Raw genomic sequence first — 138058 nt, forward strand, 5'->3', positions numbered from 1 at the left:
TTCCTATAAACGGGTACCTTGAAATATTTCCATTGAAAAACTGTGATAGCTTTCACCAAAAGCCTTATTTTAAAAAGATGAAAAGAGCATGTTGTTTCTGACACAAGGGTAGCTTGCTCAGCTGCTCCCCATTCTCCCAAATGCCAGCTCCAGTGTCTGGTCCAGCTGGAGCCTCACAGTCCTGCAGAGAGCACATGGCCATAAGCCTCAGTGAAGCTTATAGGATCACTAACAAAACACCCACAATTAAAATTCCAGTTTTCTTCATAACCTGCCTGTAATCAGCAATTTGCTGCCCGCAGGCCCCCGTGCCTACCATGCAGGGGGAGGATGGGCTGCAATGCTGGCACCAGCAGAGGATACTCATGCTGCAGGGCCACAGAGCAACACAGCCCCGGCACCTCCCGGGGCTCAGCCACCCCAGAAACACAGCAACCATCACAAGAGCAGCACCAAAAAAGCCTACCTAAGGGTGTTTTTCCCTCTCTGGCTTTTGGTTGAGCTCCCTTAGGACACAGCCCTCACTTCTCCCGTGCCCATCCTCCTATTGAACTGAGCAGTACTGGGGAAGCTGGGGCAGCTCAGGTGCTGGTGTTCAACACTGTCTCTACTCATCACCTTTTTGGGCACATCTGCCCTTCCGAGGATTTAAGGAAATCAATATCCTCTGGTCTAGGAGTATAAGCGAGGCTCAAGGCTTTAGGAAGAAGCACTGTACTTTATTGGAACACTGATGTAGTTAGAAAAAACAAAAAGCAAAATAGGAAGGAACATACTTGCCTAGAAGCCTTCCTCACCGCTTCTTTTACCTTAATACAGATATTGCAAACCTCCTTCTCTAGACATATGAACATTTAAAGAGTTGGCAGAATTTGCTGAACACTGAAACTGGCTCCACCTCAACCCAACAATTCCCACAGTATAACCATCCCACAATAACATCCACCTGAAAGAGATAGTGCTGTCAAAAACCAGCATGGCTGCTAAATTGAATGGTATTGCAGAGACTGCAAAATTCCTCCAAAATTAAGACAAAATGTAATAGTCCACAGGCAACTGATGGCCTCTGGGTTAGTGCTGAGTTCACCCAAGCCAGGATCCCCCAGGGATTTCTTCGGACATCTCAGCTCCTGGCTTCAGAGAACCAGCCTCCCACTCGCCACCTGATCTATACATCAAAATACACCCTGTCCTCCTGCCCCACATCAGGCTCAGTCCTGCTTAACCTGCATGGTGCCCACTACGTCCCCATGCATTTGGGAAACCCCTGCAGTCAGAATTGCTCTCTGTTAAGAATGGTTAACAATCCAATTAGCTTAAAATTAGCTGGTTTTAAGGTGCAAGGCAAGAAAATATTTAAGTCAGGAAGAATCCTCTCTTTTAATTAACATTGGTGGAAAATAAGGTTGTCAGATCAGGTATGGATATGTTTGTTTTGGTTCACTAGATTTCTTAATAAACACATTAGCTGTAATGTACTATGCTGAGCTTAATTGTACAGCTATAACAAAATTCAATAAAGAACATAGTTAACAATTGCTAAACTGCCATTGCTCCTGTTACTGCTCCTAGAGTTATTACAGATGGTAGCGGTCACCTGGTTCCCCTGGAGTCCAGGCAGAGCAAGGACTGCATCAACCCATAAAAGAGGCAGAAAAGGGGAGAGACTAAAATACACTTAAATAATTGTGTAGCAGGGTTTTATAAACTTCAATTTCTGTTAACACTGTTTCCCATGGAGAACAAACAGCTTCAGCTGGCACGGTCCATGCTTCTCCCACCCAGGAGCCTTTCTGTTCCCTCACCGAGAGCTGAGCTCACTGTGAACTTGGCTGCAGAGGTGCTCCAAGCACTGAGGAGTGTCCTGCCAAGCTCTTCAGCAACACACCAGGGTGGAGGATCACGGCATTGGTTGCTTCTGTAGGGTTCACTCATAGGCCAGGGAGGAGTAATGAATCGTTTTACTCTGCAAGTCAGTACATGGCTTTAAGCATTTCTGTTAACAAGCTGGAAACTCTTGGAGGGAAGAGCAGGAGGAAGAGGTACCATCAACACTGCCATCACTGCTGTAAGGATTATGAGGTTTGCCCAGTTTCCCTGTCTCAAGGGCGCAGCCAAGGAAAATGCACACTTTGCTGTTCAGTAGTAGCATTATTGGAGCCTCAGGCAGTTCTTTTGGGTATTACTTGCCCATGTGTTGCACAGGACTTGGCTGATGAGGAGCACTCATTTTGCAGCAAGAGGAATCTTTGCCTCCGCATGCATAGTCTTCCTCTGGCAAGAGAGGAAAGCCAGATTGGGGCTATTGGAGAGTCATTCCAGCATGGTGCTAGCACAGAGAGACCGATGATGCAGAAGCACGGCAAGGGCAGAATGGGTGAGACCCTGCAATCTCCTGTACCGAGAGCAGCATGGAGTAGCTCTGCACACAGTGGATTTTGGAGGAGACATGTCCCACCCCAGGGAGCCCTCCAGGTACCACCACTCCACATCCCAACCTGTGTAAGTCCCACACTCAATACAGGCTGACCCAGCCAAGGCAAGGAGCAGCAGTGACAAAGACATTAATAATTCTGGTTTTGTTTGACATAGCTTCAAATTTCTATTCCTCCTGATAAGCTCAGCAGCAGCAGTTGATCCTAATACATATATAGAACACATTCATGAGATGGACATCTTCCTTCTCTACCCATATCCCTCAGTCAGCACACAAATTAACCTCAGTCAATCATTCTGCTATCAGCACCTATCACCATATATTAACTCCACTGATAAGACGAAGTTTAGATATAGGCCTCTAACCTCTGGCTGGTGCAAATGAGTTTACACAGCCCGTACTTTTGCAATCCCATGAGAAGCAATAATACCTACTACCTCTGGTTTAATGATGAGCACAGACTGCAGATCCATACTTTTACGGATACCCTGGAGAAAGGTGAGGGGAAAATGCACTCCATAAGCATACTGATGAGTTATATAGAAGTGCTCCCAGTACCTATTAGACCCTCTAATATGATGTAGTCTATTAAGGGAACACAGCCTGGATGAATTACTGTACTCCGTTCATTTTATGAGCGGTAGGCAAGAGAGGCTGTGGACAGAAGGAAGCTCTCTGACTAAAATTTAATCAGACAGAAGACAGTGCACAGGGGTTTTTGCTGCTGTTCCACCCGTCATTGCTCAAGAGGAGAAAAATGATCCTTGCTCAGCTGTGCTGGTGCAGAAGAATTACTGCCACACTGGGGGCGAGGGTTGAGGGCACTTTCTCCACAAAATAGACTCCAAGAGCCGTTCATTCGCTTTTGCCTCTTCCCAAAAACCAATCATGTCCCAAGCCATCCATTGCACATACCATCAAAATGGTGTCATTTGTTCCACTCCTTGGTAAAGTCCATTTTGGCCTAAAACAGTGGCAATTTAGGAAAGCTAAATAAATTCAGCTTCTTTTGGTAGATGAAGCGTATTAGTCATGGAAAAGATCTGCAGTTTTCCTCCCTCTGCTTGGAATTGCAGCCTGTACTTGGCCCCAGGTGGTTCGAAGCATTTATGTGTGGAAATACTGGTTGTCTGCAAGTAAAATTGTGCCTTGCCATTCAAGGGAAAGGGCAAAATTCTCCCCAAAGATTTTGCGGGTGTCTGGTGCCTGGCTGACCATATACCTCTCCAGACCACGCAGCCATTCGAGGAGGCATCACCAGTGACTCAGTTATTTCCCTACTATTTGATGAATATTCTCTATTCAAAGGTGGGAACAGACAGCAGAAGAAAATAACCTGTTTCAGTTGAGTCACAGCAGAAAGCCTGGAGAGCATCAATTAAGGTCAAGGGAAAGATTTAGGAGGACTAAGAGCACAGGAGCAGTCAGTAGCAAAATATTGCCAATTAACATGAAAAGTGCACAAGATGTTCAATCTATTTAAGGTAGTTAAATATTAAGATTAAATGTTATGAACTGTTAAATAAAATTAAAGCCGAAATTAACTGCCATGCATGTTACGCTTTGCTTTATAATGGCTTATTAGCGGTGCTCACCGAGGAGCACCACCCCACACACACCACCAATGCTGCTCCCTCCTGGGGTCTGCCTGTGGTTAGTTCCCACGCATCGGGCTCCCAGCAAACCCGGTGGGCCAGTGCTCAGCACTTGTGGTTCGGGAGCCCGGCCTTGTCCGTCCAAGCTAGAAACAGCTGGCGATGCATAATAACCAGCAACCATCGCCTGAACATTTCAAGTGGCAGCGCTCTTTTCAGAGCAGCTTTAAAATCCCCCCCTTCCACACATTCGCTAATTAGTCACTCCTAAAAATACATCCTTTGCCCTGGAGACCAAGAGGATTAAGTCACAGATTTTTTTAAGACGACATGATATTTTTATAGGAAGAAAATTTGGTAAATATATGGAAATGAACAAGCTCTCCAAAAAGGTTCTCTAATTTTAAGTGAAGACTGTTCTGCATCACCAGCTGTTTATATGCACTGATTGAAGGCTTAATTGACAAGGGATAATTGCTTATTCTTCCTAATATATGGTGAATTACATTTTTCTGACTCAGCACATCATGCTGATGAGAAGTCTGGCAAAACATTTGTAACAGAATCCATTTGGAGAGCAGGAGCCACACATGCTTTTCAACAGGAGCAGGTCACTTGTCTACATTGACTGCATCTGCTCACCCCGAGCACAGGAGAGCCATGCTGATTCTTGAAGAAAGCCTGTGACACCACCCATGAGGGCTGAGTCTCCATGGCACTATGAAATAGCTCAGCTAAGAGTGCTACAGAGGTACCAACAAATCATCCCTGGTGCAAAATCTGCAATCAAGGGAGCACAGACATGTTCTGAGTGTAAAATAGGACCAGAGTTTAAAACTGTAAGAAGGTTTAAATATTAAGAGTATTCACCAATCAGGTGAATGTAAGATCTACTTAAGACTATGAGCATTTAATAATGCTGATAAAAATTAGCAAAGGCTGATAATTGCTTTGCAGAAAATATAGCACAAGGAATGAGTGGGAAGAGGATTTAAACCCCTGTAATATTTGAAAGTAAGAGATATTTGTCCTTAAAATGCTTCACAACTCTTTAAACTGGGAAAAGGTTTTTCACAAAGGGTTTCATGGATTTGAGAAGTGCATTTGGAAGTCTTTCCAGAAGTCTTGGATATTAAGTTGGAAGAAGTTACTATTGGGTGCCCTCAAGTCCAACGGATTCCCCAGGCTCAGCCCAAGAGCAGCAAAATGCCTCCTCAGTTTAGCATTACTTGCAGGGTGGCTCAAGGTCTTGTCTGTGTTGACAGAGAGGTCCTGTACAAGACAAGATGACAAAATTCCTCCCTGATCAAATACTGACTTTGATGCTCAAGCAAATGCTTCAGGCAAGTGAGACAGACCATGGCAGTACTTAAGGATGTTCTCACAACTCAGCCCTGCTGACTTCAAAGGCTTTGGATGAGGCTACCATACTCCAGGAGTATATCCAGCTCTACCTTATCTGATGAGAAGCTTCTTTGAAATCTAAGGCAAGGATATTCAAAGGTTCTTCATCTTCTGTATGTTTATCCTGTTTCAGTGGAAAGATATTTAACCTAATCCTTTTTAACTCTGGCTACAGTGAATAATTGGCCCAGACCAGCAGATAAGCAGTTAAAAGTCTCCAGTTCCTTTTTCAATTAAAGCTTTCTTGAAAATAACCTATATCACATTCAATGAACTTAAAATAACTAATGCTTATTCAGTAAGTTTCACTGGAATTAATTTGTTATGTATCCCAACAACACTACTGATAGGTTGAAGTACAGTATTTCTTAAAATTAAAATCCACTACTGGGAGATGTAATCTAGTATTTCCTTCAGATTAATGCCAACATTAGTGAAGATATTTCTTGAGCAACATTACTGTTCCAAAGAGCTGTTAAAGGATAGAAAATAAGTTACACATGCAGAGGTCCAGGCTTCATCTTCCCTGTGGGGTACGCAAAGGGGTGCCCTTGCTGGTTCTCCCATCCCCACACATACCAGGGATGGCTGCTGAGCAAGTGTGGGTCCAGGTTCACCTCCCTGTCTCACGATGGGACAGGGCTCACTGTATGGCCACAAACTGACCAAGTCAGGGTCTTTTTGCTAAATCCGCCTCCAGTGCGTGCATCCCACACCATCACTGGTTGGGTTGCACTTCACAGCTGGACGGTTCTCAGCCACAGTCTGTGCCCTGATTTACACAGGCACTTGAAAGCACCCTGTTGCTCAACTCTTAAGAAACAGCCTTTGCACAGACCTCTTTGGGAGGTAGTAGCAGCATACAGCAAAGGGCAATGGCAGTCTGTCAGCTAGTGCGAAGATTTGCCCTGGCATAACTTCCCCAAGTCAAAGCTGGACAAGAAGGAATCAAGGCTGGAGATCATCAACTAGACCAGATCTTAAGATGGAGCAATATTGTCCTAGCAAGTGCCACTGAAGAGTCTCAGCAAAAGGAAGAGAAGCACTAACAAGACTCAGATTAATAGTCACTTAGGTAAGGGACAGATAAGGACAGATAAGCCAAAGGGAGGGAAGAGTCTGTAACAGCAGGAGAAGTGGTCCTGAGCAGCAGCAGAAGCCCTCTAAACCAAACCCTGATGTCCCCAGGCTCCTTACCCCACACTTAAGCAGTGTGATTGCCTGGGTGGGGAGGTGGAATATACCTGCTTCCTCACCCTGAGGACAGGCCCTTATTCGGTGCCAACGACTTGACATGCACTGCTAAAGGCTTTGCAATACGACATGGGGATACAACACAAGTAAAACATCACCGTTACAAGTTTCTGCTGTAAGTCAGGGAGACAAGAAGGGAACAGTGGAAAGCTGTGAGGCTGGATTGTGTCTTTGAGGCATTTTAGGGCTCCAGCAGTGATGGCCAATTAACACAAACAGCCAGTGCCAAGAGCACTCCCAAAGCATTAGGTGCAGATTGCTCTGCAAAATACAGACATCAGCTTACCATCTCCATGGGTGTGTTTTCAAGAGGCTCTGCTTCGTATCACCAAGTAGAGTTTTCTTAACCTACTGCTCTAGGCTATGGGTTTAGAAGCAATACAACAGAAAAGAGAAAAAATGAGGATAATCCAAAGAAAATAAACCTGCACCTGCTCTCAAGGAAACTTCTGTCTCATACATCAGCCAAGAATTAAATGGCCATGGCTGTTCAGCTTGGGTTTTGCTGTACCGCCCCATGAAATGAGGCACTTTTAGCCTGGATTCACTTGCTCTGCATGCTGGGGGGGGCTTATTGATATATAGCTGATAGAGGACAAATATTTTGAGATCCATCAAGCACTCCTGCCAATGGAGGCTCTGCAAGAGGCTGTCATTCACAAGAGAAGGGTGTGATTGCAAAACATAGTGTCACTCCTGCTAGTGCAGGTAAGATGACCAGCAAGGACACAGCCCAGGTCCCTGCACATGTGTGCTGGCCGCCATCTGCACCAAGTCCATAGCACAAAGTGTGCTTCCCAAAACTCCAGCATCACGATGGGACCTCAGTGCCCACCACAGCCCATCCTTACTACAGTCAGATAAGGGAGCTCAGAGCCCAGCGCATGGAGCAGTGACAACAGCAGTGTGATTCTCTCAGCTTGAACTCGCTTATCCTTGAAGGTACAAATGAAAGCCACAAGGTGAGGCACTTTCATGCTGCAGAGAGCACACCAACGCATCGAGGTGAGGTGCCTCTGCAGTCAGCTGCTGTATGAAAACAGACCTCTGTCAGGCTTTGATCCTAGCAGTCTAAGTTCAGCCAGTCCTGCTATCTGGCAGGAAAAGCAAGAGGGGGTCAGGAGACATCAGGGAAAATAGGAAATCAAAGATGCTTCCTCTGCACTTCAGAGTATGAGAATTGTTGAGGTACGTCCATAACCTCAAGAGCTCTCCAACTGATACTCACAAAAATGAGTTATGACGCACACTTAAGCCAAAGAAATTACCCATGGCTGTTCAACAAGCTCTTGTAGCTCAGAAGATGAGACACCATTAAAGCCCAGCTGCATTGCTGAGCAGCTTTCCAACTCCCCCATTGCGATGTCTCTTCATGCTGCACTTAATGGGTCACAAGGATGGAGGGCTAGTCAAGGTGCTTGACATCAACCTGTGAGATGGGAACACATGGGATGGGTGTTTGGGGGACAGCTATACTGATTGGCCTCAAATTTTTCTCATTTTATACCTTACTGATGCAAGCTGATTTCTGCAGCGATCTGAGCAACAGTAGCTGGCAGCTGAGGGACAAGGGGCTTGGACTGACTTGTCCATGCTGGCCAGGATGAATACCTGCTGCAAGAGCATCAGGTGAGCTATTAGGCAACAAGGAGCAGAAAGGGTTAAAAGGCCACTCCAAGGCAGACAGGTTTAGCATTACAATAGGGTACCTCTAATTAGGACCACAGGCTGGGGATGAGAGAGGGACAGCCAGTCTAAGACCCAGCACAGCAGAAGGCTCAAGTCAAACTGTTCTGGTTTACAGGGGCTGCTGGTCTGACCCAGGGTCCCTGGGAACATGCGGAGCAAAAGGCTCAAAGAAAACTGAGAAAATGAGTAAGGAAAATAAGTATGCTAGAGATGCAGACCATGTAATTACAGGCAGAGACACCTAGCTGGCTTAAAGACAGAGGTAATTGAACTTAAGTTCATTAAGGGTCTAACAGAAGAAAGCCAATGACCTCAAGTGTCAGCACTAAATAGAGAGTAGGAAATTAGCTCTTCAGGTTCAATACCAGTTTGTTTTGCACATCGGGATCCCAACAGAGCAGCCTGGGTGCAACTGGGAATAGGAAGTGAGCAAGAAGGAGGCTTTCCTGCAAACTCATCTGGAAAGGACAACACAGGGAGACCAGGGAAAACCAGGAGATCAGCCAAGGCCCTCACAAACCTCTGTCTTAGCTTTGCTGCGAGATGCCTCTCTCTCCATGCAGCAGCTCTGGCTCATTATAGGAGCTCTGCACAGTGCTGCGCCCTGCCTGAAGATGAGTCTTCCTCACATATCCTACAAACATTGTCCACAAGCTCACCCGCATGCCTTAGCTGGAGCAGCAAGGTCTCTGCTCTCCTTTGCAACAGCTGAGGGGTCATTTCTTTAGATACACCACTGATTTCCACCCTGGAAAATTTAACTCATTTAAACCAGTAGTGGTTTTTCCTTTGCTCTCCTGGACTAAGTTTGTTCACTACTTCAGATTTTTAAGCAACAATGGGATTAATAAAAGAGGGAAAGAAGGGAAGGAGATATTAACATTTAAACTCAATTTATATAGCTGGAAACTTAGGAAGAGGGTTGAAATCCAAAAAACGCCACACTACTTCATTCCTCTAGGACAATGGCTTTTGGATATTTTCGTTGTACCTACTTTTTAGTCACCAAAAACATTTATTCAAGAGCAGAGGGCACCCTTAGTAGGGGCATCCCTTGCCCTATAAAAACAGGAGACGCTCTGCCTCCTGCCATGTCACACTGCCTTGTGCCACCAGCTCCACACAAACAGAAAATAGCTTTTTCAGCCCTTATAAGCTCACAGCATCCGAGGCCACTGCCTTCGAGCTGGCCAACCCCTACCTGCTGTGTTAGTGGGGACAGTGCAAGGAATTTAGAGGGGCAGGAAGAATGGGTTCAGAGAGGCACTGAGCTTCTTGTATCTTCTTCACACTACGTAATGGAAAAAAAATCAAACCCAAAACAGTCTACATAGATTGCAGCAGCATGCTTTGCACCAACATGCATTCAGTTTGTGCTGCCATCTTGCTCATATGAGTTCCTACACAGAGAAACTTTTCAATCCCAATGACCACCACCTAAACAGAAGAAACATTGCAAGAAGGTGGAGAAAAAGCCGCTTTCCTAGATTGTATCAAAGCTGTTGGCAAAGACAAAGTGAGCACCTGAGCCTCCTTCCTGCATGAGATGCTGAACAAACAGCAAGCTGTGCCCAGCAGCAAGGCCACCAAGGGCACCAGCTGCTTTGCAGAGCTGGACACAGAGCCATGTATTGCCATCCCACTCCTAGTGGCAGCTCATGCCCCAGACCCCGGTGGGAGCCACCCTCAGTGGCACAGGTGCTGCCTCACAGCAGCACAGGAATGCACATAGTGCTTCAGAAGAGAATAAGCTGCCTCAGACAAACAAGAGAGCTTGAATTCCTGCCCAGCAAATCATCCCCTTGAAAGGGAACTTTCAGATCAGCGTTTATTAATTCTGGAGTGTGATTTTGTTTCCAAGAAACTTTGTCGGCTGCAACAATAAAAAAAATTGCTGGTTTGGCAAAGTTTCTGATTGAGGAGAATTCAAGTGACAGCATGAGTGTTTTGCTGATAACGAAATCATATATATTTTTGTTTTATAGCTGCTGCTATTTGCTGCAGAATATTTATGGGATGTGCAAAAATCTATACACTCAGCACAGCTCAGACTTCCTTCCCTGGATAGGTCCTAGTCAGAAGTTTTGTCAGGACAACGTACAGATGTTACCACCCAGAGGTCCAACAGCCACCTCTGCTGCACACACACGGGCCAGCTCGCCCCTTCTGCATGGGACCAGGACTGCCAAGAGGCATCAGGCGGAGCAGGCAGGAGCTGCACAAGACATGTACTCATCCATGTCTGAAATCCCATTAGCTGGGGTGCAAGAGCCCCTGCAGGCTGAAGTCGAGGAGGCAGAGGACCCTGTGTCACCTTGCAAAGGGACCTCAGCTAAACTCAGGGCTACCATTGCTTTGGAGGCCCCAGGCTCCCCCCAGCTAGCCACAGCAGCACCGGCCAGAGCCCTCCAGCCACAGCATTACTTTATCCAGCATACAGCAAAGCCTTCACCAAACAAATCTCACCTGGAAAACTGATCTGAAATTTAGTTTAGCCAGAGGAACACACAGTTGTCCTGCTCCTATGCAGAAGGCAGATAAAAACCCACTTAACAGCTCATATTTTCATTTAAATCCAATCAATATTAATCCAAATTGATGCTCTCATATAATCTGTTTCTAGGCAGCCTAGCTTATGAGTGCTGTTTTATCTGACTTGAAAGTTGTTAGGGATTTTTTTTTTAAACACCTCTTGCAGTTAAGACTGGAAGCATAAGGCAATTTCCAGCTCTGGCTCTTGCCTCGCTGAGTTTGCCTAATAGATCTTCAGTCAATGCTGCAGATTACTTGATTGTTGCTAGATCTCACATTGTCACCTCTGAAAAACAGTGTGTTGATAGACACCAATGACTGTAGGTCAGAGCAAACGGCTACTAGCATTTCTGTGGAGGAAGCAAGACTATCAAGCCTGGAGTATTTATCAGACTGCAGAAAAGCTGACTTGCCTACTAAACAGGGTGGATTGGTTTTTTTTTTTCCTCCATTCAGATGAGGAGGGAGTAGGAATCTTGTAAAGCCGTTTGCTGGAAAGGAACAGCTTTCCAGTCTAGCGATAGAAGCCCTGCCTGAATTACCACTATCCTGACAGCCAGGATATATTGCCTTACTACTTTTTTTAAGAAAAAAATTCATGGATCTGCAGCTGCAACCGCTGCTATTAATCATCTAGGTCCAGAGATTTGACTTGCATGCATCTCTAGCAGAGCCCTTTGATATGCAAAAGATGTCAACCCTCAGGTGATGGCTCTGACATGGAGGTTCAAGAGCACAAACCAGGACCACATGTTTCCATTTAGACAAAGGCCACAATATGAGTGGGGGGCACTGTGAAGGGCCTGGACACCATCTTTGATACCTGCCTTCCTTAAGGACATGCACATGCTGGAGATGTAGAAGTCTCCAACTCAATTGAGAATTGCAGCCTACCTGCACCAGGTCAGGATACCCTGCTGAACTGTTCAGGTCCACATTTGCCAAGTAAAAGCATCCCAGGTACATGCAGACAGGGGGCTGCTCAGAAGTTGTGACATATCTGCTATCATTACTGAACACAGCTGGTTTCCTTCATTTCTCAGTTACACTCATCAATCCACAGAGAGGCTATTACTGTTATTGATGTGCCTTGGACCCCAGGAGTCCTCAGACTTCCAACCCCAAGAGCTTTAAAGTCATGAATTAAGCCCTAAGAGTCATTATTAAAAAAGCTCCAACCATCGCATCATTTTCATCTGCCATCTGTTTAAATGCTTTAGGCTATACTTAGCTCAAGGTTTCTCTCCACAAGAGCTAGAAATGTACTTGTTCTTAATGAAAAAAGTCCAATTGTCCTGGAGTTATGCAATAATTTGAATTGAACTTTTCATTACTGCAATACTTGCAGTATAGGCAAAATGTTTCAGTGGTCCCAGCTTGCCCTTGAGAACACCTTGCTCAAGGTGGGAAAGGATGAAAATCCAGGATCCAGCCAGAGCTCATATCACATTTGTTCCCACACACCTGTGGAAGACAGAGGTGAGACCATGCCACATTCACATCAAGACAGTGAATTTTTCTTAGGATTAGGTTTCATATCCTAGGTGTTCACCTGCACTCCTCATCTTTGATTTTAAATCACTAGATCAAGAGGAATAGAGTTTACCATAACTTTTTCACTTGGATTCATTTTCAAGCCACCAAAAGTTAATCAGAAAGTAGACCACAGCTTCAATTTCCTGATCTGCTCTGATGGATCCACCCCTCACAGAAAACAGCCTTCATTCACCTGCTTTCACCAAGAGCAACATTAATGGTAACAAATGCAGGGAAGAGAATATTTGCCCTCAACAATAAGGCTTTTTAAATTTTGCATTTTCCTCTTTACTGAGCTCCCATTTCCCTCAAGTCTTAAAGTGGAACAAAGCTCAACTACAACTCATTAAAAGATGTTCCCTTCAGCAGTTACAGTATCTGAAGTCCAAAGACTCCAGCCAGAAATGGCCCGTTTAGGTTTTAATTACTTCTAATTCATGTAGTAGAATGTTTGTGGTTACAAATTAGGACCCAGTGCTCCTTGAAATCAGTGAAAAAATGGCACCGAGATCAGATTTGACCTTGCAAAGGAAAAAATCTTCTCTTTAAGAATAATCTTAATTTCTATATTCAGTAGGAATTCAAGAAAAATCCAGTATGTTTTTCAAGTGCTGGGCAGCACTTCAGTTTATTTTCTGCTTTACAAAATAATTCTATTGGAAACATCTCTGCGCATACATTCAGTAAATCTATTTCAACAGAAAAGGAAACCCTACCCAATACTGTAGGTAGCTTTAACAAATATTGAAAGGATTGCTCTACAAATACCGCAGCCCTGCGCAGGACTGAAATCAAGAACAGTAGCTGGAAGTGGATGCATCATCTCCATACATAAAGCACCCCACTCTCCTTCCACAATACCCTCGCTATGCAATACTCCCCTCTGTATGGGTATCAGTTTAGTCAATAGCAATATAAAGCAGATTTATAGCACGACATCCAACAAAAGAAAATCGTGAGGAACTCACACATTCACATTGCTGGTAAGGTAATTGCTCCATTAAGGAATGAGACCATTCACTGAAGTCAGTGGAAAGTGGTTTTATTTGTAAACGAGAGCCCACAAAAATAGCTATGCCCTGTACTGTGCTCTGAGAAGCTTCATCTCGCATGGATTGACTATTTGGAAGTTGTGAACAGACTCGGATATCTGTGGATCTTCACATCACTGATGAGGACCAGGCACTTTGCACAGCCCCCATTGCATGTTTGGGTGGCTAGATGCCAACACAAAAAACAAAAATAAGTTTCTCTTAAGACCCTGAATAAACCCTGAGTTAAAGCAATTTGAAGATTCAAAACACACCTGTCCTGGCTGAATCAGTATGTCCTGCTGCTGATACCAAGGTCTCCTTTCTGGAGAGCACTGAATGCTCTAAAGCAGCTTTATCGCTCACTTACAAGGGCACTAACAATTCTTTTAATAAGTAATTTTTTAAACCACCTACCACACTCAGCCATTCATGTCTTCAGTGCTCATCTGCTGCTTTACTGAGGCCCTTTGTTAAAGCACAACATGATTGACTGGAAGCTCTCTAGGGTGAACCAATTTTCACAGAATATAGCTTTAACAAATTCTACGTAGCCAACTGGAAAATTAAGAACTGTCTCTTTTTCTCTGGGATTTATTAAGATTGAAGTGGTCTTTATAAGTGTCTTCTCAACATGCCAGCGCTATCTAATCAATTGAAGATAAATTAAGGGTTTGATCAGATTTTCTTTCACAGGAATTGACCTGATGATTAGAGACATGCTCTGTGCATTACTTCATCCAGTGCAAGAAAAAGAAACAACTGTAGCTTGCTATGAGTGGCCAATTTTGGGTGCTTGAGGCAACCTATTAAGCATCACTCAGTACTACTGTTGACCAAGAATGACTATACAACATATTTGCTTTTCATTTGACTTTGCGGGAGAACTGTCATAGTTATTATTTAAATAGCTTTAAATTGTGACAGCTTGAAGTGCAGAGGAGCTGACTGGACCATGCAAACCCAAGCAGCTCCATGCAGCTCCCTAAGCCATGACAATGCCTCCTCTAAAGCCTTCCTGAGAAGAGACAGAAATGCCTTCTGATTTTTCTTCTCAAAAAGACAACAGCACAGTCTCCAAGCAGTCAAGGGTAGTTAACAGTGGTAAAGCCCAGATCCACCTTCACACATTCATATTCCCAAGTCAGGTAACCAGCCATGTCCTAAACCAGGTAGAGAAAAGGCTGGGAAGCCCACACCAACCTTCCCTCCAGACACCTGCAGGGTCTGTAGAAATACCCCCACAGGGAGAGAAAAAACATCACCATGGAGGCATCTTCCCAGCATCTACAGAGTAATCCTTCAATCTGTTACCATGCAGGTGTCCTGGTTTCAGCTGGGATAGAGTTAACTTTCTTCTTAGGAGCTGGCATAATGCTGTGTTTTGGATTTAGGATGAGAATAATGTTGATAACACACTGATATTCTAGTTGTTGCCAAGTAGTGCTTACACCAGTCAAGGACTTTTCAGCTTCCCACGCTCTGCTCCATGCAGAAGAAGCTGGGAGGGGGCACAGCCAGGACGGCTGACCCAGACTGGCCACAGGGCTATGCCATACCATATGGCATCACACTCAGTATATAAACTGGGGAAGTTGGCCAGGGGGCAGCGATCACTGCCTGGGGACAGGCTGGGCATCAGTCAGCAGGTGGTGAGCAACTGCATTGTGCATCCCTTGTTTTGTATATTCTTTTATCATTATTATTTATTTCCTCTTCCTCTGCTGTCCTATTAAACCATCTTTATCTCAACCCACAGGTTTTACTTGTTTTTTTCCTGATTCTCTCCCCCATCCCTCCAGGGGGCAGGGGGCAGCAAGCAAGCAGCTGTGTGGTGCTTAGTTGCCAGCTGGGGTTAAACCACAACAGCAGGGCAGCCAGACACTAACATGAACATAGCTGCTTTGACTTGCTATCAAGGCATCGGAATTGCTGGACAGTATTGACAAATTTGGCCCAATAACCTTCACCCTCTCAGATGCAGAAGATGCTTCTCAGACACACAGTACCAATGGCTGCAAGTCTCCCACGTGCCTGCAGAGATCCTGAAACAACCACGTGTTCATTTCAGGGAAATTATTAAAACAGGGACAGGAAAAAAATATAACCCACAGGAAAGAATAGTTTCTATTTGAGTGTAACAGCCTCTGGGAAGATGACAACCTTTGTGTATCTGTTGATAGAACAAGCCAATGATATGACTGGGCCACAAGAGAGGCTAATGAGTTTCTGCAATTATTACAGAAGGTCTGCTCGGGAGAAGCTGGAGATTAGTGTCATTGCTCAGGCAGCAGTAGGGGATCTGAAAAACAGGACAAGCCCAGGCATCCCAATTCAGGAAAGATCTAATTCAGACTGGAACAGGTACAAAGAACCATACATGTTTAGTTAATCCCACAAAAGGAGATTAAAATAGCTCATTTTGGTTTGCAAATGGAAGACCAGGGGTACAATCACAGTCTTTGAATAGATCAGGGAGATTACTAGCATCAGACCCTGCCTATTTTTACATTGAGAGCCCTGAGGGCTGGAGTGATCCCTGCCTCCACCAACAATATACAAGACAAAAAGCGGTTTTGGCACAAGAGGAATTCTTGCATTTAATTTCCAGCACAAACTCATTGGCTAGTTAAGTGTCTAAGCATTAGATAAGGGCAAGTCTGGAAAAGCTTTCCCATAGGAGGAGAGGGAGAAAAAGGCATCCCTCCTTAAAGGGCATCTTATCTTGTAGAGGGTGACACAGTAGCACAGCCAGTAGCCTGGCCTGGACTTCATTTGCTCTTGGTCCGATAGCAATGTCTATATCAGCACTGTTTTACCTTTTCATTGATGACCGTCTTTCCCCTGGGGGGGCTGTCTGAGCACATCCCAGCAGCAGCACCTGGTTGCAAGTTCCCTGACCAGGACTGGGATTCTTCCTTGAGCTGAGATGCTCAGTTAAACCTTGATCTACTTTCCTTTATCCCTGACCCCACACAGCAATTTATGTAGATACCAGGAGCCCCAGTAGCACCTGCAAAGCTGTTCATGTTTTTCAGTCTCATCATCACTGAAAATTTCCATGAAGCAATTGCAAGTTTTTCAGAAGAGGAAGGGGGAGGGGAGCAAGTTTAACATATTGAAAAATTAAAAATTTAGGGGCAGGATAAAACTAATTGAATTTTATGTTAAATTATACAACTGCAGGAATGCCAGTGCAATTTTATCATTCATACTTAGTCTAATAAAACCCTCAGGCCTTTGTCTCCACTCCAGTACCATCCTGTGTCCCAAAAGGGTTTTGCCATGGAGCAGAGGTCAGGCTTGCTGCAGAGCACCACAAGCTGTAAATACAGCCAACTGGTTTCAGCCACTTCCCCTGTGGGACTGGTATCAGGATGCTCTTTTCTAAGGATAAATCAGAGAGAAGCACAGCACCTGAGAGCTCATTTGCTTTTATGCTCTGTACAACTGCTTCACTGTTGAAAGGGGGCACAAAACCATGTATAGCTAGGATGGGCAAGTCTCAGCTGTGTTTGGGCATTCAGCACAGTGTCCTCACACAGTGATGATTCGGGGCTTGTGCAATTGCTGCTCTTCAACAGGACAGGAGGAACAGCTTTCCTTTTTCCAGCATCCCAGTCCACCCATTCTCTCCTCTCTGCATGGCACCCATCCCAGCTGCATTGACACCTCCTTCAGCTCCCCCATTACCACCTTGATTTCCCCCCTCAGCACACCCCGAGCTCTGGGCACACAACCCACACCCGGTGCCTTCACCTTCAGGGCAGCATCACCACCCCAGCCACCTCAAACAAGCCCATCACCATAATTCAGCAGCTCCATTACCACCATTTGCCCTTAAGTGGATCCTAACAGCATTAACTGCATTGTTATTTTACAGCACCTCCACTTTCTTTTTAAATTGCTCTGAATACAGCAAAGCTCAGCTAATCACCCCCCTTCACCAGACCTACCATCCAGATTTTTTGAAGAGCAGGAGGTGGCATCACAGTACAAAGGAGAGCAGGCAGCACAAGACAGGGAATAGAAATTTTTGCCCATAAGATGCTTCAGCTACCAGTAGCCTCAAAGGCTAAAACCTTATAAGGCCCTGGAGACACAGATACCTTTAATTTCCCATGCCCCAGAGCAGATGGCAGTGGGCAGTGGGTAATGCAGAGAGGAATAGGAGCTCTCAGATCTCACTGAACCTGGTTGGAACACAATGACATTGCCATGACAGAGCTCTTAGTGCCCTGTTTAAATCCAAGTTGTTGTGAATGTCATGAATTTTCTGGGGCAGTAGCAAGCACAGCATAAAAGTAAGTCAAGCTTTGAGATAATCAGGACTAATATATTAATTTTGCCTTTTGGTAACCTGCATTTGGAGGACCTCCTGTAAACCACAGGCAACTACTCAAGCACTGCAAGGTGTTTAAGGCAGGGAAGCTGGCATCCTCAGGATTTACCCACCTTCCTCAGCCCAGTCCCAAATTGCCAGTAAAAGGGCAGGGCTGTGTACCAAGCAGTTGCCAGCAGCACATCTGACCCCAGGAGGCAGAACAGCTAGTGCTGGAGCTTGCATAACCTGCAAGACCTGCTGTACTTTAGTCCACAGACCTGTAGGGATATGTGACAGATATTTTGTGCATCTTCTGGACTAGATATTTATTGTACAGTTACCTGCCTCAGCATGCCAGCTGATCCCCATAAGCCCCACAATCCCTGTACTCCTTTGAAGCACTGTTTTGAGTTGATTGTCCCAAGATGGGAATTCAACATGTTCTGGAAGATCTGTGTGGCTCCACCTGCCAGAGATCTGGGTGGATTTTGATTTCACTCATCAAGTTGCTCGGTGAAACCTTTCTACTCCATATCTATTTCCCAGCAGGATTCACAGGACCTTGCACTTGAAGGAGCACTGATCCCTGACAGTCACTCACCCCACTCAAACCTCAAGCTCAGCCTGTGCACCATCAGGAAACCCAAAATAGGCAGGGCGTAATTTCCACAATGCATTTTTAAGAAAATTTCAACTATAAAAAGCCAACAAGAAAATGAACAGCTGACTAAACTGTGGCAAAACTGACATGTTGCATGGTTTTGAGGAATTATTTAATTTCCCTTATTGATACAAGCTATGCATTTGTAAACAGCTCAGTGCCTCACCAGGCTCCTGCCAGACTGAATTGTTTTAGCTGGAAGATGAGAAGCCACAAAAGTTCAAGGTTGCCACAACAGCAATCAGGCTTTAGGTCTGGAAATACTGTAGACAAGTAAGCAAAATATCTCTCAGCCTCAGGACATTTGTGATTCAATTTCATCTAATAAAGCCAGCTGTGTGCAATCCACCAGGGCACTCAGCAGCACCACGGGCAGAGCAAGGCACACACCAATGCCCGCTGGAGGCAGCGACCGCCCAGCAGGATGGGGTCCGTGCGAGCTCTGTGGTGGCCCCAGCCCCAAACAGCACAGGAATCATAGAATCATTAAGATTGGAAAAGAACTCTGAGATCATCAAGTCCAGCCGTTAACCTAACAGCCTGGTCCACCTCTAGACCACGTCCCTAAGCACCACATCCACATGGTTTTTGAACACTTCCAGGGACTGCAATTGCACCACTTCCCTGGGCAGTCTGTTCCAATGCCTAACCACCCTTTCAGTGAAGAAATTTTTCCTAATATCTAATCTAAATCTCCCCTGGCACAACTTGAGGCCATTTCCTCTTGTCCTATCACTTGTTATTAGGGAAAAGAGACCAACCCCCACCTGGCTACAGCCTCCTTTCAGGTAGTTGTAGAGAGCAATAGGGTCTCCCCTCAGCCTCCTCTTCTCCAGGCTAAACAACCCCAGCTCCCTCAGCCACTCCTCATAAGACGACTTGTGCTCTAGACCCTTCACCAGCTTCATTACCCTTCTCTGGACACGCTCCAGCACCTCAATGTCTTTCTTGTAGTGAGGGGCCCAAAACTGAACACAGCACTTGAGGTGCAGCCTCACCAGTGCCAAGTACAGGGGCACTATCACCTCCCTGGTCCTGCTTGCCACACTATTCCTGATACAAGCCAGGATGCTATTGGCCGCCTTGGCTACCTGGGCACACTGCTGGCTCATGTTCAGGCAGCTGTCAACCAACACCCCCAGGACCTTTTCCACCAGGCACCTCTCCAGCCACTCCTCCCCTAGCCTGTAGCATTGCATGGGGTTGTTGTGACCCAAGTGCAGGACCCGGCACTGAGCCTTGTTGAATCTCATACAGTTGGCTCCAGCCCAATGATCCAGCCTGTCCAGGTCCTTCTGCAGGGCCTTCCTACCTTCAGGCAGATCAACGCTTCCACACAACTTGATGTCGTCTGCAAAGTTACTGAGGGTGCACTCAATCCTCTCGTCCAGATCATTGATAAAGATATTAAACAGGACCAGCCCCAACACTGAGCCCTGGGGAACACCACTCGTGACTGGTCACCAACTGGATTTGACTCCATTCACCACCACTCTCTGGGCTCGGCCATTCAGGGAGCACAGGGCTTTAGCACCCACAGGATGGAGGGGCCCACCAGGTACCAAAGGGTACCCCAGAGAGATCAGTACTGTCTTTGCTGCAAAGATGCCCTTTAGGTAGTTCTTGCCTTAGAAGTTTTAGCCTGTCCCAGGATGAAAAGGACCATCAGAGCATCTCCCCCAGACTGATAAAGGCAATGCAACTACACTATCCTGCTGCCTTTACAGGGACATCTCCGACAGCAGCCTGTAGAGCTGCACTAAGTAGGTACATATGGTCAGGGACCACCTTCAAAACATAGTGGTTTTAATTATTTTTGTTCCTGTGCCAGACATATGGCATTTTACCTTTGGTTTAAATGCCATCAGCTTCTATTCCCATACCATTCCTGTCCAAAACTTGTTCTCTTTCTCCCCCTTTAATATTTTAAGCTGCAATGGAACTTGATTTTTTTCAAACAAATATGTCCATGTCATAAGATAAATGATCATACAGCTAAAGCAGTAATGTTTTCAGGATTAATCTTACCTAAATATTTCATTTCTTCATTTTGAATTATGAACCTCTTTTTACATAAATACTGATAGAGTTTATACATCATTCCTGAAAGCAAAATTTGATTAAAAAACCTAGAAAACCACTTGGGAATGAGGACTTCAGTTTTATCTAAAAGACAGGTTTTGCTATCTACCAAAGAACCCATGGCAAGATGACATATAGGTCACTTATTTTTGATAGTGTTTTTATTTTGACTAAGAGGACTGTCGTAAGTCTTGCACTACTTTTGCCATTATTGAATTAATATAATGAAACATTTACTTGAGAATAAAACCATTAGGCACTGTCAGGGACTATCTGGGACTCACCGTTCTGCAAGGATTCGGCACCACATGCACCTCCTGTATTGTGGAATTCATTGAGAGCTGTCAACATGCATTTCCTTCAGAAAATTAGAAAGCATAAGAAATCCTGTGGCAGACAAGATGCAGGACTGATGAGCTGCAATCAGCATAAATTAGCACCTGCAAAGGTTAAATCCAATACACAAGGAAAGAGAAAATATCTATGACTATCAGAAAAAATCCAGGTGCAACACAAACTTGAGGAAGTCACAAGATTGTTGTTTACAGCAAGACCTGTTCAGCAACTGGAGCTTTGCAAAAAACCAAGACTCTGCTAATATCTACTTAGACACCATGAAGATGGGCGTATACCACCACAGCTAGGCAAACCCAGCTCCGTTGTGCACCAAGCTAGCTTTAATCTACGTTTACAGATGCTCTTCCTGGCAGAATCACACATCCACAAAGGGTGAATGTATCCGAGTCCTGAGCAGCAGCACCTACACCAACTGCTGAGGGCAGCAGCACAGCTTTAGCACCATGCAGAGAGCAGAGACTGTAAGGGTGAAACAGGGGCAAGCAGCTCCAGAGCACAGCACCCAATGCCTTCCATAAAGCGAGTCACAGGTCCCCCCGCCTCAGCTGCGGCACCCACTGCAGTGGTCTCCTCTGGGGCCAGCAGCTCTGCCAGCGCCAGGCAAGGCAGCTCCCCTGTCAGTACAAGCTTTTTGAAATATGATGGGGGTAGCAAACCTTTTGCTGCATCCTTCTTGCACAGCCTGTCTCTCCAGCTACCTGCCAGTCAGGGCCCCATCCTTCTCAGGTGTTAGTTAATATGTGAGAGCTCCTGGAAAGCCCCCAGATAGCACAAGCTGTTGGGGAGCAGCCTGAGAGATCCTGAAGGTAAGCCCTTTCCTCCAGTATGGGACACTTCTGATTGAGCTTTTCCTGAGGCCCCTGGGTCAGGGTTCTCACTAGTCTTCCCCCTCTGCCACCAGTGCTGTGTGTTGTCTGTGTGCTGGCCCCTGGCACCCCGGGTATTTTCTATCTGTATTCTGATATGCACTCCTGCTCCAGCCACCAGGCAGGCCTGTCCATGCCCCAATTTCTCACAGCAAACTCCCACCTGCTCTGAAGACCACCTTGTCAGACCCCGCAATGACCTGAGATAGCTCTAGAACTTGGTGTCTTGCCTTAATAATCCAGCTAATACGGAAAAGCCTCTCGCACATGCTGGGTGTATCTGGTCACCAGGTCCTGGCCATGCTGCTTGCACCAAAGCCAGATGCTCAACCCCCAGCTGGGCACCAGCTTGGAGGTTGTTGGAGGGCTAGCTGGAAAGGACAAAGTGTTAGATCTTCCAGAGGAGCAGCTCTGCAGGAGGTTTCTGCATGTTGTGCAGGTCCAAGAAGGTCTATTTTTCTCCTATGAGTTGCTGTGCAGCCAGGACAGAGACCCAAACTGGACTGGAAATGCTCTAATAGACCACACAGACGAGAAAAGGAGATTGGTGTCAAGGACAAGCGCAGCCCAGTGTCACCAGGCATCCCAGCAGGTGACATAAACCACCCAAGTTATTAATTTAGATCTCCATGTTCTTACTACATCTGGACAATCCAGGTAGCAATCTCCTCCAACAGCTCTTCCTTAACTAGGAGATAAGTACCATTAATTACCAGCAGGCCCCAGGACATCTCCTTTCCCTACTACCCTACTTTCTCAGGTGCTTTGATAAATACTGACTTTCCTCTTGCAGAGGGAGGGATCATATCTGCAAAGTGTTAATAGTCTAAGGCACTTTCAAAATAGCTTGTACCAGCTAATAAGTTTATCCTACGTCTTAGCACTTTAAAAACAGCAGCTCCAAACATATTTTTCCCCGACCAATTTATCAAGATTTATATCAGATTTGGGTTCTCTATCCCAGCTTGACTTGCCCAATTTTTCAGCATTCTATAATCAAACCCCAAGAGGCCCATGACTCCCGCACATGACATCTTCTGCTTTCGAGATGCTCCTGTGTTATGAAATGCAGAGGTAACTGTGTCAGGCAACAAGCAGGAAGAGAATATTTCATGAATACAAAAGAAATAATTAAAACTCAGCAATTTATTTGGGAACATGTATGTGCTTTTTTTGGTAGGAGAATGTCATCCCTGGCTTTTTTAATCTCGGGATGTGCTGATGTATTGTGACACTGTTTTTCGGTGCCGTGCATTTCCATCCATTTCATTCCCTCAAGTGGGGCAGGCTTTCCAATGGATTGTCACCATTTAGTAATTACAAATATAAATGTCACCGCTGTCAAATAATATAACGCACCTCACGCATCAGGACACAAGCTGTTTAAAATCAAACTATTATAGTAAAGCTGCCGCTGTGTGAATACGCCTTGATTAAATTCATAGACATTAATCATTTTTAATAAAAACTGAATTTTGTCAAGGCAGCAATGAACTTTCCAGAAGATATAGGAGTGAAATGATGTTTCCAGAAGGCGCTGTTCCTCCAGGCATTGCTTTAGCACTGGAGAACAGTTCAAGTACCTAATGTATAGCCGCAAAAAGCATTTTATAAAAAGTGACTTCCATACAGGAATTCAACTCATATGGCAAAAGCCCTGAAAGCTGCAACCCTCACCATATGGCAACTGCTCACCTGAGCGCAAGCAGAGCCATTGCGATCAGCAGCGTTGTCTGCATAAGCATAGCCCTTGCAAGCCGAGGCCAGGGTCCGCGGTAATTGGTTTTCCAGCGCTGTCAATCCCACCCCCAGGAAGAGGTTTCCCTGCCAGCCTGCTCAATGCCAAGACAGTTTCTATTTTCCACACTGTCAGTCTCAAATCCTATCAGATTTTGGGCTGTAGAAGATAGATTATCTCGGCAGCATTATGACAGATGCACTGCTGAGGATGTCCAGTTACTCAAAGAGAAAAGGGTAAATTTTTTCCCCTATGCCTTTCCATCTGTGTCAGACCCATCTGCGATCCACCACTGCGTTCATCTTTGTCACGCCTGGGAACTGCGACTCTACCGAAGGGTCTGCAGCACGCATTAATTAAGCGGAAACATGGTTTGATGGAAGGATTTAGCTTCTTTATCTTTCTAGAGAAGGGATATCCTGGGAAAACAAGCTATAATTATTTCTCCTATATATTAAAGAAGTTATTCTGCATTGGGATCAAATTGCAGTCACGGAGTGGAGCAGCCACTGGGCACAATGATAGATTGCTGTATCAGTCATACCTGTGAACCTTATTTACAGAAGCACCACAAAATTATTTGAGCCAGCAGCTGTTCCATTTTGAGAGCAAGTATAGCTAAAAATGTTTTCTATTCGGCAGAATTTACAACTTTTTTTAAAAAAAAGCGCGTGCAAAACATGTCTCTCTCCTCACAGTCCCTCAGCTCCTGCCCGCCTTTTTCAATAAGGAGTCTTAAAAGCATGAAGTATTTGCTAAAATACAGACAATGATGTTGATGTCAGTGTTCAGTCTGCTTATGAGTCCAACTCTGAGACCAAGAGCAGATAAAAGAGGAGAGAAATCTCATTTGGAGCCAGATGCTGCTCAGCCTCAGCTTGCTGCACATCCAGCCAAGTCAGAGGCTGCATTCTGGATTTACACCATTGGAGCCGAGTTACACCATCACTGAGCCAGCCTGCACTTAAAACACCAGTTTCCCAGGTGGGACTGAGCCTTACCCAGTTTGGAATGAGCAGAGACACTGGTACCAGTCATGGGGACAGCAGAAAATCCCTGGAGACATGGCAGAGCTGCAGCAGCTCCCAGGGTCAGACCAGCCCCAGAGACCAAATTTCTTACCCTTTCCCTCCGCTTCAAACCCAAGAAGAGCTCAGAGCCCCCACATGAACTGGACACAGCCACAGGGACACCCCTGCTGATCCCTCCCCTGCCCTCAGCCCCATGCTGCTCCCTCCATCACCCCAGTACAGCTGCACGTGCAGCTGCACTGAAAAAGCAGACTGAGGAACTGATCTGGGCTAAAAATAGGGGCAAATCTTTGCAAACAGTCTCTTAAATCTAGCTTCAGAAGATGCAGCAAAACTCTGCTTGAATGAGGCTGGTCTGCTGGGAGCAAGATGCCTCCTGGCAGGGAGCGCCCACCGTGGCAAGCTCAGCTCCTCCCGGGGGATGCAGGGTTTCTCTGTGCTGCCCTCATGCACATCAGCATCGCACACCCCAGAGCCCATGGTCCCCAGCACCACCACAGTCCGCCCCTGGGCCGTCCCCGCCAGGCACAGCCAGCCTCACCAGACAGAGAGGAAGCATTGCAAGGCAGCACATCTGACCTGCCCCAAGGGTACCCAGTGGCTTTATCACATTGCTTTACCCAACAGCAAAAGCCCCTAGATTTTGGGGTTTACTATTTTTTATAAGCTTTCCTGATCAGCTGAAACATGCATCCATACATTGCACAAAAGTCATCTCTCTGCAGCCAGCAAAGAGAAGCAGACAGGCAAAACACAAAGAAGGCAGAATTTGTTATAAATGCAACAGCCAGAGCCCACAGCCCTTCCCCTTCCAGCCCCCCTACCCCAAGTCAAGCACATTAACCAGCTCTGCAGCTCAGCCTCCTCTTCCCGATATAAATGCATATCAGAAGAGAAGTCATGCCAGGACACAGACCACATTGCCACCTACCAACAAAGCCAGCACCATGCTTCATACCTGAAAATCTCTCCTAGGTGCTTATTACGAACTCAGGTCAACATTTGACTTCCCTGGCACCAACTGGAGCAGCTCTACCGAAAGCCACTTGAACTGCAAGAGCTTGCACTGGCACAGCCCCTTTTCCCCAAGCATGCTCCCTGAAAGACCAGAGAGCTTCACCATATTTAAGTAGGTTTGCCCTCTCCTGCTCCTCAGCACCCCACCACAGATTGAGCCCCAAAGTGAAGCAGCTGCTTCGAGCACAAGCCAAAACCAGAGCAGTCACCATCCCAACCTACCATCCAGGCTCCCATGCAGCTCCTCTTCCCATAGCTGTGCCCCTCCTCTGCAAAGGCTCTTCATCCTGCAAGCCCCCCAGCTGAGCTCCTCCACCATCCCTCTGAGCTGGCGAAGAGCCTTTTAAAAACTCATGGCCCTTAATGATTTTCAGGTGGTCTGGATTCAATGCACCAGAAAAAGCCCATCTTCTCCACCTGAAAGCTCTTACCCCAGTCTCCTGGGTTGCCCAGGGAGGAAATGTGTGACTTTCATGACAAACCATTTGTGTTCCTTCATGGGACAGAGAGGAGAGGCCAACCTAGAAGAAAGGGTTGACAGAGCATCCAAATGGAAATACTTTTGGTGTTTTTTTTTGTTTTCTAGACAAAGAAACAAACTTTTCTATATGGTAGAAATATAAAAACATTAGGAGTAGATTCAGCAGCAAAGCACACATCTTCCACTAAAAAAAATAACACATGCATACAGATGTAATAAAAGCATCCGCGTCTCACTCTGCACTTCAGTGCCAGTGTCACTGAGGCACACCTGCCCATGCCACCGACGACAAACCAGTGCTGCTGCTCCATCCGCAGAGCCAAGCCAGCGATGGAAGAACAACCTGGATTCTACTCGGTCGCATAAATCATCGGCAAAATTGTCATGTGCAGACAGCTCCCACTGCAGCCAGGGAGGACGAGGCAGAAAGAGCAGAGCTCAGCATTGCCGCCCGGCCGTGGTGGCCAGCGGGGCTGGTAGCAGCAGTGACCTGTCAGAATGGGATCTCGAACCACGGTGTGCTGTCTTGCTCTTCGCTTTTCAGCACCTGTTTTTTGTGTGCAGGATTAAATTTGTTTGCATTAGTTTCAGAAGAGAGAACAGGTCCTTAGCGGTCTCCAACACTACATACCTGTCAGCACTTGCTGCTGGGGTGCGATGAGGCATCACCTACTCTTATCCATGCATTATAAATGAAAGACAGAGTAACAGCCATGCTTTACAATGAAAAGGAACTTTCTTGTGGACCACTGCAGAAATGATGCTCTGCAAAACACGGTTTTGCTCTGCCCGTGCAAAACCTGAGCTCACTGAGATCTCGCAGGCATTACTTGGAGGACTGGAGCCCCGGAACCCCTGCGTGTGGCCAGCTCGGGGCAGCCACAGGGGCTGAGAGCAGTGTGCCCGCTGCAGCATCCCCAAGGGGCCCTAACTTACATCAGGGTGGATGTGCACACGGATTCTCCCTCCCACGGTGATCCAGAGAGCACGGCATCCTCCTCATCCCCGTAACTCCTGCGCAAGAGCAGGAGTGAGCACTGCAGCCTGTTTCTGTGGGGCTGGGAGCAGCACTTACCCTGCTGGGAGGGCTCCAGGAGGTAAAAAGGTAGTTTTGCCAAAGTGATGGCCGTACACAGTGCTTTAGTGATAACACAGCCATAGAACTGAGCTCCAGGCTCCACCAACATCATCCTTCTGATCTGAATCTGAAAATCTTTAAAAACACCTTTCATACACCTCAATTATTTTAACCACTTAGCCATCACGTTCCAGTATTGATTTGAACATATACCAATTATTTAAGTCAATTGCCTATTAAAATTCATTTTCGGCGAAAGGTCAAACTTGCAACTTGAAACCAGATGCAGTACGTTATGCCTATCAGTATTGTGATCCGCACACAAGTTCATTATTATGTTTCTGCAGAAGTAATTTTGCTTGTCAAATTTTGCTCTGTCTGCCAGTGTCGCTATTACCAGCTCTATTAATTAAGAGGGCTTTTTATTATTATTAACAGAAAGTCTTAAATACCGCAGTCTCAAATAAAGATATGTAAAAAGGCATTGGGGCTTACCTGCCTATAGTACACTCCTCCTGTTGTTCAGAGAGAAAGGAACAGGAATTAAGTTTGCAGCTGGATGTGCATTTTATTCGGTTACAGAAGATTTGAGGAGCTTTAAGACTCCCCATTGAGAATAACAGTGATAAGCGGTGCCCTCCTCCGAAGCTGCCAGCAACATCCTGGTTGCACACGCAGGACTGCGTCGCTTGTAAAGTGCGGTGACTTCTGGGCACCCGTTAATCCACTTGAAGCCCATCACGAGGAAAAGGCCACAGGAATGGCCTCTCCATGACACCTTGAAACTTCTGTCCACTCCTGATGAAAGGCAGCAGAAGTAGAGCAAACCTCAAAGTAGCCTCAAAGCGGTCACGCTGCTCTCTGCCTTCGCAGCCAGAGGTGGGAAATCCCACCCTGGTGTGCTTTGGGTTGCCCTGGGGCAGCATCTGATTTTAAGGTCCTAGAAAAATAAAGGCCCATTACTCGTGGGTTGCTCTGCCACTGCTTGCACGTGTCTCCCAACGCACTCGCTGCGCTTTGCATCTTTCTTTTATGTAAAAGGATACAAGCAGCTTAGGTAGTAAAGCGGGCATTGGCACACAGGGGGAAACATGGCATTTTCTCCCAGGGTCTCAGAAGTGTTTTGTTTCCTTTGCGATTGACCCTGTAACTGTCCCGAGAGAAAAATTAATTTTCTTCTTTCTTCTAAAAATCATTTGAAAGGAAGCCAGCAGTTCCACTGGGACAATGCTGGCATTCCCCTTGGGAAAGCTGGAAACAAGCCAAAATGGACATTTTCATTTTAAAATGCCAACTTAAAATAAGACATTTGCATTTCTGCCCTCCAATAGCAGGCATAGTTTTCCTATTGAGATGTTTTTAAAAAGGTTGTGTTTTGGTGGAAGGAGGGGGTGTTTGATACTTCTGATAGGAAAATCTCATCTCTGACCATCTCTGAACATCTGAAAGTGTTTTGAGCTCTTTGCAACACAGCCTACATTCTCATTTCAGGGTGCTACAAGTTGCACAGATCAAATCAACAAATTTTAAGCGTCTTATGGGTAGTTCAGTTCATTATGTGTCTCCCAGCCCAGGGAAACCACTTCACTTGCATGTTGCACCAGCACAGAGCAAGGCTGTAGTTTAATTACAGCTACTTCCATAGTTCTTCCAGGATTTCCTAATAGCTCCTTAAGACAATCTCTGGGGAAAAGTGGAAGAGAAAAGCCAAGAGGAGCTGCTGTCAGTGCCACGCATAGTCAGCAGTTCAGCAAGCACCCACCAACGAATGACCTTTCTTCCTAAAAGTTAAACCTTTTCTTTCTAAAGTTCTCATTATTTTCTTATAAAAATATTTCTTTGCAGTGGAGCTCTAGAAAATCTTTCCAAGTTCCTTATGTTGTATTTGCTGAAGAAAGGAGCCTGCCAGTCCCCAGCAGGTCACACCAGAAGCAAGTGGGAGCACATGGGTGTTGCAGGGAGAGCGGGTGGGTGTCGTGGGGAGGGTGTGGGTGTCACAGGGAGGGTGGTGGGTGGTGTGACCCTTAGAGCTCCATCCCCAAGTGAGTCGTGCGTCCTCTTATCTGTCACAATCAATTGCATTTTTGTCTGCTGTTGAGCACAGTTCGGTTTTCTTGTGGCATTTGCAGTAACAGTGGAATGGCTAAGTTTACTGGCTCTCAGCAAAGATGAAAGGGGGGGGAGGTGGTTGTCACCTCCAAAGTGACCCCCCAGAAACATCTGCCGCTGGATTTGACACGTGCATCCCAAATCCCATGTTCCCAGTCCCACAGAGAGGCTGGACTTTGCTGCCTGGCTGACAGCTGACGAGGGGCCCTACGTGACCGCTCCGAGCAGCTCTGCTTCCAGGTCCTCTGTGTTTGCACGGACTGGGGAATGATCCCAAGGGGGCAGGAAGGGAGAAAGGGAATGGCAGGACCAGGAGGACAATTTTAACAGCTGGCTGAAGCCATGCTCTGATTGCAGAAGACGTGTGGGGATGGGGAATGACATCCCTGGAGCTCCCATCCACAGCTTGCTGTTAGGCGGCAAAAATACACCTCGATGGGGAAGATGGATGAGAAACTCCATCCAGCTCTGTGACTGGCTCTTGGTGCATAACCAGGAAAAAAAACTCATGGTAAAACATTTGTTTGTTCCCTTGCACCCACCCCTCTGGTTAAAACTGAGATAAATGTCACTGAAGTTAGAGGAAAAGTTTTCATTTTCAACTAATGTTCGGAGCAAGCAGAGTAGCCAACCTTCAGTTGACTTCTCTTCCCAGCTACTCATTTCCAGGAAAGTCTGGGATAGTGGGACTTGCATAATGCAAAGAACATGCTATTTCTTATTCCCCCAACACCTCCTTTGAAATTAAGCCCAGGGAAGAATATACTTTATTTTACAGAAGAGTTGGTATCCTAAGTGGGAATTCTTGGAAAGGCGGAGGTGATGTCTCTGCTGCACATCTCCAGGGAAATGAGAAGGCGTCTCCTGAAACCGGGAGCGTTGTGCAAACAGCCACAGAAAAGGCAGCTGAGGATGGGGAAAGCCATCAATAAGAGAGAGTCCTGTTTGAAGGGATACAGTGTTGGTCCTGCTTCTGGGTAACTCATCTCTCTTAAAAGTTATTTGAAAATAGCTCTGTGGACACAGCCTCTAGAAAGGATCACTGGAGGGGATCAAGTTGCTCTCTCAATGCCCATCGTATGTCCAGTTCAGACGTGGAGGCAGCTGGTCTAAAGGCAGGTCGGGGCCTCTTTTGCAGCAGGTTTTGCGATAGAAGCACATACCTGCCAGGAAGAGAGTGGCCAGGCCATGCCAGCAATGCTAGCAGATGGTGAGGATCTTCCATCTCAGCACAAGCCGCAGGGCTGTCTCAGGAGGAGGGGAGGCTCGACACCTGCTCCTCAAGTCTCCCATGGCTCTGTGCAAGCAAAGGGATGATCCAGGAGCGGGAGACACGCTGCCCAGGGCACCACCTCCCCAGCTGTGGTCTGGGGGCCACGGCAAGAGGTCTGCAGGACCACGGCTTTTGGAGGTCCCCACTGGAGATTGAAACTGCTCCATTTGCCCAAAAGAAACTGTGGCAAGGGCTAGTGCCTTGGAGCTATGTAACCATGGGGTTACATCCCAATTTCCAATATCCTCTCTCCACCCCTCTTCCTTTCTTAAAACAAGGATGAGTTTGAACCCAGCCCTGGGCAGGACTTCAGTCTGTGGCAGGCAAGTCCTGCCTCTCTGCATGCAATTCACAAAAGAGAGGCATCTCAGAGCAACCTCAAAATGACCAACATCGAGGGGTTACAACAATTTGGCTGAGCTCATCCCAGTGCCAGTGTGAGATGGTCCCCGGGTAGGGTACGCAGGTGATGCGAAACCGATGCTACGCTTGATCTTAGCTGAAAGGCCATTAAAAAGAAATCAGAAGAGACGGGCTAAAAGCAATTTATGGGGTTACAAAATGATGTATTACATGCACCATGGCTCCAGGTTTGCAGTAATTTAGGCTGGTATTGATCGAGGAGAGACTGGGGCATATTCCACCACCTTTTTAATTTCAGTCTGATTTGGCCACTGCTTGCAGGTCAGCAGGCAATTTGATGAGACAAAAACAAACCAAGCATTAGAGCAGCCTAAATCACCCACTTTTAGAAGTACCTTGTAAATAACTTTTAAGGCTGAACAAGGAGAAGAAAATGAAAGAACTGGCTATTAAGGAAATGGAGACTGAAGTTTCAGGCTGAGAAAAAATGGTTTCATGGCACAGTTAAGAAGGACTATCACTCACACATACCATCATTGCCTGCCTTTATTTTCCCAAACAAATATGCTGTCTTTTTCCTCATATTACGGTGCTAATTCTGATTCAATGTGAACTGATTTGATTCCAAAATAAAGCCAAAGTACATATGGTTGCTTACAAAGGCCTCTAATCATATCATTGCAGCAACAGGATGGATGACTTGGTGGGATTCCAGATTATTCAAACCATGTAACGGTAATGATTGTCTCTATGCCCCGAGGAAAGGGATGGGCTGTAAATCTGAGTGTGAATCTCCTATAAGGGTAAATCTGGGATGATTTTTCTCCTGGAGGTAGTGATTACAGTACTAAGTGTACTGGCACATGGGAGGTGCTAGTAAATAGTGGAAACCCATCATTTCTGGAGGTGGGGAAATTGCCCATCGACCGATATCAAGGAAGAAAACTTGCCATGTGCAGGTGATATTCAGGAGACAAAGCACAGGCAGAGGAACTGGGAGGAAAAGGTCATTTTTTATTTCGTTATGCCCCTTTGATTCTGGCGGTGAAGTGGTCCTCTCCTCACAAAGCTGCATTAACGTGTATGAAACCCCAGTCCCTTTCCCCTCTCCCTGCTAGAAATCTGCCCCATGCGTTACCTGTAACTTCTCAAACACGTCCACAGTCTCACAGGGTGAGAGGGTGGAGAAGGGACATGGTAAAAGGGGGAATCACTTCAAACCAACGAGTGTATCCGACTGCAAACTGCCTTCAGCGTCAGCTATGGCCCCGAGCTCACCTCTGCTGCCCTCATGTATTGATTGCGTGTAGGTCGTAGGCAAAGGCCTAAGTAAAGAAGATCGATTACCAGCCATCAGGTGTTGGATATAAATGGATTTTCCAAGTTTACTGTGACTATCAAAAGCTTGAACTCTGATGTGCACAGGGAAAGAGAGACACAGGAATCTCTGATTGGACTAATTAGCACTTTCCTGCAAGAAGGCTTCTCTGATCTCTAATTGCATGTTCATTTCAGTCTTTTAATATCGCACTTGTGAGGCTCTTTCCTGCTTTCTGCAGGTAAAGAGAGGCACAAACTTATATTCTGTCAAACATGTTGGTAGAGCAGCAGATGTGATGTCCAGGTTTGCTGAAGCTCAGGAGGGAGCAGAAAAACTCTCTGCATTTACTCCAGACTGAGCAATTGCTGAGGACCCAGTTCTTCATTTCTGGTTGCTGGGGTGTTTGATCAAATAGCATCCCAGGCAAGAGGAATTCCCACAGTTTTGGCTCATAATAAAATCAAGTTGAGCGAAGTGGAGTGATGGAGGACAACATCTGCTTCCACAGATGGGCCTGTGGAAATGATAACTTGCTCCCAAATACACACACGTGTCGGGAAGGCCAGCCTAGCCAGGCTCTGATGGACTCTCACAGCTAGCATGGAAACTGCAGGGCTCAGCTGCCAGTGAACCTGATTCCACCCCTCTAATAATTAGTTGTACAATCAAACGAAACCACCTGAGTATCTTGTTCCTTTGCTTCAACTCCAGAAGTCGAAGACCTCAAAAGTTATTGGCAGTTTTAATTAAAACTAGCTTTGAGATACAGAGCAACCTATAATGGCTATGGCTCATTCTAGATAATACTGTAATAACCCTCTCTCATATTAAATATAGCAGCAATATTGTTCACTAGAGATGAGGACATTAGCACAAATAATCAGCCTCACTGTCATGGGGAGGGCACTGAAGCCAAGAGGGGGTCTAAAATGATTGCATAAAAGGCATTTGCTCCTGAAAAAGAGAATATCCTGCAGCTCCCTGCTCTCTTCAGCATCTTTCCCAGAAGGCTCCCGAGTCTCCAGCAGATTTAGTTCAAAATCCTCTTCCTCTCTCAGCAACGTGCTGCCAGTGGGAGGCAATTTCCAGGTTCCTGCCCCTGCCTGGGCACTGCCTGCATCGTCTCTGCTGGACGATCTCATTCACACGAGCCATTTGTCACCAGCACAGAGCTTTAGCAGGGAGGGCTGCAGGCACAACAATTGCAGATGTGTCCACAATTTCAGCCCTGTTCAGCTTTTCTGATTCCAGGCCCTTGGCTCTGCCCAAGGGGTTGCAGCAAACGCAGGGCTCAGCTCACAGTTTACCCAGAACTTAATGTTCGGGTAGGCTGATAAATATAGTCGTTGCTTTGCTGCATTTCAGAGCTGGGGTGGCCATGCTGCTCCAGCAGAAAGCCTTTGGTTGGAAGCCCGTGAGGCTCTGCCTTAGCCTGGAGATGCCAAGAGCCACTGCAGATTAGCAGACCCTTGCTCTGAAGCAGTGAAGCCCAATGGCTAAGGACATGCTCTGCAAACGTGTCCTTGATGCAATGCCTGGAGGACAGATAGCGGGTCCTCCAGTAAAATTCACCTTCTGCTCGCTTATAAATCTGCTGTGTGGCTGCAGGTAACTAAAGTACCCTCCTCTTGATTTAAATAGGAAATGTTTTTTTCCCTGGTGTAAATCCACTGAAGTCAACACATTCAAGAAAGCGACACAAGGAGTGAATTGGACCCAGGGAAGTTCATTGCACAGTCTCAGGTGGACATTGAAACTGTCCAAGTCAAATGGCCCTTGCAGCATTAGCCCGGTGCAATTTTATGGGGCAATGGAAAATGTAGTTGTTTCCTCACATGAATGACAGCCAAATCTTCAGTGCATTTTCTCAGCAAATATCTTATGTTCATCTGAAAAACCTTAAAAGACTGATTTGATTTGAAGGAGGCCTTTTGAGGAGAAGGAAAACAGTCCATTTGAAGGAACTCTAGTTGAGTATCACAAGGTAAAGGCATCCAAGATCACTCATTTTTTTTAAACCACGCCTCTATTCTTTCCGAAAATACTGAGCGTGTGCATGGAGATCGCTGAAACAAGTTTTTGCTCAAAAGACCATTTCAGTGAAAAGGATTGTGTTTTTTTAAACTGATGAAACAAAATATGGCAATATTTCTTCTTTGAGAAAAATAAAAAAATAAAACCCACTTCCTTAGATTTCTTATTCCTTCATCACCCTGTGCCCCTAATTAGATAATAAAGACAAGTGAAAAAACACTGGGTTTATACTCAAAATTTGAAAATGTCTTCACAGGATTTTTTTCAGATTTCTTGGGGAAATGCTTAACTTTCCAACAGATGATACATACCTTGCTTATAGAACTATAATCTCCTATTAACTTGAAATCCCTCACACATGAAATGCACTTCAGTGACCATTCTGTTCAGGAACAGTTCATCCTTGGGAAAATATTACTGCTGGAATGCTATGTGAGTCCACAGCTTAGAGCTGGAAGATGCATTTAAATTCTCTAAAGAGGCTTTAGGAATTCATAACAGCGCTTGATCCACCTTTGGGGGAGGAAATATGTCTTTTTTGCGATGCAACAGCTGAAAGCATTAATTGGTTGATCTTTTCACCAACAATTTGTTATATTTCCTTATGTGCCTTTTATGTGTCTGTTCTGTTGCCCCAGTGCCTTGCTAAATATTTCCTAGCTGCAGGACGGCATCTTTGAAAGAGAGAGAGGGGCTCTAGCAGTTGCTCTGTTCCCAAAGAATAAAAACAAAGTCAAAATTAAATGGGAAAAGGACTGTCACCACAACGATAATCAAACTGCAACCTATATTAGCGTTTTTCCTTGGGAAGCTCTGGAATGAGGCGACAAGATGCATGCCTTTCAACAAAATAATTATGTTATAATGAGACTGCCCTAATGTGTTCAGTAAGAGAAACTGCTGTTAAGACTGACTTAAATGGAGGCACACAAGCAGAACAGGTAGCCTAAATGACAGTTAGGCTCTATTTTCTTCCCCAGTCTGGAAGATTAGGATCAGTGTGGTCATAGAGAGATGCAAGCCTGAAATCTGGATCTGGATTTCAGGTTTCCCCTCAAGAGGCGGAGAATATACAGAGGAAGGCTTTTGATTCAGATTCATTTTGTAAAGGAAATGTGTAAGTCTATCTGTTCACTATGGTTCCAACAAGTAAATAACATCAGTCTCTCTGATCCCTGAGGAATGATGATTTACAACACTGGTAATGTGCACTGAAGAAAAATACAACTTGTTCCTGAAAACTACTGATTAAAGTGATCATAGCAAAGCCAAATAACTCAGGGGTTCCTCCTTTTATCACTCATACCTGCTTTACCCCTTGTTACTCCACTCAGCAGCACCGGCTCCGATTTAATCTGCAGGAGGGGTGCTTGTCCGCAATGCTGATCAACACAATTCAGCCTTTGCAAACATTTACCAGTGCCAAGGGTAATGCTTTTAGCAGAAATATTTTTAAGAAAATGAATTGGTAAAATATGAATTTCCACAGAGACAGCACCAGGAGAAAAAAAGAGAGGACAAAACAGCAGTAGTACTGGGAAGGGCAAGAGCTATTGAAGCAGGAGGGAAGTACAGCTTGGCAGATCTCTTTAGTCCTGTCTAATCCACCGTCACTGCCACAGCCTCTGCCAGGAGTCTGTCATGTGGGAGATCCATAAAGGGCAAGAGCTACTGGTAATGGAATTGAGCATTCAATTCCCATTTGGGCAACTGCAAGTCTTTTTCCTGGTCTGTCTCCCCTGTCCTGTTGCCTCTCTGCACTGCCCCAGGAATTGAGTGAAACGCTTTTCTCCTCCACACTATGTTATAGACTTCATGGAGAGTGAGGACCCAAGCACAGAAAGTATGGGGAAGGCTTCAAGAATCTAGACTGTTTCACTTCTAGAAATTGAGAATCACAGGAAATTTGAGCTAGAAAGAACTCCAGAGTTCTCCCTGTATTAGCGAATCTCCCTGGCCCAGGCAAGGTCTATATGATGTCAGGTGATTGAGCAGGCGTTTATGAAGGCTTCCACTGATGGATGCTGCATGGCTCCCCAGAAAAACTACACTACTGCTGCCCCCACAGCCACTACAAACTTCCCCTCATACCTAACCTGAACCCACTACTTTGCTCCACCATGGACACTGAGAATTGTTTAGCCTTCCTACGTCTGCTTTGCACACATACGTGGCTCGTAAGTCCCTCCACACAAACCACACTACTGCTGGTGGGGTCTTCCATCTCCCAGAGATCCAGCAAGGTCCAGTGACTGGAAGCTGGAACGTGACCTATTCAGTTTAGAAACAGGGTGTGAATTCAAACACAGGTAGTTTAACAACTGGGACAATTTACCACAGGTTGTGCTGGTGTCTGTGATGGGCAGTTTAAAATTAGGATACCGGATGTTTTTAAATGATTACTGTGTTTCAAAAAGGAATTAATCCAGAAACATCCTCTACTTAGTGTTTACCCGGAATTACTGCGCTATATTATCCTATAATTGGTCGTTAGGTCAGGATTGCAACCTGGCAGGTTCCTCTTCCTTGCCTAATTAGTGTTTCTTCCTCATAGCTCAGTGTGGGACTTGTTTTTTCCCCCCTACAGAACTCCATCTCCTGTGCACAACCCCTCACAACGCACACCTATTCCCTCTCCCCCCGACAACGATCCAGCCCTTCGCATGAAGAAGAGCTGCCATTTGCTCAAGTGGGCTGACACGAAGTTTCTAACAAAACAAGCTGTTCAGCCCAACGTGCTCGAGGCGGTCGAAGAGTTTCACACTTGGCAGCCCAGGCCAATTTGCCATTCAGATACTGTACATTTCCCTCCTGCCTCATCAGCAGCCCTGCAGTGACATGAGTCATTCGCCTTCCCCTCCTCTTAAAGTGTGGACTTTCCTGGGGCCGAGCCAACACATGGCACCGCACAGAGGTGTACCATGTGAAGACCTGGCTCTTGTGATGACAAATCCTCCCCTACTGCATGACCAGTCTGCTGTTCTACACCCCAGCCCCAGCACTTGGCTTGCGTAGGGTGCGAGTTCTTCATAGCATGAGCCCTGTCTGTCTTCAGCTGCATAAAGTGCCCGTAAATTCACGGGGCGACAGCCAAAACACAACATCACCCAGTCATCATGCAAATCTCATCTCTCTCTAGCACCCTCAGCAAGGCTCAGCCAACTTCCTCCTGTATTTTGGCCTCAAAAACACAGCTCATTTCTCATCCCAGCCAATGGTCCTGCTCCTGCGAAACCAGGTATGAAGGCCAGCTGAACCAGGCTCCCCCTGCCCCGTGAGTGACCACACATGAATATTGTACCAGGCCCTAGACAGAGCAGTACCAGAAACACTGGACAACGACAAACTGGAACAGAAACAGGAACAAACTGGAAGGGGTGTGCAGAAACCCAAAATTAAACCAGACTCGGACGTCTGGCACAATGCATTAGGGAAGACTGAAAGAGTTAATCTGCGTAGCTTGGCCGAACAGCACAACTTGACAGCTATAGCCTGGACTCAAAGACAAGAAACTGCACCCTGGTACAGGGAACTGGCATTAGAGGTAATGAGGCAATACTAGTTTGGACAAGAGCTATTTGAGCAGTTAGGAATGGGATGCAGTACCTGGTTCACCTATATCTAGACACTAATTTGTAGAGCAGGGGAGGAAGCTTGGCCTTGTGATGCCCCTACACCTGAGTATGCCCCTACTCACAGAGCAAACAGGGCAAGCACTTGCTGGGACTGCCCTGCCCTAGGCACCACCGCACGTCCCACAGTGTCTTGCAGGGACACTACTTGCCCAGATCGCCCGCAGAGGTCTTTGCGGATTCCTCCTTAGGATGCCTTCAGGTTGTACATGGTGAGGCACTACAGGATGTGTGGGTTGTTGCATTAAGGCTGGCAACGTGAATGCAAGGAGTGCAGCTCCCAGAGCACGCACCACTTTGGCGCTTCTGAGGACCATGCTCCTTCAAACAGCACAGACAGAGCTTACCCAAACAGCCCGAACCTTTGCTGGCCCTAGGGAGTGGGGGAATCTTATCAGATCAGCCTCTGATTTCCTCTGCTTCCACGGCACAAGCAAGTATGCAAAGAAGATGACATTTGGCTTCTTGCAGAGAACAGCAGATAATTTAGTGAGATTAAAGAACAGCCTCCTCTCCCACAGAAACCATCTCTGCATGGCTGGGCAGTAACCTGGCTCTGCTGGAACGATGCTGCTCGAGCGCCTCTCTGTGGATCTGAGCTCCTCTTCCTCCTTCTCACAATCCCTCTCCATCCACAAACCGATTTTTTTTTTTTTTAATACAGAGCCAAATTGCTTCTATTATACCCAGGTAGCACCTCTGAGTTCACTGAACTTGGCACTGAGGTAGGAGTTGGCCCAGCCAGAACTCTTAGAGTTTCGTCTTTTGATGGTGATATTTATGATACCTCTCAAGGCCTTTCCATAGTTTCCAGCAGCAGAATAGCTCAAATTGGCTCAGACCTACAGCTGCCTAGGGCTCACGGAGTGACCGGAAATGAGAGAATAGCTGGCAAGGGCATCATCTTTGGAATAAGCAATCAGGTGCCTCTGGTCCTCTCCAGAACGTGCTGAGGAGCTCAGCATACAGCTCCATCACCAATGCACATGTCAACACACTGATCACACCAATTTTTCTGTATCCCTTCAAAGAAGCGGGAAACAAATGGTCCCCTGCTGAAGTCATGAGTAAAAACAAAGGCTCTTCATCAGCCTCCTGCAGCTGCTCGTTGTTTTCCTTTCTCTGTGGAGCCTGCCAGCTCCTGGTTATCTTGGCCAAGCACATGATTAGGGTTTTAGAGCAAATTCAAACTGCAAACAAACAAGCACATCTTGAGATGAATACACACAAACTGGTGGATGCACAGTACATCTAACTCTTTAGCAGATCCTGTTCTGCCTCTTCTTTTCATGCTAGGCAAGCCCTGCTCCTCTTCTGGATGGAAAGCAGATGGGGTAGGATTAAGGGTACAGATCCCCAAAGCCCTTTACATTTGCACAAATAGCAAGAATTAGACCCAGTGCTGTTCAAGGGGCCATGTATTAGTTGTGCTGGCTCTCTGCAGTGCGGGAAGCAATGCAGGAATAGGAATTCCTGCCCTGAGTAATCCCCTGCGCCCAGTTATGGCAGAAGGCCCATTGTTTCTTAAAGTACCACAGAAACAGAACAATTAAGTTGTTACTGCCACCACAGCAAGAACAGAAGAAAGGATCAAGGATTGTTCCTTCTTCACTTCAGTGCTGAACCAGGTGGCTCGGTTTAAACAGGCACTGAAGGTGGTTTGAGCAAACCCGCTTGACTTTGCACTGAAGCAGATGGCAAGTGCTCACACAGCCCAGTATCAATATCCGTAACAATCAGCTGAGCTGTGAAGCTGTAATCTGTGGCAGATGGAAAATGACAGCACAAAAGGCTTTACTATGGCCCCCAAAGTCCTTCAGAAAGGTAGCAAACAGGAAGGTTTAATTCAAATAGCTTGTCCTTCTCCAGAGCAAAACCAGGCATCTGAGAGTGTGAAGCAAGTGGAATGCTTCTCCCCTTTCCTACCTCCACAAAAGACTGGCTGACTTTATTTCCAGAGGACGAGCTAAGATCTCTCATCAAAACTCAATCCAAAACAAGACAACTTGCTATGAAAAACTGAAATGGGACCTTGGCATGGGAATGTCTACATAGCTCAGTCTGTGCTGAATCCCTGGCACCCTGCATTGATGCTTTGCTGAACCTTTGGGGGAGTCACAAGAGGGAGATCTGGAAGAAAATACCACTCCCCGTGCACACAGATTGGAGTGGATTAGGCAGTCATCCTGGAAGCACAATCAGCTGTAAAAAGATGGAAGCTTTCTCATGGATTTTATGCTTGAGAAAGCATGGCTGCTATGCTCGAAAATGGATGTTTTGGGTCACCTCCCCTAAAGCCCTTCAAGTTCCAAAGGACCCCTGACTGCCTGAAGAGCAACAAAGATGCCCAGTGTAAAATGCTGTTACGCTGTCAGCCCCCGACTGAGCAATCAAACTCTGCAGCTAACATGTAGATGCTGCCACTCTCCCACGGGACTAGTAACCTGAAAATATTGACCAGTGAAAGACTGACTGGAGAGCCTGCATAGTTTTTTGCCCCATCTGTCAAGTATACAGGACAAGCTACTAGCTTAATACACTTCTGGAACAAGAAACAAATACATGGATGCTTGGCCTTGCATTGCCCCTGTTAGTTCTTTGTCCTGTGTTGCCTGTAGGAGGGATGCTTCAGCTTTTTATGGCCTTTGACCAACGTGCTGGTCATGCTCCTGGCCTGTCTTTGGCTCAGCACAGCCCTGACTTCTCCGAACTCCCCGCTTCTGTCGTGCTCCTCGGTGACATCAGTTCTTGGCTCTAACACCAGTTCTAGCCTGACCTTAACCCAGTGAGCTTGTCTGCACATTTGCAGGCTTCAATTCCTAAGTAGTCTTATCCCAAAGCTGCCTGCTCTGAAGTCAAAAGAAACAACTAGACTGAGGAACAGCCCAGGTCAGGGCTGACACACTCTGCAGTGTCACTGCTGCTTGGCACTGCTATGCTCTGGGGGATGCCACCTTCATGGCTGATTTGCTGCCTGGTTTGAAAAGACCAGGTCTCCTGCTAAGCACAAGGATGCTGCTGTCTGCCCATCTGGGTCAGAGCAGAAGATAAGACACATTGGTGAGCCCCAGCAACAGAAGGACAGAACATCAGAGTCTGATAAAATGCCAGTTCTGTGAAGAGTAAGAGACATTTACTGGAGAAAAGGCTTTATTAAGGAGGGACATTGCAATATACCATATTGCTCTGATGCTCCAGGTCTCTGAGAGGACTCTGAGATCCAGCACAAATCCTTAGCTGAACCACAGAGGTGTTGGGCCTGCCACCTCGATCAGCGGCCTTTCCTACCTCAAGACTCTTCCATTAGCAGTGTTTGTCTCTGATGAGGAGGGGCTGAACCCTGCTGGAACAGGCTGAGGGTTAGGTGAGGAGAGAGGCAGGGCACAGTTCCTTGTGGCTGAGCAGTGGCAGACAAGCAGCGATTTCAGATGACAAATTGCCCCAGGCTGGAAAGCAGCAGGATAGATTTGAATAGAGTCATTGTCAAAATATCAGTGCTGGATCATGGGTCTGCAGGATTGTGATAGTGCAGAGCCTGGCCCTCAGGATGCAAGGCTGACTACAGCTTGTTCTGTCCCTTCACATTCTGCCTCTCCTTGTCCATGGCAGCTGCTTGTGCCTGCAGCCGATTCCAGTACTCAGGCAACTGCTCCCTGAGTCCCAGCAGGCTCTGCTGCCTAAGGAGGGAAGAAAAGGGTGGTTAAAGCAGTCCCTGCCATTCCCCCGGCGCTCAGACAACCCTAGCCTGGTTCCCCCAAGGGTCCCTGGGGCTCACTACAAATTGAGCTCAGTGACTCCCTCATCCACTCAGCACTCAAGTTTACTGCTCTTGACAGCAACGACCTCCGTATTTCTCTTTGTCTGTTAGCCTCTGTAGACACAGGTCTCACTGCAGTTGTATCTGCTCTGCTCTGGCTTGAGCTCTCAGCACCCAGGGAGCAAGATATCCCTGGAGGTGATGTCTCCCCAGTTTTTCTGGTATAAGGCAGACAAGAGTCTCCTCTCCAGCTTTATGAGAAGGAGGGACAGAACCGGTGGCTGGCGGCATAGAATGAAACTTTTCTGCACTTAACTAGCCAGACACCACCACAGGATTTCCCTTGGAGACAAGGAATTAGGGAAGGCTGCCAGCGAATATGTGCTGTAAGGTCATACCTGCACCCACCTGTTCCACTTCAAATTGAAGAATTAAGGCATAATGAAAAGAACAAACAGAACCTATCACCGACATGGATCTGGCTCCAGGTTCCCAAAACACTTCAAGGAAAAGGTCGCCCAATAAGAGATGTCACATTGCCATCTAGTGACGGCATGGACGCAATGCATCAGCTAAGCTCTGCAACCTCGGCCTGAGGGTGCTGGGGACCTTCTCAAACAGAGAAACCCCCAACACAAATCTACGTAAACATCAAATGAACCTAGGAATGGAGGGGAGGAGCAAGGTACAAAGAGATCCCAGCTCTGCCTGGCTATGGGGTCAAAAAGAAGACGCAGACACTTAAGCGAGGGTCATATTCCCTCACAAGCTTGCACAATCCGTGTTGCACAAAAGCATATTAGAACTAGCAAGCTCTCTCTACCTGGAATGACAAGCCTGCCCCAGGCATCCTAACTTACAGCTGTTAAGTTGTTCTAGGAAGGACAGGAGGGAGGGGAGGAAGGGTTCTGGGTGGCTGTCAGACATCCAGCTACCTGAACATCAACCTTACTCAGACATAAATCTGTCACAGCGCACAGAAGAACCCAGAAGCTCCACGGTGAGACCTTGCATGGACCTGAGCAACACCACAGCTTACAATAATGCAGGTGCACTTACCTATCAGGCAGAAGGAGAACCTTACCTATCACGTAAGAAAATGTTACATCTCTCAATCCATGGCAAGTCCTGCAAGGATTTGAGAGGCAAATCTGGTTCCTTTGGGAAAGCCTCCTTCAGTGAGTAGGAGTTGAAGTCAAAAAGGAAGATGGTGCTGTGACTGGCTCTGCTCTGTGCCAGTGCATCTGCCTGCTGCTGCTTATCTCCTAGACGGAAACAAGAACAGCGGGCTATTGCATCAGGAGTCATCCCATAAGAAGAACTAACAAGGATCAGTGCACAGCTGAATGCACCCAGTGACCATGTATCTAAGATCACTCCAAGGTGCTACCCACCTCGAAGCAGCAAGCACCAGTTCACACTATCCACTATGAACACTGGCTGCCAGGGGGATGCTACAGCATGAGAAGGTGGAGTCCTGAAGCAGTAAACAATCTGCGATGTGGCAGCGTTCATCAAGGACACTGTGCCATCCCAGGAGAAGACCAGGGCCTGAAACAGCAAGCTGACACTTAGAAACAGATGTAAAAGAAGTGAAAAGCATTTCTTGGGAAGGACATAGAATGATATTCAGGACTTCACATCCCCAACTATGATGCTGTTTTCTTTGCCTGCCCAGTAGTCACAAGGCCACAGCAGATCAAGTACAGGCTGTGCAGGGAACTTGGACTGGAATTGCTGCAGGTTGGGATTGGAAAAGGGCAGCAGGGCAGGTTAGAAATTAACTAGATCCAGCCTTCTGCATAGCTGGCTCTGGCCAGCGGCTTTTAGTCCTTTTCTCCCCATGCCTGAAAACTTTCTGAGGCCGCTTGCAAGGTCTGGCTGGACTTGTGCTTGTAACTTCTCCTCACCATGATGCCCTCTCATATTTGACCCTGATTCCTGAAGCTTCATGGCTGAACCCTCTCATCTTTGCCGTTGGACCTGTCCATGTGCAGAAGGCCGCCAGTGCCTCCCACCTCAGTGGTCAATTTGAGGACATGGGTGCAAGGGGATACTGAATAAGATCACGGAAGAGAAATCCTTTGCGAGTGACCAGCTACATAAAGACCTGGAACTGGTGCAGGAAGTCCCCATGCTAAAAATAGTTGGAGGCTGGGAAACGATATAAGGGCAGTACCATATCTGATTGCCCTGTTCTTTATCTTCTAGGCACCCAGCTCCAGCCATTACTGGAAACAGGATCCTAGGCCAGATGGACCTGTGTTCTCACCCAGTTCTTAAGAGAGCTGGCAGTAATACTCACTGCACTGGGGAATGCCAGGACAGGCACCACCATGCTGACAGCAAGATTTGGATCTTCAGGCCTGTAAAACAGACTCAGGCTTATGCAACTCTTTCATGTACCTGGCACGTACTAAGAGGCTGTGATAATGACAATGGCAGTTTGTAGCACACGGGCTGGCATAAAGTTCCAGCCAAGCCCCTTCCCTATGGAGACAAAGCCTGCCTCCTCCTGGGCAGGAACCCCTGAGGCCCATCCCTGTGCAAACCTGCCTAGGAACTATGTTGGAGATACAAATGCCCTGCATGCCATGGAGGCATGAAACCTTCAGAGCAGCAGCTTCCCCAAAGCTGACCCTTCTCCTCGAACAAAGGGGAGAGTGAACACAAAATTGACAGAAAGATGGTAAGAAATGCCCATTCTGACTTCTGGGGGGAAGTTATTCTGTCAGGGGCAGAAGAGAGAAGAAAAAATTCCTGTGGGTACCTGGCAGAGACCCAGCTAGTTGAACGTCAGCCCTAGAGCAGTGCTACAAGCACTTGTGTTCTGGTGCACAGAAGAACCCAGAAACACCCCTAATTCTGGCATAACCATTGGATTTTAGCACTGGAACTGACTCCTAGCAAAACCACACTTGCTGCTGACAACAGCATGGCAGAGCTATGTGGGTAAAAGCAGTAGAAAGTTCTCTACTCCACAGAAATCTGGGCCTCCCTGCTGGACCTGACCACTACACCACATGGTTTCTTTGGCTGGAGTGAGGTCTATAGGAGCCTACCTCACCTGTCTGCCAGGAGCGTGATGCTGGACTTCCCGGCCCTGGGTGCTTTCACCAAATAGAAAGAGCTGTCTGTACATAGCACTAGAAGCTGCATGATGGGACAGGCAGGATCTGTACCAGGACAAGGTGTCTCATCGCTGGCAGCTGCAGAACTCCGCAGAAAGTGGATACTACGGATGAGACGTTGCTCTAGAATGGCAGTCACAGAGAGTGGGTATCCTGGGGAAGCAGAGAAAAAAAAATAAAGACAGCAGTTTAGGAAGAAAAAGGAACTGGCAGTTTATCCAAGGAAAGCTTAGCTTGGACTGTGGCCTGCTCAGGGGCAGCAGCCACCAGAACAATCCTGATGGCAGAAGAAGATTCTTCTGCCGGGAGAATCCCTTCATAATGGCGGGATGACACTAGCACTGGTGGCAGCCTGGACTGTGATGCCACAACAGCCTCAAAGATGACCTGAGGGTGCAGTGGCAAAGCAGCGACTGTCACTGTCTCACAGCCTCAGGACCAGACGGTCGTCAGTCCTCACTGCAGCAGTTCACAGCCCCTGCATTGCTGGGGGTGGGAATGGTTCTCCAAGGGCTAGGGCAGTCACGCTGCATTGGCAACTTCTGGCCAAGCATCCAATGAACAAGTGAGTCCAAACTATTTGCAGATTTGCTTGTAAACTCACTGCCAGTCCCTTGTTCACAACAAGCTAGAGCCTCAAACTCTTAGGGAAGGGAGCGATTTATCTGCAGTGATCCCAATACACAGTCCCAAAGGCCAAGCTTACCGAGGTGTTTATCCCAAATAGTTATTGTTGCATCTTCACATGCCAGTGCCAGGTACCTGGAGCAGGAACTGACAGCCGAGCATACAATTGGAGCTGCACATGGCCACACAACATGAGGTTTCGGATCAGAGTCTAAACAGAAGGACATAAAAAGAGACAACTGTAAGAAGGTACAGAGAGTTCTCTCCCATGGTACTAGCATCCAGTTTCCCAATAAAACATGCACCATTCTGCAGTCTCCTGTCAGAGTGGCTTCACTAAAAATACTGCCAGCCTGTGCAACATGGAATCCCACAATCCAAATGACAGCCTAACCCACAAGATACAAGGCAGCTTTCCTCCCCATTCCTCATTTCTCTGAATCATGAAGACCTGGCTGAATGACAGCCACTGGCCACTGAATGCTCCCACTCCCCACAGAGTGCTCTGCTAGAAAAAACTACTTTCTTACCCACTTTCTCCTTGAGGGAATGGTTAAGTAAGTACAAGCAGAGATTGTGGCTTCCATCCCAGTGCACACTGATGCCAGCTGGAACATCTGGTACAGAGAAGGGGACGACAAAAGAGAGAAGGAGACTGGGGAGAAAGAAAGGAACAATCCAGGACACCAAAACACCATTAGAAAGCTCTCATTAGAGCTCTCACAGTTTCCCTGACAGGACTTACAGAAACTAAACCAGAACAAACTCTCCCCTTGTTTGTTATTTTCATCTTGCCTATGTGCCTCCTCATCTTTTTTGGTGGTTTTTTGGGGGGTTGTGGGTTTTTTTTAACTATGGAGCTAAGTTTGTTTGACTCCATGACGGTAACTGCCTTATAAGTCTTACGGCTGACATTTTTATCCAGGCTTATGTCCTTGGAGATGGAATTTATATAGGGAACCCAACCCAGAGCCATTGAGCTCTAACTGGAGCTCAATGTCATGCAACAACATGCTTCATAGGTTAACAGCTTTTTGCCTGTTTGGATTACCTGGCTGCACTTTCATTTCAGGTCCCACCTGTAGGATCCAGCTAGGCAGGAGAAAATGAAAAGTAGCATGTCTGAAAAAAAGGAAGAAATATATGTAAAAGAAAGGCTTTGATAAGTAGGCAGCACTGCGACAAGACCTGGAACGGCTCTAGCCCCCTGCCCTGAAGCCTTGGGATGAAAGAGGCAAAGCTAAGACAGAGGCTTCCATCTACGCTTGAAAACTGCCCTGTGTTGATGTCTCATGGACTGAAATCCTGGTTGGTGCTCCCACTCACCTGGGGATCTGCTCCTTGCTCTCTCTCTCACCCTCGGCCTCCAGATACTCCTGATACGTGCTGCGGAAGATTGCTTCCTGCTGCTCCCACTGGCAGTCCTTGATTAGGTGATTGTACCCCAAGCCAAGCATGCTGCCATCAGCCACTTTCTTCAAGGCATCCAAAGGGCTTTTAAAACTACTGCCTGGATTGGGAACACAAAGAGAAAAGGCACAGCCCTGGAGAAGCAGACACCATGGAGCAGACACCATGGAGTGCTCAGAGGCACTTTGGCCATCCCTCCTTCAGGGTGACATTGTCTTGAAGAGGGACACACTGCATCTTCTGTGGGACTTTCCATACCACTAGCCCATTTTCCAGTATTTGAAGGCAGGGACTAGGGCAAGTCATCTGAGGACCCAGCTCACCTTGCCCTTCTGCGGCATTCTCCCTGACAGTGTTCCCAGCCTAAGGTCTGCTCCCTCCCCATCCTCAGCATTTTCCTGTGAATCCAGGACTCCAAGTGACAAACTAGGGGTTCAAACAGTCAGGTTGCTAGGGTCTAGGAAACAACCTCCTCCCTCTCCGGTGACAATGAAGCCAAGGGTGTATGACACCCACTTCAAGACACACTGAAGTATTTTGTGCTAACAAAGGTGACACATGAGATGGTCAGCTAAGAAGCAACTCCCACTACAGGATTACATGTAACTAGAAAACAGGTCAGGAAGGGACCAAGGAGCACATCACTGAAACTTTCTGACCTGTTCTGTAGTCATAAGGGCCACGATTCCTTTGCCACCTGAAGGAGGTTGCAGGTTGCAAGTACAGAATCAGTCCTGACCTGCAATGGGTTTGGGTGGCTTCACTTGCAGCAGCAGCACCGGGAGACTCAGCTTTGCATCAGCTTGGTTTGCAGACACAGGTGACCCCTGCAACAGAAAAATGTGAACCTGAGAACTGTGTTGTGCCCTACACTGCTAAGTTTTCACCTGTTCATGGGAATCAAATGCTTCCTAAAGGAAGTGTATGCAAAGGTTGGCTGACACTGCCTAGGAGGTACTGGGTTTAGGCTCATTCTTCAGGCCAAAACACAGAAGCTTGAGGGAGGTCACTATTCTTTCAACATTACAAAGGATGTCCTTCCCGGACACCTCTTGTCTATGTGCCCTAAATAATCTCCACTTCTGATTTACCAATCTCTCTGAATTACTCTTGTTGCAGCACAGGCCTGGGTGGGGCACAGCAAGGCTCAGGAAAAAGAAAAAAAAAAAAACAAAAAAAAAACAAAAGAAGCAGGACTAAAGGTTGCAGAGTGCTGCTGAATACAAGAACCAGATTTTACTTCAGAGAGCCCAGGACTGGAGGAGGTCACATATGTGCTTGGTTGGGAAAAGAAAATCCTAACAGGGGACCAGCACCGGTATGTCCCCACCACCACCCCACACACATTGACACTGGGCTAAACAGAAAAGGTCTGGCTAAATAATCAACCACATCTGAGAAGGAAGAGGCAGGAACTTGGGTACTTTACATGGAATCGGCAAAGAGGGAATGCCTGGGCTTTTGCTTTTGGCTTAGCTAAGTTAAGGGGGATGTTTGCCCTGAAGACAGGGCTGAGAAGCAGCTCCCTCTTAAATGGCCAGGAAAGTCTTTGCTGAAGGAAGAGGGAAGAGTGATGAGGCAGGTATCACAGAGGGTTAGCTGGAGGTGCTGGGCAGAAGGTGCCTGCGTATTGAGAGATGAAATCTAGCAAGGTGAAAGCGATGCAGGAGAGGGTTAAGCATGGACTCAGCATTTAAAGTTCCCTGTAACAGTTCAGGACATTCATTGAGGCCAGTTACCGTCTCTGCAGAACCGTCTCCATGCAGCTCCAGACTTTTCTGCCAAGGAACCAGAGGTGACAGTGGTTAGTGCAAACAGGCAGAGACCCTGCCCTGCTCCAGCAAGTTCAGCCATGACCCCACCAGGCTCCTCTTGTAGGTAGTCTAAACCATGAACCCTGGTTCAGGACCAAGTGGAGGTATCAGGCCCAATTCCTACTCCTCTTCACCTTCCCCCAGTAACATCAGGGAGAAGCCCTGTGGGAATACCCTCACACAGGGCCTCCTCAGATGGGGCAATACTGCTGGGAAAGGAGCTGCCAGCTTTAGGGAAGGGCAGCAGGAACACTAGCCCTGGGACTAAGCAAACCTCATTGGAAAGCCTGTCTTGGGGAGAGTAAACATGTTCCAGTAACACAAAGGCCTTATGAAATGTGGGATGGGTGGCTGTAGCAGCTGTAGAGACACATACTCCATCCCCCTGGGCCAACAGACTGGTTCAGCCTGTATCTTGCTGTCACTGGCTGCAGGAGCAAGGCTTGGGGAAAGACCTGTAGGCAAAAGGGTATAAGAAAAAATAGCACAGTGGGAGATGGAACTGTTTTGTACCACAGATGTCCAGCTTGACCTCCTCTCCTTGCAAGCCAGCCCGGCTGCAGCTCCTGGGCTCTTTTCCATCTCCTTCAGCCAGGAATCCTTAGGCAATCGGTAGATCTCCAGCCAAGCTTTTGTGCTGTCTGCATTGGGAAACTTTGTTGAGCAATTGGAAATAAGGAGAAAAGGTCTTTCAAGCAAGCAGCCTCTGTTATCTTATATCCTTAAAAAAAAGATTTGGGTATTTTTTTAAATATAAAATCCCTGTAAACTCCATGCAGTCCAGCTCTCCTCCCACTTAAGGCTTGACATGCTTGACTGAGACTGACATCTCAGCCTCCAGCTCAAGTCCTTGAGGTCCCACAGCCACCACAGAAATTGCATGAAGCGACTCAGTTAAAGAATTTGACCGGTAGCCTCTGAGGTAAAGTAGAAAGTGAGATGTGGTCTCACAGTGGTTCTCTGTGGATGCTACATATCTCATTCTCAGCATGTGTCCAGGCAGATTCCACCAAACATGGGTCCAGAAAACCTGCTAGCAGCAAATGGGTTGACAAAGGCAGCTGTCATGAAACAGAAGAATGCTGTAGCAAGGAGTTTGTTGTAGTGTTTTTAGAGACTGTCTCTATGCTGTCTGGCTTACGTCTGCAGAGAAAATTCTTCAGATCTACGTATTTCCAGTGTAAAAGTGAGCCATAGCAAACTAGAGGAAGAACTGAGTTTGGTAATTCTGGAGAGGAAAGGGAAACCTGCTTTCACTGAGCCTTCTGGGAGCTGGGAACTGCACTGACCAGTTCCAGAGAGCTCACTGTTGGGATCAGTCCTGATCCACACCAGGCCTTTTGGAGAGGACCGGGAGTGGCAGGAGCAGCTCTCAGAGCTGGAGGAGGGACTGGGAGGATTAAAAACAGGATCTCTGGGAACCCAGAACACTTGGAGCATTTTAAAAGCATTGCTGCTGGCCCCTCTGCTAGAACACAACAGCCGTCACCCAACACACCATGTTCTTGCACTTGCCTTGCAGCAGGACTCCTGCATAATCACCTCCCGGGGAGAGCACCACCTCCTCACAAGTACTTCGCTTGCTGATATCCTCCTGCCAAAGAAAAACGGGCTGGCATCAAAGCAAGATCACCGATTCAGAGCGCTCCATGCCTTACACAGTTCTCAACAGGGTGAAGGCCAGACAGATTGTTGGAAGAACAGGAATAAATATTGGGCAGCACTCTTGGAGTGCTGCTGCCCATGACAGAAATTCCTGAGGGCAATTAGTACTCCTCATGATTGATTACTTACCAGCCTGTGCCCAGTGTCTATGGAATTAACTCAGTACTTACCACTTCATTTAGGATTTTAATGAGTAGGAAGCTTTCCTTGTGAAAGCAGAAGAGCCAGAGAAGCCCTGAAATAGAAATACAGAAGAAGCAGTAGGAGGAGGAGAAAAGCGAACAGATGGTAGCCATGCTCTTGGGAGATGCCTGTTACAACATGTGCAGGAGAGAGAACAGGACTACATTTTTTCTTGGGCTCAAGGAAGAATATCCCACTGCTTCCAGCACTAAATTTTTGATGGCTTCCTTATGCCAGCACCAGCAAACATTCAATTGTACATAGAGATGGATAAGCCAGTTTGAAAAGCATCTCCACCAGAACTGACAGCTTTGAGATGAATGAACAAACTAACCTATGTCCCACAGGGCTGTGCAATTACAGGTGTGGAAACAAAGCACGGGCAGGAGGTCATACCAAGCAATTGTTCCTTCTGTCCAGTCCAAGGTGTTCCTAAAATTTACTGCGCTTCACCCTCAGCTCTGCACCTGCCTCTGCTGCTCCAGAGAGGACACCAAACCCATAGCCTCTACTAATCACAAGGCCCCAGGGCCACTCTGTCACCCTACAACCTGTTATCTAATGCCCTCTTTGCAGGGCTTTCTAGGAATTCCATCAGCCATTCTAACGTTCCTCCTGATTTAGTACTCTTCCATAATGCAGCTGCCAACTCTTCAACGCCAGAGCACACCTATCCCCAGCTAGGTCAAGAAAATCCACGTCACACTAACCCATTTCATCCACAGCAAGCAGGACGTGGCGCTCATTCCCCAAATCCAAGGCATGGATGACACAAATCTCCATCTTGGCTGCATCCCAAGCACAGACCTCCTTACAGTCAGACACCTTGAAGGCAGCCAGACCCACGGAGAGACCAACAAAGATGTATTTTCCAGACACTGCAAGGCAATTGGCTCTTCCAGTTACCTACCAAGAAAAGGAAAAGATGAGCGTACCCAACTGTTTCCCCAGTGGAGGATACATCAGCCATACTAGCAATATACTCCTAGCCTTTCACCAACAGAAAATGCTGATTTATTCTACAAGGGAAAAATTTTTGCATGAGCTTCCATCAGAGGAGCAGGGGAGGGGCTGTCATCTCTGTCACAGAGATTGTTCTGTGCTGGCAATGAGAAAGTTTGCTCCTACCTTTCCCCTTCCAATAAAGAGAAGAGGCTTTAAAGGCCAATAACTCAGGAGCACTCAGCCCTCCCACCAGTAACGCAGAGCTGCAATGGGATGCTGAACTCCTCTGGGCAATTGCAGAACACCAGCAGACGCCAGCGTATCCTCCTGGATACCTCCACGTAGCGATGGGGAAGGCAGCGCTGCCCTTCTGCTTACAGGGCTCCTATTAGGGTATTCACCACACAGAGCTGAGTTTGCCCATTTATATGCTACGGACTAATGACCTTCTCCTCGACAAACAAGGGTGGAGACAGCCTGAGAAGCAGAAGATTAATTTAGTGCTGTTTAATATCTGCTTCTCTCTTTTCAGAGAGGTGTGATAGGTGGGTGGGAAGCAGAACCTGTCAGACAAGCTTAGAAGTTGCAGCCTGTTAAAGTGGATCAGTGAGATGGTGGTGGATTCTGAAGAAGGTGATGAACAGAAGAATGTAAAATCAACTGAATGGATATTCTCTAGAAAAACTGCTATGGTGATTAATGCTATCTCTGCTGCAAGGGGCTCTGTACCTGGAATTCAGCTGTAGGAAAGCATTTGGGGGGCTGAACCTTTAGTTTTTGTGCTTCTCGGAGCATCTCCCTTCTTTCAATGATTTCCATAGCATTCTCAAAAACAAGCATCACCAGTTTGTTGATCATCCTGAAGGGCTGAGGCAAGGCATCACGCTTTCGATCGGGATCCTGCAGGAAGAAATCCTCCTCATCGTCCTTTAGCCAGTCCTTTTCAGATGGTGGAGGAATCTCCAGGGGTTTCTTCCGGATATACACAGCCATGGTTCTGCCCTTCCAGGTGCAAACCACACCACAGATGCAGGAATCACAGCAGATGCAGAAGAACGAAGAACCGTGCAGTATCTACTTTCATGAGGTAATGGGGGAAAAGAAAAAGATGATTAATGATCTCTAAGAGGGAAGGGGAGTTCCTTTCAGCATAGATAGCCAGAGCAACCCTGTTCTGTATAGCTCGGTTCTACTTGCTGCATTGCATGTTACTCCGGGGTTTTGTCCTGCTCTGGGAACATCAGCCACACCAGCATCTGTAGCTTCCCTACAGCGCAAGGGAGTGTAAAAGCTTTGGCAAGAGTTTGTATAAGAATTATGACAAAGCATTCAAAAATATTAGCTTGTTCTTCATTAAAAGACTTATTCGGCCTGGGTAAAATCCCAGCAATTAATTAGGAAAGCAGGTGATTTCACTGGAAGTTAGAAACTTCATTTCCAAGCCACCGGGTGCTTTCTGAGCGTCCCCCTCGGGGCCGGGGCCGGGGCCGGGGCGGCCCACGTCAAAGCCGGGCTCACGGCGGGCCCACCTCCGCCGCCGTCACTCCACACAGCGGCCTAACCTCGGAGGCCGGGCCCCGGGCCCCTCCGGCCTCCCCGAGCCGAGCCGCCGCAACCGCTGACGGCGGCTACTGGGGAGCCGCGGCCGGGGGAAGCCTTTAGCGGGGACACCCGCCCCGCTGTTGATGGTCGCCGTGGTAACGGCGAACGGCGCAGCGCGGCCCGGCCGGGAACGCGCACTGGAGCGGAGGGTTCCCCCGGCGGGGCGGGGCCCGGGCGGAGCGGGGCGGAGCGGCCGCGGCCCCGCACACCTCCCGCGGCTCCCGCCGCTCCGCCGCCGCCATGGAGGGCTTCGTGGAGTTCACCAACCGCAGCCAGGGCCGCGACCGGCTCTTCCGGTGAGTGCGGAGCCGGCGGCGGGGCCAGGCGGCCTCAGCCCGCCCGGCAGCGGCCGCTCTTCGGGGGACCCCCGTGGGCCCGGCGGCGCCGTGGGGCGGAGCAGCCCCGCTGCCCCGCCGGGTGATGGGGCCCTCAGCAGGCCCCAGCCGCCTCAGGGCCCCCCGCCTCCGGCGGGAGAGCCGCCCCGGCCCCCCCGGGCGGGCCCGGGCCCCGGCCCCGGCCCCGCCGCTGTCCGCCCTGCCTGCCTGCCCGCCCTGCCTGCCCGCCCTGCCTGCCCGCCCTGCCTGCCCGCCGCCCCGCCTGCGCCTCTGCCCCTTCCCCGGGCGGTGACCGGCCCTGGCGCTGCCGGAGGGGTGACCTTAAGCCGGGAGATAAACGCTGCCCTCGTTCCTGCCGAGTGTCCGTGTTTCACCTGTGTCCCGTTTTCCTCGTTTTTTCCATTCCAGAGCCATTCAGTACACGTGCATGTTGCTTAGCTATTTAATAGAGCATAAGGCTGATAAAGAGAAGCTGGTAATGAAACTCAAGCAGTTGGAATCTAGCATGAGCTCTGGCCGGAAAAGTAAGTACCTGGTGTCTGGAGGGATACGTCCTTCTTCGCTTGCTCCTTACAGCAAAGCAGCTCCTGGCCTCGCGTCCTCTGTGGTTAACTGACCTTGAGCCACAAAACCTCTTTTAGTATATTCACAAAATTGTCACTAGGCCTTATCCCTGCCTTGGCTTGCCAGGCTAGATAGGGCCAAACAGACATTTATTACTTCCTCGGCCTCCTCTCCAATTCAGCAGTCTGAATTATCGCTGGGAGAACTAGAGAAATAAGTTAACAGTCAGCTGTTGCTGTGGAGATCGAGTTGTCATCTCTGGTCAAGGAGAGACCATTGAGTTACGATGCAAGGCTGGCTTACTGCGCTCTCGTTAGTCCATCCAGCTAATGGGTTGAGACGGCCTAACATTAAAGATCAACATCCCAATAAAATCACCTCGGAAGGACCATCCTTCAATATGGCTTTTTATATCCTCCTCCGCATATTAATTTTCTTTAGCATTTATACTCTACTAAATCATATACCCTTCCATACTTTTCTCATAGTCTAACCATATGCATGGCTTCATTCTGTGTCACAGTTGCATCCATTGTGGTTACGCTGTTGCTGTGGTTGTATTGCTTGCTTCCAGGTTGATCTTATACCTACTTAGCAATTGCTCAATCCTGGAAAAACTCCAATATGTGAGGCAAATATTCTAATTTAATGTGTTACCATGGATTTGTTTTATTATTCCAGTTAGCTCCAGAGTATGGTAATTTCTAGCAGAGAGGCCAGCTGGTTTGTCAGCATAGCCGTAATTCTCTTGCTTCTGCTAAACAAATCTCTAATAGACGTCAAGCCTAAATTCAGGACTCGTGCAGTTCCACTAAGCTTGGGTGCTGCCAACATCTGTCACTGTGACAGTCCAGCAGGTTGTGAAAAGTATTTTGCATAATATAGCGTTAATATTCACGGCGTGAAACCTAAACTGTGCAGCGGATGAAACCAGGTTTGCCATATATTCTAGCTGCAAATGGAATACGCTGTTCCTGTTTGCAGGGAACTATGTGTACCTCTGACAAATTCATGGCTGAGGAGGGACTTGGGTCTCAGTGTGCTCGGCACGTGAATCACCAGCTTTCACAGCTCAGGGAAGATGCAGCTCGTGCTTGCCACGGGGTTAGTGCAGTAACATCTCCTGTCCACAGAGTTAGGTGAAATCCAGTGCAGTGTACAGCTGAAATTGGAGGCTCTGTGCCACTTTTTTGCTGACGCTGGCTCGTTCAGAGCCGTGGGTGATATTGGTCCAGAGGGCACCCAGGCGCTGAGAACAGAGCAGCAGGAGAAGGCTGCGAGTCCTGGCTATTGACAAAATTTGTGCGTAGGTCCTGGGCTGGTGCAGGACAGAACTGAGACGTTTACACCCCTTTCCTCGCTAATACTACCATCTCACGCTGTGAGAAGAAAATGCTTAAGCATACAAATGCCCAAAGCCCACTTAAGTTTTTTAAAAGTATATATGGACAGTGACATGCCAAGTTGTCCTGTGTAGGGCTGTGTCTCTGCGGTAAAGGCCGTGCCACGCTAACCTTTGTGGGGTTTCTTGCAGTGTTCAGACTGGGCAACATGGTACACGCCTTGGTAGCCGCCAGGAGAACTACACAGCTGCCAGATGTGGTTCCTCGCTTCTGCCTTACAGCCTCCAACCTGACCCGTGCCCTCTACTTCATCTGTGATGCGGTCCTGTGGTTGAAGAGCGTGGGGCTTCAACCTGATGTCGATAAGCCAAAGTGGCGGAATTGGGCTACCAAGTGTTACTACTTTTCACTCCTGATGAATCTAGCCAGGGACTGGTACGAGATCTCCTGGAGGCTGGAACAAGCTGTACAGGAAAAAAAGACAAAGCGGAATTCCTTCTGGGAAACACACAATCAGGAACTAAACTGTGAGAAATGTGATGATTTGCATGGTTTTTTCCTCCGGCTCTTTCAAATACTGAAAAGACATCCTCCTTTGCTGCTGGACTTGGTGAAAAATCTCTGTGATCTCTCAGGTCCTTTGGATGCGCTAGGGATCTACAAGACCAACGCAGGAGTGATTGGTTTCTGTGGCATTCTCTCCTCCCTGGTGGGGATCCTCACATTAGCAAGCCCACATCTGAAACTGCAACAGTGATGTAAAAGGAGTTGCGTAGTATGCAGTGAGCCAACAGCTTTGGTCCTCTGGTTTTTATCCTCCAGATGGCACTTTCAAAACGAACATGTCTCACAGTAACCTCAAGATTAATTTTGTTCTCTGAATAAGTGAATTCTACCCTTTTTCCTTCCCCGTGTCTTTGCAGATGAGTTTGGTGCCATGACGCGCTCCCTGATGGAGTGGAGATGGGAGAAAGCAGAGTAATATTTCACAAACAGAAACAGGACTTGGAACATGGCTGCTAGAAAAGGAAATACTGATGTTACTATGTTTTAATACAGGGTGGTGAAATAGCTGCATAGACAACTGTAATGGGTATATGACTCACAACTGATCGTGTTTACACTGGAAAGCTGGAATTCACTAATCAAAGGTTCCTGCAGTCAGATTTTCTATAGTGGGCTCAGGCAAGTTCGGAGCTGCGGTTCAAGTGGCCTGAAGCCAAGTACGAGTGTTCTGACGGATCCTGTTATCTGTAGGCAGGTTTGAATGCAGTGTGGTGGTAACTGAAGCGTGGTACAATCTGACCTTCCCATGATCTCTGTGTAACATGCCCTGGTGACACTGGATCTGTAGTCTAGTGAGTGCCAACTTGTGTCCCAGGAAATCGGCACTTTCTTCTTTTCCTTCAATAACGTGAGCCAAGGACCGTTGGCCACCAAGTCTGACTTTTGCAGCAGGCCATGGCTGAGTGTTTTGGTGAAGGACAGCATGTGGGAGAAGCTTGTCTGAGTGCTGATGATGCTGTGATTTGTAGGGAACTGGGTTTCCGAAGCTGTGAATCTGGCTGGAACCACTCACAAGCACTGGATTTCCCATTACACATGCACCTTAACTCCCAAACCCCTGTGATTCCAAGTGCAACAATTTTCCATTAATCATACTGTGATAAGGAGCTTGTTTTGCTGTTTTAATTTTATGTGAAAAATTCCAGTATAATAAGGAGCTTTGGAACCTGCAGTTAAGGAGAGAAGCCTGTCTCAGAGCTCGTTGAGTCAGAAAAACTGCAAGGGTGTGTTTCTAGTTGTGTAAGCTCCCAGAGGGAAGGGAATGGAGTTGGTTGTGATAATATGAGAATCCCCTGTGAGAAGAAAAGCTTATTACTGGATGTGGGCATTCATGGTTTAGATTTTCCTATCTGGTCCTCCCTCTCCTTCCCTCTGATGACCACAAGATTTCTTGTGTGTTCCCTCGCTGGTTGAATGGGTTCTACCATTTGAAAATGCCTTATGTTTGCCCTGCAACTGCATTATTGCTCATCACTTCATCTTGCTGGGAATGACTGCCTGGCAGTGTAATCTAGGTTAAAGGAGAAATGCTGTGTCCATCTGTCTAACAGTTACATGGCATGCAGTCTTTCTTGCTCCTGACTTTGCAGAGTACTAGTTCTGACACCATCTGAGGAAAATTTGCACATTCTATAGGAGAGAAAATTATCATTTTTCTTCATCAGAGTTAGGCCTGTGTGTTCTGCTACTTTCTGGTGAAAGGCCTCCTTGTTTAATCTGTCAGGAGACGTGAGCAGAGACGACTATAACCTGGACCAAGGTACTCTCTTATTACTTACGATGCTGTCTGAAAACAAAAATGAAAAGGTGCTGGTTTCCTTTATTAAAAGGAGAAGGCTGTGGGATTGCGTAGGCATGGTTAAGGCAGTGCCCCAGTTTACCTCAGTCATTGTGGTCAGGCTTGGAATTACTTCCAGTTTGATTCTGAAGTGTTAGCCTGCCAATGAAGTGTTTGAAAAAAGAGGTTGCTGGGCAGGATAATTAAGTGTGCTTGAAGACCAAATGTGGCCTGCAGCAGGTCTTCTTTTTATGAATACCATTAAAAGTAGAGCGCACTGGGCAGTTCAGACCATAATGGAGCATTATGTATGGGATATGTTGTCTTCAAGGGCTTCCTCTCCTTTTTAACAATGGAATTTTTTTGTTTCTTTACTCCATTTGCCTTTGAGCTCCTGGCAATGCGGGGCCCATCCCTCCCTTGGTCAGATTTCATCCTTATCCCTGTGTGTAGCAATCCCTGTAAGGAAGGAAGAGGAGTCTTGATGATCTGGCAGCGGAGGTTTGGCCACCCTTTGTCTACAGAATTTATTCTTCTTGCAAAAACAATGTGTTTTAAATTCCTCTCAGGGGAGTTCGTGGATACAAAATACTTCTTTTACTGGTTTGCAAACTGATTTCTCTTTTTCCCTTGTAGTTCGCAGGTAAAGGGACATGGACAGAGCGGTGTGGCCCCTAGCCTGCTGCTCCTCCCTGTGCCCTGCCGAGGGAGAAGGGTGCTTTTTTCCCTTGTGCCAGACAAACACTGTGCGAAGCCATGAGCCAGGCTTTGATGTTTCTCCTGTAGGGACTGGCGTGGATTAGCAAGTACAGACTTAACCTGGGAGATGGGGCAGTGAATTGTCAGTCTGTCTCAGCCTTACCTGTCCCATTCTACATGACACGGGTTGGAGCATACAGGAGTAACTCTCTTTACTGGGTGTTAAGCACTAATACTTGCTTGCTGCTCCCCAGCCGGAGGCTAGCTATTTAATGTACTTTAAGGTAATGTGACTGAAGCCATAGAATCACGATCAAATGACAAAAATCCTTAGTGCCTTTTTTTTTGTATCTGTTTCTAATACAGCAGCTGGAATTAGGACAGCTGTTTGAACACAAGCAATAAACTGAGATGAGTGTGACACCGTGTCTGTGTGTGACTTAGAGCGTGGGGAAAAGAGATGCTGAAGGAGGAATCCTGCCTCCCATCTCTGAATTTTATGAAGGATGATACTGTTAAAGAGACATGGCCTGTATTTGCTCTTGGGTTACAGAGCTGTCCTTTTGCAGTAGCAAGGTGGCAGCCAGATGCGTCAGACTCATTGACAATCCCCATTTCAGTTGCAAAAACATGAAGAAGTAAACATGGGAGTACCTGGTAAAACTGCATATGACGTGCCCTGAAGCAAAATGACATTTTGAGTTGCCCTTGAGTACCAGCGGAGAGAGCTGGAGCCTTCTGCCCAGCATAGGCACAGCTACGGTGAAAGGAAGGGGTGCACCTGCATTTTAGTATCTTATCAACAACCTTTCATTTGGATGGGTCTTAGTGTCCTAGGACAAATTGCCGCAGCTGTTTAACAACAAATGCCTGTGCAGGGCAGGGAGGGAAGGGTAACATCTCCATCTGAGACGGGGAGGGACGGAGCTGGGATAACCATTCAAACCGAGCTTACTGTTAGCTCCTATCCCCTGCAGGAAGAGTTTTGTGAACTTGGAAGCTCCAAAATGTCACTTACTGAACAATGTATAAAGCATTGCATTCAGCAATGTTTTAGCAAGATTCTCCTTCTGAATTACTGGTCTCATACGCATTTCATAATGGAAAGAGTTAACAGGAGAGCGATCTGTGTGAGATGTGCAAAGTGTGTCTTCTACTCTGCTTACAGACAAGCCTTCCTAATGTTAAGACCATGCTTGGCATGATATTTCAAGAAATGCGTGAGCCATTTGGGATTCCCAGGTGAGCAGCAAGAATGATCGAAAGTCTGAAAACCAACATCTCCGGGGAGGGACCAAATGAACCGGTTCTACAGAAGGAAAGGTGACTGCGGGAGGGTGTGGGAAGTCTTCAAGTGCCCTTGAACCTTTTAAGTCAACCTTTTAAGGTTGACTGCCAAGAGGAAGGCAATAAATTGGTCTCTAAATCCATCCAGGAGGTAATATCTTTATATTGCAGTAAAGGAGAATTAAGTCACACAGGTGACTTTTTTTGAACTGTAAATAAAATAAAAGACTAAATGGATTGCCCAGGAAGGCAGTCCTTAAAAAGAAACTGGGAAGACATCTGCCAGCAGTGGTTTAGGGGGTGCTGATCCTGCCATAGGGCATGGAAATAAATTAGTTACCTCTCCAGCCCCCTCCCAGACCTAAGTGTAAAGATGCCTTGCAAGTCTTTGGGGATCTGGCTCATCCCCTCATCGTGGTATATTAATGACTGTGGAGCAGACTGCGGAGGCAAGGGTGTAAAACTCCGCTTGCCTGCACCCAGCTGATCCGGTGAGCTCTCAATGTTGCCTGCAGAAACTCAGAATGTATTTCTGGTGTGGGGTGGAGCGGCAGGGGGTGGAGGTGGCCGTACCTTGGCACTGCAGAGCCGGGGGCTGGCACAGCCTCTGCCCCCGCGGAAGGGGAGGGGATGAGCGCAGGCGTTGGTAGGGCAAAGGCTGTGCTCTCTGTTGATCCCAACTCCAGCCAAGGCAGAGAGAAGGTTGGCATGCCCCCTGCACTTTTAGCAAGGCCAGCAGGGCTGGAAAATGTGTCAGTGCCAAGAGAGCAAACTTTTGAGCAGGCTGCTGCCCTTTGTCCAGCTGTCTGGAGAGCAGTGGATCGCGCCGCCACCGAGCTGGAGGCAGCCCAGGACGTTCATATGCCTGCGTACCCAGCTAGCAAGGCAGGCCTGCGAGCTTCGCAGAGCCCTGGGCTGGAAGAAAACTCCAGGCTCTTTGGGAGGAAAGGGGGTGTTTTCCTCCCATGCGTGGCTTTCCCCCATCCCTGCGGAGTCTCCCATCCCCACGTAGGAGCAGCACAGCCAGGAGCAGGGAGCCGTGCAGGTGCACTGGGCGCACACCTTCGTGTCCTGCACGGGGATCCCAGCCGCACGCCAAGGGTCTCCCTGCCTTGTGCCGGGTGGGTTGGGACACGCAGCAGCCTTGTGTCAGCAGGCTGCCTGGATCTCCCATCTGCACTGATCCCCGTGGGTTATTGCTTTGTCCTCTGCATTTGTCCTCTTTCCACCATGCTCTCCTCGTCTCTTCAGTGTGGCTCATCCTTGATCTCCGTAACCAATAACCAAAACCATCGCAGCTTCATACAGGTGGTGTCTTCTTTCTTTTCAATCAATACCGCAAAGGGATTTGTTAATTATGATGTGAGTTGGCAGGGTGCCTCCCACGCGGCGAGGCAGGCTGGCTGCCAAAGAGCAGCAGTAGCGGGAGCATCACTGGTGGGTCAAGGGGAGCAGTTGTTCCTCTCCATGCAGTACTTGTGAGGCTACATGTGGGGAGCTGTGTCTTGTGCTGGCCCCACCAGCACAGGAGAGGTCTTGACGATCTGGAGAGAGTCTAGCAGAGGATCGTTAGGAGGGTAAGACGTTTAGGGGCGTGGAGCACATGCTGTACCAGCACAGGCTGGAGCACAAACTCTGCTCAGAGGTGCACAGAGCAAAGGTAAGAGGTGGCAGGCAGAAATTGCAACAGAGGAAATTCCAGTTGGACAAGGGGAAAAAATGGTTTATCATGAGTGTGGTTAGCACTGGAGCTGAGCCCCAGAGAGATGGGAATCTTATCCTTGGAGATTTTTGAGACTTGACTGGATGAGACCTTGAGCAGCCTGATCTAGCTTTGAGGGTAGCCCTGCTTTGAGCGAGTGTTGGATGAGGTGACTTCCAGAGATCACTTCCAACCTGATTTTTTCCTCCATTTCTGTCTACTCCAAATGCCTAGAGCTTTCCTAATGCAATGTCTTCCCTGACCCTCAGCTAAAAGCCTCCTCGCCACAATCCTCAGTAGATTCTTTTAGAAATTGAAGACCTGGCCAAGCTAGATTGTTTTGTGCAGGATGTGTCCCCCATGCTCTGCTCCTTGTGCTTAGTGAACTCTCCTGGGCAGAAACTATGTTCTTGGTCTGTGTTGTATTTCCCAACAGGATAGGATCCTGGTCCACCATGGGGGACAACAGGGGCTACAGAAATACAGGAAGGTTTTAATCTCTTCCACACTCATCAACCCCCCATTGGCCATAACAAACCCTGCCTAGCTCTTCACCTTCTCCCTGGCTGCTCATGATCTGTTGCTTTTGAGGTGGTGAGGTCCAAGGGTGACTTCTTTTCACCTCTCTTGGTGGAGCGGCATTAAGCCCTGGTGCATACCAACTGTGCCGCAGCTTCTGGGCTCTGCAGGGAAGAGGACGAAGGGGATTTTCTGCTGTCATCTGTTCCCAATTACGGTGACTTCAGGGAGCTCTTTGGCCAGTTTCCACCACAACCCGCCAGCTCCTAAGCCCACGCAACTGGGAGGTGGGGCCTTGTGGTGGTAGTGGCTGGGGCACCGTGGTGCATCACTCTCAGAGGACCCGGGCGAAGGGACGGTGCAGCCACCACCTTCTGCTCCTGCTCTGCTGGGGACAGGCTGCCCCTCGGTGAGTAGCCTGTCCCCACCGGGCGCTCAGGGACAGCTTCAGCGGGACAGGGGAGGGTGAAAGCAGGGATCCCCCACACTCCCTAAATTTCATCTGCTGCCGAGAAAAGGGGGTCTGTGCGGGGGGTGGGAGCTGGAGGTGTGCTTTCGGGTGTCACCCAGCCAGGAGCCAGGAGACGGGTGTTTTGCAGTGCTTTTGCCCCCCGCATCGAGCTGGGGCTGTGCAGGGACAGGCGCTGGCATCGTCAGCGGCAGAGCTGCGGGGCAGATGTGTGGGAGGGGGATGCTGACCACTGCTGGGCAGCTCGCCGCATCCCGACCCGCAGCTCCTCTCTCTGCTCCTGTTCTGCCTTCTTACCCCTTCTCAGCCTGCATCTCTAAGCCTGCATCTCTCACCCTGGCCCCCATGCACATCTATTAGTGTCCTGGTTGCTCTGAGTTTGCTCTACAGCTCTGCCAATGCCCTTTATCCTGCCTTGTACTGTGGCTCCTCCAAACTAGGTGTCTCTCAGCTAATTATTTGCATCTTTGGGTGTTAAGACACACTAGCAGGGGAGGGCTGTGTGGAGTCATTGCTTTTACAGCTTAACTGGTAAGAAGTCAAGCGTTAGGAAATGCTGCATCCATTGCCCCCATGGGAGGTGCATGTCTCAGCCCAGCTCCCGGCCCCGCCGTGCTCGGGGGGTGCAGGAGTGAGTGAGGGGAGCCCGAGCCCAGCCCTGCCTTTGCAGCAGGGTCTGCGGCTCCCAACTTTGCTTTGCAGGTGGATGCATCGCGATGACGGCGAAGAAGAATGAGGCTGTGCAGAATGGAAGTGCCAAGGTGGGTGCAGGACGAGGGAGAGAGGGGAAGGCAGGGGTGTGCCAAGGGCACCAGGTAGCTCATACCGGCTCTGCCGGATGAATACGAGTCACATCTGATGCTGTCCCACGTGTCTCCCTGTTATCTTTATATGGATCTTTACCTGCAATAATATAGACCGTCATCAAAGGGAAAGGATAAAACCTTTTGCGTGCTTGAAATGAAATAGTTCAGAATCAAGAAAGTTAACCCTGGGCGATGCGAGCCCTCAGTGATACCTGCCAGCCGTGCCTGTCCTTCGTCTGTGTCCCCACTGTGGACCCCAAACCTCCAGCAGACACGCTGCTGTGGATGCAGCACTGCTCTGAGCAGCTAGAGCCCCCGGGATTGCTGAACTGCAGGATTTGTGAGAGGGCTGGCTCCATGTCAAGCCAAAATTAGCACAATACAGCACAAAACAATAGTGTTTTTATCAAACATGCAGATTCACAGTCCAGTCATGGTCACAAGTGGGACATGAAGCCAAACTCAGCCTCTCACCCACTGGTGATCAGGGGAAAGCTCAGCTTTTTCTTCTGCTCTGACCCGTGCAACCCAAAGGGCGCTTGCCTCATGGCTGCCGTCATGAGCCAACGTTTGCCCCATTCCTCCCTTGAGGCGCAGCATCTCGCTCAGTTGTCTCACCTCGCCAGGTGGGCGGCAGGCAAGAGCAGGAGCGGAGGGTTGGAGCTGCAGGTTTATCCTGCTCACCCAGCTTTGAGGGACCTGCCTCCAGCCGTGCTCTGGCACTGGCAGCACACACAGGTGTCGGCTCTGCTGGTTTATACTGGCATCCCACGTCACCCGTGCTAGCAGGGTGCCTTGCTGCCTCGGAGAGCTCTGGTGCCGCCTTCTTCAATGGCTCCTACCAAAGCCCTTTGTGAAATCAAGGACAGATCTGCTCCTCTCCCCTTCTCCTTTTTGAGGTCCATATCGTTTACCTGTCACAGTGGTGACAGGACAGAGGTGCCACATAGGCAAAATGGACTTTGCTGGTCCAAGGACAGGAGCAAAGGCTGGGTCAGATGGAAGAAGCAGCAGAGCAGAGTGGAAAGCCAGAGGGAGCACCTGGACAGTCGGGCTTGGGAGGTGGGGACCATCACCCCTCTGACACTGCCTGTGGTGTCCCTGCTCCTTCAGTGGCAGCAGCCAGCCTGCTCGTCCATGGCTGTGCTGTACGCAACATAGCTGGGAAACCCTCAACAGGGTTCGAGAAATGCCCTCCTTCTCCTCCAGCGAGAGCTGAGGTCCTCTGTGGTCACTGCAACACACCAAATGCCACTGGCGTGCGGGCGATGGGGCGTTCCTCGGGGAATGGCTGTTGGCTAACCAGTGCCCATCTGCCAGGTGCAGGAGAACGTGCTGCAGAGGGTCCTGCAGCTGCCGGTGGTGAGCTCGACCTGCGAAAGCCTTCAGCGGACCTACACCAGCACCAAGGAGGCCCACCCGCTCATGGCCTCGGTGTGCGAGGTCTACGAGCGGGGCGTGCAGGGTGCCAGCGCCTTGGCCGTGCGGAGCATGGAGCCCGTGGTGCGCAGGCTGGAGCCTCAGTGTGAGTCCATGCACCGGGGGAGACAGAGTAGGGGGGAGGCACCAGAGCCTCCCTTGGTGGGACAGCGGTGGCACTAGCACGTGAGACCCCCTAGCACAGCCCAGGAGCTTTTCTTACTAACCCACCCCCATGCTTTTGCCTAAGGCAGTCGCTGTGGCTAACAACCTGGCTTGCCGGGGCTTGGACCACTTGGAGGAGAAGATCCCGGCCCTCCAGTACCCCGTTGACAAGGTAAGTCACAAGCAGGACAGTCTGGGACCCCCCAGCCCCTCTGCAGAGCCCACAGCACATCTCCTCTGGTCTTGTTTCTGGATGGTGATGGGCTGCTCAGGGGGAAACAGGGGAGCATCACCAAGCAAGGACTCCTCTAGGGGCTCCTGTAGCCCAGGGGATGGTTGGGGTGCTCCAAATATAGGTCAACAGCGTCCTATGTCCCATCCCTGCCAGCTAACTGCAGCCCAGGCGGGAGAGAGCTGTTGTGCCCCTCTCGAGGCTGTCTACTGGCATGGCCATGGCTGGGGTCCCTGTGGTCCCTCTGGCTGTTCCATGCCACCCCAAGCACACTAGCAGGGCTGTTCTCCATCTCTCTGCCTGCAGCTCGCGTCCGAACTGAAGGACAGCATCTCCACCCCGCTCCAAAGTGCCAAAAGCACCATTGGTAACTCCATGGATAAGATCATGGAGCTGGCAGCGGAGGGCTACGAGGCCACCAAGAGCACGGTGGAAACGACAGCAAGGTACACGAGGAGGAACTCAGTGAGCCAGATGGCAGCCGCAGGGGTCGACACAGCCCTGGGAGGGCTGGAGAAGCTGATGGAGTACCTGCTGCCAGAGGAGGATGAAGAAGCAGGTAGTCCTGATGCCTAGATCCCCTCTGAGGGTGTCTGGGGAGGGCTGGCTGCATGTGGGGTGGCACCTTGCTCATGGGGTGCACATGGCAGGAGGAAGCCCCTGGATTTTGGTGCAGGGCTGCCTAGGAGGGTTGTCCCACCAGGACGTAAACCCCCCACCGCTCTTCTGCCTGTGCTTTTCTGCCTTTAGATCAGAAGCCCAAAGAGAGGCGTGAGTCAGCAGTAAAGGTCTCCCAACAGCAGCCCAGCACTCCCAGTGCTCCCAGCACCCTGGCCCGGATTGGCGCCTTGGTTAGCACCGTCTCCCACCGTGCTTACCAGCAAACCACCCACAGCCTCCAGCGTGCCAAAGCCAAAGGGCAGGAGCTGGCCACCTGGATCCCCATCCTGGTGAGTGCCAAAACCCACACACCAGGTTCCTGCTCCCCCACACCCTCTTTTGGGCTGATTCTGCTTTTGGATGAGACATTTCAGGCTCCTTGGAGCACATCCGAGAGCAGAGTGGTGGGCGCTGCTGGTTCCCCCGCTCAGTGGGGTTCCCATGGCACATTCACACACAACCTTGTACCGTGTTAGCAGGATGAGTTATTTTTAGCTGGCTCCCAATGTATATTGTTGATTTATGGCCTTGCCATAACATCCTCCCTCAAGCAAAACGCCCCCCCAGAGGCTGGGGAAGAGGAGGTCCCTCTCCTCTCCTACCCAGCGCCGCGGTGGGAGCCCCTTCCCTGGCCTGTGCCAAAATCCCAGAGCTTTCATGAAATCCCAGAGTTCATCCCACATGCATAAATGAACCCCTCTGCTCCCTGCACACCCCAGGGCCCCCTGAAATCCTCAGGCTAAGCAGGATGGGGTGGAAGGTGCCTTTCTGCTCCCCTTCCAGGGCAACCTGGCCAAGCCAAGTGCACCTGAGGTGCCGCAGGTCCACGGTGATGGGCAGAGCACCACAGCCGGCTGGCTGAGCCGGCGGCAGAGCAAGGTGCCGGAGCAGAAGCAGGAGAAGGCAGGGAAGAAAGACAGCAACGACAGCAAGGAGGTATGGAGAAAAGCTGGGCAGTGAGCTGGGAGCGCCCCAAAGCATTGTCCTGCCCATGGACCATGCCAGCATGGGGGATGTTCCCCCCATGCCCTTGGGGACCAGGCCCCCATCCCTGCTGAACCCTGAACTGCAGCTTGGAGGAGGCGATGGGGGGGTTGGCAGCAGGGCAGTCCCCTTCCCTGACTCCCCAAAGCTGGGGGCAGCCCCTGCACCAGGCAGGATCATCCTGGCTTGTCTATTCAAGACTCCTTTGCTGCTGTGGGGTGTCAGCAGCGAGCACCCACTGAACCCCTGAACACCCCCAAAAAATCCCCCCGCCATGGTCACAGCAGCAAGGGTCGCTGTGAGCCAGCGGGGCTGGGAACGGTCCCCAGCAGCGGCTCCGCTGGGACACGGGGACGGGAAGCAGCAGGTCGGGGTTGCTGCCCTTCGCCTCTGCCTGCAGCGGAAGCGCAGCCCGGGGCAGGGGGTCCCCGGGGGCCTGGGAGCGGGGGGAGCGGCAGGGGGACAGAGAGCGACCCTGGTGCAAAGGGCTGCGGTGGTTTTTGCAAAGCAGCAAGCAGAAAGCATTCAGGCTTTGAGCTGCAGAGTGGATGGGGAGCCCAGGGCCACCCCTGTCCTGCCCGGAGGGGCTGGAGGGGCCAGGGCCAGCGGCTGAGCGGCTGAGCTGATTTCTCTCGGCAGGCAGGGGACAGCCCCGGGCTGGTGGGCAGCATGGCTCACAACCTGCAAACCGCCTGCGCCTCCGGCATCTCCAGTGTGAAGAAGGTCCCGGCCGTGGCCTGGGACGCAGCAGAGGGGTTGATCCTCTTCACCCCCCGCAGGCTGTCCAAGGCCATGGAGACAGTGGATGCTCTTGGGGGGACCCTCGTCAGTGCCCCCAAGCATCTGCTGGGCACCCTGTACAGCTACGTGCCGGTGAGTTTGTCCCCAGCCAGGTCCCGTCCATCTCCAGCAAACCCCATTTTGCCCAGCCTCCTCCCATGAGCACCCCATAGCGCCAGGCAGTGCCAGGAGGTACCAGAGCAGGGAAATGGGGTGCTGTTGGGGCACCTCAGTCCCACCCTTCTCCTGAGCATCCCCCAAGCTGTGACAGCAAGTCCCGCCTGTAGAGCTGGCAAGTCAGCCGGTGGTGGCGCCTTCACACGGTTCATGGTCAAGCCAGGGTGTGACCATAAATTCCTGGGAAGGTGAAAGTCCAGACTGAGACCGTGTCCCCTCTCCTTCCCCCCATCCCACTGCTCCCCTGGGACCATTTCTCCACCACAGCTGCTCAGGGGCTGCAGCCGCCCACTCCCCTCCGCTGGGGACCCTCTGGGGGCAAAGCGGCCTGTCCTGAGGATCCCCCCGGTTTTGGGGTGGGTATGTCGCAGAGGGAGAGTGGAGCTGACAAGTGGGTGCAGCCCAGCCGGGAGCTCACCCCATCTCTCAGCTCCGCAGGCAGTCAGCGAAGGAAGAGGATGCGTCCGGCGGCAGCAAGCCCAGCCCGGAGACGGAGCAGAAGGAGGAGGACGCCAAGCCTGCCACCCCCTCTGCAGAGGACAAATCCCAGCTGAGGGGCGACTGGCGGCTGTACCGCGGCCATCACCCCCTCTCCTTCCTGGGGCTCGAGGACCCCCTCTTCCTGCGGCACAACCTCTACCGCAGCCCTGCCTTCGAGCCCGAGTGCCCCCTCCCGCGGAAATCCGCCTTCGCCCCCTACAACAGGCGGGTGAGCGAGGGCTCCTACCGCTTCAGCCCCGAGGCCATGTACAGCCGGGCTTACTACACCAACCTCTACAGCCCTACCTTCAAGAAGGACTGAGTCGGCGGGGAGGATGAGTGCATCCCAGCTCCCCTCTAATCGCCCCTAGCACGCTTTGCCCAGGACCCTGCCAGCCGCCTGCACGCACCCCTGTACCGGGACAAGAGCTCAAAGTGGTAGACATGCCATGGGATGTCTTCTCCTGGAGTGCCTCGGGGCCAGGATGGGGGAATAAAGGCAGCCAAAAATTCTGTTTGTGGAAGGAGAAGGTAGGGGGAGGTGGGACCAGAGGGGACCAGAGAAGGAGATGCAGGAAGAGCAGTGAGACCAGAAAATAGAAAAAGGGACCAGCCAGGCCTGGCACTGGGCCACTCTGGTCCCTGTTGAGCAGGTAGCATGGACTTAGATGGGCTACACATTGAGAACAGTGCTGAGGCAGAGCAGGAAGGACAGCATAGCCATCAAACATTACCATAGCAAGCCTGGTTCCCCATCCTTCTCCCTCTGTCCCACCTCGCAGGGCCCATCCCTGGCCACAGGTTGCTCCTCCATGGAGAAGCCGAAGGTCCCCACCGACCAGCAGGACTCATGAGTTGGAAAGCCCTGGGCACCCACCCCCAGCTGATGGTGGGATGGATGGTGGGGTCAGGAAGAAGACCGGTGAGAACAGGTGAAGCTCCTGGAGCCCCTCTCTGCCGCAGGACCGCCTGGCTTCCCGCAACACCTTGTTGTATCCACTGCAATAATAAACCTTCGCAACCTGCCGCTCGCCCCATCTGCTTGGCTGCTTTATGGGAGCGAGCCACCAAAATGAGGGAGCAGAGTGGGGCAAGACACTCAACCCAGGGCCGAGGGAGCCAGTATGGGAAACTCATCCCTGGATTGCTGCCGCAGGGACAGCGGGGGCTCATGCCCAGCACAGTATGTGTCTCTTCCCAGGCTCCGAGTACAAATTCACAGCCGCAAGGAGCTGGGGGCTTCCTGCCAAAGATGATTTATTGCATTTCCAGAACAGAGCAGAGAAATCACTGTCTGTACTGCACACACAAACGCAACACACTGCTTTCCCAGCTCCCAGGGAAAATCCTCCCGGCAGTGGAAGGGTTCAGCGATGAGCCCGGCGACCCCTTTCCCCACCTCCCTCCCTCCCCGGGGACAGGCAGCCTTACAGAAGGAGCGGCTTGGGAAGGCGTAGGGTACGATTCCCCATCCTGGGAACGAGCTGCATGCCTGGTTTTTCCCAGGCACAGCCCGTACAGCGCTTGCACAAGGGAAACTGCAACAGTCACTGAAAGGCTGTAGGAGAGAGGACCACGAGCAGGACAGTTCAAAAGCAAGGCGGGTGGGATGGGGACTGAACCGAGGTCCTCGGGCGTCAGCTGGTGCCGCAGGCTCTGGGACACTCGGACATGGTGATGCACACATGGGAACTGCCAGTGGCTCCCGGGTGCAGAAACCCCCACATTGCCAGCTCACGGGTGCTCCAGGGTTACCAGAGAGGACCCTGATGAGCATTAAACAGGAATAAGGATCCCATGTAGGAGGGGGTGACACTGAGCTGGGTGGCCATGCAGAAGCAGCGTGTCCTCCCTGCTCACTGACAGCCCGGGCAGCTCCCGCTGAAGGAGCTGGGGATGATGCTGCCTGGAGCAGCGGCAAGATCATCTGGTGGCTTCCAGCATTGGAGGATGGAAGGAGAAAGCAGGATGCATCTAAACATCTGGTACAGCAATGAGTAGGGACTTTGCCCCACCACCTGTCCCACCACAGAGCCAAGAGCTCTACAGGAGGGCGCAGAGGAAGGCACTACAGTCCTCAGCTGCACTGGCCATGTATGGCAGGAGACCCAGACCCTGAGGTTAGGAAGGCAGCAAGGAACCCACCATACTTACAGAAGCGCACACCATCTCCATGGGCACCCAGGGAGGAGGCTCAGTCCAGCTGGGCAGCGTAGAGAGAAGCAACACCCAGGCTATATCTCAGAGGGAATCCGTTCGCTTACGGGCGAACACAGCCGACATGGTCTTGACGATGCCACGGATCCCTGTACCCTTTTTCAGTGCTAGTTTGGTGTCAGGGATGCGCTCGGCCAGTCCATGGAAGACCATGAGGGCCCCATGATAAGCCTCAGCTGCAGAGACCTCATAGAAACCACAGTCTAAAGAGAGGGCCAGGAGCCGACCCTCCTCGCTGGACACCACCCGTTGGTGGTGTAGGTCGCGTTTATTGCCCACAATGACGATGGGCACCTTCTCCTGGCTCTGCCCCTCCTTGGCCGCCTTGATGAACTGGATTTTGAGGGGCAGGATGTTGAAGCTGGCACGGTCGCAGATGCTGTAGACCAGGACAAAGCTGTCTGCCCACTGGATTCGCTTCTCCTCCGAGGAGCCCTCCTCTGCCTGCTCCTGGGGAAAGAGAAAAGGAAGGTTTCTTTACCCAGCTCCCTCCCTCCATGCCTGCCTGCTAGCACAGGGCACAGCAATCCTGAGCCCATCAGGACTAGAGCGGCTAGCGAGCAGCAGCAGAAGGACAGAGAGAAAGAGGAGTACTGAGGAAGGCAGAGCAGGACTTGGCGGACCTCACCAAAGGGACACCATTTGGGCTTCAGCATCACTGTCCTCACCTCATCACCCAGCTGGCAAGCACTGCAGCCTGTAGGTGATAACAGCGTGGGGACCTCAGAGCGGCACTTCCACTTTGTCAGCACAGTCCTGTGCTCAATCCGGGCTGATAACGTTAGCACTTCAGCCCCAACGTCCTCAGTCAGAGGACCACGGGCTACGGTGACTATTGCTACCCTGCCAGCAACGCTGCTGCCCTGTGCTCTGCAGGCAAGGGTTTAGTTGCTTACAAACCATCTGACACGAGAGTTTTGCCTATGGCACGGTTCTCCGCTGTGTAACTTTTAGTAGAGGTTTTTTTCCTCCATGGGGTGAAAACAGGCGATGGGAGAGGAGCCCTCTCACCTGGGAACTGGGGACATCCCAGATGTGGAAGAGAATCTCCCGGCCATCCACGGTCAGGTTGTGGCTGTAGATGAATTCTGCCAAAAAATGAGAACAAAAATGGTCATCTTCACAGACCCAAGAGACGGCTCCTTCAACCCAGGTCTTCTCCTTCTGGGAACAAGCCTGTCATGTCCACCGTGGAAGACCATGCTCCACAAGGCAAGGTCCAGGGGCAATTTTCTGATAGCAACAACCCCGTGGAGCACGGTGGTCTCCAGGGCTGTGACCACCCCAGCCTGCCTCCACCCCAGCGTTCAGTCTGGTCACACTGGTGCTACCAGCTACCACCCAGGACCTTTTGCACCCCAGAGAAGCAGTTCTGGAGCAAAGAGATGGGTCACTGAACAAATACAACCATCGAGCCCCCCGGGAGCAGGCGAAGGCTCCGGAGAAAGGCAGGAGAGGATGGGAAGCAATGAAATCCCGCGGGCAGAAGCAGGCTCGCCTGCTGACCCCAGTCCCTGCCTGGCCCTGGCCTGGCACTCACCCATGTCTCCGTACTCCCCGATGAAGCGCCGGGTGAGGAAACGCACAGTCAGAGCTGCAGAGGGGAGAATAAGAATCATCAGAATAACCCTAAACCTGAAGGATTTTCCCTTTTAAATGCAGAGCAGAGTCAGGCACCATCCCCCTATAAACTCCCACTAGCAGGAAAAACCTCTGGTTTTCCAGCCCTCGGCAGGTCTGCGAGCAGAGCAGAGGCACAGCACGAACCAGACCATCAGCAAACCACAGCTCAGAGGAAAATACCTTCCCCCGTCGCTCACCCGCTGCCTGCAAGGCTGTGCTCAGCCTCCCCACCTCCAATCACCACCGCACCTGAAAGCTCAGCCCCAGCTCACCAGCTTGCTCCCCAGAGTTGGTCTCTGCAGTTTGTTCTCCAAACACTGCTGCGGTTTTCAGCCTTTTTCTGGGGGGAGAAATGGGTCTCCCTGCCTGGGGACGCCCTGCTCCCAGCTCACGGTCGGTTCTTACCTGATTTCCCCACGTTGTCCGCTCCCATAACGAGGACATTTGCTTCCATCTTCAGGGCGGTGGGGCCAGGCATCTCCGCGAGGGCAGGGTGGTCGGGGGTGAAGCTGGCGCTCCGACGCAGTGGGAGCCGGAGCCCCATGCCGAGCACGGCTGTGCCTCGTCGGCGGTCCCAGCGGCGTCTGCGACTCCTCTCCACGCAGCCGAGGAGCCAGCGCTTCCCACGGCACCCAGGGGACCCGCGAGGGCCATACCCCTCCCCGCAGCTGCAGGGGCGGTGCAGCGGGAGCTGCAGGCGGGCAGATGAAAAACTTTGTTATCGCTCAGATAGTCCCGAGGGTACGGCAGCGCCCAGAGCCAGCCCTGCCATCCCCCGGTGCGGCAGGCGGCCGGCAGGCACCGGCTGTCTGCACCAGCTGCTCCGCAAACTGCATCCCAGGAGGCTGCCCACGCCTGCACCTCAAGCACGTTGTCCCTTGGCAGGGCTACGTAGTTCCTTGTCCCTTCCCCACGGTGATCGTGGGAATGCCTGCGAGGAGCAGTGGAGCATCTCACACGTGATGGAGCATCTTACGAGTGATGGAGCGTTGTCTCATGAGGGATGGAGCAAGTCACGAGTGATGAAACATTGTCTCACAAGAGGTGGGGTGTCTCATGAGTGGTGGAGCGTTGTTTCCCGGGTGGTGGAGCATCTCACGAGTGGCGGAGCATTGTCTCACGAGTGATGGAGCGAGTCACAAGTGATGAAGCGTTGTCTCACAAGTGGTGCAGCATCTCACAAGTGGTGGAGTGTTGTCTCATGAGTGGTGGAGTGTGTTACAAGTGATAAAGCGTTGTCTCACAAGTGGTGGAATGTTGTTTCATGATCGGTGCGGCATCTCACAAGCGGTGCAGCGTCTCATGAGTGATGGAGCATTGTCTCGTGAGTGACGGAGTGTGTTACGAGTGATGGAGCGTGTTACGAGTGATGGAGCGTTGTCTCACAAGTGGTGGAGCATCTCACGAGTGACGGAACATTGTCTACCGAGTGACAGAGCGTTGTCTCACGAGTACGGAGCATCTCACGAGAGACGGAGTGTCTTGTGAATGACGGAGCGTCTCACGAGTGACGGAGCGCCCCGGGACCCCCCACCCGCCGCACGGCCCCCGCAGCCCACCCGCGTCCCCCGCCGCCCGCCCCGCCCGGGCCGTCGAGCACCGCCCGCCGCAGCCCGCCGCTGCCCCCCGCACCCCGAGCCCGGGGCCGGGGCCGGGGCCGCTCCCCCTCCGCGGCGCCGGGCGGAGCCGCCTGACGCCATCGCGGCGCGCCGGGGCGGGCCGGGCCCATCCCGCTGCCCGCCGCGGCCCCGCCATGGCGGCGGAGGGGGCGGCGGTGCGGGTGGCGGTGCGGGTGCGGCCGCTGCTGCCCCGGGAGGCGCTGCGGGGGCACCGGCCCTGCCTGCGGGGCGACGCCGCCACCGGCGAGGTGGCCCTGGGCCGCCGCCGCTTCCGCTTCTCCGCCGTGCTGCCCGAGGCGGCGGGGCAGGCGGCCGTCTACCGGGCCTGCGTCCAGCCGCTGCTGCGGGCCTTCTTCCGCGGCTTCAACGCCACCGTCTTCGCCTACGGGCAGACCGGCTCCGGCAAGACCTACACCATCGGGGAGGCCAGCGTGGGTGAGTGGCGGCGGGGCCGGCGGCGCCCTGCCCGACGGCACGGCTGCCCCGACGGCACGGCTGCCCCGGCGGCACCGCCGCCCTCCCCGCCGACCCGCCAGCGCCGCATCGCCACCTCCCTCCGTCCCAGCCCTCCCTCCCAACCTCTGCCATCCCCGCCCCTCCCGTCGCCTTCGCTCTCTCCACCCAAACCCACCACCATCACCGTCTCCATCCCTTCCAGTGCCGCCTTCCCGACCAGTCCTTCCACCCTGCCCTCCCTCTTGACCCTGCCACCCCCCCCCAATCCCACCACCACCCATCCCCGTCCTGCCCACCCCGACAGCCTTGCCTCCCCACCACCCACGCTGCTGTAACCACCCTGCCGTGGACAACACCACCTTTGAGACCACCGCACGCAGTTTTTCTCCTCTAGCACCGCAGGACAAGCGAGAGGACCGTGTCTGGGCTGGAGGTGGTGGTGGTCTTCCTAGGGCACCGCTGCCTTCAGCTGGCCTGAACCTATCATCAACTTTGTCCTGAAATAAGCCCTAAGGAAAGGAGGGCTTGCGGGGGGTAGCCCTGTTATTTCCTTTATGTGAAGTAGAGGAGGAAAAAAGGAGGGAAAGGTTTCCTCTATAAGTGCTGGTTTAATGGTATTATTGATGTCTTACAGAGGATATATTGTAAATGTTTAGGTCATCCTTAGTTAATTGCATAATTTGTAAACACTAAGTTGTTTCCATACTTTCCGTCTACCTCTGTTTTCAGTTTTCCAGTTCAGGCTATCATTGCACCAAATTTAGGGATTGCCCTTTTACACAGCTGTTGGAGACAAAAGCAAAACCATTTAACATCCAGACAGCAGAGGGCTGTGGCCAGACACAAGCAGGCTGCAAGCTCATAAAAACCTTCTTAGGAGCTGGGAAAGTTTGTGGGCTTGTGCTGGCTTCAAAGGACAGCACACGGTAGCTGCAGGCATGGTGTTTGCTACCTGCTGAAACGTTAATGGCCCTTTTTCTTCTCGAGAAGGGACTGGAAACAAGCAGCATTGCTAGAAGCTGCCACGCTGTGGGAGGGAGCAGTCGGATGGGGTTTGCCCCAAGGTCCTGTGCCTTAAAAACTCTGAGGGATGTTTAATCCGGGCTGCAAGGGCTGCGCTGCAGGAGGGCTGTGAGGCTGCTCCTTCCCAGCTGACGTGTGTGCTGCAGGCAGGCTCCTGCCCGCGGCTCTGTCCCTGGCCACGGGCTCCCCGGGCGTTCACTGCTCCCGTGACCGTGTCCACCTCTCCACCAGCTTCCATCAATGAAGATGAGCAGGGCATCATCCCGCGAGCCATGGCTGAGACCTTCAGGCTCATCGATGAGAATGACCTGATCGACTACACGGTCCGAGTGTCCTACCTGGAGGTGTACAAGGAGGAGTTTCGGGACTTGCTGCAGGTGGATACAGCCAGCAAAGACATCCAGATCCGGGAGGATGACAAGGGGAACGTCGGTATGTGTGGCTGCTCACAGGCTCCCTTTTCTCCCCATGCCTGAGGCTGGTGTTGCGTTATCTGTCCCTGAGGGCAGAGCCAGGTCTTCTCCCTCCATCCCTCTCCTGCAGCAGATTGCTGTGTTTAGCTTGGTGTTGAAAAGCCAGTCTGTATGGGCAAGGTGATGGCACCAGGCTGTGCAGAGGATCTGTGTCCTCGGGCAGCCCATCCCTCCCAGCCACAGCCCCATTTGCCGTTGCAGTGCTCTGCGGCGTGAAGGAGTCGGAAGTGGAGGGCCTGGACGAGGTGCTGAGCCTGCTGGAGATGGGGAACACAGCCAAGCACACAGGAGCTACCCACGTCAACAGGCAGTCGAGCCGCTCGCACACCATCTTCACAGTGACCATGGAACAGCGGCGCGGGGCCGGCCGCCTCCCCCTGCACCACCACCACCCCTCCGTCCCCGCCTCGGGCCAGGTCCTGGTTTCCAAGTTTCACTTTGTGGACCTGGCGGGCTCGGAGCGAATTGTGAAGACGGGAAACACGGGGGAGAGGCTGAAGGAGAGTATCCAGATCAACAGCGGCCTCCTGGCCTTGGGCAATGTCATCAGTGCCTTGGGAGACCCTCGGAGGAAGAGCAGCCATATCCCCTACAGGGACTCCAAAATCACCAGGTACAGCTGGGACCAGGACCCCCGCGCTCCGCCCGTCTCACGGGCTCTTGTCCCAGCAGGAGGGAGGCGATGCTTCTCCCTGCCTTTCCCATGCCCAGCCTGCCAGGTTGGGTGGCAGAGTCCCCAGGCTAGCCAAGAGGAGCTTGCAGGGCCAGCTGTCCCTTCTGCCCTCACACTGGGGCTCAGACTCTGCTTGATGGGACAGGGCCAGCTGACCCACTGTGCCTCAGGGCAGTTTAACAGGTCTACCCTCTGTGGGGGTTTTCACATAGGAAACCTTGAGGAGCAGTGAGGCCAGGATAGAAATGATGGACTAGCTTGTCGCAGTGCTGCTGAAGACAGGCCTTGCTTAAGTCATGCTGCCAAAGCCAAGATGGGGCGTCAGCATGGATTATCCTGCCCCTTTCCTGCCTGGCAGTGAATAAAAACCCACTCCCAGTAGGCTTGTTTGATGGTCTGCAGTTAGTTTCTAGCTCGGGCAGGTGGCCTTTGCAGTCTCCAACAGGTTCCTGTGCAGCATGCACCTAGCAGTGATCACAGAGTTGGGGAGCTCCCAGCACTGGGAATTACTCAGGTGGAAACTTGCCATGGTGCAAACAGTTATTTCTGTGCGTAATGATTCTGCTCACTTCACTAGTGCTGAACTGGCCACAGAGCGAGAATATAGTTTTCCTTGGGCTTAACCTCTGAAAAGGGTTGGAAACCTCCTGGATCCTCCGTGATTTTGAATTTCAGCTATTTTAATCACTGTGCTCTTCCCTAGGATCCTGAAAGACTCTCTGGGGGGGAATGCCCAGACTGTGATGATAGCCTGTGTCAGCCCATCCTCCTCTGACTTCGATGAGAGCCTCAATACGCTGAACTACGCCAGCCGCGCTCAAAACATCCAGAACAAGGCCGTGGTGAACTGCCGCAAGGAGACAGAGCACGTCGAAGAGCTTCACCTGCAGATAAAGAACCTGCAGAAGGCGCTGGAACAGCGGCACCGCTCCGAGACCCGTATCATCAACCGCTCGGCCACCGCCAAACGATGCGCACCAGACCCCACGGCTCGGCTGCTGGCGGAGTGCGCGCATTACCGGACCTGCACCGACGCGGCATACCGGCTGCTGATGGAGCTGCAGGAGGACAGTAACCTGACAGTGGAGCAGATCCTGCGGGTTAAGGAGTGGCTGTGCGCAGTGGAGAGCGAGAGGAGCGAGCTGACCTCAGCCGGGCTGGATAGCGGCATCGAGAGCACCTCCGCGGAAGACCAGAGCCCCGAGGCACAAGGCTCAAAGCTGGCAAAAGCCCAGGTAACGGTTGGGGCGTTTTAGCTCTGAGGTGGGGTTCATCTGATGGCCACTGAATGCAGCAGCCTCAGCATGGCACAGTGGAAGGGTCAGGAGAGGGAGAGGAGAAGCAACCTGGCCAAGAGGCTGTAGGGAGGCAGATGTTGTCGTCGGAGCAGACAGGGAGACGGATTCAGCTGTGGCCAAGAGATTTCTTTTGCAGGAAAAATCTGGGTCTGCAGAGCTGCTGTACCCTTGCAGAGTCCGGCATGGGAAGGAAAAACAAAGGTGGGTGCTGATGCTGCCTCTCCTGTATTTCGGGGGGCAGGTTAACACCGAGAAGGGGTGTGAGTCCATCAAAGACGAGCAGGTGGCCAAACTGCAGAGGCAAGTGGAGCGCCTGGAGGAGGAGAACCGTGATTTCCTGGCTGCCCTGGAGGATGCCATGGAGCAATATAAGCTGCAGGTATTTCTGGGCTCTGCTCTCTTTGTAGGGACCTGCCCCACTCCTCCCCCTCCTTCCCAGGAGAGTGCAGCCCAGCTTTGAGGTTCCTCTGCAGCAGGTCTGGGATCCACGTGTACAAAACCACATTTTTCTCATTGCCTCCTAGAGCGACAAGCTGCAGGAGCAGCAGGATAAGATCTCAGAGCTGCACGTGCGCTTGGAGATGGCAATGCCAAACCTGTGTGTGCCAGAACTGCTGGAAAACCTTCACCTGGTGACTGCCAGCCAGAGACCTCACACGGCCCCGCTGGATGCAGCCCCGTCCCATGGCCTCAGCGGGGCTCCCTCGAGGCTCCTTCCCGCTGAGCAGAGTGGAAGAGCCCTTTGCAGGAAGGTGAGGGTGCAAGGCTGTGCCGTTGAGGAGCTGCTGCCTTTTCACCTGGATGCTCACCAGAGTGAACTGTTTTTTCCCCACCACTGAACGTGAACCTTGTCAGAGGTGTGGTCCAGAGGACTGTGCTCAGTGTTCACATCCAAAGAGATTCACAATTCGGGCAAAACCAGCCCAGCTTCAAAATGGAGGCTTTTACTTCAATGTTAGGGGCAGGTTCCCAGATTCGCTCAGCTTCTGAGCAGCAGAAGGCAGGAGGGCAGGCAGCTGGATCTAGCAACACACCAGTTCTCCTGAAAATATGCTCAACTCCATTTTGTTGCTCTGCTTTGTGTCTAGCAGTGATGCCCAGCTGAGAGCTGCTTTTTCTAGCACCGGCTCTCACGCAGCATGTTTCTTCTCTTTCTGATCCCCAGCAGCTTGACAGCAACCCTTCCTTCCAGGAGGAGGACCTGGCAGGCTGGCACCTGAACCACGCGCAGTGCCCGACCAGCAATCCGGAGATCAAAGCCACGGTGCCGAGGAGGGAGCTCAGCCAGGACTCGGAGAAGCTAGCAGAGCTGTCCTCGGGAGAGGAGGAGGAGGAGTGGGAACAGAAACGGTCCCTGTCCCAGCGCCGGTGAGTTGAGGCTGTCCCAGCACTGCGCAGGGCCCTGGCAGTTGCGTGACCCGGCTGTCCCACCTCTGCATCTCAGCTCTCATGTAGGATGTAGAAGCAAACGCTACCTCTGGGGTCAGTGATTCTGCTGAGACAGCTGCCTGCTCGCTGAGGAGCTTATTACCATCTTTCCTGACCACAGCTACTGTTTCTGTCTCCTTCTGATGCCTGTGGATCATGAGGGTCCTTACTGGGAACAGTTCTGGCAGTGCCCAGACCCAACTGATTAGTTTGCTGCTCCTTCTAGAAACGGGATCCAAAGCTGGAGTAAGAAAGAGATCTGCAAGTTGAGCGAGGAGCTGAGCGGAGGTAATGCCCCCTCGATTCAGGAGGAGCAGCTGGAGCTGTTAAAAGGCAAGTGGCAACCATAGGTTGTTGGACAGTCTTCCTAGGGCTGGTGGTGCTTCACGGGTGCTGTTGATAGGAAGGCAACGTGTCGTACCTGGATGAGCCCAGAGGACAAAAATGGAGCAGATGACAGTCTAGCTGCTTTTGTTAAGGAGAAACTTGAACTGCTGGGGTCTGGCAAGAGCTGCATGTTTTGGTGGAAGCTTGTGGGTGACTCTAGGCAGTGCTGTGCCAGTTCTTGGCTACAGATCTGAGGTTGGGTTGTCTTTCTGTCACCCAGTTGCTAAGACTGGACCTTCCTTACCTGGGAATCTGTGTTGCAGGGGTCTGCAGGAGGCGGGAGTGCCTGCCAGGGAAGGACTCCGAGTGGAGGCTGGTGCAAGCACAGCAGAAGATCCGAGAGCTGGCGATCAACATCCGCATGAAGGAGGAGCTGATCACAGAGCTCATTAAGACAGGTGCAAAGCTGTTGGTAGGAACATTGCATCCATTCCCTATGAAATCTCCTCCTAGTTGGGATGCTTGGTCTCTACTCCCATCCTCACCTTCCCTCCCTGTGTTATCTGTGCCTAGTCCCTTTCCCTGTAGGCAGCAGAGCACTGTTTTTCCATCTCTCTGGCGGAGTGAGACCCTTCCCATTGGTTTCTCCCCAAATCCCTTCCCCAGAGTAGCTGAGGGCAAGGGATCGTTCAGTCTCTGTAGTAAAAATACTTGAGGAAGAGAGAGGAAAGGTCTGTCCCTTGGTGGGATCCTGGCTGTGAGGGAAGGGGGCCTGGAGGTCACGGCAGAAGGGGGTGTGTTTCAGGCAAGGACGCCCAGGCTCTGAACAGGCAGTACTGCCAGAAGATCAGCGAGCTGGAGCAGGAGGCAGAGCAGGTACGGGCAGAGCTGAGCGACAGCCAGAAGCAGCTCCAAGAGCTGGAGAGCAAAGAGCCGTGGGACCCCGGGGAGAAGCGCAAGCTGCAGGAGTACCGCACACGTGTGGCGGCCGCGCAGAGCAAGGCACGGGTGAGTGGGAAGGGCTCTGCCCGCCCGGGGAGGGGGGCAGGGGCAGAGTTGGGGCATCTCTGCAAAGGGCACGGGGAGTACACCGAGCCCATGGGCAGCTTTCAACCTCCGGCAGGTTCTGTGCAAGAAGAAGCAGGCGACAGAGAGGTTGGTGTCACTCTCAGCTCAGAGCGAGAAGCGAGTACAGGAGCTGGAGAGGAACATTCAGCTGATGCGGCGGCAGCAGGGCCAGCTGCAGCGCCGGCTGCGGGAGGAGAGCGAGCAGAAACGGCGGCTGGAGACAGAGGTGAATAAGCGGCAGCACCAAGTCAAGGTAGGAACGGGCAGGAGAGGCTGTGCTACTGCGGTATTTGTGGAGGATGATGGGTGGGCTCTGCAAGCTGCTGGGCAGGCGAGGGTAGCTTTCACGGGGTCTGTGATTGTCTTGGAGAGCATGGGGATGGAGAGAGGATTTTTTTTTAAGAGTATCCAAAGAGCTAGCAAAAGACATAAGCTGTCCCTCAACCCCTGGCTCTAGAGCAAACAGCCTCTTGAGGCTCACAGCTGCTCCTTCCCACACAGGAACTGGAACTGAAGCACGAGCAGCACCAGAAAATCCTGCGCATCAAAACAGAGGAAATAGCAGCTTTCCAGAGGAAGCGGCGGAGCGGCAGCAACGGCTCCGTGATCAGCCTGGAGCAGCAGCAGGTAGAGGCAGGGCGAGCCTGCCGCCTCCTTCCTACTCAAAGGGGACTGCTGTGGCAGGCTGCTGGTTGACGGGGCAGGACTGGAAGCAGGGGCTGCAGCTTGAAATGGGACATAGCCCATCCTGCCCTTGAGGAGGACAGTCCATAATGTCACTTGTATCTAGTGGACTTAAATCTTGTCTTATCCCCAGGACCAGGATTCTCTTCTAAATCCTAGCATTGGTAAAGAAGCTGTGAAATCTTGTCTGTTAGCAGAAGGGTGGTGGGAGACGGGGCCCCTAAGGACTCCTTGGCAGCTGGGAATTTAGCTCAGCTCTGCCTCTCAGAGCAGCTGGGGGGATAAAACCAGTGAAGTCTGGGTTACAGGGATTAGCAGAGACGGACTCAAGACTCTCTCTGATCTCAACCCCATCGCTCTTTAGTCTAGCAGTCCTGGGCATTGCTGCTGCTGTCTGCACACATGCACATGCCCTTTGCCTCTCCTTCCACCAGAAAATTGAGGAACAGAAGAAGTGGCTGGATATGGAGATGGATAAAGTTCTCGAGCAGCGCCGGGCCCTGGATGAGCTGGAAGACGAGCTGAGGAAGCGTGAAGCTATCGTGGCCAAAAAGGAAGCCCTGCTGCAGGAAAAGAACGGCCTGGAGAGCAAACGACTGCGCTCCAGCCAGGTAGGACAAGAGTGTGACACCTCAGCCCCTTGTTTGATTTCCAGCAGAGGTGGGAGGCTGGAAGACATGGGTGCCATCCCAGGTCTGGCAGAGGGCTGCAGATCAGGATGAGGTGGTGTTGGGAAGTTGGCAGCAAATCTGCCTCTACAGGAGGGCCTGCTTCTGCTGTGCCTCTGAGCTCGTTGGTTTGATAGCCCGTGGCTTAGGTGTGCGCGTGGGGTCTCTTGACCTATGGAGGGGGTAGAAAGGGGCTGGGGATCTGACTTGCCTCTAGAGAAGATCCCCTTGAGCATCTTCTGCTGCAGGCCCTGACGGATGACATCGTGCGTGTGTCCAGCCGCCTGGAGCACCTGGAGAAGGAGCTGACTGAGAAGAACGGGCAGCTGCGTCACGGCAGTGCCCACGACCAGCAGCAGATCCGCCAGGAGATCAACAACCTGCGCCAGGAGAAGGACCAGCTGCTCAAACAGAGGTTGGAGCTCGACAACAAGCTGCGTCAGGGCACCCTGCTGTCCCCAGAGGTACCTCTTCTTGGGCTGGGCTGCTCTGCTTGCAAGAGCATGAGGTAGTAAGGGAGAAGTAAAGACCTGAGCGTGGGGTCATTAGCAGATGCTCCCCCATGTCCCCAAACTGTGCGCATCCCAACTTCTTGCCAGCACTACTGAGATGACAAGGGAAGTTAGGGCAGGGGGAGACAGAGTGAATCCTTTGCTTCATAGTAACTGCAGCTCTGCCCTGGCAGGAAGAACGGATCTTGTTCCAGCTGGATGAGGCAATTGAGGCTCTGGATGCAGCCATCGAGTACAAGAACGAGTCCATCACATGCAGGCAACGAGTCCTGCGGGCCTCAGCCAGCCTGCTGTCCCAGTGCGAGATGAACCTTATGGCCAAGCTCAGCTACCTCTCCTCCTCCGAGACCCGAGCTCTGCTCTGCAAGTACTTTGACAAGGTGGGAGACAACTACCCTCTGTGCTGGTGGGAACCGTAGTATCTGACCAAACTCTTGTTTTCCTCAGCCTCAAACCTTCCGCTTGCCTCCTACTGTATTTTTGCCCTGTAAAGTCAGGCCACAAAGCCACAGCACCATGATTCCCACCTGTCCCAAGGGGTGGGGACGTAACTAGTCATAGATGCATGGATCCCTGTCGTGGCTCTGCCACATCAGTGCAGCCCCATGTTGCTCTTCCGTCTGCGAGGAAGCTGTGACATCCCAGAACTACTAACCTTCATACGCGGTAACAAAAAACTAACTCGATCAGGCTTGGTGGTGCAGGAAATCTTCCAGGCTCTGAAGGAGCTGAGGTGTTTCTTGCTCTTGGGCCCTGGCCAGGTAGTGACACTACGAGAGGATCAGCACAGGCAGCACATTGCCTTCTCGGAGCTGGAGATGCAGCTGGAGGAGCAGCAGCAGCTGGTGTACTGGCTGGAGGCGGCCGTGGAGCGCCAGCGCCTGGAGATGGACCGCCAGCTCACCCTGCAGCAGAAGGAGCACGAGCAGAACATGCAGTTACTGCTCCAGCAGAGCCGAGGTAGCCACCCAGCTCCTGAAACGGGCAGCAGTGGCACAACTTTCATCTTTCACAGGGCTTGCAGCTTGAAATGGGCTTGTTTTTCCTTGTAGAGCACATGGATGAGGGGCTGGCCAGCAGCAAGCTGCAGTACGAGGCAAGGATTCAGGTGCTGGAAAAGGAGCTGGGCCGTTATATGTGGGCAAACCAGGAGCTGAACCAGAGGCTGAGTAACATCAGCCTCCATCCTGGACAGACCAAAGGTAAGAGGAAACCCAAGCTAGGGCTTTGCTGTTCCTACACAGTTAAAAGGGAGTTTAAATTCCTTTTCCTGGCAGTGAGAGGTTGGAGCAGAGTCGGGAGCAGTGCGGGTTATTGCCGGCCTTGAGCAAGTGCTCTACAGGCACTGATTTTGATGAGAAAAGTAGAGATCCTGATACTCATCTCACTGTTTCCCCAATCTTTCCCAGCAGGGATGGAGAGAAGCATTCATGGGGCTGGGGACAGAGCTCCCCCTGCGCTCGGGACCTGCGAGGAATCCAGCCTTGGGGAACAGCCCGTACCCCTGCCCGTCGCTGAAGAAAGCCATCAGGTCAGGGATGAGAGCAGGGACCTGGTGCATGCCCCTTTGCCATCAACGTGGAGGCGTTCCTCCCTGCCCAACGACAGCCCTGGGGACCTTCGGCAGCGGGATGCTGAGCACTTGCCGAGAGCGGGGCAGCCCCACGAGCTGCACCCACCGCGGAGCCTCGCTCCTGCCTCCAAGCCCCGCCGGGAGCTGCGCCGAGCCAGCCTGAACGTGACCCCGGTGCCTTACCACCCAGCAATGATAGATGTGAGGAAAAACCCACTCTAGACACAGGCTTAACGCTTACCTGGCACAGGGTGGGGAGGAGCAAGTATTGCTGACCTGAGCTTAAGAGCCTTTCTGCCCACCAGCCAGCCTGGCTACAAACCTGTTACATTTCAGAGGCCTGAGGAAGAAAAAGACATGACTTTTCATCATAAGGGAAATAAGCATCAGCCTACATTCCCCGTGTTGCTGCCGGTCTAGACAGTGCTGACCGGACACCTTTCCTCATGCACCCTCGGCAGCTTAAACACTGGGAAGTGGGAGATACCTCCTCCCCGGGCTCTAACACTAAAAACCTGTTTACAGTTTGGAAACCTCTGCTGCAGGGCTTGCTCAGCCCTAGCAGCCTTGGAGGGAGATGCTCTGCAGTCCTGCAGAACTTGTACATAGATTTTTTTGTAGTAACTTTGGTTTTTTACATTTCTACTGTAACTTTTCTAATAAAGCAGAGTGAGTTTTATGAAGCAGTCACTTGTCAGAGGCTCCAGTCATCACTTACTCTGGGTATGTAGAAAAGGGGTTTATTTAAACATCACTGCATGGGAACTCAGCTGCCGTCACAGCTGAGTTTACGTACCTGCTTTGTAAGTGCTCACAGTCAGAGCTGGTAGGCTTCCCACATTGAGTTGCTGCAGGAAAAGCATCTCCAGACAGCAGCAGCATTGTCTGAAACATCCAGGATAAAAGCAACCCTGGTTCACTGCCATTTTCTGCTCCAGCCTATAAGCTGCTTTAAGCAGCATTTTCTTACTCTTGGGAAAACTTCCAGTCTGGATGTAAGGGTGATTAAATGCAATTCCGCAACTTAACACTGACACCATCCACCTCAGGAAGGGGGACATCGTAAGTTTAACTCTGGCAGAGCAAGAAATGAAAGCCCAGGTATCTGCTTTAAGAAGGGCAAGGGGGGAAAACAGCAGCTTGGCTACCTGACCCCAAAAAACAAGCCACTGCTTCAGCCTGAAATCACTAGGAGCACAGCTACCACAACTACCATTTAAGGAGTAACATACACCAAGTTGAAAGCCAGCATCTGAAGTAGGAACCACCCCATCTTCCTCCTACGTACTTGATCTTGGCTGCAGGGGTGTGGCTTTGAGGGGGGACATTTCTGAGGGCTCTGGGCATGGCTGAGCTGCACAAGATTTAAGTTCAGAGCCTTTATTTTCTGCTGTTGAAAACAAAGATCTTCAGCAGAGAAAAGAAGAATCCATCCCACTTGGAAGTAAGTAGTAGCCTTGGAGCTCCATGCTTGTGTATCAGTCCCCATCCTTGAAGCAGGTGCACCTCTGCCACAAGCAAAACAATCACTGGTAAGCACACTATTCCTCCTCTCTCGGCAGAGGGAAGGAATCAGCTTTCCTGCAACAAATAGTGTTCCCAGGAAACAGATTCCGTTCAATACCATCTAGCCCCTTAAAGCCATATAACAAGTTTCTGCATTGCCATGCCTGGTGTCAGGATGACCTCACACTATCTTCATAGCTCTCTGCTTCTGTGCATTCGCTAGACACAGCGGGGTGACTTCCCCGATACCCTGCCGTGCACGAAGAGACTGCTGTCCTAAAGGAAAAGCTCAACCCTTCCAAGATAATGCACAATTTTAGCTCCTTGTAGGCGACGTCTCGGGCACTGAATCACAGCTCCTGCTGTCTTCATCAGGTTAGAATGCAGCACATGTTTCACAGGCAACTTAGTCACTATTTAATCAGTGCCAGTTTGGTAAAGAGTAGTCTTTGAACTGTCATCTCTAGTTATTCCATCAAGTTTTACCTCTCAAGGAAGTTTCCGCAGCCAGTCCTCTCTGTCCTTTTCTGCAAACTTGCAGTGAGCCAACAAAGTTACTCCACCAGCACCTGCTTACCCAGCAGTGGCCAGGAGCAGATACACCAAACCATTCATGATCTACAAAGAATAATCAAACTCCTCTCCTTCCCTGTTCCCAGCTAAGTTATCTTTCCCTCCTCTGTACTCTTTTGGCATTTGTCAAGTATTTCTGAGTAATTTACTCATTAATTCGTCAGAGTTAATCTGCTTGTTGTTTTCCCACTAAGCTGTGGCAAACTGGATGCAACTAACAGAGGGAGCCAGTTCGTATCGGGACAAGATACGCAGCAGGAGCATGCAGCTTGTGTTGTACCCATTCACCTCCAATCCCTCGCCCATCACTTGGGCTAAAGGCAGATTTCCAATGAAGTGACACAATGAAAATTCCCATCAGTTTATTTTACAAGAAAGCTGTAGAAAAGTGGCAATTCTCCCTCTTTACCTAGCAGAATTGAACCTTCATTGCGGAACTCAGCTACCACATGCAGGAGTGCCAGAAAGACCGAGCTAGGCTTTGAATTGATGGAGAGATGCTGCAATTGAGGTTAAAAAAAAAAAAAAACAAACAAACCACTTTTAGAGTGGTCCTTATTTCCACTGTCATATGCTTGCATCCAGTCTCCTACCAACACAAGACAGCTTCAGTCCAGCACCAAATATAAGGTCCTTATTAAAAAGCATGTTGTATAGCTGGGATAATGCAAAGTTTCCCATACTGTTCTGGCTCCAAACTTCAGCTGAGCAGCTTTTTCCGTGAGTAAGTCCTGCTAAGGGGACGCTTCCTGGAAGCCATGATGTGGAATGGAGACAGCTCCTGGTTGGCAGTAATTTGGAAGGCGTCGGATTCCTCTTCTACAAAGCAGAAAGAATAAATTAAAGCCACAGTTTACCAAAGTTTACTGGTGGCTCCAAGAAGCCAAATACCAACTGGAAACAACAAGAACAGCAACCTGCACTTCCTACTAAGCTATTCTTTCTTCATTGCTACCTCCCCTCCCTTCCCAACTTCCCAGTTCACGCTAAGTTTCTTGGAAGCGTGCGAGATGGAGACACTGAATACAGAAGCGGCAGACAGCCACAGGCCAATCCCTAGCACAGTATGCTTTTGTTCTCATTTAGCTGCAGGCAGGGGGAGCACACGCCTAGTCTGCTTGCGCCCAGCCTTTCCTGACAGCACAGGTGGTTACCTTGAACACACTTTCTCCGCGATGGCGGTGTCTGTCCCTGGCACAGAAGCGGAGACTGGGTCAGCGCTAGAAGGCTGCTAGCGGAAAGCGTGCTCTTCACTGGTGGAGTTGAGCCTGGAGGAGCACAGTGAGATGCTGCAGCAAACTGACAACCCGAGTGCTTTCAGGCAAGTCTCATACACAGCCTTTATTCTACCTCGAAACTTCCATCAGTACAAGTGATACTTTATCTGAAACAAAACCTAGGCTGGCACAGTGCGTTTCTGGCATCAAGAAAGGTAAACGGCAGTCTGGATTTAGCTCTTAGCACACATAATTTTCTTAGGTGGTTTAGTCGAAAAGCGCTTCACTCACATTAAATATAGTTACTCTTCAGCTAACTTGTGTCCTGGAAGAAAACTGCTATAACCATAATGGTCCATAAATACAAAAATAAGGTCTGTAGGTACAGAAAGTCTCTTACAGGACCAGCTTACGGCTAAATACTGCTATTGTTTCAGGTCCTGAATATGGACTAATGTTGCTTTAAAGTTTGCCCATTTTTCTCAGTGACACCTGTTGAAGGAGTAAGACACTGCCTCTGTATACAAACCTTTCCTTGCAAGAGGAAACAGACACTTCAGGGCATGCAATGACTATGCACTAACACCTGCCATAGTCCCCTGTAACATGTAATTTCTAGAACAATACTGAATTAAGTATCTGAAATTCACAAGGCCTTGCTTACGGAGCTGAGGCAGCCCATTTCATCGAGGTCAGCCGAATCATCTGTACCCACAGTAAAAGTAAAAAGGTAGTTTAAACTTAAATACCTACCGATACAACATTACTGCTAACAAGGCAATCATTTCTGATATCCGCTTTCAATGGGCGCACCACCATGGGCAGACAGAAGAATTGGAGCACCAATAAATACCAACATCCACAGGACTAACCCCCACAAGGCTCCAGTCTATACTGAAGCAGCCAAGCTTTAGACTTAAGACAGTGCTGGATGCCAGGCAGAAACAGGTAGCAGCAACAACACAAACCCAAATAAATCACCAGTTGGATGCAATTGGGATCCTCCCTCCCTACATTCTCAAACTTTCCTTTTAATTCCTCCAGCCTCCTGCTGTTTCATATTTCTCTGATCTCTCTTGCATCATTAATGCTCCATTGATGAACTCCTCACATCCAGTCTGCTTCTCCACGTAATTAACTCCCATGTCATTTATAACCCACTCTCCCCCTCCACCTCATTCTCCCTCAGATAGTCAGAGAGAAAACAATTGTGTTCTTGTTTTTGTCTACCCCACGTTTTTAACCATCTCTGAATTTCAATGGAGTGTCACTTGTGCCACTTAATTACCTGACAAAAGGAAGATATCATCATCCCCTACACAACTGTGCTGCTCAAGACTTCTGAGCACACACGCTCCTGGTTTCTCAGGAAGTACAGAGTCCGTCCTTGATTTGCTTCTGCTGCCCTCATCTGGGGAAAAGCCAGTGAGATCCAAGTTGCACCTATCAGTGCAAGATCTCTTGGCATCATGATTCTCCTCCTTTTCTGGCGACAGATATGTAAAGACCCGCTTCCGTGATTTCAAGCCAAAAGTTCCTGCGGCAGAGTCCTCATCAGCCCTGGGTTCAGAGTCACTCGGAGATGCCTGATCCTGGAGCCTGTAAATCCCTTCCAGTTCAAATTCCCCAAGAGTATTTGTTACTTTGCTGCTGCAATGCTCCAAGATCTTCATCTCTCCTTCTCTACCCGTTGACGTTCTCTTCTGTTCATCAGCACTCTTCTCACTTTGACCACAGCTAGCGCTAGCAGTGCTGCCTGCTGCTCTCTTCCTCCGAGGCCAATCGTTGATAGCATCAGGGGTAGTCTTCCCCCTCTGCTTTGGAGAAGGCGTCTGGGGAACTCCTGCTTCTAAGGGGGACGGGGAGGTGGCGTTAGAAGCACAGCTTGTTGGGGTGTATGACTGGCATATGTAGGTCTGTCCTCCCCCTTTCCCAGGTGTACTGTGGAAAGAGCGGAAGCAGGACGGTGAAACACAGGCAGCTGCTAGTTTTCCCGGGTGCTTGCTACACCAGGTCATAGCAAGATCACCAAAGGGGCTTTCTCCTCCCTTGGGTTTGCTGGCACTTGCTTCAGGTTGAACTTCCAACGATGAGCAAGAGCCAATTTTCTTAATGCGAAGTTTGGGCAGGCCTGAAGCTTGCATTTCAAGTTCAACTTCATAAGTTGGTGGGCTAGCAGAAGGCGGTTTGCAATGACTTTTAGGAGTAGAGAACTTGGCTAGAAGTTGAGGATTTCCCATCCGTGCTGCAGCCTCCCGCTGTCTCCTGTCTGCAGTGCAGCGTAAAGAATAGGCAGGAGCAGACTTTGGACAGGGAGGCGAAGTATTCAGGGCAAATCTGGAGTGTCTCTTAAGACTTGGAGCTTTCAGCCCCGTATATTCTTCTCTCAGCAGGGTTCTTGGTTCCAAGTCATCACTAACTGTTTGAGAACCACTTCGGAAGGACTCACAGGCATTTGCACTGGAGTTCCCCTCCTTAACCAATTGCTCACACTCTGTCTCAGCATTCTGTGCACATACCAGCCCTCCAGCAGACGGCTTTGGAGACAAATGCTTTCCCAAGTTTTCTGAGTCCTCTCTTAGAGGAGACTTTTGTGACGCTACATCCATCTGTTTATTTTTCTCTGATGCAGGGGTATTTTCAGTAACTTGGGACTGACAAAGCTGGAAGCTTTCTACAGAAGAGTTACCACCACTATCACGATGACTGTCCTTATTTTTAGAAGGTGTTGCACGTGCAAGTATGAGGTTCTCTCCTCCAGAATTTGGTTCACATTTGGCCTGCTTGGATGTGTGAAGCAGGGACCTCAGTGAAGTGCCAGCAATACCTGGAGATTTTTGAAAAGATGGTTTAGATGCGCTAAGTTCCCAGTCAGACTCCCTAGCCTGCGTGTGGGAAGGAGAGCAGATTGACACAGTGTTTGTGGAAATTTCACGGAGAGGAGAACTGAAGGGAGGCTCTAGCCTCACAGCGAGCTGCGATATTTCTGCATTCAGTGGGCTGGTACATAATTTTGAACCTGGATCTTCAGGTTTCCTGGGAGTACTTTTAGTTGCTTGAGATAATGGATCTGACTGCACCTGAATTTCCTTTGTGAGGATTTGCCTCCAAGTACTAACTGGAGATGCTAATTTTGAGAGGTATCTCAAGGAACGTCTTGGAGTTTGCAGTTCTGTAAAACATCTTTCCTGGATGGCAGGAGGGGAAGAAGCAGCTGTATTTGAATCTGTCAGAGGTAATAATGAAGCACCTTCATGTTCTGGTATTTGTAAGCCAGCCTCTTTGCAAGGAGGGGAAAGTCTTTCTGCTGGAGAACAATCCTTAGAAATTACTTGCAGTAAGTGAACCCTCTTACTTTCAGTTAACGCAGATGGTGACTTGACCCTTTGTACAGGATGAGAAAAGTACTTTCCCAAACACTTAGCTACAGTCTGCTTGGCAGCTGGACTTTTGCCAGGCGTCTTCTCCAGCTTCTGTGGTGTCCTGTGTAGAATGCGAGGTGATCTCCTTGGTAGCTTACTGGCAGAATTAGGTGGCTTCTGGGCAAATTTATGAGGTGTTTTTCTAGGAGTCTGCAGGGGAAAAAATAAAAGAAATCATGCTTGTTCTATTCCAGCAGTATTACCTACCCCTCTTGATATTTACTTCTCAAGATTTAAAACAGAAAAAAACCCATTTGATTAGACTTAACAGAAACACTAAATTTAAGATGTGTAGATCTCACTAAACATGAATAGAAAAAGGGGATGGGAAGAAAGAGAGAGGTAAGTGTTTCTACCTGACAGGCAGTCTGCTCCTCTAAGTGTAAGGAATCTTTTCTTGTTCTCCTCCTTCCAGGTGAAGGCTTCACTGCAGAGCTACACGTGTCAATGACTGCACCAAAGAAAAACCTCTTGGGAGTCTGGACAGTGGGGCTCTCTGAATGCCGCTTAATGCCTATAAAGTGGAATAGTACAATTGAGCTAACACCAAGTAACTGCCATGAACAATTGTCTCAATCACTTCAGATGCATGGACAAGTAGTGTACAAAGCCTATAGCCCTGGCATGCTCTTTTCTAGCCAACTGTTAAAGCTTCACCAGAATTATTGTTATTTCCCAATATGAAACTAATATCCATCTGTAGAAAGAGCGCTCTAGTAGAAAAAAGTACAAAATAGCCAAGCTTCTTATTCTATTTATAGCTTGTAGCTTAAGAAAGTTCTGGTTCATGACTAAGGATTCTAGTAAGTATAATGTAAAGAGCTGTCACCATTTATAGCTGATCATCTTACTGAGAAAACCAGCAAAGAAGATCCCATCAGTCACTGCTTTATGCTGCCACAGAGTAGACTGAAAGTAGCTTTAGGATTTCTGTCCCATATTTTACAGAGATTTCACTGCATTTAAGGAATGCAGACTGACAATCAGGGGTATTCTGTTAGATGGGCCTGACTGGTTCCTTAAGTTGGCAGTGTATTCATCATAGAAAGAGCTGCCTTACTGTCCTCCAAATTCAGATTCCCAATTCAAAAATAATTACTGGGCTTGAATTTCTGTCTACAGAAGATATTACATGATAGCTCTTAGCTTCTTGCAGTCTCTTGTAGAGCCAAATCAAATCAAACTTAGAGCCATCCCTGCCAGCTTTTCAGATCAGCAGTATCAGCCTGCTCAAATCCCATTCAGTACCTTCTACATCCTGCAGCATACAGCTCTCCTCTTCTTGTCCCTGATGGACCCGCTGTGAACTTTGTGAGCTGGGCTGTGTAGTGGAATAGAAAACGCCAGAGCCAGTCCTGTTCAAAGACAGCTGTTTGATGCGTGGGCTTCTTCTCAAACCTGCTTCTGAAAAGGTAAGGATATTGGAGATTGAGCCTTCTTTCTCTCTCAACAATGGGGACATCTTCAGGAATAGTTCATAACTGAAAAGAACACGCTCTAAGAAGAAACTTCTATACAGCTAACTATCTCGCATAGGCAGGCAAGTGTGCGAAGAAGAAAGCTTCAGCTTTCTTGGGGATTTGGAAAGTTAACGCATACAAATCTCCTTCCAAATCATGATGGCCCCTCCTCTAAGTCATGATTACTCTCATCCCTCTCTAGCAACTCTACAGAAAGGAATGCTAGAAAAGCCATGTTCTATTCAAGTTACATCCAGGTTACATGATCAGTTAATTCTCCTGTCTCTTTTCACTAGCGATTTCATCTTCCTGCTTGCCCAGCCACGCTGTTTTCATCTTCCTTCCTGGGGATAAGAAACAGCAGTAGCCAACATAACAGAGACACTCCAGCCAGGTGGCTATCTGTTACAGTAGAAATCAGAGCAACATTAGGGTCACAGCACAACATGTTGAAGTTACATTAAAAGAAACCCCTGCATGTGCTGGTTTGACAGTAGTTATAGCAGCCCAGAATCTTGTTCACTCTCAAAGTTCTTCATGTATTTTCATTTAAGAGACTTACTATCTACCTTTCTTTCTTCTACTATACAGGGTTGTCAAAGCAGTGAGCAGCAAGATCGGAGGAGGCCATGCTCCACAAACGGAATAGTACAATACTTTCATACTGACTATTCATGAATTACCTAAATTGAGGCACGCTCATCTTACGAGCTACAACACAGTAAAACCACCTTTAATAAAAAAAAAAAAAAAAAAAAAAATCCAATGCTTACCATTCATGTCCTTCTCTGGAGACTCTTCTACAACACCAGTGTCACAACCTGGATCAGAAGACCTTGAGAAACAGCAAACATTTTGGACTTAGCATACTGTTCACACTTACAAAAATAGAACTTAGCATAAAGACTGAAAAGCAATACTCTGTCCTACAACAATATACCGCTTTATGGGCTACTCTAAGTGAGCAATTAGTAAGTACTTTGCCTCCTAGTAACATTTGATTGAGTATGGGTAACTGTCTAGCTGTGGTATAGGTAATAGTTCTACATGGAAATAAATGCTAAATTTCAGCCTGGACTCCACAAATTACAGCACAGGCCTTTTCTTCAGAAGCCCTTGAAGCAGAAACTAAACCTTAACAGCAGTTTGCTGCAAGAATTAAAGTACCCTGACTTACACAATGAAACAAACACCGTTTCTCCCCATTCAGACAACAGAATTTAGCCACCACTGGTTCTCCTGCTGCCGTAGGTGAAGACAACACTTTGACCAAAAAGACGACACCTGGTTCTTGTGCTCACAGCCATTAATTAAATATCCAGTACTTACTGAAGAAATTCAGGAATAGCTTACTCACCGGCCTTTGATCTGTTTATGTAGTAGTCTCCTGGAGACCTGTTTATGTAGTGGTGTTTCTGCAACTCTCTTGGTCAGTAATTTGCGATGATCTAAAAATCAAGCAAGAGCTATAACACTGCACAATTATAAAGCAGTTAGGACAAATAAATAGTTTTGTACAGGCTTCAGTTTAAGAATGACAGCCAATATGGAATCATTGTGCACTCATAAGCTATCATCATGTATTTCAGAGTCCAGCGTCTACACTCCCTTGCCACTCCCTCAATATTAATAATAGTACTGACTGTCAGACAATTAACCTACTGAGATAACTTTTATTCTTCATCTTCCATTCACAGATCCTTTCTTAACCAAGCATTTTTAACATTTGTTTTCTTTATGAGGTGTAGAGAGTTCAGTAAAAAATAGGTTTGTTTCAATACCATCCTATTCACTATACACACACTACAGCACTGATCTAAAATATTTTCTCCTTCATTAAAAACATAGTGTTAGTAGTTGTTTCATAGAACTGAGGACACAAGAACAAGAATTTTAGCAAAAGCTCTTCTGCAGCAATCCTACATGTGCAAGTCATGTCCTACCTTTAGTGCCTTCATCAGTGCATTTGTATCTTAGGCCTTCCACAGCAGATACTGACTGGCTTCTAGGCATCTTCTTCATAGACCTTTTCGATGGTGAAAGTATCTCTTCATTGAAGAGGTTCCTCCTTACCTTTGTAACCTCTGTGAGGCAAGACAAAGCAAGAAATGATCAGATTAAAAGGAAGAAAAGGAGGAAAAAAAAATTAAAGAAAGATAAATTTGTCAGGCCACTAGAGATCGGAACATCACATACCAGTGCGTAAAAACAACTTTTTAGAGGCCACAAAGCATTGAAAAATTGTTTTTCTGCTACTGGAATATGTTCTCCTCTAAATCCATCCTGGACTTCTCTTACAAATTTGCATTATTTGCATTATTCCAGCAATAAGCTACAAGCAGATACCATAGCAGAAAAAGGAGCCAGTCACTGTCCCAGATGGAGTAACATTAAGTGAGCTACAAAATCTCAACTGAAGCACACGTAAGCTCAGAGAATGCAGGTGGCACTGAATTTTATTAAGCATTTTGCAGAGAGATATCCTGTTTCCAGACATAAGAGGTCACTCCTGTCCTCACTTTTTTTTTTTTCAGGACCAAAAAGATGGAAGTAATTGCAAGATTCAAGGAAGAATTGAAAGATTTTTTTTGCAGAATAAATGATTTAAGTTTTTTGCATGTGAACACATACAGAATACAGAGATTATTTTTTCCTCAGAATTTTTGCAGAATTCAGCAAAACCTCCTTCAGGTTTCCAGCATGCTTCAGCATAATTTCATCACAGCTCACTAAAATTTACAGGGAGAACATGTGCTGAAGACACACCTTTCCACAGAAAAGCTAGAAGTCAATATACCTTGCACTGCTTCTTTCTGCAACAAAGGCATCTGTTGGGACTTCTCAGAGGCAAGGTAAGAACGCGAGTTCTCCTGAAACAAAAAGGAAATTAGCCTCACCAGCAGTTTAATGTTATGTTTAATTATTATGAATATTAACTGTAAGCTCTGAACCACACATTATTTCAATTTCTCCTTCAAAATGATTTTGATCTCTGTACAGCTAATATAGGGCATACTTAATAAGTGAATACAGAGCAAGAGTTTCTGCACTCAAGTGTCACTTCACAACGTTGCTGCACCCCTGCAGAAGCAAGCCACACACAATTGTTTCGGAAGAGTTTTACCTTTCTGATGGGATTCTTGGCTGTCTTGGGAATCTCAATTTGACGCAAGTTCTGTGGTGCTTCCGTCATGCTCCTGTGTCTGGCTAATACATTATTCCTTTAGAAAGTATACAAAGATTAAGTTAAAATAAGATTAGAAGTGTAGATATCAACCTAATGGCAATTAAACTTGGGTTTGACTCTAGGGATAGGAAGTCTTCAGGTAAATTCAGATTGCAAATTCTGTGTGTTGGTACCTCACTTAAGTTGCAACATTGAAAGATGATTTGCAATATAAATAGCTATAGCTAATTTTAAGGTTGGTATTAAAGCTCATTTCACAATTTGCTAAAATGTACACAGGATCCCCAACATAGAGATCTACAGCAAATCGCAGTTTTAACGTTAACAATATAGGGTCACCAACCGCACAGTAGAACACTCTCTTCCTCTCATGGAAGATGCTCGTGAACTCTACTTGTGCATAAGATACACATACAGAATCAAGATTACACTTTCATAGAGTCAACAATGGTAAGTTAAAATGAAAAACGGGAGCCCTTAATATTTCTCTCAGGCTTGCAGAGCTATCAGCAGGTGTCAGCTTGCCCCAACTAGCTATCCAGCAACAGAAACAAAGATGACTGAGCTGTAGTTTAGATAAGTCCTCAGCCACAGCCCAGGCTGCAACAAGCTGCCTCCTATTCGGAATTATTACCTTCTCTTTTTGGCAGATCTGGTGCGCAGCTCCTCCAGCTGATCACTCTCAGTGCGTAGGCAAACAGCGCTGGGAGTTAAGGCAGATGATAAAGACGGTGGAAGGCCTGGAGATTTGCTATCCAGAGCCACGGAGTCATCACTGAAGAAGTCTGAAGGCAGAACAGACGCCAGTTTCGGGGGTATTTGTGTACCGAGACCGTAGTAAATATCTCCAAGGGTCTTTGGTATAGAATTCATATACCTATAGAGCATCAGAGAGAACTCATATCAAATACAATCCCCTACAAAACCGTCACTGTTTCAATCCCAAGGTTTGAACTAAGTCTTTGCTCTTAAATGTCAATTAAAAAAAAACAACTGAAAATCAACTGGGTTTTTTATTAGTTTACTTGCTTATCAGCTACTTTTTCTTTAATAAAGATATAAGCCTAACAAACAGAACATGTCTAAACTTCTGAAAATTACAAAAATGCAGTACATCAAAGCTGTAGATTGCTGTTTACTCAAAGATATCCAACCAAAACCACAGTCCCCCAGTAACACTTCAGTCATGCTAAAGAACTTACAATTCTAATATTTCCTCTAGAAACTTTGTAAGATACCCTGGGTCTTCAGTCAGACATAAAATTCGCAGCACATCTGTCATCTGGAAGAGAAAGTCAGGTGGGAAAACGGATTAAGTTGTGACAGTTGCAACACTAGATTTTTTTTAGCATTTTTAGCAAGGAATATAGTGTTACAGTAAAATCAAGGGAAAACTACAGGTTCCAGGTCTGCTTTTCTAGTGCCATCCAGAAACACAACCTGGTCGACAATTTACTTGCCTCTTCTAACAGCTGCTCCATTTCGTCAGTGTTGCTTTGCAGTGAAGGGCACTGAAGGCATAACTCAAGGCGCAAAAATACCTGAAGTCGGCACCTAAGAAAACAAGTAGTCATTCACTGCCTTTTTTCTGGTGGAAACAGCATATTTACTGCAAAAGGTATGCTCAAAAAAGCAACACGAGGGGAAGTGGCTCCTTTTGACAGCATAATTTGGTTAGCGTTTCATTTTGGTGGCAGCGGAGATGCCTCATTTCAGATACAGGCTGCAATGCTTATCACACAATGTATGTATATTTGCATTTAATGAAATGTTTTTACTGTGACTAAATATTCGCCTTGGAATATTTACCCCATGTAAATACTTTTCCACTTGTACAAAAAAAGCCACCATTAAAAACTGCTAACCAACTCCACAGTATCTCAGAAGTTGAAGTAAATAGAGTGTCTCATACTCTCTGACTTTGCTCTCCTTCTCTGAGCCATGCTGTTGTCTGAGCATTTTGCTGGCCTTCAGGAGATGGTTTCTGACTCTTTCCACACAGGCCACCTGCAGAGACACAGAATTACAGCAAAAACTTCAAGACCATTCTCTGTCTGCAGGACAGGTTCCGCCCCCCCGCCCCGCATCTTGACCCATTATTTTGGGAATACCTCAGGTTTTTTTCCTTCTCCTTCAAGGAAAGGAATTCTCTTTTTCTTTCAGTAGCAAATTCACAATGACATGAAACATAGAAGAACTTATAGCTTGAAATCACAGAGATCACTTGCTTGCAGCTTCAGGCCTTCTTCAGTAACTATTGATTTGTCTTTCACAGTATTTTTTTAATTATTCACAAATTTACCAATTTTGGTTTCAGTGAGTTACAATCTTTAACACTATTTATAGACTTAAAGTAAGAAATACCTTGAACTATTTCTCTTTCCTGGAGAAGTAGTAGGCCTAGATTTGCCATGTAAAGCAAAACCAGAAGACACAGCTTCCTTAAACTATGGCTTACAAGAATGTATTTTTTTAAAATACTGTCTTTGAATAAGTGAAATTAGAATTCAGAATGAGGTCAATGTAAAGAAAAAAAGATATGTTGCAATCTTTAGCAAAGGTGTAAAGTGATAACTGAACTGGATTTTCCTACATTCTTTACAACTACCTATGGTTTTTCACTATTGAGTCAGCACAGACAGAAGTAGTTAGTGGTTGTGGTTTTGACTGCATGCAACTGTGCATAAAAACTTTAGGTAAGAAGAAGGAAAGGCAGCCTGAAATAGCAAAAACTTTGATTTCCAGGTCAGTAACCCTGCCCACATGCTCTTACCTACCTCTTTCTCTTTGGCATCTTGTACTTTCAAGAACCTTTTAATGGCCATGATCATATTCTGGGCACACGCAGATGACAGAACTCCCTCAGCGACAGCCTTCTGGTAGCTTGCAATTAAATGGGACTGCAGTTCCTCCTCAGTTTTGAAGTCTGCAAGGAAAATAGTCTAAGTTAACTAAATGCCTGTTCACCACACCTTACTGATAAAACACTCACTCCGGCTGAAGAGGGGAACAAAGGAGGTCATCAAAAAGATTTTCTCCAGCAAAGATGCATCCAGACCACAGAACACTACCAGAAGCAGTCCCAGGTCCAGACCCATGAGAAATGATAAGCTTAGTTCCAAGTGGATCAGCAAGCTTTCAGGTTACTGCAGCAGTCAAGAAATTCCTTTTACTTCTGCATAACTAGTAAATAGGACTACGTTTCCAGTTACATCTTGATGGGTGCTTCCCTCTATTTCTTTTGGTTAAAAGAGGGGGGAAAAAAAAAAAAATAGTTCCTTATTGCTTTTTTCAGACAGAGACAAGGCAGGAAACTAACCCCAGGAGTAGTTGTAACACTATGTTGTAAACATTTACAGAAACTAGCTAGAAGAAGGGTGGAAAAAAAAATAACCACTCTGTGCCAAGCTGAAGATACAGAAACCCAAACATTGATCTGCTCCCTAGCACCCAATACTCCATTATTATCCTTCCCTCCCCATTCCATAAAAATCCCATATGACCTCCTACAAATATCAGGACTGATAACTTAACACACACCTATTGATATTTTAAGTGCCTTTTCCTTTTCTTCCACCTTTTCATCCAATCTTTTTGCTGAAAGCTTCTGTGGAACCTTCTCATTCACCGTTGGTGGCGCACCATCAGGTTGAAATTTCTGAGCTTTTACATTCAATCTTGCTACGTTGAGCATCTGCAGGGATCTGGACATGGTCTTCATCTTCTGCCTGACTGGAGTTCTGGGAACCCCACCTGCAATGCCACAAAAAGGGAGTTCTACCGTCAGACACACTGGGGCAGGAACTCCACCTAAGGCAGAGCATAATACTGAATTCTGTGTTACTGTCAAGTGAGATCAGTAACCTTCTAGAGGAAAACATGGCCCAAAAGGTTTGTATTTCTCCATGAGATAAATCTACAGGCAGCACAGCAGGCAGCTACTTCCTTAAGTAAAAAGCAGACGAAAACTGTTGCTCTGCATAAGAACTTATATAGGTATAATCAGAAGTTACGTATATAGGAAGCAATCTTACATCACCAAAATAGAAACAGCTGACAGAGCAAGACTTGGGAATACATCAGGTCAGGGTACAATCAACTGTGGTTAGTGTACTGAAAGGCAATGATTAAACTCTTCTAGAAGAAAGTGTTTTATTTCTCCAAATTAGAGCAAAGTTGTTGCAAAAATTAGTTGTTGCAAAAATTAATTCTCCAAATTAGAGCAAAGAGATTGCAGTATTCACCAGTAGTTGGAGCGGTCCCTGCTTCAACAACTAGTGAAACTGCAGAGCTCTGCATGCTGCTTTTTAACAGTTCTGTCAGTCACTGTGCAGCCTTGAATTAGTCATTTGGGTTGTACTAAAGGACAATCCTAATATTAATATGTAAATGATGCTGTCTCTAAATAAATAAAAAAAAAAATCTAAAACATGCCACTACTCAGGAGAGTGCAGATTTCTAGGGTTCATGCATTAAAAAGGCCTGCTGTCCAGTCTTTATCATCTTTAATTGACAACATGCACATATAATCCTAAAGTATACATACGTCTTTTTTTGTTATTTCCTGGACCAGCTGCTGCAGATGCTTCACTAAATTTTCTCTGGTACAGGTCAGATAGACTTTCTGAGAGTTCCACCTCAGACTGGTCTGCATCATCCTTCCCATTAGCACAAGGAACCTGCAGGAGCCTATATGAGAGAGCCATTCAATACAGTTATCAAAAACGATGGGAGTGGGAGACATATCCCCTGTTCCCAGTGGACAGGAACCAGGTTTTCCTGGGTGAGAGTCCACAGCAATATAGTGCCAGCCACACATGCTAGTACTCTTCCAACGCCTGCTCCCCAAAACTCATACTTAAAAGATACAAAAAACCCAAAACACCCTCTTCAAAGGGTCACACCAAGTTGGAAACAAGCCTAACAAGAGCTGCCTGATGTACAATGGATATGCCACTGACCCATGCCATAAAACTATACGAGCAGCTTTGTGCTGTCTAAGCTATCCTGCATTAGGCTTTTTTTTTTTTTTTATGTTTCACTCAGCAAGCTCTTTGAACAAAGCAGGCTTATTCACTCCTACTAAATACCAACTGTGATAGCACAGCCACTATCTTCAGTATCTCCCAGTGGATCTTACCGAACCATAAGAGGAGGTGAAGTCTGACATTTACCCAAGTAGCTTAGGCCATTTCAAGTCACCTATATCACTCCTGAAACTGTCGGGATCTTAATCCGCACAAACTGCTACGCAAACAGCCTGTTCCCAGTTCCTTTTGTCACATACACCAAGACATAATGCAGGAAAGGCACACAGTAAACTGAGTACAGAAATAAAAGCACTAAGAGTAGCATTTCATTCTAGAACTCTGAGCAATGTTACAGCCATACTCCCTTAACAGGATGCAGAAATCCTTGATTATTACTCAGAGACGTTTCTGAAAAATACCTGAATAACTCCATCAGATCTAAGCTTGCTCCACAAGCATTGGATGCAGGATACCATGCTTCAAGCACTGAAGGATGCCAGCCCCCTGTATGGGACAGCTCCCGTTGGACCCACTCGGGCATAGGAGTTTCTTCTCCTGTGAGCAGACACACAAAAAAAACATTAGAAGGAAACTAAATGAAGTGGTAGAAGGTCCCAGCCTTCACAGAGGCTCTACAGCAGAGGTTTCCAAACCTCTGCTCCTGGAGGGGCAATTTAATAGCCAATACATCAGGCAGGGAGACTCCTAAGAAGATTCACTATAACACAAAACAGGAAAGCTAAAAGCCTTCTTGCAGCCACACCCGAAGGCTTTACCGGCCAGAGATGGCCCATGTGACACATTTTAGGAAAGCTCATTCTAAAAACTTGTCCCCAGGCACAAGGAGCTGCGCTTTATCTACAAGCTAATGGAAACTAATGCTCTGTCAATATAACAGAAAGGTAGACCAGCGCAGATTTCTGCATCACATCACAAGGCCTGAGACACAGAAGACAAGACAAAATTAACAAGTCCCAGAAATGAGAGACTCCTGAGGGAATCATTAGCTTTAGATTTTTTCACTCCAAATCAGATCTAGAGATGATCAAAAGATGGTAAGTTTTGCATTTCCTGACACCTACCCATACTGGCCAGAGAATCTTCCACCGATGTGTTAATTTTACTCAACACACTATCCACAACATCTGGGAGGTGAAGAGCATGGTCTTGGGAAGAGTTCTGCACTACAGCTCCTTCAAGGTTGCATCGCTGAACTTCAGCAGTCTTCTCAGTACCAAATATAGTCAGAACCGCAGTGGTCTCAGAAAGTGGTGATAGAACAGCAGTGCAGGGGCACCAAGTTTTAGACAGAGACACCTCAGCAACCTACATTAAAAAAAAGTTTACATTATCTAGAAATACAGAGACCTAAGCAGTACAGATACTTTAAAAACGTTATAGACTTACATGATCTTCTAAAGAACGTTCTGAATTTAGCTCCAAATGAGCAATTTGCAGTGCAACAAATACCACTATTATTGTCTTCACAACATGACACACTGTCACCCCTTTCCATAGAATCATAGAATTGTTAAGGTTGGAAAAGACCCTTAAGATCATCGAGTCCAACCGTTAACCTATCGCTGCCAAGTCCACCACTAAACCATGTCCTCAAGCACCACGTCTACCCGTCTTTTAAACACCTCCAGGGATGGAGACTCAACCACTTCCCTGGGCAGCCTGGTCCAATGCCTGACTACCCTTTCGGTGAAGAAGTTTTTCCTAATATCCAACCTAAACCTCCCCTGGCGCAGCTCGAGGCCATTTCCTCTCATCCTGTCAGTTGTTACTAGGGAGATGAGACCAACCCCCACCTCGCTACAACCTCCTTTCAGGTAGTTGTAGAGAGCAATAAGGTCTCCCCTCAGCCTCCTCCTCTCCAGACTAGATACCCCCAGCTCCCTCAGCCGCTCCTCATAAGACTTGTGCTCTAGACCCCGACCAACCTCGTTGCCCCTCTTTGGACACGCTCCAGCACCCCGATGTCCTTCCTGTAGTGAGGGGCCCAAAACCGAACACAGTACTCGAGCTGCAGCCTCACCAGTGCCAGTTTTGTCACAGCTCATTTCAGAACAGACATTAGTTTAAGGCAAAGAGAAAGATTTACCATGTGCAGTTCTTCAGTCACCAGACTCCTTAACAGCTGATGAAACAGCAACCTGTTACGTTCTGCCTGCTCTGCCCGCGAGCTCTGCAATATCCAGCTCTCTGTGAGAAAGTGGCCAGCCTGCGTCAAGCTCCAACTCGTCAAGCTGCCTTTCAGGAAGATATTGACTGGACAATGCAGCTGTCTTTGGCTCATGGCTAGGGGTTCCAGGGTCACAGCACAGCTTTCCTGCTTCTTTCCTCCTGTGCAAGGATAAGATAAAGCAAAAGTTCCAAAGTGCGTAAAATGGGTCATTCATCTAGATGAAGAGACAACTTCAATGCCAGAAAAAAAAAATTCAGAGATTAAACCGGGAATAGCTCTACATTAAGTGTATTGCAGAACTGATCTCCCCAAGCTCTCATGAAGGAGCTAAGTGCACAAAGGAACCACTAAAGAAAGAGCCAATGCGCACTGCACGTTGCTTTAAAGCTAATCTGCTTTCTTTTGAAGGCAGATTTGTGTTCTTAGTTTAGCCAAATTGAAGCTGAGGCAAAACGCGTAGAAGAAAAAGGTGCACACCTACGTACAGTGGAGCCAGCAAAAAGCTCCTCATGCATCCAAATTTCTGGAAGCATGGAAAACTGAAGAGACTAAATCAGAAATATGGGCTATTAGCGCTCACATCAGAGGAGCTAAAGCACATGCAGGACTTTTAAAAAAACAAAACAAAACTTAGGCTCTTAAGTATCTGACGTTACTTCTACACACACTGTTCAGAAGGGAAACTCATCAAGGACCCTGCATGAGAGATCACAGTTATTACTATGCACACCTATTTCTTTTTCTTTTTTTTTTTTTTTTTTAATTACCAGGCATACTGAGAAACAATGTTCCTTCTTGCTGAGGAAATACTGCTTGAAATACAGAGGGCTTCGAGAACAAGCAGTTCAAAGTTGCGTCCAACGGCAGAAGCGTGGTCCAAGGCACAGTCTGTGGCACTGGGGAACTTGAGTCTCCAAGAAGACCACGAGTGAGATCTGCCCTGTGGGGACTCAAACATTGCACTAAGGTTTCGGAGGGCAAAATGGTGCCTCCCATCTGACGGATCAGTTCAAACATCGTCCAGTATCCAACATGATCCGGGGATTCGATCAGCTGAAATAAAGTAACAGAAAGGTCTCAAGTTAATGTTGGCAGTGAGATAACTTCCATCTGAACAGATGGAGATTGCATGCTTTCAGAAAAACCGGCTTAAGAAATGCATACAGAACATCTTAACACAGTGCTTTCCAAGTGTTTTCATGGAGTTACTAACCTTACCAGGAACCCAATAAAGAAAATACTATTCCCACTGAGTTAAGAGGTAGCCAGTATTTTCAAGCATGTATCTAGACACCTGAACTGTCAGACTACTTATCTGCAATTCTGAATAGCTGCAACTGCCACCTAACTCAAAGCACAAGACGACCCATCAATAAACACTGTACAGTTACTCAATTGCTGATGTATCTCTGTCTCCACAGGAAGAACTACCATTCCAGTTTTCAGTCTCTTGCTGAACAAGATTATGCGGCAGTAACTGAAGACCTTTCCCTACCACTCAAAGACTACAGCATAAAACTGCTCTCCCTTCTTATACGGGAGGGTAGCATAGAAGATGGCCCACCAGCAGAATCAGAGAATTGTTCAGGTTGGTAAAGACCTTTAAGGTCATCAAGTCCAACCGTTAACCTATCACTGCCAAGTCCACCACTAAACCGTGTCCTCAAGCACCACGTCTACCCGTCTTTTAAATACCTCCAGGGACGGGGACTCAACCACTTCCCTGGGCAGCCTGTTCCAGTGCCTGACAGCCCTTTCAGTGAAGAAGTTTTTCCTAATATCCAACCTAAACCGCACAGTAATCACAGCTGAAAGCTGTGCGGTATAACCTCCTTACCTGAGACCACTCGGCAGTGTCCACCCAGAACAGCGTGATCTTCTGGTCCACGATCAGCTCCTGGACACTCTTGGGCAGGAGTTTCTCCGCCAGCTCCTGGGCCGTGGGCGGCTCACGAGGGGAGGACGAGGCGCCGCTCCCCGACACGAACTGCCGCAGCTCCCTCCGCGAGTGGGGGCAAGGCGAGAAGAGAAAGACGGCGTTCACAAAGCCCTCGGGGGGCGCCTGGCTCTCCGGGGGGTCGCCAGCGGCCAGCCCTGTCCTCCGGCTCCTGCGGAGCGGCTTGGCGGGGGAGGCGATCTCCGGGCGGTCCCACTGGAAGTCGAGGAGCGTCTCCTTCAGGCCGTTGTGGGTGAGGGCGGCGCGGGGCGCCGGCCCGGGCAGGACGGCGGCGGGTCCCCGCGCCCCGAACCGCTCCGCCAGCTCCTCCTCGAAGCGGGCCCAGGCGCGGGGCCCCGGCGGGCGGAAGCCGCCGCCCCGCGAGGCCCCTCCGCGTCCCCCGAGCGAGTCGAAGAACCTGAAGGCCCAGCGGAGGCGGGACAGGCCGAAGCGGCAGCCCAGGTGGTTGAGGAGCCGCAGGGCGCCGCGCTGGAGCCGCGCCCGCCGCCCCGGGCTGGCGGTGTCCAGCAGGAACACCACGCTGTGGGAGCAGGCCATGGCGCCCGCCCTCCCGCCGCCTCACGACGGCCCGACGGCCGCCCCCGCCGCCCGCGGGCCCCTCAGCGCGCGCCCGCCGCCATCGCCCGGTACAACCGCTGGCGCCCTCATTGGCTGCCGCCGAGTGCCTGCCCCCCACCCCTCGCTCCCCATTGGGTCGCGGCGGCGGCGGCGGCGTGGCGCGCCTGCGCAATGCGGCGCCCGCGCTGGCGGCGAGCGGGGGACGGAAGGGAGGAGCGGCGCCGGCCGTGCGAGCGGCGCTCTCCGCTGATTGGCCGGCCGCGGCGTGCGTGCGGGGAGCGCGGCATCCCATTGGCGAGAGACCGTGACGACACTAGAGGGCGGGGCCAGCGCCCGGAGCGAGCCGATTGGCGGCCGCCGCCGATTTAAAATTTAAAGCTGGCAGGGCGCGCGTGGCGGTGACGTCGTTGCCGTCCTCTCCCCTCATTGGGCCTAAAGGCGGTGACGCTACAATGATGTCACCAGCATGAGCTCACTGAGGCGGACCCGCTCTCTGAGGCGGGAGGCGCGGCCGGGCGAGCCCGGAGAGCGGGCGGGGCGGTGGCAGAGCCGGGGCAGGAGGGACAGGGACAGGGACAGGGACAGGCAGAGGCAGGAGCCGTGCCGGCTGCCCGGCAGGTCCTGCAGACCCGGGAGATGTCACCCCGGGGCTTATCCTCCGCCCTGAGCCGCCTCGGAGGACGGCGAGGACGACCCGGGGCCCGTGGGGGTGAAAAGGGGTAGGGTCGGGGTGCCTGGGGAGGTGGAGGACGAAGACCCTGGGTTGCCATCAGCCACCTTGCCCCGGAGCATCGTCTCCCTGCAGGTCTCGGAGCACACCTTACATCGGGTGTTGGCAGTCAGGGTGTGATGCAAGCGCGGATGGATCACAGCGGGTAACGGGGAGGAGGAGGAGGCCCCGCGGACCAGAGCCACCCAGATGTCCACACCGCCCGTCTCTCCAGAGCTTGAATGCCCCAGCCTAAGCCAGTGTCACCAGCAGCCAGTCGTATTTATAAAGCAACAGAGACAAGCAGGCGATAAACCACCCATTCCGCTTTGCTGGTGACTATGAACGCAAGCGGGTTTAATGAGCTGGAACGAGGGGCTGATCCACTCTGGTGCGCAGGAGAAACCTGCCACCAAGAGCAAGGGAAGGACACCAGGTCTCCCCGGCTGAAAGGGCGGTGGGCAGCCTGCAGTCTTGGGGACATGGGCTCCCCGGGGAGCTGTGGGTCCCTTCTCCTGGATGGGGGTTGCTCTTGGCTCTGTGAGACATCTCATGCTGCTTGTAAATAAATCACTCGCCCGTAGAAGCCCTGAAGAAGAGCCAACCCCACCGCATTCCCACTGCCATTGCCCAGCAGCTGGCATCTGTCCCGGCAGCCCGCTGAGGACACTTAGCAGAGTGTGACCAAAACCTGCCTTATCACAGTCCACCTGGGACCAGAAACAAACTCGGGGCACGGGGGAGTTTCCCAGCAAAGCCTGGCAGCTCCCGACACAGGAATTGCTGCTGGCTGCTCAAGCCCCTGCTCCTTTCCTGCCCACTCCAGCATATTTGCTCTTGAAGCCCATCCCGCTCTTGGGAAAGCCATCAGAGATGTTGGCTGAGCCTCGGTGACCTGCGTGTTCCCTAGCGTGACAGCCGCCGTCGCTCACATCTCTGCCTCTGCTGCTCGCGCTGTCCCACGCTTGCGCTGCTCGCGGAGACGCTCGCCCTCTCCGCCTGCTCCCCAAGGACGCTGACTTCTCTCTCAAGCAGAGCCCTTGGGTTCTCTCTGGACAATCATTTACTTGCCAATAAATGCGGTTTCTTGGGAGGAAGGAGAGGGCACAAGAAAAATCATTTGTAAATTGGGCTCACATTTGGTTGGTGCTTTGATCCAGATAAGGGTTTTTTTAAGTTAAAAAAGTCTTGCTTTATTTTGACCTTTTTCCAACATTTCTCTCCGAGTGATATTTAACGGTGAGGGCTGAAAAAAGGGCTGAGAAAAGCCAGACCTAAATGAACTGTTTGATCTCCCACCACACCACCACTCTGTCCCACCCTGGCAGAAAGCTGGTTTGCCATTCTGCTGAGCCAGCCAAAAAAGGTTTTGCTTTGGATTGACTCAGATGCTTTCCTTTCAGGACACTCCTCACGGACCTGCACAAGCAATGCGTCACCTTTGATGCTGGGCAATGCCCAGAGACTCACTTGGGCTACGGGAAGGCTTCTGAGCCTCCCCATATCGTCATCCTCCAGTGGCCTTTCCACCCCATGGGCGTTAAAGTCCTTGGAGGTGGCTTTGGCCTAGGCGTAGTGTGACATGGGAGGTCACCAGTGCCCCCTGGGGAGGCAAATTCCTCGGTTCTCTGTCTTAATGGAAGAGAATTTGATCTGCCTCCCTTCTGCTCGCCAGAGAGCTAGGCAAGCCAGCCTGAGTTCCAGGGTAAATCCAGCCAGGAGCAAGGATCGCTGCCTGCTGCATGTGGGCTAGCCCAGCCTCACATCCCTCCCCTGGAGAAGTTCTGGTATTGCCTGGTTTTACCCGGTTCTCCTCACTCCAGTGAATCCTTGGAGCTGCCAGGAGACAAAGGAGGGAAAGGCGAGGGTAAGCAGGCAGGGACTGTCAGGCCAGCGCCTGCAACACTGCAGAGGGTGGAGATGGTGCTTCCAGCTCTGCCCTCCCCTGGGCACCTCCAGACCCCCGGGGCGCTGGGCTTTGCGGTCGCCTCTCAGAGCCGGCCCAGCGCCTTGTCCCAGCGCTGGCTGTGATAAGATCTGCTGAGACAGTTCACAGTGACCCAAGGAGCCCCCATTCCCTCCTCTCCAGGGTGAAGCTGCCCCAAGGCCTCCAGGCAAGAGGGAGGGATTTCTGTGCGCTTTAGATTTTGTTTTTACATCTCTCAAGTATTTTTAGTGCTCGTAAAAGTGAGAAACTGGGAGAGACCCAGCTGGGACCAGTACAGTACAACCCTCACCCAGAGGCTTCCCAAGGCAACTGAGATCTGACTGCTGCCAGCTCTAGTCCCATGTCTCCAGAGCAGAAGGACAAACGCACCTGCCCCTCTTCCCCCAGTGTCATCCCGCTGATTTTTTCAGCAAACCGTGCCACTTTTATGGGCACTGGATGGGATGGGCCAAATTCAGTGGTGGAGCAGGCAAGCGTTGCCTCCAGCAGGCACTGTGCTGGCTCACACCGGTGTGGAGTTTCCAACAGGGCTTTTAAGCAGCTTGATATTTGTGACTGGGGCACAGTGAAATCTGCCCCACGCGTCCTGCCACGCAGTTGGGTACCTTGCAGGATGGACGCAAAGGATTTGGTCTAACCCACCGTAGGAAGCGGTCTGCCTGCATCGCTGCAGGCACCTGTGCTGGCACGGCCCTGTCAGCCTTTCCAGTGTTACCCTGGCCCTGCAAAGGAGCCCGGAGAGAAGCTGGTCCTTTAACGGGCTCTCCCGGTGTGGGCAGCCAGCGGAGCATGCCGGCTCTGATGGGACTGCAGTGGCAAAGTGCTGATCTGCAGGTTGATAAGGAGGGGCAGTGTAAGGCAGTGCAGCAAGGTGAGACTATCGGGGCAGCAGAAAAGCTATCAGCCTTTGTCCTCGGCCTCCGGACACAGGGGAGAGGGGCCAGGGACAGCGGGTGGGACAGAGCTGCTGCCTCCCGGGATGTGCAAGAACTTCGCAAGCTGCTTTTCTGGGGATGCTGCCATTTCAGTGAGACCACAGATTAGAAAAGCTCTGCAGTTTGGTTTCTTCTGCTAAAGGGTAACCACAGAGCATAATTGCTGGTGGCTATGCTACCAGGCCATAGCAAGTTCTCTTGTGTTATAAAATGCCCCTCTGTGCCTCTGTGTTGCCTTTCTCAAGGTGTCCAAGAGCTGCTCTAGGGTAGGGCTGAAGACCGGTCCTACCACGTAGCTGGCAGGAGAACATGCAACTATCAACAGTGCTTATGGCGATTAGGGCTCAGGTATTGTTTAGGGATTTCAGCTTCTTTCTAGCTGGAGATCTCTTCTTTCCTGGTGCGTACAGCTGAGACTGCCCTGCAGACACCATGTGTAATGGGAGACCCAAAAACATAGTGGGTGGGCCCCGAGCAGCATGGCTCGAGGGAGCGCCCATCCTCAGGACAACCACAACATCCACTTGCTGTAGGTCTCCCCACCAAGTGACCCCAGTCCAGCCAAAGCCGGATGAAGCTCTGCTCACACAGGGTAAAGGGCTAGGCAGATGGGGTTCCCTTTTCCTCAGCCCCAGCGTGGGCAGGAGGGGAGGGGTGCTGGTCTGGACCCTTGCCAAGCACAGCACTGGTTTGCGGCCCTGACCTCCCAGTGCTTCCCCGGGGCTGCGGGAAGGAGCCTGCACCCTGATGCTCCCCCCGTGGGCCAGCGTTCCCTTGCTGTCTGGGTTCACTTGCTGTCTTACTCCCAGCTGACCCTCCCTGGTGTCTCTGGATCGCTGGCTGGTTCCTCTGCCATACAGAAGTGCTCCTGAGCTGCATCTCCCCTGCTCTTTCCAAAGCTGCCTCTGCCCTGCCGCCTGCATGGGGCCCAAATGAGGCTGGAGAATGATTTTGTGTGGCCATCAGTCCCTTCAAAACCATCCACAGCATTTTCCTGCCATCTGTCATTTTGAGAAGAAAGCAAACAAGAAAAAATAATAAACTCAAATTATTGCCTAATCAACACAGAAATCAGTGCTGCTTGCTCAGCCTGCAGGCCACAATTAGATGCCATCAGCAAATTTGGGCAGCTTGCCTGGGCTGCAGTCTTTCATCTCTTGAAGACTGACAGGCATCTCGGGGATCTGCAGGCAGAGGAAGGAGCTGGGATCTGCTTGGAGGGCTCGCCTGGGTCTTTGGGGAAAGAGCACATGGTTCAAAACCATGGGAAGAAAGGAGCATTGTGTTTACATTTATTAATTAAAGGAAGCCCTGTACCAGAGGAGGGGACGTTTAGGCTGCAGCTCTGAGGTCTCCAGCTCCAACTCAGAGTACTGCTCTAGTTCATGCAGCCCCAACCCGGCTTGTCTTGATGGGAGGATGCACTGAGTAAATCACTCCGGGAAATGATGGGATATGTGTCACTTCTACATCCTTATAGATGTATGGCAGCCTTGGCAGGGCCATCGCATGTCTGTGCATGTGTGCAGGATCTTGGTCTGAAACATATATCTTCCTCCTGGGACCGCCCCACAGCGGGACCCACACCCAGTGACTCAGGCGGCCTTGGCAGGGATGTGGGGAGGCCCCACAGCTCATCTCCTGGTCGTCAGAAGGGAGCATGGCCCCTGGGCTCAGCCCCATTTGCTCTTGGTCAAAGAGAGCCGGCTGCTGTGAGGAGGGGGTGGGCAGCCCCAGGCAGACCCCCACTGCAGCAGGACTGTGCTCTCCATCTCTGCAGCCAAGACAGAGGCTCCCTGGAGGAAACGGGCCCCAGTGACAGTTTGGTGTTGCCCAAGAGGCTCTGGGAGTTGCCCTGCACAGGGTGGCAAGCCTGTCTCCGCTCACCTCCACCCTGGCTTGCACAGTGCAGTCAACTGTCTGGATGCACGCTGCAAAGCAAGGAGCAGGACAGTCTCACCCTGAGGCGACGAGTCTCCTGGGGCTGCTGCTGTGCCCCGAAAGACAGGGGGGGACAGCTGAAAGTGGGAGCGAGGGGCACCCTGCCTTCACCCTCAGTGCCAGCTGGGGAAGGGTGCTTGCAGAACCAGGGGGGCGGTGAGGGGAGCACCCAGTGCAGGGAGGGAGGGCGCTGGGGGCAGTGGTGGCCAGGGTGCTGCTGCAAGGGGAAGGGAAGGGGTGTGGGGCCGGGCAGAGCAGGGGGCAGGACACCAGGGCTCCACTCTCCACTTGCACTGGACTCCAAGTCTACTCGTCTCCGGGGAGGCAGGGCTCAGAGGTACTCGAGCTGCTCGGAGAAAAGGTGCTGAGACCTGTCCCTCCTCCCGGGGAGGAAGGAGGGCGAAAGGAGCAAGCCTGCCGAAACTCCCATGCTCTGAAAGGTGATCCTGCCCCAGGCACCTCCCTGGGCCCCACCTCGCCCTCTCCGACCTATATATGTCCCCCACCTTGGCTGGACGCGGGCTCACACGGTCTGCCAGGCCCCCGGGGATCCCTGCGGATGGAGCGGCCGAGGCACCAGGGGATGGCGAAGAACACGTACATGCGCTGGCGGCTCCCACTCGTATGCCTCCTCTGGGAGGTGGCCATGATCGTCCTCTTCGGGGTCTTCGTGCGCTTCAGCCCCGAAGCTGACGCGCACTGGGAGGAAGAGAAGCAAGAGATGAACCTGACCAGCGACATAGAGAACGATTTCTACTTCCGATACCCGTGTGAGTATTTGGGAAGCCTAGTCCTGGTGCTGGCTGGTCCCCGTCCCATCCATCCCATCCCAACCCATCGCATCCCATCCCATCCCAAGGCAGAGCCTGTCAGAGGCGATGTCTCCACCGATTGCTGGAAAGCCAGGCTCTTGCCTCGAGGCTGGTTTGGGGCACACCAAAGAGCAAGAGAAAAGCCTCACGGCCCTCCAGTGCTCTTGGGGCTTTGTCAGCAGGGTACCGTGACACCAGTACGTGACGTCTTTTTTCCAGGAATAGGGCTGACGTGTTTCCAGCACCCTGCAAGTTTCGTCTTGCTGCCCCCTCCCTCGGCTCTGGATCAGAGCAAGCTTTTCTGTGCATACGGAGGAACGGCTGTCGAGATCCTGTGACATCTTCCTCCCCTTCCTACGTCCTCCCCCTCACTACTAAATTACCCTTTAGCTACTGGCATTTCGATGCCAGAGTCCTCCTAACCTGCCAGGTTCCCAGGGCTCTGGGGTCGCTGCATCGTATTGCCACGGGGATTATTCAGGTGTTTAAAGCCCTTCTGGCCAGGCGGTGCCTTTGGCCGGCTTTGATCTCCAGGGCTGGTCATCTCTGTGAGCCGTGCAGAACAGGCTGCTTCTGTAGGCAATTGTTTCCAAGGAAGCAACAGGCCTGAGTCATGCATCTATTTAGAACATTTCCATTAAAAACACCTGCTAAATCAAAGGAGCTATAGAAACCTGTAGCTGCTGAGGATTAGCTAGTTCAGAAAAGGATTTGCTTACAGAAACCCGCTGCTCAGCTAGCCTCTGAGTTAGTCTACGGCCGTGGCTGCCCTGGGCTCTCCCTCGAGATCTGCCCTTGGGACTAACCCCACGCAGGTTGGCATGAAGCAGCAGCAGTGCCCGAGGGCTGCTCTTGTCGCTGAGGTGCTGAGAGGACATCAAGGGTCCAAGAAAGAGCTTCTAGGAGCTAAGGACGTGACATCTCTTCTGTCCTCATATCCCACCCCTGCTCTGCGGCACCAAATATTCCCCCTCAAATGGCTGCATGGATTCACAAAACTAAATCAACCTAAGATCAGCTGCTTAGCTCAGTTTAGCTTTGAACTACGTTTCTGTTTCAGACCTGAGGAAGGGCTCACGTGCCCAGAAGCACAGATGGGCTTTCTCCATTATATAATAAGAAATATTCTCTCCCTGCAAAGATGGACAAATGCAGCAAGGCGACCGAGCCCTGGTATTTTGATCCCTGTGTCCATCCATTACTGCTCAGAAGACAGTGCGATGGTTGAACACCCGAGGGTCATTTGTATTAACATGTCTGCAACCACTGCTGTCCATAGGACCTGTCCGCAATGGCAGGGGGATAGGAGTGACAAACTGACAAGTCCTCCAAGCCCAGAGATGATTGGGAAGGCAGGCAGAGGGAAGCCCATGCGCGGTTGTGTTGGTGGTGCCCGTTGCCAGGTCCAGTCAGTGTGACAATTCCTTCTCATTTTGAATCGCACATTGATGTTCCCTAATGGGTGACTCCTCTGCTCTCTAGGGAAAAGAAATTAGATTCTTTGGCACAGGTAGCATTCCCAAAGCCCAAACACTTCCTCTTGATAGTGACGGCAATTGTCCTCCCACAAAAGCAGAGTCACAAAACCTTTAGGGCATGGCAGTGCCTGGGCTGCCTCTGAGTGGTACCAACGTTATTCTTCTCAAGGGAGAAGAAATGCAAGGCTTAGAAAAAGGCTTTAGACTGGGTGCAGTTTGAAGAAAGACCTGCTCTTCCTCCTGGGTTTGTACAGGGTCTAACGCAGTGGGGCTCCTCTGTGTTCTCAGAGGGTGCACAGTCCCCAGCTTTAACTCTGACCTGTGTATTTCTGCTTTTAGGATGAAAGTGGGAATATATAATGCAAATGGCAGCAGATAATTCTAGCTGTGTATTGTGCTCTTTACACTGGAGAAGGGAGGTGGGGAGAATAAATGCAGCTGCAGAGGGAAAGCCTGTGGGATTGTATGGTAAAACCAGAGTTAGGAAGACTGGCTCTTGGGACATGCAGAGAAGTGCATTTGAAGTGACCTCTCCTGAACAGTGCCAGCTGCAGATCTTGTCTCCTTCCTTTTTTTACGAGTGACTTCATAGGCATGGGGGGCATTTTTAAAAACAAGCAGATTAACCTGTCTCTTCAACATGACACTACATTGCTGGAGCCTGTCCAAATGCTCATCCTTATACAAGTTGCAAAATCTTGTAAAGCACCAAAGGACAAAAGCCAAGGCTTCTACAGAGCTACACCTCACCCAGATCCTCACCCAGATCCTCACCCAGCCCTTAGTGGAAGCAGCAGATACAACCCCACTGTCCCTGCGGGAGCGGATCTGGGCCTGCTGGATTTAGCACAGGTTCAGGGCAAGGCAGATTCTCAGTCACTGAATTTCCTTTGCCCTGAGCTTATGCCTTCTCTGAGGTGCACAGACATTGCTGGTTGTAGTGGCTATAATGGTTTGTGCGCTGCATAATGCAGAACTTGCTGGCGTAGCTCTGTCCATGCTGTGTTTACCTGTTCTACGGTGTGGGTTTGCTGGTGGGAGTCTCCCAGCAGGGGAACCCAGCCTTGGGTCTCCTGCTCTTTTCATGGGCAGAGTGTCCTCCAGTGTGAGAGTTTGCATGGTTCAGTTTCTAAGTATGCAGCGTTTCAGCTCACTTAATTGCAAAGCGATGCTTATCTGATAGAAACGTGCAGCATTAAAAAGTACAGCAGGTTCACTGCACCGAGAAGTTCTTTCAAGAGGCTCACGCAGGTTTGGTTTCCCCCAGGGAAGGGCATCTGAGGGGCTCGAGTTAGCAGGTCTGAGCATTTGTGGGAAGAACTGGGTCTCTCTGGTTTAAGCACTCAAAATCTCACGAGGTGGGATCCTGGTCTCAAGGGTATTTTGCCACTGATTTCAGCGGCATTTAAAAATGTATTTGTAACCTTCCCTTGTTCCTGTACTCTTCTTGCCCTGAGCCATCACCAGGACCCTGCATTGGATGGACCTACCCAAAATGACCGTTCATGTGTTTCTAACAAAACTTCACTGTTCATTTTACATGACGTTTTCTGAGTTTTTTTTACAGAAGGGGAAAAAACAATCTGAATAGAAAAATATTTTCCTTTGTACACTCCATTAGTCTCCAGTCTTCTCTTGCGCGCAGCTTTTAATAAACATTTTTTACTTTTAACCAAAAGCCAGTTTCCGAGCCATTTTCAGACTTAGAAATGTGGGGACATGGGACAAACACACATTTTCTCTTGAATTTCCCCCTGCTATCACTGATGTGGTTAGTTTCCTTTCACCACTGACTTCAAACGGCACTCACAGCCCTGCCTTCCCTGCAGAGCTGACAGTCCCTTCCCTCTGCACAGCTTTCCAGGATGTCCACGTGATGATCTTTGTGGGCTTTGGCTTCCTCATGATGTTCCTCAAGCGTTACGGATTTGGAGCCGTGGGTTTCAATTTCCTCCTTGCTGCCTTTGGGATCCAGTGGGCTCTCCTGATGCAAGGCTGGTTCCACTCTTTCAAGAACGGGAAGATCCTCATTGGAGTGGAGAAGTAAGGAGGAGATGGGCTCTGGGATGCCACCTCTTGACTGGCCAGTGGAGGAGCTGGGATGGGAGCCAAGCAGCTGGCAGCACCTGTCCCTCTGTTACGTGCAAACGAGTCTCTAAAATGTTGTCTTCCCTCCACATACCTCCACTTGCTTTCCACCTTTTAGCCCAAAGGTACCTGCCATTATGCTTGTACTGCTCAAAGGGAAATGTGAAATGAGCATCACCCCTTAGTCCCAAGCCAAGCCCCATGGGCGCTAGTGCTCAGAACATATATAATCCACATTATTTAAATAATTTGGGGGAAAGCACCCTTCCTGGACCGTATGTCAGGATGGGAGCAAGGTCAGAAGGAAATCCAGGGCTGGCGCCTAATCACCTGTTTGTCTTCGTGCGGGATCTCTAAAGCTGGGGGTGGGTGAGGGTCAGCTACGGAAAAGTATTTCCTCGTTAAACCACAATTATCCTTCCCCTTTTCCAGCCTGATCAATGCTGATTTCTGCGTGGGCTCTGTGTGCATTGCCTTTGGGGCCATCCTGGGCAAAACCAGCCCCATACAGCTCCTCGTCATGACTTTGTTTCAAGTCACGCTCTTCGCGGTGAACGAATACATCCTCCTCAACCTGCTTCATGTAAGGCTTTAGGCAGCACCCGCTTGGTTCTGCTCCTTCCTCTCTGCATCTCTCCAAATTGTCTCCCTTCACTATGGCTCCACCAAGCCACTGCCTTCATAAGCATTTGAAATGCAAAAATTCAGGCAGCAAAAGTAGACAGATTAGAAAAGAGGGCATCAGTGGGGGGTACTTGCCTGAGAAGGGAGATCTCACGGAGTTTTACACACAAGCCTGGCAATTCAAGAGCACTGGGTCCCTTCGCTGTGGCTCTTGAGGCAGACACGGAGTCAGCACAACGGGCCAGTCATTCTCTTCACGCCTGAGATTTCCCTCTCATCTGTTTTTCCTGCTGGAATATGGGCATTGTAGAAGGAAATCAAGTGACAAAGAGGACAAGATGTCTGCTGACGGAGGCAGGGTTCCTGCCCTCCGAGAAAGGGCTTGGAGGTCTTGGGAAGCAAATGAGCTCCCAGAAGATCTGAGTGTACATGGGAGCCAACCTGGCTATCGCTGCAACCCACTTGCTATTCAGACAGGTCAGAAACTCCCCTCTGCTTCGATGCTTTCCAAGGGGAAGCCAAGAGGAATGCCATAACAATGACCAGGACCAAGCCAGCGGGATAGATAGCAGGACCAGAGCATTTTTGTCCACCTCTCAGTGTGACTGAGTGCAGGCTGGACGGACGAGTGGGCAGACAAGCTGGGCATGATGCAAACCAGACCTCAGCTCTAGAATGAGTGGCAATTGCAGAAGCAAACCTCTGTTTTCCCATGGCTGCAGGTTAAGGACGCGGGTGGCTCCATGACCATTCACACCTTCGGAGCCTACTTTGGCCTCACGGTCACACGCATCCTGTACAGACCCAACCTGGAGCAGAGTAAGGACAAGCAGGGCTCCGTGTACCACTCCGACCTCTTCGCTATGATCGGTGAGTCAGCCCCCGCCTCAGGGGCACTGGTACATGCGGACCGCTCAGCTGCAGAGGGCTGGTCCCTCCTGAGTCTCTGGGAGAACCAAACTGAAACCAGGATCTGGAGCTGAGAAGCTCTGTAGCCCGGTCTTCCACCTCTCAGAGCTATTCAGCTCCCTTAATCAGCAGCTGGGCTGAGATGGTGCCTGGGGAGACAAGGACACGTTTTGGTTCCCCCTCTCTGCCAGCCCTTCCTGATGCTGGTCCCATCATGGGGGGTGCAGCTCCAGGGCAGCAGGACTATGGGATTTAACTTCCCCCTGTGCAGAAAGATCTTCTTTAGAGGTTTTTTTTTCAATCCCTGTATTCTCTCTTTTCCCTTTCTCTTCTTTGTCCCCTCCTCCCCATCCCACCAGGTACCCTGTATCTATGGATGTACTGGCCCAGTTTTAACTCGGCAATTTCTGAGCACGGGGATGCCCAGCACCGGGCTGCCATTAACACGTACTGCTCGCTGGCTGCTTGTGTCCTCACCACAATGGCCTTCTCCAGCATGCTGCAGAAGAAGGGCAAGCTTGACATGGTAAGCTGGGAGCAGAGAGGCCTGCACTGCCCAGGGGATTTATATTGAGGTTGATCAAGGGTCCAGAAAATGGTTGGCACATGTCCTTTGCTGAGCAGATATTGCTTTTCGGGGCGTGATGGTGCAGCCAGCATCCAGGCAGAAACCCAGAGGCTTTATTGAATAAGCAGATGGAAAGCGAGTCCTGCAGTGCTCAAGGTGCAGGGTAATGCCCTGCATGCGGTGGACCTAAGTCACAGCAGGGACTGGACTTGCTCTGCCCAGAGAGCTACTGATGGGCATGTTGCAGAGCCGTGTTTGGCAGCGCTCTCTAGCAAGCCGAGCAGGGCCTGCGCGGCAGCTCGTGAGCAATCGGGGGGCTGACTTGTACGTGTTATGTGTGTGGGTGACATGTCTCTGTGACAGCAGAGCTTGCGTGATACATGGGTGAGACAATTTCCATCTCATCACAACTCCCCACCCAGATTTGTGGATGCGAAGAATGTGTGTGGTACAAGGAGTGGGAGTCTATGTGCGCCTGTGCTACAGACAGAGGCTGCCTGTTCTTCTCTTCTTTTTCACCAACAAGCAGGAAAATGGGCCCTGATATTTCCTCTGGAAGCATTTTCAGAGCTAATTCTCCTGCTTTACCATTTGCATCATCCCTGAGCAATTGTGATCTCCCTGAGATGCCAAGACAGGGCGGTTACTTCTGCAGGTCCACATCCAGAACGCAACGCTGGCGGGTGGCGTGGCCGTGGGCACCAGCGCGGAGATGATGCTGACTCCATATGGCTCCCTCATTGTCGGGTTCATCTGTGGCATCGTGTCCACGGTGGGGTATGTCTACCTCACGGTGAGTGCTGCTCTAGGGATCTGCAGCCCTGGTCCTGCTAAGGAGACTAGGAATGGATTCACTTCCCTTTGAGGGTTCCTGCTTTCCACCATCCCCTACGTAGATGTACTTCTGACTCCATTTACCACCCCAAAACGTTCAGGAAGGTTCAGTCTCCCAACAGGAGAGTGTTTGGAGGATATGTTGTTATTTTATCTTGAGCTCGGCTCACATCTTTGTCTACAAGCCCTTAGCTCTTAAATGGGACACAGTTTCGCTCTTCCTTCTCTGCTTATCCCGGTCCTCTGTGGAAGGAACTAATCCTTTCCAGGGCTGTGCTCATGTCCCTGATCTCTCTCTACCTCCCTTCCCCTCAGCCTTTTTTGGAGTCCAGGTTGCACATCCAGGACACATGTGGCATCCACAACCTCCATGCCATGCCGGGCCTTATTGGGGGCATTGTGGGGGCCATCACTGCAGCTGCAGCCACTGAGGATGTATACGGAAAGGAAGGGTAAGACAGCTTGAAAATCTTCCCTGAGAATAGATTTTACCTGGGGCTCCTTGGGCTGGGAGCAAGGAGCAATTAACAGCCCTTGTTAATTGTCCAGAATTGCCCCTGTCCCCCTCAGAAACATGGGGGGCACTGACTGTGTCAGGCTTAATGAGGTGTAAAAGACTCATCTCTTGCAGCTGACTTCTGGTGGCCTCAACAAGTGAGCCATAACCCCGCTCCTTGGCATTATTCTGGGGCATGGTGGGTGGAGAAGTGCTCCTTCCTCCATCCCTGCATTGTTTTGGGGGGTCATGGAAGGCCGAAGGTCTGAAATACAAAAGAAATATTTATATTTTGGGCTCCTCCTAAGTCAAGCTTTGCCAGGGGCCAGAGGAGAAGGAAGTGAGCAGTGTTTTGTGTCATTGTGACACTCTCCGGGTCCATTGCAGCAGAGGGATGGGGCTAGGGAGGAGTCCCCAAGAGAGCAGGGCAGCACTGCTCCTCCAGAGCCAGGGAAGATCCCCTGCCAGGAGCAATCCTCGCCATTTCTGCCCTCGGCAGGTTTATCAAGGCGTTTGACTTCACTGGCGTGTACCAGACACGGACACCAAGTGCCCAAGGAGGGTTCCAGGCGGCCGGCATCGTGGTGTCTCTGCTGATGGCTATTGCCGGGGGGGCCCTTGTGGGTAAGCAGGAGGGGAGCATGGAGAGGGGAAGGTTGAGTCCAGCCTGTGGCTGAAATGGAGGTGTCCACCGACTCCTGCCCGTGGCTGGACGTGTCCTTCCCGCTTGCGCTGGGAGAGCTGCAGCCCCTGGCTTGCTCACATTTGGACACCCTGCAGCGGGACCACCCCAAAGCCCACAGGAGAAGGGAAACAGGCAGCCAAAGGGGGAGCAAGCTCAAATGGGTTTGGAGAAAAGGGGGGACCGGCACCGAGCACCGTGCCAGGGCTGCGTTTGCCCCCTTTGCTGCCGGGACGGGTGGGCTCCAGCCACCTGCACCCTGCCTGCGTCCCACACACATCACGGCCCCCTGCCCACCGCCCTGCCCGGCTGCTTCCAGGGGCCGTCCTGAAGCTGCCGATCTGGGGCGACCCCGCCGCCGAGAACTGCTTTGAGGACGACGTTTACTGGGAGGTGAGGCGAGGGGCGGGCGGGCCGCGGGCCGCGGCGCTGAGGCGGGGAGCGGGGCCGAGGCCGGCGGCGGGAGCGGGGCGGAAGGGGGCGGGAGGCACAAGATGGCGCTGTCGCCCCGCGGGCTGAGGGGGCTCTGCCGCGCCGCAGGTGCCGGAGGACGAGGAGAGCGACGCGTACCACATGCACAACCCCGACAAGCCCGCCTCGCCCTGAGCCGCCCGCAGCGCTGCGCCGGCCCCCGCCAAGGGCGCTGCCTCCTCCGGGGGGCGGCGGGGCTGCCCGCCATCTTCCCGCCCGCCGGGCTGCCCCCTCCGCCTGCTCCCCCACCGCAGGACCCCGGGCCCCGCTCCTGAGGGGGGGCGAAGGCTCTTTTTCTCGCCATGATGACGAGGCCCTTCTCTCCCGCTTTTGTAACGAGCTGTTGTGAATAAAATAAAAACGTCTTCTTCTTTCCAGGCCTGTGCTCCCGTGTGTGAGTAGTGGAGCAGGATGGGATGTCACCCAGACCCCATCTCTCCCGCCAGCAACCCAGGGCAGCTCCTGGGAGAGCTCTTGGCTGCGGGGGTACAGCGGCGGCACTGGGATGCTGCCGGTCCCCGGGGGCCAAAGGGGATGCGACAGCAATGCGGGGGTAGCTCAGGCTGTGGAGACGTTGGCGTAGGACCTGGCACCCGAAAGTACGGCAGCCGGAGGCAGCCCCCAGACTTTCCACAGCGGGGGATGAGGCTGTGTGGGGAGCACAGGCCAGGCGGGTGCTTTTCGGGCGGGTGTCCTGGGGTGCAGTGGCTGTCCCCATGCTCATGCTGCCGTCCAAGGCCTGGGTAAGGACCAGCTGTGAGTCTGGCTACACTTTTACATGCCTCCACCATCACCTTCTCCACTGCTCTGCTGAGGCCTCCATCAGCTCCTCGGGAGCCTTGTTTGCGCGTGCGGTGCAGGCTGTCAAGACCCTTTCCTCTTCTTCGGTTTCAGCCATTTCTTCCAGTGTCATCAGACCACTCCTTCCACTTACCGGTGCTATCCTGATGGGAAGAGCCCAAAGCCAGAGCACAGCCCCCGGCTCTTAACCGGACCATCAGGCTTCAGCCAGAGTTGGAGGAGACAGGAATGAAAATCAGGCCTAAAACCTGCATGTTTTCCAGGATGATATGATACAAGGAGCAGGAGAGGAAAAGGGAGGGAAAAAAAGGAGGTAGGAGGGCTGATAGGTGTCTTCACCGCGTCTAGCTGTAATTCTCACACCTGAGGGGGGGAGTCAAAAGTAGCTATTCACATCCCCTTGGGATATGACACCCTCATTTTCCATGCTGGGTAAAGACAAAAACCCTTTACAACATGTTTCTGGAATTTGTCAGCAGCTGCCAGCAGCAGCATGTTAATTAAATGTCGGCAAAGATGGAAGCAAGAGGCTCTGCTCTAATTGGACACTTTGCTTGGTGGAGCTGAAAAACATTGTGACAGAGGAGGAGGCGCCGAAACGCTGTGTTCCCCCGCCATGGCACGGGGACGGGGACAGCCAGGCACAGGAGATGCTCTCTTCTGAACCGGGATTGCCTCTGTTTGGCCTGAGACAACCTTGCCATTGAGAAAAAAAGAGTAACAAAATATGAAAAGGCCTAAAATCCTCCATAGGCAAGGTCTCGAGCATGGCAGTGGCGTGGGATGCAGGGAAAGGGTTTGTTGGCTAAGGGGAAATTCAGAAATATTGTAGCTGGGCTGTCAGGAGCTCTAGCCCTCTTGCCAGCTGGTGGTATATTGTATATTCTTTTATGATGGCAAAGGAGATGTCTGACAGGAGTTAGAAATGGTCTCCAGAGAATGATCTCTGCAGAGGCTGAGTGTACATTGAGCTGCACCCTTTCCCCAGGGCAGGGATGGGAAAATGGGTGGGGAAAGTCCTGATTTCCCTGTGCTGGGATCTGCTGAAGGAAGGATATCTCCCTCTGGCCTCTTTGCACTGGGGAAAAGATGTAACAGCCATTTTCTGTTCACATCTTCATCCACAGAGCCCATCAGAAACTATCACAGGGACATTTACTGACAGGCGCTGTAGACAATCTCATTTCAAAAGTGGAGTCCTAAACTTTTTGCCCCAAGTCTTCAAACCCACCTGAAGCAGAAGCAGACCTCTTGGGCACTGTATTTCCTACTGCTTCACCCCATTTGAGCCTCCGGGCACATCCCAGCCAAGCCAGCATCCAGCCGTGCCAGCCCCCGGGGCAGCAGTGTCCAGCCGTGGGGATACTGTGTCCAGCCCCCGTGGCCTCTGGTCTTTCCTCCCAGCAGCTTGCAAGGGGCCGTGGGGATCAGTAACTGCAAAGACTGAGCAACACTCATTGCCGGGGCAGGTCTGTGATTGCCGGGAGATGGTCCTACCCCGTGTGCACGTGCTGGCAGAAGGAGCCCCGACCCTGCTCCCTGTCCCTCCAGGCTCTGCCTCCTCCTCGTGGGAAGACACCTAAATTGCCCAGGCTGCTGGGCAGTGAAGCGTTTTATTGCCCATGCTCTTGTGGGGCTCAGTCTGGTCTCAGTACCTAAATCACTCACTGGGGCTGGCCTTGCAGTTTTAATTCCCTGGCAAACAATGCCAGGGTCGGGCTGGTGCGTTTGAAGTGCGGTCGCGGCCCCAGCGGTGGACAGAGGGCTTCTCAACGGGGGAGCATGGAGAGCAGAGGATTGGGCTGCTCCGGCAGGCGGGAGGACGTGTGAGAAAGGGGCTGCCGATACCCGCAGGGATTAGGTGGTACAAATTGGCTGGGAAGCACCGGAGGCATTGACCGAAGTTGTCCTGAGGCAGGTTCCCATGGGGGGGCTGGCTGAAACAACCCGCCTTCAAGGAGGCTGGAAGGCCCAGCCTGGCTGCTAATCCCCTGGGATCTATGGGGCACGGAGCAGAAAAGAGCTTAAAAAAAAATAAAAGAGAATCTTGTGTAAAGGTGGTGGTTTCCCCAAGGGATGATGTTAGAGAGAGTGGGAAGGGGGTGAGGGGGGAGAACAGCATCATTTAATCCCAGTTTTAATAGGCAGGTGGTGGGCTTTGCTTGCACTCCTGCTCCTGCAAGCTGCTGCAGAGATTTTGGGGGAAGGCCTTTGCTTACCTCCACCGTCCCCCACTCCTGGCGGGGACCCCCATGCCTCTGCAGAGGGTCCCCGTCTGCGGGCCTGCCCAGGAGAGGGGGGGTCGTGTGCTTACATCTGTGCCCGTGTGTGTTGGTGCGCGTGGGTGCAGGTACATGGTGCAAGCCCCAGATTTGGGCTGAAATGGACTCGTTGCACGCCCGAGGCGCTGGCCACGGCAGATCTCCCGCTGGCAGTGTGCCCACGCATACAAAGCCCTACGTCCCCACGCACGTGCCTCCAGCCTTCTTGACCGCACGCAACCGGCATGCCGAAAACCACGCTGTCCGCGTCGCCGGCGGTGTCGGCATGCCCTCACACGCGCCTGCCAGCCTGCTGGCCGCTGCATCGCTCTGCACATCCATCTACCTTTGCCGTGCGCGTCCGCCTACCTTTGCGCTGGCGCGAATGCCTGCATGTCGGACCCATGTCGGACCCGGCGTGTCCATGCCTGGGTGAGTCCCGCTCCGGCCCCTTCTGAAGGAGCGCTGTAAATTGTAATCAGATTAGGGCAGCCGGTCGCTTAGGGCCCTTGAAAAGGGCATACGTCCCCTCATCAGTACCTAGCATTGAGTCGCACAAAGGGTCTAAGTAACTCGGCAGGGGTCGGGCCCTCTGGAGCGCAGGGGAGGGGGCTTGCCTTTCTTTTCTCTCTGTCCCTTGTAATTATGTCAATTTGCTAGCCAAATTGTTTGCTTGAGTGGACAGTGGGGGCTTGCCCCCCTTCCCGCCTCCCCCCCACCCCTCACCCCATTCATGTGCTAATGTGGGAAGGAGCATGGCCTCCTGACTTCGGGAGGTGGCCCTCGACGAGCAAAGCACAGGGGGGCACGGGCCGGGAGCCCCCCGTTTATGTGCCTATGGGTGCCTTGGCCTCGCAGCCCAGATGCACGGGGCACTCCTGTTTGCTTTAGCCCATGGCGGGGTGTGCAATGCCCAGCCAGCCCCGGCCAGCCCTGGTTTTCTCCATCCATCCCTCACCTGCCCCGTCTCCCCGCTTGGGCCAACGCATCCCCAGGGCTGTGAGCCGTGCCCTGCCGCGCAGCGGCTTTTTCAGCACACCTCCCCACCCGCGCACCTCCCGGCATTTGCATATATTCTGCCCTCAAATCCTTGTCAAGGGGAGCTCTTTATTGCCTGTATAGATCACAGGGTGTTAGTTAAGGGGCTTCTTTGTATTGCCTCAGACAGCTGGGGTCATCAAAAGTCCTGCGGTGGGAAGGAGAGACAGGAGGAGGGGGGAAGCTCTGACAATACGGACTGAAGGATTAAAGGAGCATATAAAGTTCCTATTGAGTGAGACAAGAGGCTGTTCACTCCCAAGATTGACAGCGACCAGGAGGCGATTCCCAACACAATGTCCAATTAATTCTCTACCCTCTTCGCTGCCGTCTCCTCCCTCCCTCCTCTTCTGGGCTGGAGCATGAGCAGGGAAGGGCTGAAGCTAAGATCCTCGAGAAGGTAATTAATTATTCCTGACTAAGAGGAGCCTGCCGGGGTGCAGGCCAGTCCCCAGGCTCACTGGGCACCCGTCCCCCTCCCACAGGCTCCCATCAGCTCAGGCCACTTCGGGGTAGTTTTCCTTTCCATCACAGGCAGAGCTGTCCCACCAAGGGTCCATCTCCACAGCAGGACCTGCACAATAACCATGGTTAGTACTGAGCCCAGAAGAGGCAGATTTAGGGCTAAAGCCAGGCTGGCAGCAGTATGCAGCAGGGCAAGGCAGCGGCAGCAAGAGAGCTACGGAGCAGGGCGAGGTGTGTGGGCAAGATGCATGGGCACGCAGAGCATTTGGGGAGAGGCAGAGCAGCGTGTGCCAGGCCTGGGGATCAGGGCTTACCTGCATGTGCGGTGGCAATGGTTAAAGCAGCTCCATCTACCTTGATTTTGTAGGGAGAAGTGGGCTCCTGGCCGTAAGGGTGCGTTGCCACTGTCCCCTGGGCTGTCCGCCCACACTGGCCCCAGTGCTGGGCACAGCAGGGCTTGTAGGAGGTATTGGTGAGCGTGCTCCTACCTCTCCTGCTAACTGCGTCTCTTTGATGTACTCCCATGTACAGGAGCAGAATCTGGGCCACCACGTGAAGTTCCTGCAAACCACTGAGTATGAATTGTTTGATTTGTCTGGTCTATTTTTCCCCTTGCAAACATCTCAGCCCGGAGGGAGGGAGTAACCAGGAAAGCACCTTTCTCCGAACTGGCCACCTTTTCATTGGTACTCTCTGCAGTGTCGAGGCTCCCAGACACAGGTGGCAAACGTCCTTCCGCAGTGACAAACATCTCCAAACCACCTGGTTTGGGAGAAAAAGCCATGCAACCAGGAGGGCCTGGCTTTCACTGCCGGGGACACTTTGGCCAGCCCATCTCCTCCGTTCCCACCGCTCAGCACCGACCCCTTCCCCTCCACCACCCCTGCCCATGGCACAGAGGATGCCGCCAGCCCATGCCGGCGCGGGGAGGGGGACCAGTGCTGCCCGCCCCACGCACCCCACGAGCAGGAGATGCCCTGAGGATGGCGGCACGGGGCTGCCGGTTGCTCGGTGTCTCCTGCCCGCTCCCTCCCGCCGCACACGCTCCCAGTGAAGTTGTTTGAAAGTCTTCCGGCAGTTTTCGCGGCCAGGAATAACAGATTAGCCATGATCTGATCAGCCCAGTATCTAAGCTGTATTCTCCCTGCTGACAAGTATTTGAAAGAGGGGAGGGGCCACTTTCAGCCCAACGATGAATCTTTCACCGACAAGAAAAGACCCTTTTTTCTCCCGCCAGCCGCAGGCTGCTCCGTGCCCTGTTGCTAAGCGAGACCCGGGGCCGCCGCTTGCACGCGGCCAGCTCCGGCGGGGCCCTCGGGTTAGCAGGATCAGGAGATTCACACCAGACATCTTGGGTTTTTTTGGGGGGTGTTTCTTTTCTCACCCGCCTTTGACTGGCAGATAACAGTGAGCCAGTGAGGCCTGGGGATGCCCCTGCCGAGGCGGCTTGCCCTGGGAGGAAAGGGAAGATGCAGAAGCCTTTGGAGGGTGGGTTGGGGTGTTGGGATCGGGGGCTCAGCCCTAAATGTCTGGGGTTTGCGCCACGCTGAGGGTGTCCCTAGCCGGGCTGCAGAAGAGCAGCCCCCCCATACCCACAGGCCCCGTGTCCCGGTGGGTTGGGGTGCAGCGGGACCTTGGGGACATGGCCTTGGAGGATGCTGGGTGCTGGCAGCTAAAGAAGAGCCTGGCTGGGCTTCATGCAGGGCTGGCTCTGGGCTTGGGCTTGCAGGGGACATGTGGCAGAGGAAACAGGAGGATGAGCTCCAGGCTTGGGTCAGCTTTTTGGTCCCCGCAGCTTCACATGCTCCGGAGCACCCTCTCCCCACCGCCAGCCCCAGCCAGGGCCAACCGCCTTGCGAGAAAGAAGGGAAATCACTAAAACAAAGGCTTCCCAGGCTATTTCTGGAGCTGCCAGCATGAGGTGCCCTCGCCTAAGACATGGTGCTCACATCTCCCTCCTCTCCTGCAAGGCAGCGGTGCAGGCAGAGCTGCAGGCTGCCAGGCCCTGGGCTGGCACCTTCCCAGAGCCCTGCCTGCCCTGCCTGCCCTCCCTCTCAGGCAGGGTGCTGCGGGGGGGCAGAAGGAGGCTCTCCTTCGTGCGTGTACCCCTCCAGTGACTCCAGTGCTACTGCCGAACCTCCCTCACTGGCCCCCAGCAAAGGCACCCCTGGTATTACCAATGCACGGCAGCTCAGGCTCTTTGTGCTCAGCCCTAGGTGGGAAATCCTCCTCCCCACTGCTGTAGGAAGCCTGGAGAAACCCCCTCGTCCCTACCTCGGCCTGGGAAGACTTTCTTGACCTCAGACTCCTGCAAGCCCTTGATCTCAAGACAGGCGGAGCTGACCGGGGCTCGTTGCGCTGACACACGGGAGAACCGTGGAAGAGAACCGCGGAGAGGCTGTTTTCCTTTCCACGGGAAAGGGGAATAACTCCGGCACGGCACCATGAGCTGCTCCCTCCCCGCGGCTATGCCCTGTGCCCAGCTGGTGCAAAAAGCCCCAGGGAAGGATGCCAGAGGGGCTGCAAAATTTACCGCTGCTTTGAGCAGCACAAAAAGGAAAGAAACCCTGAGCCTTCGGGTTAGAAACACAAAAGGATGGATCCGTGGCTGTGATACAGCCACTTTCTGTAGCTTCAGCAGCACAAAGCAGCTGAAAATCTGGCTTCTCTGGCGAGCTGAGCTCTTCTCCAGTTTGGGGGGGTCTGTCAGTGGCTGAAGGGGCAGTGCCGGTGCCCGATGCCACGGCCACTTCCAGTGCCATGGGCAGCAGGATAGGATTCCCAGTGCCCCGAGGTTGTCCTAAGTCACATCGGAGGCATGATGACTTTCTCCAGTCTTCCCGGGAACAGGAGTACCTAAGTTTGGTGTTCTGGGGGAAGGTGGTGTTACGGTGCAGGCGCTCTATCAGTTTGTGCTTGCCGTGGATAGCAGCGGCTGCGTGGGCTGCTTGGCAGTGGGCACCCACCCTAGATAAATCCCTTCCAGCCAGCAGCTTCTCAAGGTCATGTTCAAGTCTCTCTAGGCTCGAGCCAGCAAAGCACAGGTGAGGTCTGCTGACCTCCAAGACATCTCTCGCAGTCCCACCCTTCCAACTAACTCTCTGTCACCCTTTTTTTCTGGATGTTGGCCGCCCCAGCAGGGGCAAGCTCCCAGCTTTGGGACCTTACCACTCGTATGGTATGTGAGGACAGATTTCTCACTCTTTTGGGTGGCTCTGCTAGCCATGAGGCCCATCCTCCGCTGCATGGACAGGTCTCCTGCCTTGCTCTGCAGCCAGGAATTGCCTGTGCGGAGGAGCAGTGGGAGAGCTGGGGGGCTGGAGCACACCCTTCATCCTCTCCTGGGGAGGCCGAGGGACTTTTGACATATGTCTTAGAGCTTTCTGGCCCACTGCCTGCTTAAACCTGCAAATGGCCTCCGTTCCTCTTGGACAAACTGCCCAACTCATTCACTTTATCATCAATACAATGACCTGATGCTCATGCTATGGACATGAAGACCCATGTTTGACCGTTCCCAACCTTCACATCATCATGGCACTGACCAGGTTTCTAGGGTCTCCATGTGCTACAAACAGCAAGTCCCCAGCATCAAAACGAATTGCTCTTCAGTATATTCCTTTTGCCTTGGTTGTTTCTCCTGGCTTTGCCTTGGCTTGTGCTTGGCAGGTGCTGGAAGGTGCTTTGTGGGTGAGAGCAGCAGCTCCCCATTCAACTTCACTTTTCTCTGGGGAATCCTGAACCACTAAAACCAATTTACTCTTTAACTCTGGGTATTCTCTAGCTTGAAAATGCTCTATAAAACCCTCCTCTGGGAAGGATGTGGTCTGCAGAGAGAGACCTGACTGTCCTCCTGATGGTCTGATCATCTGCGGGAGAGCACAGGGGCTCTTCCCTGGCCAGGGGCTGGGCGGCACCACGTCTTCTTGAGGAAGAAAGGAAAATTTGCCTTCAAGGACTAGTCGGTAAAACCTGATCTGAGAATTCATGTCCCAGTGCTGAAATAAACCATTGTGCAGCAAAGAATAGTACACAATGTAAGCACTCAGGAAAGAAGAAAATAATTTTATCCTGATTTCTAGTGTCTTCCTGACTTGTGAGCACCCTCCCATACTCACACATGTCAGCAGAACACAGCGGAGATAGATTTATATGAAAATCTGGCTGTCTCCACGGCTATCTATAGCGTTTCTTTCTGTGCTCCATCCTATGGCTATGGGTTTGGTTTGCTTCGGTTTGGTTCCAGCACCTGGAACATCCCTGTGCAAAGGGACAGTATCAGCACCCCGTGTCCAAAGGGGACCGAAATAAAGAGCCATCGTGCCATCAAACCGGCAGCTTGGATGGGTTGGGGGGCACATGGAGAGCCTCGAGCACTGCAGCATCCTTTTCTGGGGCGCCGCCGGCGGGGAAGGGGGTGCCCCCACAGGCCTCCCTGCAGACGAGGGCCCCCGCTCAGAAAGAAGTGGCGGCACATCAGTATGCAGAAGTGGTCGCTGCTTGCCAATAAATTAGCATAAACCACTCTAGGAGGTAAATAGACATACAAGGCGCCAGTGTGTGCAGCGTGGGCTGCGGCTTTGTCTCAGCCCCACTATTGTCACGGCCCCTGCTGCACACTGACCGAGTGGGGCCGGTGTGGTGGGCTCTTACACTTTTGACTGCTGGATAAAAGGGGGGAACATAAAGAGAGGGGAGAACTTTTTTTCGGGTTTTTTTATAAGTCCAGACGAAGTTACAGACGTCTGTTAAACGTCAATTACAGCTGAATAAAGACGTCTGCTTGAGGCTTAGTTATGGCTCCTTTCAGCCACCGAGATTTTTCCAGGGCTGGCCCGGGATGCCTTCGGCAACCTAATTTGGAGATTGTAACTCTATAAACAGGCTCTGGCATTAATCAAGGCTGGTGAAAATGCAAATGGCGGTGTGGAGGGGGCTCAGGGCCGGGACGGGGTCCTGCGCCTTGCAACTTGGGGCAGGGAGCAGAAAGAGGGAAGCAAAGAGGAGGAAGAAAGGGGCCATGCAGAGGAGCAGGGATCCATAAATAGAGAGCTTGGTGGGGTTTGCTGACTTTCCTCCTGGTGCTCTGGGAATCTGGTCCCATCAGGACTCCTCTGTACCTGCCTCCGCTTCCCACCGGTTAACCCTTGCGATGCTCCTGGCCATATGAGCCAGGAGCATGGCCTTTCCATGCCTGATTGCTTAGGTTTTCCCAACAAGACCAAGGCCTAAACACCAACAAACTGGGCATTTAATGCCTTAAAATCCTGGAGGATCACTGGGTGTTTTGGAAAATCTAAACTATATGAGAGAGGGTGTCAGAGCAGCATGGGGACTGCAAGAAGTCACCCCTTTGGGAGGGCAGCTCGTGCTCTGTGTGGTCCCCCGTCACTTGTTATGTGGCTTGTTGATATCGTCTCTGTTTCGTCATGGGAAAAAGGCCTCTGAAGTCCCAGGTTAGTGTTGTCCACACCATTAAAAGCCATCCTGGTGACCATGAAGACCAAAGCACTCTTCAGCAGGGACAAGGTACCTAGAGACCTTCTTCCCTCTCGGATACATCCATGTGGAGAGGACGAGGGTGGAGGGCTGGAAGGCTGGAACTCCCCTTGCCCTCATCAGCAATATTGCCTTGTGTCCTGGGATGCTCTGGCAGGCTGAGGTCAGTACCTGGTGAGGAGAACCATGTCCTATCCTACAGCCACGTCATAGCTAGACGTTGCAACCCAGAATATAGGAATAAGACTGAAAATCAGAGTGGAAACAGTGCTGATGCTGAGGGCTAACAGTGTCTTGTAACATGGAGGAGGCTCACTCCGTGCTGCCCTGACCCGCGGAGCACCCTTCCTGTGCTCTGCCCCAGTGCTCAGCACCGCGCCGGCCCAATGCACCATGCGGTGACTGTGGGATGGATGGTCCACAGGAGCTCCAATCTCTCTCTCCCTTCCTCAGATCTTCTGGGAATCTTTGTTTTTTGGAACCATTTGAGAAGACAGGTGCAACCCAGGAGCATTTTAGAAATCAAAGTAACACAGGAGCCTGCTTTCCATTCCCACCTCCTTAAGAAAGCGTTTTCTTCTCTCATTTCCACTCTATGGGGAGCATCCTCTCCCCACCCCAGTCTCTCTTTTTTTCTTCTTTGTCTTTCCCTTTCCCCCCCTCTCACATGGTTACACATTTTCCTGTCTCCTCTCTATTTCCATATCAGAAAAATCAGACTGGCAGAGAGATACAAGACACTCGGACACAGAAACTCGAGTGACCCCCTTTGGTTCCTTGGAGAAACTCTGTGTCTGTTGTACTGAATTCAATAAACCTGGGGTACCATGTTTCTCCTTGGCCTGTGGAGATGGCTGTTGGAGTGCCAGCCGCCTCGCAGACCTGCCGTGGGACTGGCTTGAGGGGGTGACAAAAAGCGGGATTTATTGCAGAGAATTGAAACAGAAATGCACGTCCCAGGTCTTTCCCCTTCGGGTGGTGATTGGGAGGGAGCCTGCCCTTCCCAAGCCATCAGCCTGACACTGCTGGGGACCGAAACCACGCGTATTTTCCCCTGGCTGACTTCCATCCACTCATAGCTTCACTGCGATGGGCTGGAAAACCAACTGCATCCTTCTAGAAAACACCTGAAGGATCCCCTCCAACCTGGAGAGGGTCTGTAGGAGGGATTTAGGCCAGAGGAGCTTCTTTTGGTTATGGTTTCTACACAGCTGAGCAGTTTTCCTGCTGAAGCATCCTGAGAAACCCGTAGTTGGTCCCGGGGAAGTGTGAATGAGGGAGGTGACGTGCCGAGGCTGTGGGGAACCCCTTGCAGGGAGGTGGCACATGCTCACGGGTGTCTTTTGCAGGATTTGATTTTTCACAACGGGATGCAGTTCAGGGGAAAGCCAAGAGAAGGACAGGAGGGTGAGACCTCAGAGGGCTGCGAACACTGGTGTAGGCAGAGACGCAAAGCGGCAGTCCCCAAACAGGCAGCTGGTTGTTATGGGCTGGGCAGGGATCGCTGGTTCTCTGCGGCCCCCGGCCGATGTTACCGTAACCCTGCGTTCACATCCTTTTCCCCTTTCATCTGGGAAGAGGGTACAGGCGGCTTTGTGGGGAGCTGACAGCACTTCCAAGGAAAGGAAGGTCAGACCTTGCAGTGAGAAAGTATCGCTGAGCCTAGAAACCAAGAGACAACAGAAAAAGAAGGGATGGAGGTGGGGAGGAGGAGGGAGATGAGAGGATCAAAAGGGGGGATGTGGATCAGGGCAAGGAGCCAGCCCGGCGGACAACTCCCAGGGCTTCCCGAAAAAAACGGAGGATGGGGTGGACCAGCGACAGCTGGAAGATTTAATTGCTCCTCTCCGCAGACCTGCTCGGCTCCCTCCCTCTCAGATCTGCATTTCAATATGAGAGCAGCAGTAAGTGGGATGCCGCTGGAAGGGGTTAGAATGATTAATCATTTAAAAAGCAAGATCTTAATTACAGGGTGCAATTTTTGCTATTTAAGGAGTCCATTAGTTTCCAGAAAGGAAAAAAAAAATATATATATATTGCAGGTTATTCTCCTTTTGAAGAAAATGGGGGGGGGGGCACGGCACCCAGGCTGGCGTGGCCTCCCCTGCCGGGGCGAGGGCGTTGGTGTGCAAGGATGGCGAGGGGGAGGTGGTGTCATTTGTTCCCCGAGTGATATTTTTGAAGGGTGCTGGCTGCGAGCGTTCGCCGAGCTCAACCACGCGTTGGCACAATCTGTGCCGGAGCAGGCAGACGGCTTCTGCTCAGCCTCCCCCAGCACAGCTCCTCCTCCCCGGGGGTAAGGGGAGAATTTGGCCACTGTCAGCACCGCTGACCCCTTGGCCGAAATAGCTCCCAAAGGGCGTATCAGGGGGTAATTGCCGTGATAACAGCTTGTCTGCTGGGAACCGGGCTGAGACCTCTCACAGCTCATCTCGCCCATGGCTGGGGCAGCTCCGGCCGTGCTGGGGGGCTGCAGAGTGCCGTGGGCCACAATGCCACCCGTGATCAGGGACACGGGGCATCGGGGCGCAAGGGGATGCCGGCTCAAATGATGTCCGCGATGCCCCAGCCCCGGCGGCTGCGGGCTCGGCCCCGTCTCGCCCCGCGCCGCAGCCTGGAGGGAGGTGACGGGGGTTAATCACCCACCGCCTCCCCTCTGACCCCTCTGTGGGTTTTTCTCTTGTATGGTCATTTAGCCGTCCCCTGACACAAAAGGGAGCGATTAAACACAGCTCAGGCCCTTCATGCTTTAGTGGATTAATTTGCTGATCCCCCACGGATTAAAGGTCTCGACAGGATCAGCGGGAGCAGCAGGGCAGACCCCGGCGGGAGGAGGCCAGTGATAGTCCCGGGCAAGCCCCAGCCCGCAGCAATCCCCCTCTCCAGAGACCTCGCGGTGTCACCGAGCCGTGTCAGGGTTCAAGGCATCGGAAGCTTGCCTAAATACCACATCCCCAAACCCTCCCGCTGAACAGCCGAGGGTACAAGGGGGTCCCTATCGCCCCGCTCGCTCCAGCAACGGGAGCAGAGCCCGTCCCTGATGCACCCAGCAAAGGCGGACAGGGCGAGCGTGACCGGCTGCTCTGGAGGAAAGGGGGGACGGTGGTGACTTTGGAGGGCTGCACCCCAGTGTGGGGGGGCACGGTTGCCCTCCCCAGGCCTGCGGGAAGCAGAGATTGCATCTGCCTTTAATTACTCCCTCTCTGCATATCAGATGCTCGTGCACCTTCTGCACATGAATGCTGATTAATTGCAGGGTTAGGCTCCAAGGCAGGCCGGACCACATTATTTCTGATGTTTGCTCTTTTCACGAGGAGAATAAATGCCATGAATCCAGAGTAATCAGTGGCTTTTAGCTTGTCACTCTTATGACACTCTTTACTTAGACCAGGAAATGGCAAATGTGGTGGAAATAAGAACTTTATTATCTCTTTTTTTTTTGTTTTTGCTCCCAAAAGGGAGGTGTGTGACGAGGAGGGGGAGAAGGTGGTGGGGGCATCTTGCGGTGCAGGAGAGGGAGAAAGCGGCTCCATTTTCCCTGCACCCAAGGAGCCGTGCCTCACCCTGTTCGGTGAGGGAGAGAAGAAAAGCAGCAGCATCCTCTTTGTGGAAGGAGGCCAGGGCAGTACATCAGGCTGGGGCTGTCCTGGAGCAGCGCTGGCACCCTGGGGATGGCAGAGCTGGAGGGCAGCGGGGTCTCTGCCACCCTCCGTAGTGCCCATGGCCTTGCCTGAAATACCAAGGGCGCGCACCGTACAGCTGCCTCCGGGGAGGGATGTCCCCACGTGCCGCATCCAGCCTGGGCGACATCCCATAGCCTAACCAAAGGAGAGGAACAAGGCTGGGGGGGGACACCCAGAAGGGTGCTGAGCATCTTGGCAGGGCTGGGCACTGGGGGACGAACAGCAGCACCTGCAGCATCTCCCATCCCTCATCCCTTGCCTTCCCTCACCGGCAAGCCTCCCGGTCGAGCCCCATCAGCTCAGGTGGGAAACCCTTTCACCGCCTCCCTCAATGCCCTGCTACCGATCTCATTGCCGCCGCTTAGCTCAGTGCGAGGGCAGCCCTCTGCTTTTCAGCAGCGAACATCTGGCGTGCCGCGGGCGGCTGGCCACCGGCCGCCTCCGGCCCCCTCCCCACACCACCGGGGATGCCCGCAATTAGGCAGCCTTCAAGCCCTAGCCACGGCCCCGCTCAGGTGAACGCCCGGTTCCCGGGGATGGAGGTGTAATTAAGGTTAATCAGAGGGCTGGGGGGTCAGGGCGGTGGTGGGGAGACCCAACGAGCCTAATGGCGGCCGTAATTAGGCAGCTGTGGAGAAGCGGTTAATGAAGACGGCAACCGTTAATAAAGCTCTTCCTGAGCAGCCTTCTGGCCCGGGTAATTGAGGGATTTGCAAGTGCCATCTCCCCCTTAACCCTGTAATGAGCAGACCCGTGGCGGCCTGCGTTAACCCTTCCAGGGACGGTGGCGGCGGGGCTGTTGGCCGCCCCTCACTCTGCGGGGACGTGGCGGCGGGGCTGGGGTCGTGGGAGGTGGGTTTGAGCCTCTCCCCTTGCCACCGGGTCCCCGGGGCTCCCTCTGCCCCGTGGCTTCCCTGGGAGCCCTTTGAGCCATGCTCAAAGCGGCTGGCAGAGACTTTTCTCGCAGATGCTGTGGTTTCCCACGCCTGCCTCAGCATTATGCAATCCCCCCCCCCCAGCCCTCGCTGCCCCCCCGGCCCCACCACCCACCAGCGCCAGGATGTCATCATCAGCCCAGGCCCTGGGAACCCACATTGTTAGCTTAGTAAATAGAGAAATCCCCACTCAAGCATTGCAAATGAGGGCAGAGGGGGAGCCAGGGAACCGCACCGGCCATGGCGGGCCGCGGGGTCTCTCCCCTCTCTCTCTCTCTTTGAGTTGTCAGATGAATTCAGTGGTTAACAAAGAGCAAGGGAGGGAGCTGAGCTGCCGTCGCAGCTGGGCAGGGCAGCAAGAGGAGGCAGGACTGCAATGCCACCGCTCCGGCGAGCAGCTTCGGCCCTGTGATACCTGCCGCAGGTGGGCAGGAGCCCCACGTACCCCCATGACTGTGCCTGCGGTGTACCCGAGCATCCGCAACTCCGCACCCCGGGGCTCATACTGCAACACGGAGTGATGTTTTGGAGGGCGAGGCAGCCAGGGAAAAGGCTGAAAGGGGCTGGGGATGCATCCCATCCTCACCTCGTTTCTCTGCTGCTGGTTGTACCTGCGTGGCTGCAGTTGCCCGGGAATCCTGGGGACCCTGCTGAGCTGTGGAGACCCACCATACTCAAATGCTTGTGAGCATCCTGAAAGTGTCAGTAAGGAAGTGAGGCAGATCAAAAGATGCAGAAATGCTTTTATTTTCATCTGAAATAGAAAACAAGCACAAAAAGACTGCTTTTACAGAGCAGTGGTTCTGCTTCTCTGAATAGGGCATGAAAATCACCCCGTGAGTGGAGCACCCCGTGCCCAGCGCCAGTTCTGGCAGCAGTGATGCTACTTAGGCTGTATCACAGCAAAGTCTCTCTTGGCCCTACCAGGAGGTTTTCCTTCACCTCTCACCGGGGATCCTCCTGTTTCCCGCTAGCTCTGGGTTTCTGCACACACAGGCAGGTGTTGAGAACGGCACAGGCTCCCCTTTGCAAGGTGTGCAAGGGCCGAGAGGTGCTGCACAAGTATATCCCGCTTGGCGCTGGTGTCTGGAGCCAAGCTCCACACTGAAACCGCTGTATATCTGCCTCTGCAACAGCCTGCATCAGGCAGGGCAACTGCGGGGGTCTTTAAAATCTTTATTAAGATTTGGAGGTGTGGATGCCCTTCTCTACCGGTTGCCTTAGCCTAGAGCCTGAGAAGGTCATGGTAACGTGTCCGGAGCTTCACAGACTTTCTTCCCTGCCTGGCACCGTGAGCAGCGATGCCATTCCTGATGCTGAGTGGTGCTCGGCGTCCCACTGCCGTGGTGCCCACAGAGCTGCCGTCCACAGGAGTCTCATGGGTGGGCACAGCCGGAGGGCCAGGAGGCGCCGCAAGCCCCTGGCTGGGGTGGGCACCTGGTGGGTGAGGGGGTGAAATGGGAGCACAGATTCAGGGCAGTTCTCTCTCCTAATAAAAAGCTTTTGCCATTGTCACTGGGCAGTCAGGGAAATCGACCTGGAGATGTCAGCTGGGAAAACCAAGGACATGTTTTCCCAGGCCGTGGTGATTTGTAAGTGGTTGAAAGATCTGTCTTTGGTTTCTAATGCTAACCTGGCTTCATTGAACTGTTTTGTTAAACTCTTTAAATTGTGTGTTTCTATTATAATAACATGCTGGCTTTAAAATAAAAAAGACCTTTCTGAAGGTGATAGCAGAAACGTTTTGCTCCAGGTCTCTGCCCCTGATTTCTGCCGCTGCAGTGAGACTAGCGGTGGGTGGATAAAGCTCGGGGAGCCCCCGAAGTCCTGCCGGGGGGCTCAGCAGGTCACTGGCAGCTCAGCCACCCTGGTAACTCGTGCCATCAGGTGCTTGTTGCGTACCAGATCCTTACCCCAGCATAACCAGGGACAGTTGCTATTGCAATCAGGCAGCCAGAGGCAGAGCTCCTCGGATCCTGTACTGGGAGTGAACCCCACAGCCTACCCCATTTTGGGGGTACAACCGGCACCTGGCACTGCTGTGCCGTAGGTGCTGAGCCCTGTGCCCGTCCCCAGGCAGCAACAGCCTGGTGGGGACCACCAGCCCTTATCTCCAGGGCTTTCCAGGGCAGCACATGGTGATGCAGCCTGAGGCTCTGAGCTCTCCCCAAATCTCTTGGACCATCCTCAGGTCAACCCTCTCCCACCAGATTTACTGCTGGTTATACTGGGGGGATTGGAAGGAGCCAGAACACACTCCTCTGAGACAAACCCAAAGAGGGGATGGATGTTTGTCCTGCCCTGTATGTCGGTGTGTGTGGAGGGGTGGGAAAGAAGATGCTGGGAGGAAAGAGCAGCTTGGAGCAGCGCTTGTCTTTGGGAAGGACAATGAAGAAGAAACCTCTCCCTGCAGCCCTGCGAGCTGGGGCCCAGATGCTCCGGGTGCTTCTCAGCCACCCCGTGCTTTGGGGTCAGGAGAGCTCCCAGGATCTTCCAGCCACATACCCATGCACCTCAGGAAATCAGCAGTGGCTCAGCCCGCATCCCTCTATCCCTCCATCCCTCCATCCCTCCATCCCTCCATCCCTCCCTGGTCCCACGGGCTGACCCTGCAGGGACACCCCCCGCCCAGTGCTGCGATACATCGGCTCCTACGGCGCCTGCTCCCGGCCTGGCACATCGCAGCACATCGCGGGGTCACTGAGCCAGGAGCCACAACCGAACCGACACTTCTAGGTCTTTTAGGGTGGCTTTTTCTTTTCCTTGAGGAGAGCAAATTCCTATTAAATCACAAATAAATAAAGGAGAGAAAAAGGCTCAGAGATGACCAGAGGGCTGCTGGTGTTGAGCATCACCAAAACAACGTGGTAACAAATATATCTTCTCACCAATTATTTACCAGCAAACCTGCTTTGGCAGATCCCACATAGAATAAAAGAGGTAGATTTTTCATGAGAAGGTTTGTTGGTTTTTTTTGGCTCCATGCTCCATAAAACACATTTAACCAGTCACATACAAAATACATGTATCCAATTTCTTTAAAACAAACAAAATAACCTCTCCTCTCCATCTGGCCCCTCTCTCTGCTCCTTTCTAGCCTGGTCTGCTTCTCTATTCCTCGCAATATGGAACATGACAGGGTATTTTCAATGCTATTTTTGTCCGTTGTGTCATAACTTATATTTAAAATAGCATTTAAATCTGCCAAGTAGTGCGGTGTTTTAAACTGCTGTCAGACTGAGTTTCTCCTCCTACATACCGCAGATTTCAGCTACGACTTAAAGACAGATGAGGGAAGCTTTTGAGGAGGGGGGAGGTGGAGGTGGTTGGGGACCAGATTGTCTGCAGGTACGAGGAGAGTCGAAGGATATTAATAGGGCAAAGGGATGCTAAAGGGGCTGGAGGGGGGGACAACCCCAAAGAAAACCAGGGAAGGTGCATACAGGAGTGAAATCGCCTTCCCAAAGGAAGCTCTCACTCAGCATAAAAGGCTGCGATGGTGGGACCAAGGGTCTGCACCCAGCAGCTGTGGAAACCAGGGGGTCCCTGGTCTGAAGGCGAAATGAGAGACCTCCATGAAGTGGCACTTGCTCTGCATTTGGGAGTCACCTCATGGCTCTCCAAAGTGGGGTCAATCGAGCCTTTAGTGAGAGCAGCCCTAAGGCAGAGGTGGGGCTTGTGCTGCCTTGCTTGCATCAGGGTTTATCATCCCTTTCTTCATCATTTATTTTTTGGGACATGGCTGACATCTGGGAAACCCCAGGGCAAAGTAGCATGGTCATGGTCCATGGTCAATGCCTGGGAAAGGTCCCGTTCTCCCTCCTTATGCTTGCAGGGATCTAGAAATCTGCTGGTCCCTTCCTTCACCACCATTAATAAACATCGCAACAATCCCCAGCAGAGCTGGCTTGGTTGCGATCAAGTTAGAAACATGAGCCTAACCTCTGCCAGCCAAACCCTCAGCCAGCTCAAACCTCCATGACCCCTCTGAAGTCATCTCCCACTGGAGGAGGTGCTCCAGAAATGGGTTTTCTCTCCCATCTAAGCCCAAACCACCTTTGCTTCATGTGTTCAACCTTCAGGCCTTTACTCTAGGTGCTGGAGCAATTGTGTTCCCTGCGTGCCTGGTTGTTCCCTTCACGTGTCCTCCTCTACTCATGGGCACATCCCAGCAGTGTGATGGGGCCTGAGCAG

The 138058-nt window shown here is 50.8% G+C and overlaps 6 protein-coding genes across 13 annotated transcripts; 3 read left to right on the top strand and 3 right to left on the bottom strand.

Moving 5' to 3' along the window:
- Window positions 1-41404: 41404 nt before the first annotated feature.
- Window positions 41405-52388, bottom strand: WDR93 (WD repeat domain 93). The gene is made up of 16 exons (XM_087744439.1): window positions 52107-52388; window positions 51143-51338; window positions 50420-50484; window positions 50100-50178; window positions 49098-49225; window positions 48510-48548; window positions 47510-47597; window positions 46687-46870; window positions 46412-46482; window positions 45891-45977; window positions 45440-45571; window positions 44670-44886; window positions 43908-43968; window positions 42997-43153; window positions 42687-42867; window positions 41405-41522 (listed from the first exon to the last, which is right to left on the bottom strand). Exons 1-16 carry the CDS (start codon window positions 52368-52370, stop codon window positions 41405-41407), a joined length of 2067 nt encoding a protein of 688 aa, XP_087600565.1. The 5' UTR covers window positions 52371-52388.
- Window positions 52389-53135: 747 nt separating this feature from the next.
- Window positions 53136-68970, top strand: PEX11A (peroxisomal biogenesis factor 11 alpha). Of its 5 annotated transcripts, XM_087744862.1 has the most exons (10): window positions 53144-53275; window positions 53723-53838; window positions 62944-63002; window positions 64374-64572; window positions 64721-64803; window positions 65170-65422; window positions 65614-65813; window positions 66307-66459; window positions 67147-67380; window positions 67895-68970. In XM_087744862.1, exons 1-10 carry the CDS (start codon window positions 53220-53222, stop codon window positions 68264-68266), a joined length of 1725 nt encoding a protein of 574 aa, XP_087600988.1. In that variant the 5' UTR covers window positions 53144-53219; the 3' UTR covers window positions 68267-68970. The 5 variants fall into 5 exon arrangements, with proteins under 5 accessions (XP_087600987.1, XP_087600988.1, XP_009468353.1 ...); XM_009470078.2 differs by lacking the exons at window positions 53144-53275; window positions 53723-53838 and adding an exon at window positions 62056-62181; XM_087744859.1 differs by lacking the exons at window positions 53144-53275; window positions 53723-53838 and adding an exon at window positions 62057-62181 and having other exon boundaries at window positions 64368-64572.
- A 296-nt stretch (window positions 68971-69266) lies between these two features.
- On the bottom strand, window positions 69267-73316 carry LOC104017088 (ras-related and estrogen-regulated growth inhibitor-like protein A). The gene is made up of 4 exons (XM_009470077.2): window positions 72190-73316; window positions 71702-71755; window positions 71173-71249; window positions 69267-70611 (listed from the first exon to the last, which is right to left on the bottom strand). The coding sequence occupies exons 1-4, from the start codon at window positions 72326-72328 to the stop codon at window positions 70186-70188; spliced, it is 696 nt and encodes a 231-aa protein (XP_009468352.1). The 5' UTR covers window positions 72329-73316; the 3' UTR covers window positions 69267-70185.
- Window positions 73317-73402: 86 nt separating this feature from the next.
- Window positions 73403-84272, top strand: KIF7 (kinesin family member 7). 3 transcript variants are annotated; one of them, XM_087743569.1, is made up of 18 exons: window positions 73403-73838; window positions 75114-75314; window positions 75557-75968; window positions 76732-77263; window positions 77568-77705; window positions 77851-78078; window positions 78495-78694; window positions 78981-79087; window positions 79405-79539; window positions 79887-80089; window positions 80205-80402; window positions 80651-80776; window positions 81268-81444; window positions 81750-81965; window positions 82187-82393; window positions 82775-82973; window positions 83066-83215; window positions 83423-84272. In XM_087743569.1, exons 1-18 carry the CDS (start codon window positions 73538-73540, stop codon window positions 83806-83808), a joined length of 4116 nt encoding a protein of 1371 aa, XP_087599695.1. In that variant the 5' UTR covers window positions 73403-73537; the 3' UTR covers window positions 83809-84272. The 3 variants fall into 3 exon arrangements, with proteins under 3 accessions (XP_087599695.1, XP_087599696.1, XP_087599694.1); XM_087743570.1 differs by having other exon boundaries at window positions 73404-73838; window positions 78492-78694; window positions 83426-84272; XM_087743568.1 differs by having other exon boundaries at window positions 73411-73838; window positions 78492-78694.
- TICRR (TOPBP1 interacting checkpoint and replication regulator) lies at window positions 83825-104756 on the bottom strand. Of its 2 annotated transcripts, XM_087743565.1 has the most exons (23): window positions 104010-104756; window positions 102940-103225; window positions 102089-102330; window positions 101064-101307; window positions 100401-100536; window positions 99498-99640; window positions 98492-98704; window positions 97729-97877; window positions 96864-96958; window positions 96412-96505; window positions 96154-96233; window positions 95586-95828; window positions 94889-94985; window positions 94562-94634; window positions 93708-93848; window positions 93122-93212; window positions 92538-92599; window positions 91553-91708; window positions 90661-90818; window positions 88171-90454; window positions 86820-86933; window positions 84383-86484; window positions 83826-83926 (listed from the first exon to the last, which is right to left on the bottom strand). In XM_087743565.1, the coding sequence occupies exons 1-22, from the start codon at window positions 104664-104666 to the stop codon at window positions 86366-86368; spliced, it is 5877 nt and encodes a 1958-aa protein (XP_087599691.1). In that variant the 5' UTR covers window positions 104667-104756; the 3' UTR covers window positions 83826-83926; window positions 84383-86365. The 2 variants fall into 2 exon arrangements, with proteins under 2 accessions (XP_087599692.1, XP_087599691.1); XM_087743566.1 differs by lacking the exon at window positions 86820-86933 and having other exon boundaries at window positions 83825-83926.
- A 5800-nt stretch (window positions 104757-110556) lies between these two features.
- Window positions 110557-119559, top strand: RHCG (Rh family C glycoprotein). Its single transcript, XM_087743902.1, has 10 exons — window positions 110557-110990; window positions 114367-114553; window positions 115031-115181; window positions 115945-116092; window positions 116491-116657; window positions 117355-117492; window positions 117849-117985; window positions 118529-118653; window positions 119031-119104; window positions 119252-119559. The coding sequence occupies exons 1-10, from the start codon at window positions 110780-110782 to the stop codon at window positions 119315-119317; spliced, it is 1404 nt and encodes a 467-aa protein (XP_087600028.1). The 5' UTR covers window positions 110557-110779; the 3' UTR covers window positions 119318-119559.
- The last annotated feature ends 18499 nt before the right edge of the window (window positions 119560-138058 follow it).

Source organism: Nipponia nippon, unplaced genomic scaffold (assembly GCF_047370975.1).
Source record: "Nipponia nippon isolate SJK-2023a ecotype South Korea unplaced genomic scaffold, ASM4737097v1 scaffold_9, whole genome shotgun sequence".
Taxonomy (NCBI): domain Eukaryota; kingdom Metazoa; phylum Chordata; class Aves; order Pelecaniformes; family Threskiornithidae; genus Nipponia; species Nipponia nippon.

Coding starts and splice junctions, on each gene's coding strand:
- WDR93 (XM_087744439.1), bottom strand. CDS start 52,370: ATGGCTGTGTATATCCGGAAGAAACCCCTGGAGATTCCTCCACCATCT. Junction 50,485..51,142: donor GCTTGCTGTGGATGAAATGG/GTTAGTGTGACG, acceptor TTTCTATTTCAG/GGCTTCTCTGGCTCTTCTGC. Junction 43,969..44,669: donor ATCACGCTCCTGGCAGACAG/GTGAGGTAGGCT, acceptor TCTGTTTTACAG/GCCTGAAGATCCAAATCTTG.
- PEX11A (XM_087744862.1), top strand. CDS start 53,220: ATGGAGGGCTTCGTGGAGTTCACCAACCGCAGCCAGGGCCGCGACCGG. Junction 64,804..65,169: donor TCCAGTACCCCGTTGACAAG/GTAAGTCACAAG, acceptor CTCTGCCTGCAG/CTCGCGTCCGAACTGAAGGA. Junction 65,814..66,306: donor CCACCTGGATCCCCATCCTG/GTGAGTGCCAAA, acceptor CTCCCCTTCCAG/GGCAACCTGGCCAAGCCAAG.
- LOC104017088 (XM_009470077.2), bottom strand. CDS start 72,328: ATGGGGCTCCGGCTCCCACTGCGTCGGAGCGCCAGCTTCACCCCCGAC. Junction 71,250..71,701: donor CGGGGAGTACGGAGACATGG/GTGAGTGCCAGG, acceptor ATTTTTTGGCAG/AATTCATCTACAGCCACAAC. Junction 70,612..71,172: donor GGGATGTCCCCAGTTCCCAG/GTGAGAGGGCTC, acceptor CTCTTTCCCCAG/GAGCAGGCAGAGGAGGGCTC.
- KIF7 (XM_087743568.1), top strand. CDS start 73,538: ATGGCGGCGGAGGGGGCGGCGGTGCGGGTGGCGGTGCGGGTGCGGCCG. Junction 80,777..81,267: donor TCAGCCTGGAGCAGCAGCAG/GTAGAGGCAGGG, acceptor TCCTTCCACCAG/AAAATTGAGGAACAGAAGAA. Junction 82,394..82,774: donor TCTGCAAGTACTTTGACAAG/GTGGGAGACAAC, acceptor GGCCCTGGCCAG/GTAGTGACACTACGAGAGGA.
- TICRR (XM_087743565.1), bottom strand. CDS start 104,666: ATGGCCTGCTCCCACAGCGTGGTGTTCCTGCTGGACACCGCCAGCCCG. Junction 99,641..100,400: donor GATCTGATGGAGTTATTCAG/GTATTTTTCAGA, acceptor TCTCTCATATAG/GCTCCTGCAGGTTCCTTGTG. Junction 90,819..91,552: donor TATGCTGCAGGATGTAGAAG/GTACTGAATGGG, acceptor TCCACTTTATAG/GCATTAAGCGGCATTCAGAG.
- RHCG (XM_087743902.1), top strand. CDS start 110,780: ATGGAGCGGCCGAGGCACCAGGGGATGGCGAAGAACACGTACATGCGC. Junction 114,554..115,030: donor ATCCTCATTGGAGTGGAGAA/GTAAGGAGGAGA, acceptor CCCCTTTTCCAG/CCTGATCAATGCTGATTTCT. Junction 115,182..115,944: donor TCCTCCTCAACCTGCTTCAT/GTAAGGCTTTAG, acceptor CCATGGCTGCAG/GTTAAGGACGCGGGTGGCTC.